The 144,179-nt window shown below is 36.3% G+C and overlaps 7 protein-coding genes, 1 long non-coding RNA gene, 1 other non-coding gene and 2 pseudogenes across 17 annotated transcripts; 4 read left to right on the top strand and 7 right to left on the bottom strand.

Annotated features, from left to right (window-relative positions):
• Positions 1-6,656: 6,656 nt before the first annotated feature.
• On the bottom strand, positions 6,657-7,376 carry LOC145642835 (uncharacterized). The gene has a single exon (XM_081694001.1). The coding sequence runs from the start codon at positions 7,374-7,376 to the stop codon at positions 6,657-6,659; it is 720 nt and encodes a 239-aa protein (XP_081550127.1).
• An 11,695-nt stretch (positions 7,377-19,071) lies between these two features.
• On the bottom strand, positions 19,072-23,128 carry LOC145555925 (uncharacterized; annotated as a pseudogene).
• Positions 23,129-28,471: 5,343 nt separating this feature from the next.
• Positions 28,472-32,338, top strand: LOC145555923 (uncharacterized). 2 transcript variants are annotated; one of them, XM_081617637.1, is made up of 3 exons: positions 28,472-28,704; positions 29,168-29,247; positions 30,299-32,338. In XM_081617637.1, the coding sequence occupies exon 3, from the start codon at positions 30,336-30,338 to the stop codon at positions 32,076-32,078; it is 1,743 nt and encodes a 580-aa protein (XP_081473763.1). In that variant the 5' UTR covers positions 28,472-28,704; positions 29,168-29,247; positions 30,299-30,335; the 3' UTR covers positions 32,079-32,338. The 2 variants fall into 2 exon arrangements, with proteins under 2 accessions (XP_081473763.1, XP_081473764.1); XM_081617638.1 differs by lacking the exon at positions 28,472-28,704 and having other exon boundaries at positions 28,725-29,247.
• A 697-nt stretch (positions 32,339-33,035) lies between these two features.
• LOC145641769 (ribulose-phosphate 3-epimerase, cytoplasmic isoform-like) lies at positions 33,036-39,730 on the top strand. Of its 2 annotated transcripts, XM_081692715.1 has the most exons (8): positions 33,036-33,370; positions 34,628-34,632; positions 35,417-35,479; positions 35,582-35,688; positions 35,778-35,875; positions 35,986-36,078; positions 36,160-36,201; positions 39,253-39,730. In XM_081692715.1, the coding sequence occupies exons 1-8, from the start codon at positions 33,254-33,256 to the stop codon at positions 39,400-39,402; spliced, it is 675 nt and encodes a 224-aa protein (XP_081548841.1). In that variant the 5' UTR covers positions 33,036-33,253; the 3' UTR covers positions 39,403-39,730. The 2 variants fall into 2 exon arrangements, with proteins under 2 accessions (XP_081548841.1, XP_081548840.1); XM_081692714.1 differs by lacking the exons at positions 33,036-33,370; positions 34,628-34,632 and adding an exon at positions 34,792-34,990.
• A 24,791-nt stretch (positions 39,731-64,521) lies between these two features.
• Positions 64,522-68,401, top strand: LOC145555922 (uncharacterized). 5 transcript variants are annotated; one of them, XR_014091625.1, is made up of 4 exons: positions 64,522-64,736; positions 65,908-65,978; positions 66,082-66,144; positions 68,191-68,401. It is a non-coding gene; the product is annotated as an uncharacterized LOC145555922 (long non-coding RNA). The 5 variants fall into 5 exon arrangements; XR_014091623.1 differs by having other exon boundaries at positions 67,838-68,401; XR_014091624.1 differs by having other exon boundaries at positions 66,082-66,331.
• Positions 68,402-75,047: 6,646 nt separating this feature from the next.
• On the bottom strand, positions 75,048-75,154 carry LOC145556931 (small nucleolar RNA R71). Its single transcript, XR_014092024.1, has one exon. It is a non-coding gene; the product is annotated as a small nucleolar RNA R71 (small nucleolar RNA).
• A 24,536-nt stretch (positions 75,155-99,690) lies between these two features.
• Positions 99,691-112,768, top strand: LOC145555921 (EID1-like F-box protein 2 pseudogene; annotated as a pseudogene). The gene is made up of 3 exons (XR_014091620.1): positions 99,691-99,849; positions 100,314-101,093; positions 112,390-112,768. The product of XR_014091620.1 is annotated as an EID1-like F-box protein 2 pseudogene (transcript).
• A 1,870-nt stretch (positions 112,769-114,638) lies between these two features.
• Positions 114,639-115,757, bottom strand: LOC145641768 (ribulose bisphosphate carboxylase small subunit, chloroplastic 3-like). Its single transcript, XM_081692713.1, has 2 exons — positions 115,378-115,757; positions 114,639-115,054 (listed from the first exon to the last, which is right to left on the bottom strand). The coding sequence occupies exons 1-2, from the start codon at positions 115,690-115,692 to the stop codon at positions 114,824-114,826; spliced, it is 546 nt and encodes a 181-aa protein (XP_081548839.1). The 5' UTR covers positions 115,693-115,757; the 3' UTR covers positions 114,639-114,823.
• A 1,265-nt stretch (positions 115,758-117,022) lies between these two features.
• Positions 117,023-129,539, bottom strand: LOC145555920 (uncharacterized). 2 transcript variants are annotated; one of them, XM_081617635.1, is made up of 6 exons: positions 129,415-129,539; positions 129,172-129,306; positions 127,577-127,650; positions 127,401-127,480; positions 126,842-126,993; positions 117,023-117,377 (listed from the first exon to the last, which is right to left on the bottom strand). In XM_081617635.1, the coding sequence occupies exons 1-6, from the start codon at positions 129,416-129,418 to the stop codon at positions 117,295-117,297; spliced, it is 528 nt and encodes a 175-aa protein (XP_081473761.1). In that variant the 5' UTR covers positions 129,419-129,539; the 3' UTR covers positions 117,023-117,294. The 2 variants fall into 2 exon arrangements, with proteins under 2 accessions (XP_081473761.1, XP_081473762.1); XM_081617636.1 differs by having other exon boundaries at positions 126,842-126,997; positions 127,401-127,452.
• A 2,077-nt stretch (positions 129,540-131,616) lies between these two features.
• Positions 131,617-132,342, bottom strand: LOC145642834 (uncharacterized). The gene has a single exon (XM_081694000.1). It carries the CDS (start codon positions 132,340-132,342, stop codon positions 131,617-131,619), a length of 726 nt encoding a protein of 241 aa, XP_081550126.1.
• A 24-nt stretch (positions 132,343-132,366) lies between these two features.
• On the bottom strand, positions 132,367-132,933 carry LOC145642833 (uncharacterized). The gene has a single exon (XM_081693998.1). The coding sequence runs from the start codon at positions 132,931-132,933 to the stop codon at positions 132,367-132,369; it is 567 nt and encodes a 188-aa protein (XP_081550124.1).
• Between the last annotated feature and the right edge of the window lie 11,246 nt (positions 132,934-144,179).

The following is a 144,179-nucleotide window of genomic DNA, read 5'->3' as shown; positions in this document are numbered from 1 at the left end:
ATATAACCTATTCATGAGGTAACTAATCGGTTTTAACTTGTTTAAAGCGGATAACCCTCAAAGTTTGTATTATTAAAAAATAATTAAAACTTTGACTTGTTTTTGGCGGATTGCTCAAGTTTGTATTATTTTTGACAATTTTCAATCAAAATAAATTTAATTGAAATATGGATTTGGGACCAAACCCTCAGAACTATCAACCTTTCACGTCGAGGTCTAAGGTAACTTCAAACTTGACTAGGTGTATTAGTGTCTCGTGAAGGACGAATGATGTATGTGTTTATGAAAAAGATTTAGAAAAGGGTATTGAAAATCAAGAGAGTTAGAGAAAGAATAAGCTTTATCTTAAAGAGAAAGAGATGATTGATGATGATTGTTGGTGATTGTGGGTATATTAAAAACGGGAAAAATCGCCCCTATTTATAGAGAAAACGACTGAAAAAGAAGAAAATACGAGTCAGTTACCAACTCGAAGTAAAAAAGGATTAATCACGGTGTGATAGAGTTATCGCGACGCAATGACTTTATCGGTATCACGATAAACCAATCGATACGTGATGGATCTGTCGTGGTGCGATAAATTCCGTACGATAAGATTTCATATAGAATTTGACTTCCAATCAAATTGAGTTAGTTAGATATCAATATTTATTTTTTATTAAATCAGATTTAAATCCATTAAAACACTTGTTTTATCCAATATAGAATTCATAATCATTTATCTTTTCAAAATAGGATAAATTATAACCTTCTAGAAGATAATAATTAATCCTAATGCCTTTAGAACTTAAAATAACCTTCTACATAATTCTAGAAAATTAAGATAAATCCTAATAATTTTAGAATTTTATTTAAAATTAATGGATCCTCCACTTGATCATTGGGTCCACATATAAATATCGATAAAAGCCAATATTTTATTTTGGTAATAACTTCCTCGTTATACCTTAAAAATGGGCTAATAATATATCGTTGGAAACTCTTTTCGAGTCTTATTCAACTACACGATTATTGGAACCAGACGATGGACCATACTAAACTGGATTGGACATTTTTCATAAATAGGATATAATGAGTGATTTTTGAAATACGAAATGAATTATTTTTATTAAAAACATTTTAGATAAAGGGGTAATTACGAGACTCTTCAACATTTCCCCTTACTCGATAATCATAACGTGAAAAGTACGCATCACTGGGTTTGATTTTTTTGGGAAGACACAATTAGGTGTCTACAATGTCGGATATATAACATTAGCTCAGCTCTTGAGACAACAACTTCAAATGCTTCTAACAAACCTTATAAAAAAAAGGAATACTATGCAGGTTCATTTTTGTGACTTTACAAATTTTGAATAAACATACAATTCAGCTCAGAAACTCCACTTACTTTTTGTCTGTCGGATAGTATTCAATTCAGGAATAGTATTCATGTTATTTGTTAATTTATGAATAGTTTTCATGTTATTTGTTAATTTATGAATAGTTTTCATGTTATTTGTTAAATTTGGTTGATGTTGTTAAATATTTGTGAAATTGATTTTGTTAAGTGTGATGATTGATATTCATTATATATTTAATATATTTTCCCATTGAAGAGTGATGTATAGCAATATTTAGAAAAGGGTACCTAAACGAGTCGTTGATTACTACAATAAGCTTTTCAATTTTGGTTTATGGGTGTATATTTCATGTTTTAATTTGAATATAGTCAAATACTCCGTACCTAGTGTACCTTTTGTGTTCTTTCAGCTCCTGCTTTGTGTTCTTTCAACTCCTGTTGTTGCACATTATTTTAATAATCTTAATGATAGACGACCAAAGTTTTCGTGAGTAAGGAAAATAAACACCTCAATATTCACACCAAGCAATCTACTGTTAGAGCTTCTCATTCCGTTGTCGCACTTAAATCTTACAGTGGTATGTATTTCATGTTTTTAATACTTCATCCGTCCCTTAATCAGATGTCACTTATCTTTATAATATGATAAATAAATACTAGAAATAGACATCTAATAAAGAGACGGAGGGAGTAACTAATTGTTATATTGCGCACTAACATGCGAGGTACCCAACATATTGTAATTAAAAATTGTGAATGTTTGAGTATTTTTTTGTCGTTATTTCATATCACAAGCCTTTTATATTGAATTTTAAAACGAAGGACTTTATTTAAACCTTTTGAATCAATAAGATTAATTGAAAATGACATCACAACATTGGGTGTTAGGCAAGCCTAACTCATCCGAGATGTTTATGTTTGATATTCATTTCATGTGATATGATTTTGTTTTAGGCAAATGAGGTTTGTTTGGTCAACAGTAAGTAAAGAGACATAAAGTAAAGGTGACAAAAAATATTAACCTTAATACTTCATTAGTCATAAGAACTTACAATAAATGAACTAAGGAGGGTTATCAACAATTCAATAATGAATGAATTAGCAGGATTAAAAAAATGATATATAAATAAAGTTCAAAGGACTTACAATAAAATGATCCAATTTTGTTGGCCTCTATGAATCATTGCATAGTTCATACGTATAATTCTATGACATTGCCAATTTGTTGTTTGTATGTTCTTGTTTGGTGATTGTGTTTTAATAACCATGATTGCATTTGTTCCACAACAGAAGAGTAGGGTAATAGAAACATTCACTTAATTTGTTTCTCTAAGATATTAAGCTTGTAAATTAGGAAAATAGTTAGTGGAAGAAGAGTGAAGAATTAGAGAGATAATTGTTTGGCTTCTCATTAACCGCAATTGGGAATATATAATCAATACAACTTCCTAGTCCTCGTATCAAAAGATAACGTAGGATCTTAGGTAATTAACTAAAATAGAATATAGATAAAAATATGGAAATAAATCTAAATATTCTAAATATATGATATTATCTCAATACCCCCCCTCAAGTTGGAACGCTTGGATCGTAAGTGCCCAACTTGGAAAGAAGGTAATCAAACTGTGCTTTCCCAAGTGCCTTTGTAAATATATCCGCAAGCTGTGAAGTAGTCGGAACATGAGATGTAGATAACCACCCCTCGGTAATTGCATCACGAACAAAGTGACAATCAATCTCAATATGCTTTGTTCGTTCATGAAAAACCGGATTCTTTGCAATGTGCAGAGCTGCTTCATTATCACAAAATAACTTAATCGCCTTTGGATGTTGTACTCTAAGACTTAACAACAGAGCCTTCACCCATTTTAGCTCTTTAGAGCACGAAGACATGGACCTATACTCGGCCTCTAAAGAAGAGAAAGAAACAGTAGGTTGCTTCTTAGTTTTCCATGAAATAGGAGATTTTCCAAGGAAAACTAGCTAACTAGATAAAGAACGACGAGTCAATGGGCAAGCAGCCCAATCAGAATCACACCAACCCTGCAGATTTAAATCACAATCAGAGCTCAATAAAATACCTTGTCCGGGAGTCCCTTTCAAGTATCGAACTACCCTCATTGCAGCATCCCAATGGTCACTACGAGGTTGCTGCATAAACTGAGACAAAATATGAACCGAATACGCCAAGTCAGGCTGTGTGACAGTAAGATAAATCAGAGGACCAACAAGCCGTCTATAAGACTCTGGATCAGAAAGAAAATCACCTGTTGCCAACCCCAACTTGTGAATTGCTCCATGGGAAAACCACTAGGCTTCGCGCCTAGTAAACCTGTCTCAGAAATAATATCCAGAGTATATTTTCGTTGACATAAGAATAAACCTGCAGAGCTACGAGCCACTTCAATCCCCAAAAAATATTTCAAAGGACCTAGATCCTTCATCTTAAAACAGTCACTCAAATATGCCTTAAAAACATTCAATGCAGCGGAATCGTTCCCAGAAATAATCAAATCATCAACATACACTAAAACCGTAATCTGAGTATCACGAGTAGTATGAGTGAATAAAGAATAATCGGAGTAAGATTGGTTGAAACCATACTGTTTTAAGGCTGTGGTGAGTTTAGCAAACCAACATCGAGGTGCTTGCTTCAAACCATAGAGTGGCTTCTTCAATCTGCAAACCAAAGAGGGATCCGAACGCTGAAAACCGGGATGTAATTTCATGTAGACTTCTTCATCCAAGTCACCATGAAGAAATGAATTGTGAACGTTCATTTGATGGATTTCCCAATTCTTGGCGGCCGCAATAGCAAGAACAGTGCGAACCGTCGTCATCTTAACGACCGGAGCAAAAGTCTCATCATAATCAACGCCTTCTTTCTAATGGTTCCCATATGCCACCAAACGAGATTTTAGGCGCTCAACCTCACCATTAGCAAGAAACTTGGTCTTATAGACCCATTAACTTCCTAGAGCCTTTTTACCTGGAGGAAGAGGCTCCAAAGTCCAAGTACCATTGTTCTCTAAAGCTCGAATTTCTTCATTCATGGAACTACGCCATCCCTCATGTTGCATAGCTTCTTTGAAAGTTGTCGGATCTTTAATGTGAACAACAGCTGAAATAAACTTCCGATAATTCACAGAAAATTTGTCACAATGTATATAGTGTGCTAAAGGATAAGGAGTACCTGAAGACTGATTGGAAGACGGAGACGGACTATTGGCAAAAACCGAGTGAGTAACATAATCACGAAGCAAAACAGACGGGTACTTTTCTCGAAATCCGCGCCCCATATCAGACTGCTGGGCTACGGGAGATGTGGTGCTAGTGGCGGGCTGCTGTGGTTCACTACGTGGCTGCTCAGTGGCGGGCTGCTGTGGTGACCCAGCTAGCAGCTGCTGCTGTGCCGCAGCATGGGGCTGCTGCTCAGCAGCGTTGGCAGTGGCTGCGTGCTGCTGTCCAGCATCCTCGGCAGCAGCATGCTGCTGTTCAGCGTTGGCAGTGGCTTGCTGCTGGTCCGCAGCCTCCCTGCGGCCAGCATCATTATGCCGCAAGGGGGTTGCGGAGTGGGCTGTCTCGTGGCTGCCACAAGCTTCAACGTGCTTAAAAATTTCCAAAAAATCACTATGAACATCTTCCGACATATTATGCTTACTCACATCAATATTGATATCATCCGGACAACCTAACGGAAAAATTTCTTCCACAAATTTAACATCACGAGACACAAAAAATTCTTTAGTTTCAAGATCATACAACCTCCACCCCTTTTTCCCAAACAGATACCCCAAAAATACACACTTTCGACTCCGACTAGCAAACTTATCCCCCTTAGTCTTTTGATTGTGAGCAAAACACAAACAACCAAAGGTACAAATAGCATCAAAGGAAGGGGGTTTATTGAAGAGTATTTCAAATGGAGTTTTGTTTTGGAGAAGAGGTGTTGGAGTTTGGTTTATTAAGTGTGCAGCGGCCAAAACACATTCACCCCAAAAATAAATAGGCAATTTAGCTTGGAATCTCAAGGCTCTCCCAACATTAAGAATATGTTTGTGTTTTTGTTCTACTCTTCCATTTTGTTGAGGGGTTCCCACACAAGAGGTTTGGAAAATTATGCCAGAAGCAATAAAAAAATCAATCAAGCAATTAAATTCGGTTCCATTATCACTTTGAACAATTTAAATGGTTTGATTGAATTGCCTTTCAACCATAGCAACAAAAGCCATAAACATCTGAAAAACTTCGGTTTTATCAATCAATAAATAAATCCAAACAGCTCTAGAATAATCATCAACAATAGTTAAAAAATAACGAGCCCCACATGACGAAACGTGTCTATATGGACCCCATAAATCACAATGTATTTTCTCAAAAATTCTAGAAGATTTATTTTCACTCAAGGGAAATTTGTCTCTAGGATGTTTAGCACGAAAACATACTTCACAACCTTTATCTAAACTACTTTTATTATTGCTAATATGCGGAAGTAACTTAACCACTTTTTCCGAAGGATGACCCATTATTCTATGCCAAAGCTCCAAATCTGATGTTGCCTCAACCACAGAAACCTGTTGCACCACATCTGGTTTGCCATAGAAATAATATAGTCCGTCTCTCCTAAGTCCCGTTCCAATCAGCTGCTTCAGTCGGTCCTGTATAGCACACATATATGAGTTAAATTGGACAACAACATTTAATTGATCACTGAGTTGAGTTACAGAAAGCAAATTGCAATTAATATTTGGCACATAAAGAACTCCAGTAATAGTAATTTGATCGGATAATTTGACCGATCCTTCCAAAGTAGCAAGTACGCAATCACCATTCGGCAACCCAACGGGACATTCAATATAACGAGTGTCAAATAACCAAGATTGATTTCCGGTAACGTGATGAGTCGCTCGGGTATCAATAATCCAACATGAATCATCAAACTTACCATGTAGGCAATTTTCGGGAATAGTTGTATTACCAATAAACCCCGAAAGTGCCTTCCATTGTTCGACAGTGAACACTTGGTTCGAGGGAGTTGCGGCATTGCTGGAAGAGTCCCCTACTGCGGCTACATTAGCACGAGCCCCCCTTTCCCGGAGCCTTCTCTCGGCCCTGGAGTCCATCCTGCAGGATAGCCAACCACCTCGAAGCATCGAGTCGGATCGTGGCCCTTCTTCTTGCAGTGAGGGCACGGAGCTTTAAACCAGCACGAGTTAAAGTCGTGCCCTTGTTTCTTGCAGTGTGAGCAAACAGAGCCTCGGCCACCACCTGAATTCGCCCGGAGAGCAAAGCCCACAGCCTCTGTCGGCTTGTCTTAAGCCTCCTTCCTTGCGTTGCGGACACGTTCGTCTTGAACCACCAGCTGATACGCCCTGTCGAGGCTTGGTAAGGGATCGTGAGATAAAATATTAGAACGGAGTGAGGCATAATAATCCGAATAAAGGCCCATCAGAAAATCATGAAGCCTTGATTGATCCCGTCGCTGTTCATGAAGCTTTCCTGCCGTACAAGAAGAGCAGCACGTGCAAGAAATTAATGGTTCGTGGTGATCTAATTCGAGCCAAAGGGCGTGTAATTTGCCATAGTAAACCGAGAAAGGCATGGTTTTGCTCTGTTCGCACCGAGCAATTGATGAACGAAGTTGCTGTATACGGGGGCCATTGGTTTGAGCGAAACGCTTTTGGAGATGATCCCAAAACGGCTTCACTTCTCTGAATTTTGAAAGGGAAGATTTAACTTCTGGAGAAATCGTATTGGAGAGCCAAGAAATCAACGTGGCGTTGATGGCAGTCCAATCCGATTTTGTACACGGGGACTCAGGCACTGTAATCGTGCCATCAAGGAATTCAAACTTGCGACGTGCCTCAAGGGAAGTCTGGATATTGGCAGCCCACTCATCGTAATTATCGCCGGTAAGTCGAGTAGGGGCAATGTAGTCTCCAGGTCTGTACTGAGGACCAAGAAAGTATGGTGAATTGGGTTCAATTTTAATTCGTGGTGGTGGCGGCGGCGGTGGAGTATCGTCGCCGGGCATGATTATGTGTTAGAAAAAAAAAATTATCCTGCTCTGGATACCATGAAGAATTAGAGAGATAATTTCTTGGCTTCTCATTAACCGCAATTGGGAATATATAATCAATACAACTTCCTAGTCCTCGTATCAAAAGATAACGTAGGATCTTAGGTAATTAACTAAAATAGAATATAGATAAACATATGGAAATAAATCTAAATATTCTAAATATATGATATTATCTCAATAAAGAGGAAGGGTCGTGAATGGAATTAGGGAAAGAAAAGTGAGAGAGCATACTGCACAATTTTAGAGTAATTTCATTTGCATTTTGGAAAGTTGCTACAGTATTTTAAGTTTTATACACTCAAAACACTATTCATAGGATATTTATGCAATTATAGCCACTTTTACAAGGTAAGAAATACTCCCTCCATTTTTAAATACTTGATCCATTTCTCTTCCCTTGGACACGCATGCCGATGCTAATCTTTGATCACTAATATCTTTAATTATCAATAAGTATAAATTCTAACAATTGAAAATTAATAACCTATTTATTGAGGTGATTCCAACAAGTACCCACAAGACTATATTTTTTTCTTATGTATAAATCTCAAACATTAGTCAAAGCAGAACAAATGAATAGTGCAAAAATTAGATTTGGAACAAGTATTTATAAACGGAGGGAGTATGTTTTTCCAACTAGCCATATATCTTGACGGGAAATAGATAATTTGTGCATTAATTGATACTGATGGTAAATGTAATGGTATTATTATAACTTCGATAATTGATAAAGATGGTAACTATAATGGTATTATTATAACTTTGGCCAATTTGATCCGGCGCTCTACTAGACAAAAATTTGGTTTAAATATCATAGCTGACAAGCTCAAGGTTAGTGTTTATGTTTTTTTTTTTTTTTTTTTTTTTTTTGAAGTTTTGGTTGTGCTAGAAAACTGAATTTTATTATGTAAATTTCGGCAATGTTTTCATTCACATTATACAAAATAAATATTATAGTCCCTCCGTCAATAGTTCTCCCAACTCAATGTTGTGAAACAAAAAAAGTCAAAGTTCAGAATGACTTTAAAACAAAGGAAGTACTATTTTTTAGGATTTTGGTTTCTCAATTTCTTTATTCGTTATAGTGAGAAAGTCTCCAACTAGGTTGCACGGAAACTGAAAACGGAAACGGAGACGGGAAAACGGGGAATCGGGGAAACAGAAATTTTAAAATTATAGGAAACGGGGACACATTAAAAATGAGTTAAGTATAAAACTGAGTACTATATTTTTAGTTTTTTCACCTTTTGGGTACTCTATGTTTTTTTTTCACCTTTTAGGTACTCTAGTTAGAAAACCGGTGACTTAACCCAACATTAACCCACCGGAGCAAAATTCAGTACCTTAGCTATTAAATCCAAAAAAAACTCAGTACCTTCATTTAATTTTCAGTCCAAAAAACTCAGTCCCCTATTTAATACATGCGCAACAGCCAAAATAGGTAAGTACTTAAATATGTTTATGCAAATACAAAGTATATTTCACGAGTTAAGTATAAAACTGAGTACTATGTTTTTAGTTTTTTCACCTTTTGGGTACTCTATGTTTTTTTTTCACCTTTTAGGTACTCTAGTTAGAAAACCGGTGACTTAACCCAACATTAACCCACCGGAGCAAAACTCGGTACCTTAGCTAATTAAATCCAAAAAAAACTCAGTACCTTCATTTAATTTTCAGTCCAAAAAAACTCAGTCCCCTATTTAATACATGCGCAGCAACCAAAATAGGTAAGTCCTTAAATATGTTTATGCAAATACAGAGTATATTTCACTCTCAAAAAAAAGTTTACAGCAAAATACTCAAAGCAGCATCACTAATTCCTTCATCTCTAACAACATCTTCAATGCTTCTTCCCTGAGCAAGCCCTGCAGAAGAAAAGAAGAATGCCAACAGTGAACTTAAGTCTACTTATAATTATATGTGCAATGATTACTTACAATTAAAAGTAGTTACCTAGTTAGTACATCCTCACTGTTGTAGTAGTTGAACCAGTCTTGGATTGTGACTGAGATGCTTGAGTTGTATGAACATGCTGCAAAAATGATCAATAAATAAGAAATTTATTTTTAAATTTGTTGTTTGATAGTAATGGCTAAGTAATGTTAGTTTGTTTACCTGAGATGCTCTCATGTAACCATTGGGGTAAGTGTATACTCCCACACCCCTTTGATGCATAGCAGATTAACTTGACTCTGTTGAGTGGTTGGAGTAGCCTCATTAGGTGGGTGTTGTGCTTGCTTCCTTTTGCCTGACTTAGGTGGGGCAGGGTCCTTCAATGGCATAGGGCATTTAAGCTTGTTGTGCCCTTGCTGTGAACAGTTGTTGCACTTGTGAGTTTGTCCCTTCTTAGACAATTTAGTGCCCTCAACCTCACCTAGTGATGGCTTTCTTTTTGTTACAGGTCTGTTCTGTATTTTCCTCACTGGTGGAGCTTGAATTGGTTCATATGGTGACTCAGACCATTGCTGAGGACCATTTAAGGGCTCTAAAGGGAAGGCATAAGCCTTCAAATATGTGTCTTTGCTGAACCAGTCAGACACATAATGCTCAGGGTGCTCTATTGCCTTACAAATGGCTGCAACAGCATGGTGGCATGACACACCACTAAGTTGCCATGCATTGCATCTACAAGTCTTGTCTAGAAGACTGACAACATACCTAGTCTGTGTTGCTCCCTCCCTAACTCCATAGCAATAGTGCCCATCCCAAAATGCAGACCAACCTCTTGCATCAATTTTTGACTTTTCTAATCTTGTCTTGATCCTAGGGCAGATGGTAATGTCCTTGTTGCCAATGTAGTCTCTTTTCTTGTGAAGCCTCTCCATGAGGCTCTCTCTTATGTCCTCTAACATTGTGATAATAGGCTTATGCCTACTTGACAGAATGTAAGCATTGAAAACTTCATTCATGTTGTTGTCAATCACATCACATGTGGACTGTGAAGTGAAATATGCCCTCACCCATTTCTTGTAGTTCCTCTTGAGCAAATCTTGTCCTGCTTTAGCTGATATTGTGTTGAACAATTCCCAATTCCTCTGAAATCTATTTTCTGTTGTTGATTTTGCAATTCTCCAAAATCCAAGTCTGTACTCTAAACTCCCCCCAAAAACTTGCCTGAAATTGCAATATACATGCCTTGCACAGACCCTAGTTTCAGCACTAGGCCATATGTCTAACACAACCCTCAGCAATCCTTTTTGTTGATCAGACATAATAGTGTACCCATGGCCATCTACAGTCCCCAAGTCATCAGCCAAAAGCTCAAGAAACCAAGTCCAAGTTTCTGTATTTTCTATTTCCACACAAGCCCAAGCAATTGGAAACATTTGATTGTTTCCATCCCTACCAACAGCCACAAGCAATTGGCCACCAAATGGGCCCTTTAAGAAGCATCCATCTAAGCCAAAAAATGGCCTACAACCAGCTAAAAAACCTTTCTTCAAAGCAGAAAAGCACACATAAACCCTTTCAAAGACATTGTTGTTCAGTTTGAACTTGATGCTGTTGTCTGGGTTAGATCTAAGGATTTCTTGAGCATATCTATGTAAGAGAGAGTATTGTTCCCTATACTCACCCAAAATCAGTTTTTGTGCAAATCTTCTAGATTTCAGAGCCATCCACAGACTTATTTTAACCCCCCATTCAGCCCACACAGTATCCACAATTTCTTGGCATTTCAAATAAGGGTTTACATTAAACTTAGAATGGTAATGCTTAGCAATCCAAGAAGCCCTTATCTTTCTCACCTTAGCTACTCTCCCACAGTTATGATCAGGATAATGTGTTTTAACAGTCATTGTCCCTGTACCCCCTTCAAGTGATGCCCACAAATACCATTTGCAGTCTTTTCCTTTGCATTTTGCCCCAATTCTTTTTTTATCATTTCTTGTGTACTGAACATCCCTCCCTACACTAACACAATATGAAGTAATTGCTGACCTAAGTGCAACTGCATTTTCAAACACCTGCCCCAAGTAGAAAGGTGATTGAATTTCATCCCTGCCCCTATGTGGCTTATTCAAGTTAAATTTAGGTTTATCTGGTTTACTTTTCTTAGGCTTAGGTAACAAGTAACCACAGTCATCCTCTGTGTCAGATTGGGGTGGTGAATCTAAGTCTGAATTTGACTCCTCATCCCCATCACTATTAGTCTCAAAAGTGTAATCACCTGACCTTTCAGCTAGCCTATTCAGTGACTGTATTTCTTGAGTAAACTGATACTCAAGATCTGCATCTTCCTTCAGCTTAGCCCTAGAATCCTTCAGTTCAACATCATCATTGTCACTACCCTCCTCATCATAATCTATTTCATCCCCTAAACCCATATTCTCACCATGTAAACTGTAGTCAGTCTGTGTCAAATAGCTTAGAAGTGGGGGTTCACTATGTTCACTTTCCTCTAGTTCAGTGTGTAGTAGTTCTTTTCCCTTTTTGTTAGACACATAACCACTACTTGACCCTATGTTAAACCCTGGCCTGTTCTCATTGTCATGTTCAGTGAAAACATCAATAATTTTTTTTTTTTTTTTTTTTTTTTTTTTTTTTTTTTTTTTGGAAAATAAGATTTTATTACCAAAAAGAGAAAGTTACAACTTACAAAAGCTAAGTTATAACTACCACCAGAACACCAAAAGACCTGAAAAACAACAGGACACCCCACGACCAGTTCTAGACCCAAACCTAGCCACCTTCTAGGAAGGGCCTAGAACAACTGGACTCAGCTTCCCGGCCACCTTCTAGGAAGGGTTCCGGAAACCAGGACCAGACAACAAAAAAACTAGAAAAACAACAAAGCCAAACACCCGAAAGCCACCAAAAACTACAGCCAGAAGCAGACATGCCTGCAAACCGACTAAAGAAACCAAAAGAACAAAGAAAAACAACAAAACGAGCACCAAAGCAAGCCCCAAAAGAAGACAGCATGGCACAAAGCAAAGCACAGCAGCCCCAACATCAGAGCACAACACCAGCAGCAAGGCAAAGCAAGTCAAAGGTGCCCCATCAGCAAAAGAGCATTATAGCAGAGCAGCAACAGCACGAAGCACCAACAGACAAAGACAGCAAACTGCAGCAACAAACCAGCACCAAAACAGCAGTGCAATAACAAAATCAGTAGTGCAGCAACAAGAAAACAGCACCAGAATTCAGAGCAGCACTCAGCAGTGCATAAGCAGCAAATCAGCAGTACAGCATCAGCCTCCCACAGCCTACAGCAGCTCAAAGCAGCACCAACCAGCACCAGAATTCAGAGCAGCACCCAGCAGTGCAGAAGCACACCAGCAGTACACAGCAAAACACAGCAGCCACCCAGCAGCAAATCAAGACAGCAGGCAGCAAAGCACTGAGCAGAACAAGCAGCTGCATAACACAGAACAGCAAGGCAGACATCAGAGCACCAACACCAAGACCAGCCCCTGAACAGCAGCAAGGCAACAGAGCTTAGCAGTGCAAAGCAGTATACCCAGCAGAACACAGCACCAAAAGCAAAGAGACAACAAGCAAACAGCAACACCAGCAAAAAAGAACAGTAAATAGAGCAAAATACAACGAGAACCTCAACTGAAACAGAACACACACACAAGGAACCCGAGACAAGCCCTAAACAATCAAATATTTGCTTCCCGCCGGGATTCTACAAACAGAGTGAAAGACAATATCCCGAACAAGGGCATCAACTGATTTGCAACAACCCGTAAAGAGAACTGCATTCCTTTGAATCCAAATCCCATAAACTGTTTCAGTGAAGGCCACCTGGATCACTTTATTCTTTAATCTGGAACTTCTGCAGATTTTCTTCATCCAATCAATCTCATCACTAATCTGCTGAACAGGCTTGGAAACACGTAAGATCCCCAAAACCTTACTCCAAACCCTCCTAGAGAAATCACAATAAAAAAAAAGATGCTGAACACTTTCATTGCCATTCAAACAAAGGAAACACTTTGGATCACAAGAGATGTGCCATTGAAGCAACCTATCCTTAGTGACAAGCCTATTCCATAAAGCTAGCCACAATATGAAAACACTCTTGGGAGTTGCTAAGTTATGGCAAGTAACTCTCTTCCAAGGAACTTTAGGCACTTGAGGCCTAATAGCAGCATAAAGCTTCTTAATTTTCAACTTGTTGCCCTGAACGAAACCATCCCATCCCCCTTGATCATTCACAATATCTCTACAACTCAAAATCTTCTTCAAGAACCAGGAGCATCTAGTAGGGGTAGGAGTGGTCCAACAATCTTTATGCTTGAAATAGTAGATATGAACCCACTTAACCCAAAGATTATCAGCCTTGTGAGCAATATCCCAAAGTAACTTAGTGACAGCTGCTTTATTCCACTCAGGAAGAGAAAGCAGGTTCCAGCCACCACAAACTTTAGGAAGACAGACATTATTCCAAGCAACCAAAGACTTCTTAGCAGGAGCAGAGGATCCAGTCCAAAGAAAGCATCTGAACCTAGCCTCAATCTCTTTCAGAATTTTGTTCGGAAGAATAAAAATTTGAGCCCAATAAGTCTGGATACCAAACAACACACTCTTCACCAATTGAAGCCTCCCACCATAGGACAAGTGTTTAGCCATCCACCCTTGAATTCTAGCAGTGACTCTCTCCACCAAAGGCCTACATTGAGCAATAGTAAGCTTCTTTGAAGAGAGAGGGACCCCAAGGTACCTAAAAGGAATGGAGCCTTGAGAAACACCAAGAAGCTCCCTCAACTCATTCTGAACATCAACAGAGACTGCTCCAAAGTAGACTTCACTTTTATCAAGATTAGCAGAAAGCCCAGAGGCACCCGAGAATTTCGAGAAGGCTAAGAGAAGCTTAACAGAAACACTATCAGCTCGAGAAAACATCAATAAGTCATCAGCAAACATCATGTGAGTTAGGTTTAACTTTTCACATCTAGGGTGAAAGTTAAAGTCAGGAGACAACCTAAGCTCATCAAGGCATCTGGAGAGGTATTCCATACCAATAGCAAAAAGGAAGGGAGACATAGGATCACCTTGTCTTAACCCTTTCTTAGCTTCAAAGGGGGGGGGGGGGGGGGCAGGAAAACCATTAATAAGAATAGAGTAAGAGACAGAAGTAAGACAATTCCAAATCCAATCAACAAATATCTGAGGGAAACCAAGTTCTTGCATGACAGTGATCAAGAAACCCCACTCAACCGAATCATAGGCTTTCTTCAAATCCACCTTAACCATACACCTGGGAGAGATAAATTTGTGATCATAGCCTTTGATCAATTCAGTTGCAAGAAGAATATTGTCACCAATGTGCTTGCCAGGAATGAACCCTGCCTGAGCATCATCAATCACCTCACCAATGACAGCAGCAAGCCTAGCAGTTATGATTTTAGAAATGAGCTTATAGACCACAGTACAACAGGCTATAGGTCTAAAATCCTTAACATGAGAAGCAGAAAGGACTTTAGGGACCAAAGTAATAGTTGTACAATTCCATTGCCTAGGCAAGATCCCATTATTAAAGAAATCAATAACACTTGCATAAATATCATCTTTCACAATATGCCAAACTCTCTTAAAGAAAAAGGAGTTAAAGAACATCAATAATTTTGTATTGAAGCAAAAGACTCTTGAACTTAGTGAATGTGATATCATCATATGCTAGAAACCTTACACCATTTGACAAATTATTCAAAGGATCACAATAGTGCAATTTGATAACATTGGAATAACCTAATGAGTTGATTAAGGTTTTGAGATATGTACCATCAAAATCAACATCCAAGTCATTGAAAACTTTCAATTCACCACCCACATATGATGAATTAGTCTGCCAATGCCCACCATGATGAACAATAATGCAGGGTGCAATGTCATCAGCCATATCTACAAATCATTTAGAAGTTGGATTCATGTTATGAGAGGTACATTACCAAAGATCAAATACAATGCTTAACAAAAGTCACAGTGCATTGTCATTAACACTTTAACAAAAAAAAAAAAAAAAGGGACATTCTCACAAACTAATCCATTTTCCATTTCATAAACAAAATATTTCATTACAAAGATCATCATTTGAATCAATTACTTGTCAATGCTTTGACAATGTGTTACAAAAAGGGACATTCTCACAATGTCATCTAGCATTGACAACAACATCTAAAGGGCTACAAGCAAAAAACAGTTCTGCCCCCATCTAATTAAGTTATCTATACAAACCCAAAATGCTAACTACAACCCCATCCACCAACAACTACAACTACAGCTACACCTCCACAAATAAACAAGGGAAGTCATCACAATATGCTGTCCAATCACCAGTCATGTGAGCCCAAAAGTCATGACCTCCATTGTTAACTATGTCATCAGCTTCCCACCCTAGGTGGGCATTGTAGTTGTTGAAGTGACGGTAGGCAACAATCCTACGCTTATGGACGATCCTCCACCAGTCCATACAAACCCTCTTAGCCTCAAGTTGATCTGCCCAGCTAAGTTTGGGGAACACATGGAGCACCATAATTTGCTCCATACCTAAAACAGGGTGTGCCTCCTCAAGGCCAAATCTTATCATCTCCCTCCACCTCCTACAAGTATTAGAGGCCGCAGCCGTAGAAGAAGCGTCCAATCTTGGGAAAACATGATAACGAAGGACTTCAAGGTGTAGCAATGGGTGAGCATGCTCAAGACCATCCATTTTCCTCCTACAATCACCAAAGACAACAACTTCTTTAATCTCTCACACTAAGACTCTGTTTTTATCAAAACCCTAACCAACACACATCTGACTAACTAACGCAACCAAAATCAAACACTCACCAAACACATAACCCATTTTAGCACATACACCATCTAATTTACACACATAATCGCATAATTTAAGCACAAAATTGAAAAAAATACACATAACCCTAAAACCTAAATATACCCATTCGAAACTTTGAACAATTTCGCAAAAAAAACCACAAAAATAAAAGTTCAGGATGCTTACCTCAACAATCTTCAACAATGGAATGTGAATTACCACTTTTGGAAGCTCCCAAATCAGAAGAATGTTCAAGTTTGCAGAGAGAATTTGAGAAGACGAACAGAGGAATAAATGAGAAATGGCGCCTAAATAAATCCCCTTGGTTACCTAAACGCTGCGTTTCATTTTAAGCCACAGAAATGAGTTGCTTGTACAGCAAGCTCCCACTCCCCTAGGCACACGTGTTCTCATCCAATGCGCCGCCATCAAATCATTCTCAGACGCATTTAATAAGGGACTCAGTTTTTTACGCTTTCCATTTCATTTTTTAAAGCGGGTCCCACGTTAAACCAAGGTACTAAGTTTTTTACTCACCTTTGGTTAAATATTGGACGGAATATTCCTTTCAGTACCCAAAAGGTGAAAAAAAACATACAGTACCCAAAAGGTGAAAAAACTAAAAAGATAGTACCTACTTTATACTTAACTCCATTAAAAATACATAAATAAATACATTTAATCAGAATAAAATACCAAATAAACTTGTAAAAAAATAAAAACAAACAGATACTTCGTTCGGTAAATTGCAAGAACTCCCTTTTTTCCAAATTAAATACAAGAAAAACATCAAATTAGTGAGATCGTTCGGTGGTAGTTAGATCGACTTTGTTCTAGCTAGGCGGTGATGGCAACAACATGGATCTCCAAAGCATGGAAACGACAATTATAAAAACAACTCAAATAACTATGCTGCTTGACTGCTCTTAATTTGTGAATATAAGGGTTTAATTGCTTTCTTTTAAAGGGGAAACGCTTATTTATATCCTTAATTAAGTTTCCCACGGGTTTTCGAACGGTTAAATTATGCGAGACGCTTCACAAAACAAGGAAACTCCATGAGCCGTTTCGAAACGGGTTTCGAAACGTAAGAGGTTTCGAAAACGTTTCGGAAACGATACGTGGCTAAAATTAAGAGTTTCCGTGCTTCATTGTATAAAACTGAGCCCATAGAGGGGGCCCAAATAGAGGGGGAGAGAATAAATGCATCTAGTGATATAGAGTAGTATTGAAGAACATAGAAAAGAGAATACATGAATTCATTATTAATGGAGTAAAATTCCATCCATAACGCTGTTTTTTTTCTATCAAACCCTTTAGTTAACTCCTCTTCTATCGAAGTACAAATATACCCTCAAACTATTTTGTGAAAATCCAATACTTCCCATAAACTTAGTTTTTTTTTTTATTTTTTTATTTTTTATTATTTGTTTAAATAAGTTTAACTGAACATATTTAACATCACATTAACATTTTGTCATAGCTAATTCAAAACGGATGAAGTATGTTGCAACCTAGGATACATGGACACTTCATCCAACTGTGACACCAACACTCGTTGGACACACGATAATACATTTCGGATCGTGTCCTACTATAATATGATTTACTAGATTAGTACCCGTGCGATGCACGGTTAAACATTTTATATCTAACATATAATTAAATTAATTTGTGAGAGTGAGGCATGATTAAAACTTCATTTTCGATTTAAGGGATCATAACATTGTTTTTTTTTTATCACCGGTTCTTATATATCTCTAAACATCAATAAAAAATAAAAAAAAAAATTGTTGGTTAATATAAAATATTACTAAAAGAATTAAGATGCAACCTCTAAGTAAAATAAAGGAAAAAAAATTAAGATGTAACTCTAAGTAGTAAAATAAAGGAAAAAGAATTAAGATGCAACTCCCACCAAGTAAATTAGGAAAAGCAAACCCATTTACCATTATTCTGAGTTCTGACATATCTTCTACCAAATAAAATAAAAAATAAACACTTAAAAAAAAAAAAAAGACCCCAAACAAAATAAAACCAACTTCCTAAAAGTTTATCCTTCTTGAGTCAAATGATATGATCATGGTAGAACAATAAACAATCTTAATTCAAAATTAGATATAGAGATAGATCCAGTCCATTGTACGAACAATGAAATTTCAGATATTTTATCTTTTCCTCTTCAAGAAATTGTAGAACATGAGCATATCATACTCGCAGGAGATTCAGATCCGAGATCTTAAGCCTTATTAATGTCGAAGCTCGATTCGATTCCTGCATGCAGAAAGTTTAATTGAAAGGTAAGAATCATGTTTTTTACATTCATATAATTTTTTAGTCCACTTAAATTATTTAACATAGTATTTTGCTCTGGAAAATAAGGTACTGTGTACTTTATTTTCACTCCTAAAAATTTGGTAATTGCAATTTTGGATCATGTGTTAGAGTTTGATAAGAGTAATCTTGATATTAGCTAATTAATAAGTATCATGAGACATCTGCTTTGTTTTATATATGTATCTTCCTCAAAGTATAGTCTTGGTTTGATTAGGATTACTTTTTAATGATATTAGTATCAACTTTTTTTGACATTGTTTATTCTAAACGATTATAGCAATTGAGCATAGTTGTATTATTAATTCTAATTCAATAATTAGTTCTATAATAAGCTTATAGCTCTTGATTTACCTTCTTTTGGAAAGGTCGACAACCCCTTCTTGCTTAACGGAATGTGTGATGGAATGTGTGCAATGTCCGTAGCAAAAAATCAGAAATAATATCGAACACGTTACTGTAGAAATCATCAAAATATGTAGTTAAAAATGACAAATCTTTTAATTTCTTCTACAAAAATATTAGATAGTTTACGGCAATACCTTGTCACAAATTTTGGAAAACCTCCTTGTATACTACATTAGTAGTAGTACAAACAGTCTGACCTTTCTCGTCACAAATAAGAATTTTCAATCCTTTTTTTGATTTCACCCTTGAAATTGCGACGTATAATTGACCGTGACTAAACATAGGTCTTGGTAAATATAGTCCAACATGTGAAAGGGATTGACCTTGACTCTTATTTATCGTCATTGCAAAACAAAGAACCAATGGAAATTGCCTTCTTTGCATTTTGAAAGGAAATCGGTTATCTGATGGGCTTAAAACCATGCGAGGTATGAATACTTTGTGCCCAATATTGCTTCCAGTGATGATTTTTGCCTCAATTACATGGTTGCCCAGCCGAATTACCTGTAATCTAGTACCATTGCATAAGCCCTCAGGTTGGTTAATGTTTCTTATTAACATTACTGGGACACCTACCTTTAGCTTTAACTTGTGATTTGGTAATCCAGAGCATCTTATGCTATTTAAAAAATCCGGAGAATACAAATCATCATGACTCCCTGGATTGGAGATGTTGTCTGAACTATAGTATACTTTTTCTTCTCCTTCTACCTTTGTTAGTAAGTATTCATTCACCATCTCTACCACTTCATGGGTCGGAGCAAGAATTGCCCTTTCTTGAAAATAGACAGGATTACTAAGGTTTTGTAGTATAGAAGGATACGTACATTTTATTAGCGAAGCCATAGGATCACTTGTATCTTTAATAAGGATGTCATCTGGTATTTTAATAATTGCTTCTCCGTCACTTGGATCTTCAATGCTCCCATCACCAATTTTTAATATCCACTCTGAAAACTCCTTTAACCCCCTCAAATCTGAATCAAGATTAGCTTGAAGTTGCATGTTTCTGGTCAATCTTAACACTTTACAGAAATTCCACAAATAAGAAGAGTTTATTTTGGATGAAACAATATCTTGTCTAGTTCCCTTTGGAATGACGGGTAATATTTGTCGAAAGTCACCTCCAAAAACAATAACCTTTCCACCAAATGGCCGCTCTAAGTTTACTGGATTAGAAGTTCTTAGGATATCCCTTAAACTTCTATCTAAAGCCTCAAAACAGAACCTGTGAATCATGGGTGCTTCATCCCAAATAATGAGCTTAGCCCTACTTATAAGTTGAGCTAAATCTGTACCTGTAAGTCATAAAATCAGAATTAATATTGTAATTTCACTAAGAGTATATAATACAAATATACAATAGGTGTATAGCTCAAATTGTGTTTCATTCTGTTAAAACGTCAAAAGAAAAATCCTTTAATGTTAAAAAATTTGTATTTTTCTAAACCATCAGATTAAATTGCTTACAGACAACAACTATGATACATAAATCAACAAATAATAAACACAAATCAATGATGATCAATGAAATCCAAATAGGGATTCTTATTAGTTGAGCTAAGTTTGTACCTGGTCGTATGTTGCAAGTTGATTCTTCGTTCACATTAATAGGGATTGAATGAATGTGCAGTTCTCCCTCCAATAAGAAGCAGAGATGCTATGCCACTGGAGGCAACTGTTAACACAATATCACCTTTAGAACGGATAGCAGCTGATAAAGTTCTCCAAATAAATGTCTTTCCTGTTCCTCCATGGCCATATATGAAAAAAACACCTCCTTCACCAATTGATACAGCACTCATTATTTTTCCATACACCTCTTTTTGCTCATTAGTTAAGCTAGACAACATAACATTGTGTTCATTTTGTAAAGTGGCCCTATCATAGCAAAGTTCATCTTGTATCAATTTGTTGGAGGCTTCTGAGATGATCATTTCATTTGGATAAGGCATGTCAGAGTATCTTTTAAGGCTACTTCCACTCCTATTTAAGATCTTCTCAATCTCTGCCAAAGTGTAATTTTTCACTTGCGCATCACTAAGACGCAAATCTGCATGTATCATATGAACAATTCATCAAAAACCCAAGCGATTATTAAAGGATCTTTGTAAAGGTTCGCTAAATAATGTGATAATACATATGTGATTTCTCATTGTAGAAAAATGTAGATGACATAAACTTATTAAGTACCACACATAAATGAATTTTTCTTTTCATAGAAAGTCATTAGGTAACTTAAATTGATAAATCATGCAATATAATTAAATATAAGCATCAATTTTGCTAGGTTGCATATACTAAAACAAACAATCAAGATAAAGAGGAAGTACTTAATACCGTTAACTCCTAAAATCCTTCGTTGCTTATGAAGAATATCATCTGAAAGGTATATCAATGTCTTTTCCCACACTAATTCAGGTTTAGATAGGCTCTCAGAAAGTAAAAGCATTGCAAAAAGAGCTCGTAAATAATGAGCAGTTTCCCAAAAACTTGCTTCTTTTATGCCTTCAATGTACTCATTATCGTCATCCAGTAATCCTAATGCATAGCAAGCTTCTTTAAAAGAAGGGTATACTACTCCATTTACCGTACGTATGTCCTCATAGCAAGTAGGCCCTTTCACTTTGCTCAATAAGATCATCAGATAGTATAACTCACCAGAACCAATGTGAACATGATGAATTCTGCCAATGGAGAACCCATTTTGCCTTTGTTCCCATTTCTTTAATTTGGACTTCCAAACAAATTTTGTAGGAAAATCCACATAAGTTAGATTTTTAGCATTTTCATCCACCTTATTACATTCCATCCATGCCAAAACATTGATTGATTAATCCCTGGACGATTGACAACAGAATCAATTGAATCTTCATCCTCGAAAATAACACTTTGCTCACCAGGAAGGTGAAAATACAATCTTTGTACTGGAGGATATCTATAGTGAATGTCGAAACCAAATATTCTCCATACAGCTTCACATGGAGAAATATACCTGCATTCATAATACATCTTTATTTCATCCACAACACCATTATTTTCATCTTCTCCACCTTGACCTTGAGAAATGGATGCTGTGACCCGATCATGCCCCTTATTTACATACTTAAATAAATACTTAATAGATCGAGATTGATTGCACCATTCAACATTGATGTGAGCTTGGTACTTCAATAGAAGCTTTGAATTATAAGGAACCACAAACCCATTATCTAAAAAAATTCCTTTTTTTTCCACTGTATTTCCGTTATCTCTTCTTCTGTAAATAGGATAACCTTCTTCATCAACACTTGTTCTCTCTTGGAATTTTTTGGGAAATTTTTTTGAACATATTTTGTCCTTCATACATGGTGAGTTCATATTTAGGGCTCCACAAGGACCATGTATCATCAAAGACTTAACAACTTCATACAATTTTGGATGCTCTTCTTTGTTAGGAATCTCTGCTGATATGATCTTATCAATATCCACTGGATTTGGGAATTTGTCATCACGATGCATGAATAACAATATGTGAGCATGAGGAAGCCCGCGCTTTTGAAATTCCACTGTATAAACAACTGCAAACAAAAGTTATAATGCATATTGCATTATTACTTTAATAATAATTGAACGTATTTTATGGTATAATTCCTAAAAGAATTAAAGTAAAAAAAATGTCAAAATAAAACAATATAAGTGTAGAGTCAAACCTGCTTGGACACGACCAAAGATTTGTTTATCTCGCAAGTCTTTAATTAGTTGATCTAATTTGATTTTGAATATCCTACAAAGGATGTCAGGCCTATCTTCAGGTTGTAAACCCCTTTTCTGTCACAAATCTAGTGATCTCTGGCCATTTAGGATTGCAAGTGAATGTTATGAATAAATCCGGGTAGCCATAAGACTTGCAAAGAGCCATTGCATCTCGATAGTTTTGATCCAAGTATCTAGCCCCACTTGTGAATGAAGATGGTAAAAATACTCTCTTTCCCATGGAGGAAGGGTTGGTATTCCCTTCATGAACAGCATGAGCTAAATTTTTGTATGTTTCAGATCTTAAGTTTTTTTTATTAGCTCGAATGTAAGATAATCTTTGTGCTTCTATCATAGTGTAAGAATCCACCACAAATTGCTGGAACAACTTTCTTGCAAGTAGTATTGTTGCAGCTTCATTTTGTCTCTCTTGAATTCGAAAAGCAAAGAACTCTCTCATACTCAATCTTGTTCTTTTTCTTGATGAAGTTCCGTCAGTAGTATCTCCCAATGAAATATCAACTCTATATCCATCTTCTCCATATGGAAATAATAATGGGTATTGAAGTGCAAGATAAGCAGGATGTAGCTCATTAATGCGGCGTAGTGATCCACTTTGTGTTTCAAGAACAATGTCTCTCTCATCATGGAAGCTGTATATATCACCAATAATGAGTGCAGCTACCTCTGAAGTAGTTGGAAGATTGTATGTCCTTCCATCTGTACCCCTTCTTCCAATCAGCTTTAGCTTGATATTTTCACACTCATTTGAATCAAATCGATCTCTTGCCATCCGAAATGACTGAGTTAGTGGGTTATGCTCATCTAGCATTTTCTTTAAATCCTCAACAATATCAGCATCATATGCATCTGAGTTATCTCGCCTTTAATTATATCAATTACACAAAACATAAAAGAAAAAATTAGGGGATATATAGTAATTAAAAGGGACCAAAGTTTCATATTAGTAAGATATTCTCATGGTTAAAAATATTTTATCAAACTAACCTCACTGAAGAGATTCTGTTCGAAACTTCATTATCAGTATCATGTATGTAAAGTTGTGAAAACTTTGGAGATGACCCTGGGTTCGGAAGTAAACTTCCAATCCTATGGTAGTTTTGTCCATGTAACCTAAACACATATGGCCCATGACCTTTATTGATAGAATAATCCACCTTTCCACCCATTGATGTGAAAGAGAACATCATGTTGAAGAGACGGATATTTTTAATAAAGCGTCTACTTTTAGCATCCTTATTTTCAAGAAACCTTTTTAGAATTAGAGGAGGATCTTTCAATAAAGGTAATTTTACTTTCCCACGCATACAACACAATGAAAATTTAGGTTGAGATGATCTTCTATCTTTTCGAACTCTCTCTTCATACCACATCCTTGCACCACAAAATGTGCATGCCCATATTGGATCTCCAATATCCCAATATTCTCCTAACATGAATATAAATAATTAATTTGCAACTATGATGACAAAAAAATTATAATGTTGTGTATGAATAGATGCTTGTAAATGTGCTTCATTTTAAATTAAGAATAAACCTGTTGTATGCATTGAAACATCATCAATATCCTCCTCCACATCATTATCACTCTTCACATCATTATCACTCTCCGCATTTTCTGAAAAAAGACCTTATGTAGTTTAAGTTATGACCGCTCACTTAAATTAAAACCAAATTAAAAGAAAAAAAATTACAAAAGTACTTAGTGATTTTTAAGGCAAAACCTGTAATCATGGACTCATGCACTTCGTCCACTGCAATGATTTGATTGTCCGGAGTTGCATCTCTACAAACATTTATGTTGTAGCTTGTTGACGGCAATGTAGTTTTATCATGGTTGATCACAGGGGCACGATGTTGACAGGAATACCTTGATAAAGGTGTGACTGGTACCATTTAGGGTGCCATTAATAAAGTGGGTATAGTGTTATTATATAAACAATATATAAAAATTTAGATTAGAAAAATAGTGAGTAGAAAGTTGACTTACTGGGAGATGTTCGGCTGAATGTATCTTTTCTAATGATATGCTTTCCAGAGCTTAAGGCATTAGATCCAATGCTCAGTTGACCACTTTTAGAACGACATTCACGACGGTCCAATATTTTCAATTGAGGTTTATTGGAAACTATAATATTTATCAAAATATGTAAGTTAATATTTTTTACATAAAATTGAATGTTATAAAATTTAAATTTACAATTATCACTTACATGATTTTTTGCATAGAGTAGCATCAAGATTATAATGTCTTGAATCTTCAGTTACGTTTGATATGTTCTTTACAACATGGCTGATAGTAGAAGCACTTTGAATAAAATGTTTTCTGGTATTGACGATACCACTACTTGGTACAGATTGCTCGGATGAAGAACATCCACGCAAGTGTGTCAAAGCTATTGATGGAGGTGTCATGAAAGCTAATTAATTTTCTAAGGTTAGTCTCATAACATAAAATAAATATAGGTGTTATATGATAAATTGAAATTAAATTAACATACTATTTGATATGTCTTTCAGTGGAAAGCTGGACATGCTTTTATTTTCAAAAGAGTGCGAAGATAACATAGATGAATTTCCCATGGATTGTTGATTTGAATTCGGATAATAATTTTCTGCAATGCATCCGGTTGAGTTTCATGTAAGCAAATTAAATGCAAAAAAAAAACATGTTTATGATAAAATAATTGAGTTATACATGGTAATAATACCTTGCATTAATGTATTGTTGGTCTTACGCCTCTTATTGGTCAATATCAATTTTCTTTTCATCCTTGCCATTTTTTGGTTGTCTTTCTCCATTGATAAACGATTGATTTTTCTTACTATTCAAAAAATGAATGTTTTTTTTTAGTTAGGGTGAAATAAGGAGGGATGAGGAGAAAAAGAAAATATATTAGCACTAACCAACTGAAATTTTGAACAATTGACTAAAAAATGGGAGGGAAAAAGCTGCACTTGAACAGATAGACTAAATAAGATAAAACCAATTCATCAAACTTAGATATTTAATGAACGCTTGGTTTTTGGTGAATTGTTGATAAAGATTACAACAAAGTGCAAAAAATCATGTAAGTGATAATTACAACAAAGGAGATTAGTATTAACGATTGATTACAACAAAGTCCACTTGAACAGATGGACTAAATAAGATAAAACCTCTTATTGGTCAATATTTTAGTAAAAACAATAACAATAAGAGGGAAAAATATATGAAGAGTTGTTGCCATCTATAACTATAACTAAAATAAAAACCGCTTACATCACCATTGTACACATGTCAATTTTTCATAAAAAATTTTCACAACAAAATTGTTTATGACATCATTTTTATCAAATTTTTTCCTTCCAAATTCAATATTAGGAAAATTATTTTTAATAAATAAATAACATCAATTAACCAAAAGCATATTAGTGATATTTCTTTTTCCAAAAACCCACATTTTGTGAATTAATTATTTTATATTGTATTGAATTTTTTATTATAATTCGTGCATCGCACGAGTGCTAATCTAGTTATTTATTTATATTTGTACCCATGTAAAAGGAGATTAGTATTAATGCATTCTAATTATGCCGTAATTCATTCCCTTTTTTTTTTTTTTTTTCTTTTTTTTCTTTTTTTTTGGCATCCTATGTAAATAATATTAGTATTCGTTTCTGAAATAGTTTGAGACATTTAATTTTTTCCTTTACCTAATTATTGATCCACAATTCTAGCAAAGTATCTTAGTAATTTATTTATTTATAACAAATAATGTACTCATGTAAAAGTAAATGTGATTTATATGATGAAGTTTCCTTTAAGAACATGGAATCTAGTATTTTTCTGTAGAGATAATTTCACCTTTGCTTATTATTATAGATTAAGTTTTTTTTTTTTTACGTATAAAAATAATAATGATAATTAATGTGTATCAAGATAGAGAACATCACGTACCCCTCAATTTTAGGAAAAGTAGTTTATTATTAATAATCTGTATCAAGAGTTATCAAGTGATAAAATTTCTTTTTTTTTTTAATTTTTTTATTATATATTATATAATATTTTCATAGCATGCAAGACAGTTTTGGGCGGGAAAACTTTTTATAATAAGTTGCCATGTGTCCAGGTTTGGGGAAAAATGACGTCAGCGATTTCTACTTTAGTTATAGTTATAGATAGATTGTGCTAATTGACACATCACCTTATCTTTTCAACCATTTTTTTAATGAGAAAATTTAGCAAAGTAAGATAGATAAAAGTAATAGTTTAATAATAGAGGTGCCTTCATATTAATTCATTGTTATACTACGTATGTCAAATTTTGAACTAAAAGAGTATTATGATATTGTTAATGTGATATATTGTGATCTAATGAGAGGACCGAATGACAATATACTGATATAGAATTAGAGAAGGAAAAATAAGAAATCAATTAGACAAGTGTTTTATACTTTTATGCCCATTGGTTATGTAATATATATATATATATATATATATATATATATATATATATATATATATATATATATATATATATATATATATATATATATATATAGCCCTTTCCCTAGATAATGTTGGGAAATTATCTAATTCCCAAATTACAGCTATTCTTTTTTTAATTCCCATTATACTGTCCACGTCAGCTAAGGAAAACAAACCGATTTTTTTTTTCTCGGTCCAACAACAAACCGCTACTTCAAGTAGCGGTTTATGAAATTAAAACCGCTACTTGAAGTAGCGGTTTATGAAATTAAAACCGCTACTTCAAGTAGCGGTTTATGGGTTTGTTTTGTAAGGTTTTCTTTAAAAACAAAATATCTATAAATCAGTAATTAGTAAATACAAACCGCTACTTCAAGTAGCGGTTTTCTAATATGTAGACCGCTACTTGAAGTAGCGGTTTTCAGTAGCACACCGCTACTTGAAGTAGCGGTTTTCTAATAAACCCGTTTTTTTAAAAAATTCCCACTGAACCGGTGACGTGGACGGTATGGTGGGAATTAAAAAAAGAGTAGCTGTAATTTGGGAATTAAATAATTTCCCAACATTATTTAGGGAAAGGGCTCATATATATATATATATATATATATTACGCAGTACATATATTTTCTCAATACGGAGTAGAAGCTAACCTACAAGCTTCAACAATGAAATGCCCATACTAAATCAACTAATGAAACTTTTGCTATTTCCTTGAATTATTTATGACTAGACTATTAATCAATTAATACTATACTATAATTAACTATGGATACTTCAATAAAACTTTCCAAGACCGCACATGTTGATTATTATTAGTGTGATTTTTGTTTTTCCATTCAATTGATATGAATTTAACATACAAAAGTAATTTTTTTTTTTTAATATAGTGTTAATTTTAAAAATAGTTATTTAAAATTACAATATAGTATTAATTTTAAAAATATTAATTGAAAATTACGGAAACTAATCTAGTTGATCATATTAATATTAGTAACTTAGTAAGCATGACATTTTGCTATTGGCCTATTGTCATATGTCACAAACTTTTATAGAAGCTAGTCATAATCAGCTGGACCCACAGAATCATTGTTAAGCCCCCCTAACCCCTCAAAAGTATCACACTAGATTGCACCCCCAAAAAGTATCACAACAGATTTTAGATTGCACCAAAAAAAAAAAAGAAAAAAAAAACCCTCAAATCTTTCACACTCAAAAGTCACAAACACTGTCATTCCCACCTTCTCCCTATCAATACGGAGCAGTATATGCAACAAACAAACAACCAGATTCAAATCTTAAAAAGAGTTCAGAGTTCAAAAAACACGATAACCCATCAAATCACAATCTCAATTAGTCGTAATCTAATAGGCTTTGGGTTATTGACGATAACCCATCCAATCACAATCTCCATTAGTCGTAATCTAGCAGGCTTTGGATTATCGGGTATATACGTATATCATCGGGCGTCCTGTCGTGTCGTGTCGGTCCCTCAAATTCAGTATTCATCCTCCATAGTTGGAATTGACCCAGCAACTGTACAAAAGGTTGCTTCCACGATCTCTTTCCTCTGCTTAGAATCCATCAAAACTTTCACTTTTTACTCCAAATATACTACTTCTATATTTTTCATACTCAAAAAAGTTTAAGCCTTTAAGCATTTTGAACGCATTCTTCCTTTCTTTCTAGTTTCTACCAATTTTTACACCCACCGGTTCCTTGCCGACCCTCAAAAAAAATTTTAAATTAGAAAATAGAAAAAGGGTTTTCTAATAGATTCTGAAGAAAATCGGTAGGTAGCTTTCTTTGTTTTTAATTTGTGCAAAAATATTTTTGTGGGGTTATAAAAAAAAAAAATCTGGTTTATTAATATAAAGTTGGGTTTTCTATAAGTTTCAATTGATGGGTTGTTGTTTTTTTTATTTGCGTATGTATTTTCTGGGTTTATAGTAAATTTGTTTTTTTTTGTTTTTTGGTTTACTGATATTTCTAATTTTGCTGATTTTTTAGTTTGTGGAGTTGAAGAAGGCTGATTGTTTTTTCATCAACAAAAGTGAACTGGTGAAGTGTTTTTTTATTATAATATAAAGGTGAGATCTCTCTTTTTTTTTTTTAATGATGATTTTTGGTTGAATATACTTGTAATTATTACTATGTGTTGAGCAATGATTTTGAAAATGAGAATGAAATTTAATAGAGAAATGTGATTGATGAACAATAATTGGGAATGTTTGTTTGCTTCTTTAAGCTCATTATGATTATTGATTAAATTAGTTTTGTTTCTATTTTTTGTATCAGCAATGTGTTTTGATGTTTATTAATTTATCCAGTAATTTGGTTACATGAAGTGAGGATTCATCATTAACTACAAATCAACAGTGAAATTTTAAGCTTGAATGCACATTGAATCATGATGAGATTTCTGATTCAATTCCCATTGCTGTATGACTTAGCTGACTCAGAATGTGGAAGGAGTCTAATTTTATGATTATTATTTTTTCTTGGACGGTGTTGAGCGCTAAGCAAAGATTTTGAGTACAGGTTGTCTAGTTTGAGGTGGTAAACACATTGATTGATTTCGGGATTGGTATATTGAATACAGGTTGTCTAAGTTGAGATGGTAAACTAATTGCTTGATTCGGTATTGAATACTTGTGTACAGGTTGTCTAGTTGAGGCGGTAAACCCATTGTTAGATTTGGGATCAGATACTTGAATACAGGTTGTGTAGTTGAGGTGGTAAACCCACTGTTTGATTTGTGATTGGATAATTGAATGTATGTTGTCTAGAGGGGTAAAGAATGCCGTAAGCATCAACCTTGAAAACACATTTTCAGTTCTGTTAGATATGTTTTATTTCCATTCTGAAGTTAAATCGGAGGCAGGGGCGATTATAATGCTCCGGTTTAACTGAATAATTAATGATCTTCACATACTTGGATGTCAATAGTTTTCTATGTGTTACATTCTTTCTCCATTTTTTAGTGATATTTTTGCCTTTTCCTCTTCACTTCCTGACTCTTGCTTTCTGAAAAATTTCTGATTCCTCTGTCTATGTAGTCAATGGATCTTTATTGTGATATTTGCTTGCACTTAAGAGTATGACTTGTGAATTTTCATTTTGTTTACACTTGTTTTTCAGATCATAGACTGTGAAGTTGTCTTGCCCTTCCTCTATAATGGCAGTGGAAAACGATGATGTTCCAGCTAGCAATGAAGCAAACAATAGCAATGAAGACAAATCACTAGATCACTCTACTGGAAAGCCTCGCACCACTAAGAAAGTTCCTCATTATCTTAGAGTGTCTACTGGTTCCTGCCATGATGCCTGCAAGCATGGGATTACCCACAATAAGCCAATTCGCCCTGAAAGGAGGAGAATGTCAGCACCACTTCCGCATGGAAAAAAGACAATAAAGATTGAAATATATGTTGATAAAAAGGTTCAAAAAGCAGTTCAGTCTAACGACCTTGCACTTCCATCAGCCAAAGAGTCTGCTCCTGCTAACAGTAAATTGATGAGAAATTTACAGTCATCTAGGAAATCCCCTGTCCATGATTCGTCAAAAGTAGCTAAGCTAGAAGCGAGATCATCTATCAAATCTTCTTCACCTGATGCTCCAAAAGTGGTCAAGAAGGTAGTTCCATCCTCTGGAAAGTCATCTTTGCCCAATACCTTGAAAATCTCAAAGCATGAAGTTGCTTCAACTGCTAAAAAACCAGTTTCATCAAATCGGATACCTTTAAATCCTAGGGAAAGGAATGTTTCTGAGGGTCCTTTGAAACTGAACAGTTGGGCTAAGAAGCCATCACCTTCAACCAATACCATGAAGATCTCAAAGCCAGAAGTTGCCTCAGCTGCAAAAAAGAGTGTTTCATCAAAGCGGACTTCTATAAATTTTGAGGAAAGGAATGGTTCTGTAGGTTTTCCGAAGCCAAACGGTAAGGGTGAGAAGCCATCATCTTCCCTAAGCTCCTTAAGATTAAGGAGCAAGCAGACTAGTGAGACTAAAAGTGGTGATAATCTAAGAACCTCTAGAGTTGCTGTCGTGAAGACTCAGGCTCCTTCAGCTGCCTCATTGTCTCTAAGGACTTCGAAAGTGGAGGTGAAAAAACTCTTGCATCCAACAACAGCTGGCGGAGGCCCTAAAGAACAGAACCGGAGAGGTCTAGCTTTTGTCAAGAATCAGATGTTAGCTAAGGTAGCTGAACCCAAGGAGCTTGCTGATGAGAAGGTTGAGGAGAAAACAGTGCATATGATTGAGACTGAGGATAATCCTTCAACTGCTCCCGATACAGGCCTCTTGATTCAATCTCCTTCTCCTTTGTCACCAGAGTCGCTTAATTCATCCTCCCAAGGAAATTCTCTCTCTTTCACTTCTCGTGAGGTTGATGACCGGTGTGAGTTGGATTCAGAGTATACTGATAGTGATGCTGAGGGCTCAGTCTCTAACTACAATAGCTCTGGTGATTCAAAAACAGCTGATAGCTTAAAAGACGGAAAGGAACTGACACATGATTCTGAGAGTCGGGACCCTGCATCTTTAAAGCTGAAGTTTCGGAAGGGAAAGGTGGTTGAACAACAATCTGAAACCAACATTCCGAGAAGGCTACGATTTAGGAAAGGCAGGACCTTGGGTGATAAGCAAGATACTAATGGTGGGGCCCACCGGAACAGCTACAAGGAAAGGGCTGCTGAATGTAACAAAAAGGAGGCAGAAACTGGTGTGGCAAAGGTTGTTTTGAAGCACCAAGAAATGGAGACTAAGAAAGATGAGCAAGTTTCATATAATAATGTGATCGAAGAAACTGCTAGTAAGCTTGTTGAGAAGAGGAAGAGTAAAGTAAAGGCTTTGGTGGGTGCTTTTGAAACGGTCATATCTCTCCAGGAACGCAAACCATCTGCTGCTGCTGATAGATGACACTTGACAACTTGACCATTTCTAATTAAATTTGTGTTACTGAGAGACTCATTGATGCGAGTAACTAACAACGGTTTGAATGGGAAAGCTTGCAGGTTGCAGCCTCTATAAACTTTGATAGGTTAAAAATGTAATTCTGACTTTATTTTTAAGTCCCTTATGGACTTAGTTTGGAAGAGCCGATGACTTTTAGGCTTTTAGGAATGAAAATTGTAAATGAACTGATTTCTTAAATAAATAAATAATATGGTATGGTTGGTGATGGCTATGTAATTGCTGCTGTTCTGATATTCTTTCTGTTGCTAGGCATTTGTGTGGGATGTGTGATTCGAGATGAATAGATGATGATGCATTGCTAATGAGGTGGTTCAATGTTGTTGTTGTAGGGGGGGATTTGTGGGGCTCGTTCATAAGGGAGAAGGAAGAGCCGGTGGTGGGTTGTGATGCTTGGGATGATGTGGGCTAGAAGCAAGTTGTATTGGAGCGATGCCGTGTTAATGCCTAGAGACCTAGAGTGCATCTAGGAGATATAGTACTGCAGTCTGCAGTAGCTTAGTGTTGCTGGTGTGTGGTTGATGCTTGTTGTGAAAGAGATGGCAGAAAGGCAAGGGTTTGAAACCCACAAGCAACAAATCTAAGCTTTTTTCGTAGCCTATGTCTATTGACTTCCTTGACCGAACTAGACTTTGAGTCACTCTGCTTGGACTTTGAGTCATTCGTGCTTGGACCTTGATATCATATGTGTTTATATTCATTTACAACCAAATTTGTGTCTTTATAAATATGCCGATCAATCCGTTGCGCTAAAAACCAATAACACCCGTAATTATTTCACCTTTTTATTATACCTAAACTAGTGTGTAGCCCGGACGTTGTACAGGTTGAGTAGGTAATGTGGTGTAATAAAAATAAAACGTTCTTAGAAACGTCTTTTAAATACTCCAGATTAGTATTGATATGCCATTTTTGACCCTGGTGAACACGTTTTATTTCTCACACCAACCCCAACCTTCTCCAATCTCCCTTTTCTCCATTTCAAGCGTGAAAGGAATTCCAGAATCCCAGCAATTGTCTGAGTTTGGTGAACCAATTCTAAAAACCCTCAATTTTTAGAGTCCCCTTTATTAATCTTTGATCTTCCCAGAAACCAAGTGTAACAAAGTAATCCAAAAATCATGGGTGTCCTCCCTAAAATTGCGCCATCGATGCTATCCTCAGACTTCGCCAATTTGGCTTCTGAAGCTCAACGTATGCTTGATTTTGGCGCTGATTGGCTTCATATGGATATCATGGTATTTCATTTCTTAATTTTTATTTTTCTGTGTTTTTTCTAATAGAAATTTTATACTCCCGTCGTTTCAGAATAATTTATATATCGATCCGATTCTAACAAAACCCGTTTCTTTGATGTTTTATTATTATAAGTACAAAATTATTGGTAATTTTGGTTATTATGATTTATAAAATGGATGAAGTATTCTATATTAGTTTTTGTTTGATGCCCTCTTAGTTAATCAGAATAGACTACCAAGTTTGCTGAATTCCGCTTTAATTATAAGTCTTGTGCTAATTTGTACAATGCTTGAGTTTTGTAATTTTGTAATTTTTTATTTTTTTTGGTGGTCCTTTTAGCATGTTTAATGGAGCATTAATTAAAGTTGTTAAAAGATTTAAACTTATGAAGGTGCCAGCATGTTTTTTTTTCTTCCTTCAGAGGCTTTTGCTCAGATGATTAGAGATGGAATTATGAATTTGATTCAGTTGTTTGTGTGTAGTTGTGTGTGTGCGCTTGTGTTTGTTTGTGTGTAGTTGTGTATGCGCGCGCGTGTGCTTGTGTTTGTTTGCGTGTACAGGCGTAGAGCAGCTTAATTAGTGGTATTAAATTGAGGATTTGGAGTATTATCAACTTTCAAAAAGTAGTTGTGGTAGTGGTAGTGTTAGGTACTCTTTCATGTTTTCGGGGTCTTTGTTCATAAAAAGTACTATATTATGAGATTGGGTGGAAGGATCAGACCAAGAACTTGCCTTTTGAAGGAAAATGAAACTTTAACAATGAGAATATGTCAGAAAATAGATTTTGTTTCTTTAATTACTTCAAATTATGAAATTCATCTAGAGGGGAAGGGGAGTAAGTGTAAGTCAAGTGGAGAGTGAGGGGTAGGCATTACTACGTTAGATCTTAGAGAGGGGTGGGTTATAGCTTTTAAATTTTATATTCTCTTATAACAAAATCTATGTGTGGTGTGACAGTGTGAGTGATTCTATTGACATGAATGATGGGTCATCTTGGATCAGATGAAGCATCATCCAAGTCTGATTTGATCTCTCACCCGCTTTTCAATCATTATGTGGTTTTTCATGTCTCATGGATAAAGTTTCTCTTATCTAAGAAAAAAAAACTGTGGATGGATTAGTAATTAGTGCACTGCAATTGTTTCATTGAAGCAGATGTCAGCGTCCCATTGTTGCTATAGGATTTTGGTCATGAACTGCTTCCCTTGAAAACCTTTTAAAATTTAGCTGACGAATTTACTTATTTTTCTTTACAGGATGGGTATGTGAACATCTCAAACTACTGACTAAACCTCTATTGGATTGCTGTACTGTCCCATTACGGCATTATCTATTGCCTTTTTTGAGGCTTCTGTGGTCTTGTCAGGTGGCAGGGTATTTAGGGTATTATTATTTTAAACTTTGACGGTATAATCTATTTTATATTATCCGGAGGGAAAAAAATACCTGTGCAGTTTGGAAAAGCAAGCAATTTTTCATCCGACTACTCCGTATACTTTTGTGGTGATGTGGTTATTTTGTTGGTCTTTTAATTAGATTATAATAAGCATTGAATTCTCCATGTATGATAAGATGTCCATTAAGCTTAGCTGTGCCATCTTCATATCAAGTTGCCTTATGTAAGCTACTTGTCAAATATTGAGCAGGAAAATCAGGGATTTGTAATGGTTTCAGAGTGTTAAGAAAAAATCAATAATTATTTTGCTATTTGTTGACTTTGTGCGATGTAAGATGATATGCACCTCACCTGCTTAATTTATCCATTAAGCATAGGAGTTATGAAATGCTCTATAGGTTGTTCTAGAAGATTCTGTGGTTTAGGGTTAAATTGTTTTGATTCTTTGGATTTTTGTCTATTTTAGCTGCTGTTTCTTCTTCAGTAATTGCTGTTGAACTACTGATATTATTTATTTATTATTTTTCAATTTTTTTAGTTTAAGTTCTCTGTGCATTGTTAGTTCATCAAAGTTTTTCTTTTGTTTATATACTAGTATACCCTTTGATGTCCATTCATCTCTACATTTATATTTCTTTGTCTTTTGAAGGCACTTTGTCCCAAATCTCACAATTGGTGCTCCAGTTATCGAGAGTCTAAGAAAACACACTCAGTAATGCTCTAAATTCTCTGTTTCATTTACATTATAAAACCTGGATTAGAGCTACTGATGTTTACGAGAAAGTTTATATATTTTTTTATGACTTGTCTATAGGGCATATCTAGACTGTCATCTTATGGTCACAAATCCACTGGATTATGTGGAGCCATTAGGAAAAGCTGGTGCTTCTGGCTTTACGTTTCATGTTGAGGTCTCTAAAGGTGCTTACTGAACGCCTGAACTGCACTTGCTTTCCTTAATTATTATCATGTGTTGACGTTTGCAGTGATTCCTGTTATTGATTTTGTAGACAACTGGCAAGAACTTGTTGAAAAGATAAAGTCAAAAGGGATGAAACCTGGTGTTGCGCTGAAGCCTGGGACACCCATTGAAGAAGTTTACCCTCTGGTATATCTTTTGTGGTGAAGTTACTTTTATAAAAATGTTCTAGTTTACAGTTTTGTTGGGTGGAAGATTGGAAGGATATAATTTTCATCGTTTTGTACTTTGTACTGTAGTTGGAAGGACATAATCCAGTTGAAATGGTCCTTGTTATGACTGTGGAGCCTGGATTTGGTGGGCAGAAATTCATGTTAGAAACAATGGATAAGGTAATAACCAAATTTTTTATTTTAATTTTTTCGTGAAAACTTTTGATAGCCCATATTTACATTTGTTGTTTGGCTATCTAGGTTCGTGCATTGAGGAAGAAGTATCCGTCCCTTGATATTGAGGTACCATCTCATACTAGTTTTATCTGATGACAGTTTGTACGATTGGATGAGTGACCTAGTGATCAAGTATTATAATTGTTACATGTCATGTTCCTGATGAAATGACTGATGATACTGGATCTGGGCTGTCTTGAAAAAAAAAAAAAAGATTTATCCGTAAAAAAATTGGAACAGAACAAAGAGATTAAGAAAACGATGTTGATGTGACCTTTGGGGTAATGCCGATGATAATGATAAGATTGCTGGTGCAGTTTGGAAATAAATGCTATTATTTCATTTCAGTTTGGGGTTCAATGCTTTGAGGAAGTGAATATAAAGAGGGGAGCAGGGGAAAGCTCTAGGATATGTAGTAATTTCCTAAATCTAGTCCTATCTTAAAGGGTAAGTTGCTCTTTCTGAGGAATGATTTGAAAACAGAATCAGCCTTTGCCTGAACTGGCCAGCCCAGCTCCTTATACAAGCCATCTTCCCCTGTTTTCTAGCCTAGCACAAAGTAGTCAAGTCTATTCCAATGTCAGTCAAATATGTCCGGGACATAGCCTTTCAAAATGAAATGAGGATCTCTTAATGTCAACACACATTTTGAGGGATGAAAAGGTATTTCATTGCTCTTATTCCTAAAGGGGAAAGCCCTAAGACTTTAATCCATATTTACTTGTTAATCTATGCTTTGCCACTTACACATGCGTAGCTAAGTGATTGTCAAAAAACCTCAAGCTTGTCACAACTATGACCAAGCTTTTTGGATGTTCTCAAAGAACTATTTTTGTTGGGAATACTGACGGGAAAGATTTATGGTGCTTACTGATCTCTTTTGTATCATAAAAACCAAGGGTAATCATGCATTGAAAATTGATGGACTGTTAAGTTCCAGGTAGTGTCAATGTATTCTCTAATAGTAAAGTTAACCTGGTAAATACAATTGTTTTGGATCTTCAGATTGATTTGGATTGAATTTAGGACCCTTTTGTCACTTAATCTGTTATCCTTCTTATGAATGGTGCTTTGGAGTTTTAGATAGATGTAAATTGTGCGAGTAATAGGTAGATGAAATTTTGCTGTTATCCGTTTTTGTTCATTATTGTGTGTGTACCAAAAGCCTGTCCTGGCATGATCAACAGACCTCGGGCTATAGGGTGTACTAAAATTGCAGTAAGAACATAATACTAACTTGATAATAGCCCTACAGTGTGTACACATCTTGACAATTATTTCAAAGGCTGTCGGGTTTACTGAACTTGCATGACTTTGAAAACAAAAAATTGTATGTTGCAAAAAGCAAGAGTGGAAACTAAAAGGATAATTGAAGGTCAGGTAAGGTAGCCATGAACATACCTCAGAGTCTGTCAATCAATTTGGTTTGATCAACGAGAGAATGGAATAGTTTTAAGGGGTGGTGGATTCATTTTTTCCCAGTTACAGCTACTCAATTTGATGGTATTATTACTTTATTAGCTTGGGTGGTAATTCCAATTTGAATTCAACAACTATTAAAGTTAAGAGATGGGGGTCTCACCGTACATGCAATGCAAGTAGGGTTGAACCTATGTTACTCCGATTCCCTGCTGCATGTCGTGTGTCGGATCCTCCAACACTTCGACATGATATGACACTCAAGTATATAGTGGATTTTATAAATTATGGATTGTTGGACACGACACCCAAATCTGAGTCTGGGAAACATAGGCTTGAACATTGTAGTTCAGTGAGCAATTAATAACGAGCGAAGGGAAATTTTTTGGGGGAAAAGAACCAGTTCATTGAACTGACTTTTATGTTGGCAATAGGTGTGTGGAGCAGGTTCAATGCCCTCGATAGCCCTGGTGATATTGTGCCAGCTGTAGAAATTAAGCTCTGAAGGGGAAGTAATTTTCATGAACCCAACTTCTTTTAATGCCCCCTGTCCAAATATAAATCTATCATTTAAAGGAAAGCTAGCAGAAAAAACATGGGATGAAAAGAGTTATCATTATTCATTTGTATGCAAAATACTATTACGGTGTATGACTAGTACTAGTCCCAAAATTCTTTGCCTTGTTTTAAGATTTGTTAAGCAAATGAGGGAGTTAATGTTTTGATGATATGGGTGTAGTATTTTGTAAGAAATATTGAGGATTGGTTGATTAAGTTCCTTTATGTTTTGATAGACAGGTATTCATTTTTGAGCTAAAATTGGTTGGAATGGGTCTGTTGAGATGACAAGTTTAGATCTTAGTGCTGTTAGTAGTGAAAATATCACAGATGGATTGACTTGCAATAGTTATATTGAATGTGGTGGCAAATTTGAGAAGAGGAGATTAAACTAAGGAGAAATTAGAGACTGAAGCTTGTTGAGACTTGAGAATATACCTTCCTAGCATGAACGGCTTGTATGATGAAGGGGGAGTTCAGCGATAGTTATGGTCTTAGGCACGGAATCAAATATGTTTTGTTGAAGTAGATGGGACATGGGAGTGCTAATCTCAAGTGGTTCTATTTTCAATTTGATCTCATTGTTTTTATTATTTATGTCAACTGTACACTGTTTACTCCAATTCCTTCCTAATATTCTCTCCTTTCACTTCTTTCTGTATGAAGATCATGTTTTAGAGAGGACGATGATGAGGGAGAATTTCTATTATCTAGTCCAAGGTTTAGAAATCAGTTTGTAAAATTTAAAACTAACCCAAAGGCTTTTGGAAGGAGTTAGGAAGGATATGAATCACACGGATTTGCATGAGAATGATGTATATGATCATAAGAGATGGAGGATGAAGATTTTTGTTGGATGACTATATGGAATAATCAATTTTGGTTCATGTAGCCGACCCCGCTTATGGGATTAAGACTTTGATTGATTTATATATTATTTTATTTGGCAAATAAATGAAACTTACATCACCTGAAAAATCATGAAATACCTTAAGAATTTTACTATACCTTTTAGATAGTTGTCATGGGACAGAGCGATATGCTAATGATTTGATTTGCTTATGAATAATCTCATAGTGGATTAGTTATCATAGATCCAAACACGAGGCCTTCCTAAAACATTTTTTTTACCTTGTGCAGGTTGATGGTGGTTTGGGGCCATCTACTATCAATGCTGCAGCTTCAGCTGGAGCAAATTGTATTGTTGCTGGGAGTTCAGTGTTTGGAGCCCCAGAACCTGCCCAAGTTATCAAGTTGTTGAGGAAGAGCGTGGAGGAAGCTCAGCAATAGGTGAAATCTGGAAACAATTATGCTAAGGCATTAAGCCCTAGCCGGATAATGAATAATTTTAGTTGAAACTTCTTTTCGGATTGACAAAAGTGAGTCGTGAAAATTATACTTGAGACTACATAAATTTTGTACATTGCCAATACTATGTAGTGGTTCTGTGGTTGTATATCTTACAAAATGTATGTGTATTTTCGAGTGTGATTGGGTTACGAAGTGGGGTACTAGCTTGAGCTTTATTTCTAGGCTTCTCTCTCGTATTTATGGATTACCCTTTTTTTAACTCCAAATTGTTTATTGGGATAAGGATTTGCATCTTTTTTAAACATAAGTTAGATTGCTATTCTATATATATATATATATATATTTGGAAAGAATTTTTTGAAAAAATTCTTAGGGCTTATTCTCATACGTTTATTTTCAGTTCAGCTCAGCTCATTTCCTAATTCCCTTCTCTTATAAAATATTCATTTCAGTTCATCTCAGTTTAGTTCAGTTTAGCTGATTTTAGTCTATTAGAACAGACCCTTAATTTTATAAATGATAGCATGTACTTGATGAATTTGTAATCTTGATGTATGTGTAATGATTTCATAATATATTTACTTCCAGTATTGTTTAATATTTATTTATGATTTGTTTTGCATGGAATAATATAGAAAATTGGTTTAAAATAATACAATATCAATTATCAACCGTGTGTGCAAATTTATACAAATTTATTTATTTTCTATTAGTATGACCACCTTTTATACTATATGTGTAAAATAGTACGCTTTGCTAGGAATATTCCGTCTATGTATTTATTTGTTAATAATTTTCTGTTTTCTTTCAAAATACAAATTATTTAACAATTTTCTTTATGGAACAATCAAAATAATAATGCCTTACCCCTTTGTTAAGTTTTTTTTGTTTGTTTGTTTTTTTTTTTTTTTTTGAATTGTCAATATGACAATATGTATTTAATATTTTTTTTTTCAAATAACTCTAGTAATTTCTGCTACCACACAATATTAAATACGGTATTTAAATGCGTTATTATTTTGATATAATTGATTTCAAAAATTGTTTAGATAATCCAAAAAATTCCCCAGATTTTAATTTGGTTGGTGAATGTGGAGAAATTTTAGGTTTTTAAAATATTTATTAAAACTATTATTTCAATATGCTCAAAATAAAACTAATTATTTCAACATAATAATGCAATACCCTATATTTACTATTGTTTGATTGTAGGAATTACTACATGTTTTTTGAAAAAAATATTTAAATACATATTGACCATTAAAAAAAAATCTAACAAAAGGGGCGAGGCATTAATAATTTTGATTATAGAGGAAATTGTTAATTGAATACGAATTTTGAAAAGAAACGGAAATTTAATAAAAATCAAATAAAATAATAATAAATGTAGACGAAATATTCCTCGAAATACTTTTTTGGTGACCGGCGTACTATTTTGCACATATAGTAAAAATTGTGGTACCACTAATAGCTGGTAGTTGATTTCGTACTATTTTGCACACACCATTGATAGTTAGTCTTATTTTCAGGGTGTTTAAAGGTGGGTCGACGGTGAAAATCCGGTAGAGGTAGTAATTTACAACATTGTACCTTTAATAGGGTAGTTTCTTATAATATTTTATCTTTTATAAGATAGTTTCTTACAATATCTTTTTATTAGTTAGTTTCTCATAAAATCTGACCGAGTTTAATTAGGTAGTTTCTAACAAGAAGTCATAATAATAATAATATGTTATGAAAATATCTAAATATGGATGACCATTATCCCATGTACTATCTAGAATACTCTAGAGTTGGGTATTTGGTCTTATCCGTTGATGGAACCCTAGGTAATGTACATGTATATATATCCCGTACTAGATGGAATATGAAATACAACCTAACAATTTTCCCTCATCTCTCTATATATTCTCTTCCATATTTAACACGTTATCAGCACCAGCTCTAGCTAAGTAAAAAAAAAAAAAAAAATCAAGACGAAGGGTTTGAACCCTATAGGACGATTAGTTGTTAAAAATCTTGAAAGGTACGCCTATTTCTATTATTCCATCAAATCATTGTAGGTTAATAAGTTTACATATAAGAATAAGAATATGTATATGTATTAGTCAAAAAGAGTAATTAATTCAATCGAAATCATATCTGACTGTTATATTCGTAGTATTATGCGCATAATGATCGTTTGATAGAGTAGGATTGCACAGGGTAGATTTAGTCTTTGTTCCCCTTTAATAGTGTGTGCTAGCATAGCTTTCCTCTTCGATTATACAAGATCTCTAAGTGATTTGGTAAAATTTGTTAATTTATGCTTTGTATAAATGATTTAAGTCTATTAATTTTTGGAATATTCTATATTATCTTTCTTTCACATTAATAGCCTAATACTATTGATGTATCCAATATTGCTAAATATTGATTAACTTATATATCTGTTTTAGTCAATATATAATTCACATTATAATTGCAAACCGTCAATTGTTGTTAGACGATTTTGTACTACTAATCGGGAAATTATTCTATACTTCACCAATATGACTAGTTTTTGTGTATAAATTGATTATGTTCATTTGTTGCCTTTTAATTATTTCTTGGTCGGTAGAACTTAGCGTACAGTATATTAATTATACTCCGTAAACCTATATCGTTATGTGATTAATGTGCTAAGCTTGTATTAAAATTGCATGCTATTTCTATATCTGAAACAAATTAAATTTACTTCTGGATTGCATATTGATACAAAGGTTATTTGTATTCTTCATTATATATATATATATATATATATATATATATATATATATATATATATATATATATATATATATATATATATATATATATATATATATATATATATATATATATATATATATATATATATTCTTTCCAATTTAATATTTAATATGTATGCTAGTATGACTAGTGTTCTTCATTGAAGTTATAATTCAAACGTTTCAATAAATCAGTGGGCAAATATGTATAAAGTGAGTACATGCTATCCCGTAGGAGTAATCCCAGAAAAGTATGATAATCAAAGAATTCTAAGATTAAGTTTTTTTTTATCTGACAACATGATTTTTAACAAGATAAAATTTGTTTAAAATATTTGACGTAATAATCAAAAGCTAAGTTTATGGTATAATCTAGTTTTTTAATGAAATATATCATTTGCTGTTTTAATTTTATTTATTACTCTTGAGTGAGATCGCTAATAATATACGCAGTAACCTTCCTCAAGGTTCAATACGCAAATTCTATTATAATTAATTACTTGAACTTGGTCTTAATTGAAACTTAGCGTATATATATTATTATACAATTTTAGTTCCTAATTTATAATATTGTTTTATATATCAGTGAATCATGTCAAAACCTTGCAAAACTCGAATTTGTTGCTCTTGATATTACTGGATACAACTACCTATCTTGGGTGTTAGATGCTGAAATACATTTAAATGCAAAGGGATTTGGTGACACTATCAAAGAAAACAACACTGCAACTAGCCAAGATAAGGCTAAAGCTATGATATTCCTTCGTCATCACCTTCATGAAGGCCTTAAGATTGAGTACTTGACTGTTAAAGACCCACAAGTCCTTTGGAGTAATCTAAAGGAAAGATATGACCACCAGAAAACTGTGATATTACCAAAAGCTCGTTATGATTGATTACATTTAAGATTACAAGACTTTAAGTCTGTGAGTGAATACAACTCTGCCATGTTTAGAATTACATCACAATAGAAATTATGTGGAGAGAAAATAACGGATGCAGAAATGTTAGAAAAAACATACTCTACTTTTCAAGCAAACAATGTTGTCCTGCAGACACAATACCGTGAAAAGGGCTTTACAAAATATTCTGAATTGATATCTTGTCTCCTTGTGGCTGAGCAAAATAATGAACTATTAATGAAAAATCATGAATCACGCCCAACTGGCTCTACTCCATTCCCTGAAGCGAATGCGACATCCCATAGTGGGAAAGAGCAAAAGGCTAGAGATCACGCCAGCAGTCGTGGTCGAGGCCGTGGTCGAGGTCGTGGTCGCGGCCGCGGACGTGGATATGGTCGTGGTCGAGGTGGTCATTTTACGAACTCATACTCCCACCAGAAGTGGGACAACAAAGATGGAAATAAGAATGAGAAGGATAAAAATGAAAATATATGCTATCGTTGTGGAGGAAAAGGCCATTGGTCTCGTGTCTGTCGTACACCAAAACATCTAGTAGACCTTTATCAACTATCAATCAAACAGAAAGGAAAGAAAGTGGAAACAAATTTGGTGTACGAGGATGGCGAAGGTGATTTTGATAACGGTGATTCAACTCACCTGGAAGCGACTGATTTCTTTCCTAATCCTGAAGAAAACAATTGAATAAATTATGATCCATTGGCGAATAAACTCTATTAATTAGCTTGAATTTATTTTGTTTTTAGAATTTTATCGTAGTACTATGACTTTATTCTTTATGGGACATTTGTTTTTGGACAATTTTATGTTTTTGGGCATTTTATGTTTTCGTACATTTCATTATTATCATTTATTAATTTAATTTATTTGATATTGTGAATCTTATATTGGTTCCTTTAATTCTATTAGAAAATGAATTCCTTTGGAGCTCAATCATCAACCAATGGTGAAGATTTATGTCTAGTTGATAGTGCTACCACTCACCCCATACTTAAGAATAAGAAATATTTTTCGCAATTGATGATGAAAGAAATTAATGTGAGTACTATATCAGGTAGTACAAAAATTATAGAAGGCTCCGGAAGAGCAAATGTTTTATTGCTAAGGGGAACAAAATTGGAAATTATTGATGCATTATACTCCCCTAAGTCTCAAAGAAATTTACTAAGTTTTAAAGATATTCGAAAAAATGGATACCATATTGAGACAATTAGTGAAGGAAATAATGAGTTCCTTCAAATCACGAGTGTAACTCAAGGCAATAAACTTATTATGGATAAATTACCTACATTCTCCACTGGTTTGTACTATACAAAAATCAATACAATTGAATCACTTGCTATAGTAAACCAGAAGTTTACTGATGACTTTAAAGTTTGGCATGACCGGTTAGGCCATCCCGGTTCAATAATGATGCGAAAGATAATTGAAAATTCATGTGGACACTCATTAAAGAGCCAACAGATTCTTCATAATAGTTTTTCATGTGCTGCTTGCTCAATAGGCAAGTTAATACTTCGGCCATCACTAGCTAAGATAAATTCCGAATCTATTACTTTCCTAGAACGTATACAAGGGGATTTATGTGGACCAATTCATCCCCCGTGTGGGCCATTTAGATATTTCATGGTTTTAATAGATGCATCAACTAGATGGTCACACGTATCATTGTTATCAACTCGCAACCTGGCGTTTGCGAGACTACTTGCTCAGTTGATCAGATTACGAGCACATTTTCCAGATTTTCCTATTAAGGCTATTCGTCTTGATCACGCTGGTGAATTCACATCCTAGGAATTTGATGAATATTGCATGTCAATTGGGATCAGTGTTGAACATCCTGTAGCACATGTTCACACACAAAATGGTCTTGCGGAATCATTAATCAAAAGTTTGCAATTGACTGCTAGACCATTACTTATGAAATCTAAGCTCCCAATTTCTGCTTGGGGACATGCTATATTACATGCAGCAACACTAATTCGCATCAGGCCGACATGTCATCATAAGTTCTCCCCATCACAATTGGTTTTTGGTCAGGAACCAAATGTATCCCATTTGAGAATATTTGGATGTGCAGTATATGTTCCAATGGCTCCACCACAACACACTAAAATGGGCCCTCAAAGAAGACTAGGGATATATGTTGGATATGAATCTCCATCGATAATTAAGTACTTAGAGCAAACTACAGAAGATTTATTTACGGCTCGTTATGCAGATTGCCATTTTGATGAATCAGTTTTTCCAACATTAGGGGGGAGAAAACAAACAGCTGGAAAAGGAAATTAGTTGGAATGAATTATCATTATCTCATCTAGATCCTCGTACTAAACAATGTGAGTTGGAAGTCCAAAAGATAATTCATTTACATAACTTATCAAATCAATTGCCAGACTCATTTACTGACCCAAAGAAAGTGACAAAGTCACATATACCAGCTGAAAATGCTCCTATTAAAATTGATGTCCCAGAAGGAAAAGCCCAAGTTGCAAATGATTCTAAAGCACGCCTGAAGCATGGTAGACCCATCGGTTCCAAAGATAAAAATCCTCGGAAGAGAAAAGGAGCAACAATTGACAATGGCCAGACCGAGGAAGCTATTAATTTTAAAGGATCTCCAAAAGAGACCTTAGACATGATGGAAAAGGATATTCAGGTACCTGACAATGAAGAAATTTCAACAAATTTTATCATGTCTGGAATTACATGGAACCGAAACCAAATCGATGTCGATGATGTTTTTGCATGCAATGTGGCACTAGATGTTATGAATGATGATGAGGATCATGAGCCAAAATCCATTGATGAATGTGCACAAAAAGCAATTGTCCAAAATGGAAAGAAGCAATTGAAACTGAATTGAAATCTCTCGAAAAAAGAGGAGTAATCGGACCTGTAGTTCGTACACCTGAAGGTGTAATATCGGTGGGATATAAATGGGTCTTTGTACGAAAAAGAAATGAAAATGGTGATATTGTAAGGTATAAGGCCCGATTAGTTGCACAAGGATTCTCACAAAGACCCGGTATTGATTATGAGGAGATATATTCTCCTGTGTTGGATGCAACTACTTTTAGATTTCTAATCAGTCTGGCAATAAGAGAAGGACTTGATTTACGCTTGATGGATGTAGTCACAACTTACTTACATGCCCACTGGATAATGACATTTACATGAAACTCCCAGAATGTTTTAAACTGCCAGAAGCAGCAAATTTAGGTTCTCGAGAACAATACTCAATAAAATTGAATAGATCTCTTTATGGATTAAAACAATCAGGGCGCATGTGGTATAATCGACTAAGTGATTACTTGTTGAAAGAAGGGTATAAGAATGACCCTATATGCCCATGTATTTTTATAAAGAGATTTGTATCAGGATATGTCATAATTGCAGTATATGTTGATGATTTGAATATTATTGGAACTCCTGAAGAGATTTTAATAACAGTAGAGTGCTTAAAGAAATAATTTGAAATGAAAGATCTTGGAAAAACTAAGTTTTGCCTAGGGTTACAAATTGAACACCTTAAGAATGGAATCCTTGTGCACCAGTCAACATACATAGAAAAGGTTCTTAAAAGATTTTCTATGGATACATCATATCCATTGAGTAGCCCTATGGTTGTTAGAGCACTTGATGTAGAAAAAGATCCCTTCCGACCTCGGAAGAATGAAGAAGAAATTCTTGATCCTGAAGTACCATATTTAAGTGCTATAGGGGCATTAATGTATCTTGCTAGTCATACACGACCTGACATATCATTTTCAGTAAATTTGTTGGCAAGATTTAGCTCATGCCCTACCTGAAGGCATTGGAATGAGGTTAAGCATGTACTTCGTTACCTTCAAGGTACGAAAGATATGAGTTTGTTTTTCTCTAATCTATCCAAAGAAGGTTTGATTGGTTTTGCAGATGCAGGGTACATGTCTGATCCTCATAATGCTAGATCACAAACTGGATATGTGTTTATGTGTGGAGGTACTTCTATTTCTTGGCGTTCTATGAAACAAACAATTGCAGCTACCTCTTCTAACCATGCAGAAATTCTGACAATCCATGAGGCTAGTTGTGAATGTGTATGGTTAAGGTCTGTAATTCAACATATTCAGACAAATTGTGGCATAAACTCCGAGAAAGAAGTTCCAACAATTTTATATGAGGATAATGCAGCATGCATCGCTCAGCTTAAGGAAGGGTATATCAAAGGAGATCGAACGAAGCACATTTTACCAAAATTCTTCTACACTCATGATCTCCAGAAAAATGGTGATATAAAAGTCCTTAAGGTCCGCTCAAGTGAAAACTTGGCAGATTTGTTTACTAAGGCGCTCCCAACGGCCACATTCAAAAAGTTAGTTTACGACATTGGATTGCGTCGTCTTAAAGATCTCAAGTGATGTAGTCATGAGGGGGAGTTAATGCGCGCTGCACTCTTTTTTCCTTAACAATTGTTTTTCCCACTGGATTTTCCTGGTAAGGTTTTCAACGAGGCAGCATCTTATGCGCATTATAGTGTATTATTTTGTACGTGTTTTATAGTAAATGTTAGTTATTGTTTTATTCAATATATAGTCATCCAAGAGGAGTGTTATGAAAATATCTAAATATGGATGACCATTATCCCATGTACTATCTAGAATACGCTAGATTTGGGTATTTGGTCTTATCCGTTGATGGAACCCTAGGTAATGTACATGTATATATATATCCCGTACTAGATGTAATATGAAATACAACGTAACAATTTTCCCTCATCTCTCTATATATTCTCTTCCATATTTAACATAATAATAATAATAATAATAATAATAATAATAATAATAATAATAATAATAATAATAATAATAATTGATGGTTTATTATTATTATTGTTGTTGTTGTTGTTGTTATTGTTATTATTGTTATTATTATTATTATTATTATTATTATTATTATTATTATTATTATTATTATTATTATTATATTAATGGATTATGAAAGTTATCAATTTTATAAAGATAATTAAAAAAAATACTCAAACCTTTAAAGGTAATTTTGTATAAAACAACCAACAATCAAATAGCCATATAAAAAATCAATACAAACAACAAGTCAGATTAGCCCAGCCTACAACCAATTGTTAAACAAAACTTTGATTTAAAGGGAAAAAGCTGCACTAGAAATTACACATGTATCAATATAGATTCTTAGTACTTTGGGAACAAGCCAATTCTCAAAGGAGCTTTATTAATAAAGAACTGGAAATAAAATTGCTTCATGGACACATAATGATCTAGAGGGCATAAGTTACTAATTCAGTCATAATATGACGAAGTTTCGTATGCTGAAAGATGTTGAAAAACAACACAATCATGACACCATCAAGTAGTATTACAAGAAGACATAGAAACACCAGAGGTTGGAATCACCATATAATTGATCTCTACATGTAGTATATAATCCATCTTATGCCATTGGTTTCCTCCAACTTGAAATTGATCTTCAACATATGTCTCTTATAATGAGTGATTTGAGTGAGGTTGGTAGCTTTGACAATGACTTAAGAGCTTGGCAACAATCAATCTGTACATCCACTAGAGATCGATGTAAGATTCTGTAGCAATGGGAGATCAACCATGTTCAAACAATTTATAAAATTAAGCTCAAGAAGATGTAGCATTGCATGCTACTTGATTCTCGTCCTCTCTGCAAGTGTATATATCTTTTGAAGCCAAAGGGATTGATCACCTATCCATTGAGGGAATAAATAACAACCATACCTTATTATTTTTAATTTTTTCAAGTAGACGTGGGGTTTTAGGCCTTCATTTGGAAATGGAATTTTTCTTTGATGAATTCTTTTGTTCGAGTGATGATTTTTTGTACAACATAACCTCTTCCCAATCCCTGACATTCTTTAAAGCGAATTGAGCCTTAAAGAGTATTCATATCTTGCAATTCTGTAATAGAACATCCTTCTTAGCTTAGAAAGGTTTCCAATATTCCGTGGTAAAAAAAAAAAAATGGAATTGCATGAGATATATTACAACAAATTGCATGAGGATTGAGGTTTTGGAGAAACCTCATTAACTGACTCTTAAATTACATAAAGTCGAAGTTATTTGGAGGGGTTTTTTTTTTTTTTGTTTTTTTAAAGGGTGGAAGTTATTTGAAGGATATTGCCAAAAAAATAAATAATAATAATAAAAATAATGGAATTGCATGAGATTTTTTTTTACAACAAGTTGCATGAGAAATGAGGATTGAGGTTTTAGAGGAATCTCATTAACTTACTCTTAACTTATATAAAAGATTGGGGTAAATAGATCGTAAACCACAACATCCAAATTTTAGGTTGAATATGAACATTCTCAAATCACCCCAACTTACAACAAGAAGATGACATTTATTTATATTAATAGAAAAGTATTAACAAAGAGACAACCAGGTTTTCAATCTGAACTTTTGGAAAAGTTGTATTAGTTGAATGCTACTCCTTTATCTATTAAATTTAACTATAACAAAAAAAATACCTTTCTACTAAACAATGAGGTATTATCATTTATCATAATTTACAAAAAAAAAGTCGGTTTAGACAGAAATTAGTAATAGTAGAACTGAACGTTTAATTTGATAAGTTGAAATATCTTAGACATGATTTGTACTTTACGGAGTATATATATTTAATTTTTGAAAGAAATTTGTATTCTATATATTGGTGATGAATTGTAAATCAATAAATGAAAAAAGAATATGCCTGAAACTGTAAATTCCCCTTGTCTTTTTTTTTTTTTTTCCTGAACCTAAAGAAGTTGGTCTATCCTTGTAGCTACAAAAAAATCTTGATAGTAATGAATTTTCTTCTAGGACTACTCCTTCAAAATGGGTTTCTACTTTCTACCAAATGTGTGACAAATGGTCAAATAATTGTCAACAAACAAAATAAAAACAAAAAGAGGTTAAATCAGCGTGAAGTGCGGCCTTAGCAAATTTCCAGGGCAATTGGGCAAAATATATGCTTTATGCCGGATTCTTGGTGCAGGTTTGGGGTTTTAGGTTGGGATGTCAATGAGGAGACCTGCCCCTTCCCCAGCGGGGCACGATAGGTTCTAGTTTGGCGGGTGGTGGGGCGAGGATAGGGATAAACCATACCCTCCAGTCCGTCATGGGTGGGTTTTAGGTTGTATTCGTCTCACTTAATATGTGCGTTATACTCGGATCCATATATTTTATTAAATAAAATTATACCCCCTTCGTGTTTTAATAAGCGTTACACTTTGACCAGCACATAGTGTTAGGTGATAAGTGGTTTATTTGACCACTTATTATGGTGATTTTAACCCGATTTTGCTATCCTTTCCCTTCTTTATAACCCGTTATCGTATATAAAAGTTGTGTCTCAGCCTTTCCCCTTCTCTGCATGTGTTTGACCATGTTTTGCAGGTGTTAGACTTAATTTGGCAAGCAATCAAAAGATTGGAATGACATTCATGATTTGAAAACAAAGAAAGGAAATCTCACTCTTGGTGGAGCGGGCGTGCACCACTCCAGGAGCGGCCGCTCTATCGAATTGAAGACATTCTGCCCATGACCCCTCTGTGAGGAGCGGGTGTGCTCCATAGCCGGAGCAGGCGCTCTTAGCTTCTCCAAAACTTTCTGCAACAAGCAGAAGAGCAGGGGAGCGGCGTGCACCCTCCATGGAACGGGCGCTCCTCCCTGAAGTTTTGGATTCAGCCTTCTTCTGAAGCCAGCAGGAGCGATCGCTTCTAGCTGAGGAGCGGGCACTCCTCATTATGAATCCGTTTGATTTTGACGGATTAACCTATATCCGGGGAGTATAAATACTTCCCCTTTAGTTCAATGGTAAGGAAAACAACAGTAGCATAGTATTTAGCATTCCCTCTTAGTTTGAAACAATCCACTTTGGTAACTTAGCTTAGTTTTCATCAAATTAATCATTGTAACAGTGAGTTTCAAGAATTATTCTCAAGGTTTGGCACATTGTATTCAACATTTGAAGCTTTAATTAGTAATTTCTTCCACCTTCATCTACTAAATTTCTGATTTTATTTGGTATTTGCATGTTAATTGAACCTCTTAAGTTCTTGATAATTTGTTGTTGGATGATAGTCTATTCAATAGTTAATCACTTTTCCCCAATTATTGAAGTAATTAGAACCCTAACCTTTGTTTGCATGTCACATAAGATGAGTTGTGAGTAGTCTTTCTTGCTAGGGGTTGGGGAAGCTACCTATTAGTTGGTTATGTAAATAAGGGAGAAGCATTGATGTTTGTATTGCAATTAAATTAATTGTATGAGATTGCTTGTTAGTTCTTCATGATAGAATTAGCTACCCTTGATTTAGGAGCTTGATATCATGGTATGATTAGTTCGTTTGACATGGAAATGTGAATTCAGTATGTCATTACTTATTGAAATTTGATTATGTATCTTCTGTTTAGGATAAAAATACCCCTTACACGTAGTCCGATCCCATAGTGACACGTGGCCCAATAAAAGGGTGACATGTGTCCCAATGGGAAGATGACACGTGTAATAAGCTCACAAAGAGCACCTGAAATGAGATAAAAAGGGTCTTTCTAACATCAGAGCCCAAATACCGAGACTCCTGTAGAAAGCCGCAAAACGGCGTCCCTAGTTAACACGTGTCAATACCTGATTGCGCAGCCAATTAGGACACGGAAATTTAGGGCACAAACCCTAAAGGGGCACAAATTCCCACCCCTATAAATACCCCAATCATTTGTGATGGGAGGGGTGGATTGTGACATAATAATTAATAGAGCACTAAAAGCTCCAGCTTCTCTCTACTTTCTCTCTCTAGCCTTTCCGTTTTCTGGTTATTAACTTAATGACGAGAGGAAAACTAGGTCGTTATCTAATCTTCCCTTGGTCAAACTAAATTTATAAACATTTAACAAACCTAAATACGAGTATAGAGGAAAGTCATGGGTCGAACCTTAAGGAACGGTAATGTTTAAATGCTTTCGATTTGGGTGCCTAAGCTAGGTCGAAGCCAAAGATAAAAAGAGAATACTAACAACTAACAAAACAAGTAACCAAGGAAATAAAACACTAGGAACGGGGATCAACAAGTAATCATGTCAATTGCAACAACTTGGGAAGATCATGCCAATTAAAGGTTGTGGAGACTAATGATAAGAACAATCAATTGGAATCACAGAGCTATCTCCTAATTGTTAAGCTAGGGTTCACTATGAACAACAAACTAAGAGAATCACAATCAAAACCAATCGAAAATTACAATTCCTAAATCAATTGTTCGTGTCATTAGCAATTACAATGCAATCTAGCATAATTCTCAAGGCCTAATCGAATTACACACATACAAACCTTCATTACAATTCCCAAATTAATTAATCACAATTAATCAATCATACAAGTTTCGCCCAATTCCTAGCCAAACAACTATTCAAGAATCATCATCTACCAACAAACAACTATAGAAATCAATAATAAACAATATATCAAGAACAACTACACTAATCAAGCATTAAACATCAAAATCAATTCAAACAAACATGAAATTGAACAAAGCAATAAAGAGGAGAGAGAGTGAGAAATCTTCAATGATTGATAATGGAGATCTTCAATACAATTGTCATCTTGAATCTTCAACCTCTCAAATAACCATTGAAACTCCTCACTTTCTCTCTCTAAAATCTACTCCTAAAACTAACCCTAAAACTAGAGAGAGAAGTTCTCAACTAAGCTAAAAATATGTGGTCTAATTTTTTATCTAAAAATTGTTCTCTCATTTTACCCCAAGGGTATTTATATTAGAGAAGTAAAACTAAGTAAATAAGGTTAAAAAGGAAAAATAAAAATAAAAGAAAAGGAAAATAAATAGAAAATAAAGAAAAGAAAAGAAATAAAAGGAAAAATAAATTAAATAAACAAAAGAAGTCAATCATCTTTTTCGATTCTATAGCTAATCTTGTTTGGGATATTATCCCCTGCTTCGCTCCATCAAAATAATGCACCATCGTCATCGTTCGATCATCAAAATTAATCAAGATCAACGGCTCAAAATCAAACCCAGCTTGCGCATCTCACTTGGAGGTTAAAAGGGTTGCTAGGTGCGGTTATTGCGATGGAGAAAGGTGGCCGAAGCAAGGACTAATTTATGCAGCAGGAGGGTGGTGCGAAGGTGGTAGTTGTTGCAGGTTGAAGTGGCAGTGAATTGGTGATGTATAGGCTGCCAGAGATTGCTGTTGCAAGATGTTTGGTGGTGCGTTAACTAGGTTAGAGTGCAGGGTTGATTTGGTGTTAATTGCGGGAGTAGGGGAGGTGCGTGAACAGGGCCCCCGCGGTGATGGAGCCGCGCCCGCTGGTTTGGGGCCGCGCCCGTGGTGAGCCCGCGGTCAGATCGCGGTGACAAACTAACTGATTTATGGCTTTTTGGTGTACGCGATCCCGCGCCTGCGGCTGCTATGCTGCTGCGGTGGTGGATTTAGAGGCTCGATTGATAGGCTGTTGCGAGGTTGGTGGTGATGCAGTGATGGTGGCTGATTGGTGTTGCTTTGGGATGTTGCGGGGGCTGCTAGGAGTTGTGGTTGTTGTTCGTGAATTGGGGAAATAGGGAAAGAAGCTTGGGTTGACTTGTGTAGTTGTTTGCTTGATTATGACCCAAAGCTTCAAACATTACTTCAAATTAAGGCACATACCTTGATCCAAACCACACCTACATACAAGCAAACCCGAGAGGATAAATCAAGACAAATAAAATGAAATAAATAAAGTAAAATAGAAAATAAAAGAAATAAAACTAAAACTATGAATTAAGGACTAAAATCATGAAAAACTCACAAAAACTAATCAAAACTCAAAATGAGTTATTAAAATGGAAAAACAAGGAAAACTAAGAAAATTATAGGAAAATAAAGAAAGAAAATATAGAAAAATGACCTAAATCTTATTCTATTGAGCGCCATAAATGACGCTCATTAAATTCCCCCAAGCTAAACTTTTGCTCGTCCTCGAGCAAAACAAAATCAAACCTAAGGGAAAATGATGACATTATTCAAGCAAAGAAAGAAACAAGAAAACTAGAGAGGATGGGGAATATACACTAACTCACTTTCGTAGGAATCACGGTCAATTTTACCAACTAAAGACAAGCCATTTAAACCCTAGATTGCCCTAGAGGGCGAGTGATTCTCTCGTAAAGGTTTCCTAAGAGATTAACCTATAACTCTCGTAATAATACAAACAAGGCAAAGCATGAGAAGGAAATCAAAAGAAAAGAAGAGCAAACACATGTTCATGAAAGGACTTTTCCAAATGTACAAGCATAAATGAATGCAAATCTTTCTAAACAAGTAAGGTAGTGCACGTTCCAAGATACCCGAGGTTGATTGAAACATAAATATGCTAAGCATAGGAACTAGTTTTCGCAATCCACTTTCATCCCAAACGGTCTTATAGTGTTCTCCCTACTAGTCTCATATCTTCCCCTAGTGAGCACCTCAAAAGTTCCACGAAGGAACTGGAAAAAGAGATAATTTTAGGCTACTCGACGTCTTGACAATGCATCCTCTCTCCTTAGGATTTAACTCATAATGCCCTCCCCCGATATGTGACTCAACCTCTAGGTCAAAAGGACTTTCCCAAAGGTTGTAATGCAAGGGCAAAAGGTTGAGGGCAGGCTTAAAATTTAGAATTTGGTGGTATTCCTAATTAGTGAAGCAAAGGGTGATCAATCCTCAACACCATAATCAAGTATCACTAAACAAAAAGAGACCAACACCCCCAAGCTTATTCAAAGCTATACTCACAAACGTATACGCAAAAAGCGTGAGAACGCTTCCCCCCAAGCTTAAATGGAGCATTGTCCTCAATGCTCTAAATAGGATGAAGGATACTCACATCAAAATATTTTTGCATTTTTTTTCATTTTTCACTTTTTTTTTTCTTTATTAGTGCTTTGTCCTCGCCTCTTTTAATTTTGGACAGCTTTTTCAACTTTGCCCTTGCTTTTTCCTTGCCTTTTTAAACTTTGGACGGCTTCTTTCATTTATTCATTTTCCATTATTCACACAAACACTAGTAGAAAAAGGCTTATTTGCGTCGCTCATTTATAGTGTATTTGCGTCGCTTCTATGAGCGACGCAACTGCTCGCGACGCAAATGACTTTTAAGTCATTTGCGTCGCTCCTAGGGGCGACGCAAATAAGAGTCATTTGCGTCGCTCCTTTATAAACAAGCGACGCAAATGACTTTTTTTATAAACTTATTTTTTGTCATTTGCGTCGCTCCTTTATAAACAAGCGACGCAAATGACTTTTTTATAAACTTATTTTTTGTCATTTGCGTCGCTCCTTCATAAACAAGCGACGCAAATGACTCTTCCAATATATGCATTTTTTGTTATTTGCGTCACTTGTTTATATAGGAGTGACGCAAATAACTGAGTAGACAATACAAAACTGTTGTATTTGCGTCACTTGTTTATTTAATGAGTGACGCAAATGAGGTGAATTTTTTTTTTTTTAATTATAATAATTGCCTTGTATATGTTTGTAGTACCTGTTTTCCTTGCTAGTGGTATAAAGTTATATGCTAACGCTAATATAATTGAAAGGGAGTCATTGCAACTATATTGCCAAAACTTACGGGAGGTCCTAAGACAAAACATTTGATACCATAAAGATGTTTGTACTACAATTTCCCAATATGATTTTAACAAAAGAAACATAGTATTCAGTAATCATGAAAATGCTTCAAGTATCAAAATTCAAGGGTCTGCAAACAATACTAATTTCCAAGCCCTGTGATAGATCCTAGCTACATCACAATATCTATCCAAAAAACACGTTAAATTCCGGCAAAAGGCTTCTTTCCACCAGCAGCAGCTCCAGCTGGAATCACCTTCAATACATTGAACCTCACTGTCTTTGAGATAGGCCTGGATAATAATCAGGGAAATATGATCAAGTTAAACACTGAGATCTGTTAGAAATATACACAAATAACACAATATCAACCAAAGTGCTCCAAGAGCAACTGACCTGCATTGACCAATGATAACGTGGTCTCCTTCCTTGACACGGAAACAGGGTGACACATGTGCAGGGATGTTTGAATGCCTCTTCTTGTACCTGCAAGCAACATAACAACAAACAAAATAATAAGAATACCGAACAATCACATATAACACAACAGCACTTGGGAAAACAAAATAGCTAGTACAAATCCGGAATGAACTGAGTTGAATCTAAGTTGCTTCTCCATAAATTATTTTACCCTCTCTAAAGTGCATCCATTGGCATCCTTCTTTTCTCCTCAAACTAGAACATTATCCCATGTATAAATCAAACTATAAATTCTTCCCAAAGGTCAAGATACTTAGTTCAGGTAACATAGCATTAACAAAGTACAATCACACTTATTTATCAAAAAAAAAGGTACAATCACACTGAAGAGACCATTTAAGAATCAACGTGATCACGTCACATAGTAGCAAGATATTGATGATCTCAGAGGTGATTGTTACTAACCGTTGGTGATCTCAGAGGTGATTGTGTAAACAAAATAGAATGCCCTTGTGGAAACTTCTTGTCCTTAAAGATGTCAAGGAATTTTTCAACCGCCTTTGCTTCTTCATCGGTGTAGATTCCGATGGCCTTCCAGAATGCAATGCAATTTTCTGTCAGTTTATCTGAATACTGTTGTCTTGTTAATGGGACGATCATGGTAACCTGTGTAAATTTTTCAAATGGACCTACAAATTATTTGCAAGCATCAAGTTAACAACTACATTTGACAGTAAGACGCTATTAAACTGTTGCAGCAACTGCAATGGGGCTCCTAACAAAGTGATTTCCATCTGACCATATCAACTCTCCGAAAACGTACCCTGCTGGCAAGCCACCAGCTTGAGCTTTTAAGGTCACCTTATAACTCTTCTCTTCTCCAGCTTTCGTGAACTGCAAAGACTTCGGTTCCACAGTGACCTCAACGCCGTTTGGTTGGGTGACACGAGCTTCATAAGTCGAGGCCTCTGCCACATTCTTAACTGTTCGAGTGACAGTGACTGAGCCAGATAGTTAAGCACTGTGATTGAAGGGTAGTTGAAGTTCAATAGGCCACTACTTGTAGTGTTTGATGCTTGACATTTGTAGGAAGGATCAAAGGACTGGAGCATGGTTTGGTTATAGCCAAGAGAGCAAAGGAACTCTAAATAATCGCATGTGGTTAAGTCATAGACTAGCCCTGGATCCATGGCACGGTTTGGTCTAACATGTCCTGCTCCATAGGCGAATGGATCGGCTGTTGTGAAAGATGCATCCAGCATTGGCTTCTCTGTGTTATCTTTGACTCTAGCTGCCACAAAATAAAATGTAAAATGTCATATATTATCTAGATTTTGTCCAAAAATGTTTCATATGCTCATGACTTCAATCCGAATAATAAGTAGATCAGAAAAAGAGTTGCAGGGTTACCGGTAGTCATTATAGCAGATCTTATTGCGGCAGGGCTCCATGTAGGGTACAGAGTCTTGAGAAGGCCAGCAACCCCAGATATATGAGGGCAAGACATAGAAGTACCCGAGTCTAACATAAAGGAAACTCTACGCTTATGGGATAAGGTTCTTCTGTTGGACTTACTGCTCCAGAGTATGCAGCTAAGACATTCACTCCTGGTGCCGTGATATCAGGCTGCAGAGCACAAGAACTCGTCATTGTTACTTTGTTAGACATTAATACTCGAGTCCAAGTTAACATTCTCAATACTTTTTGACATTTTCATTGACATTTTCAACACATTTTCAGAGAACAAAACTGCAAACCATTTTCAGAAATTATAAATTGCATTTTAAACTAAATGAATGAGCCATTCCCTCAAACCATATTCTGAGTTCTATAGCAATTATGACTTCAATTTCATGAAATGTTTACGCATTACAGAAACACAAATCAAAAATAAAAAAACCCTAGAACAGAACTAATGAATTGGACGAAAAAAAAAATACAACTTCACTAAATACAAGAAATCTTACCTTAGGTGAAATAAACTCATCAAATTCAACAATGTCGAACTCCTACACTAATCAAACTTCAATTATTGTTGCTGTAATTTGCTAGAACTTCCCCGGTGTTTTTGGGGGCGAAATTAATCGATTTTTCCAGTCGAAACTTTCAGTCATTGCTCGAATATGAGGCCAGGATTTTTACTTGAATTTTTTGGGGTTTCTAGGGTTCGAATTCCTATGGTTTTGAGTAGATTTTTTGCTCAAAATGGGGGAATTTTTGTGGGAAATGCTCAATTTTTCTGGGGTTTATGGGTTCGGATTTCTTAGGGTTTTTGGTCCAAATTTTTGCTCGAAATTGCTCAATTTGCTGCTGATTATAGGTCTTCAACTTGATTGCGATTTTGAATGTTGAATTTGCTGAGGAATCGGTGTTTTTTTGGCCGAATTTGTTGGATTTAAGGGTCGAATTTGTGGGTGTTTTGGCTGTAGAAATTCACTGGAGTTGCAACTTGTTTTTTCTTTTTGTTTAGTGGAAGGTAGGCGTGAAAAACTAAGGTCAAAATTCTGAAATAACCTAAATGCAAAAGATACATTTGCGTCACTTCATTATTAAAATGCGACGCAAATAACAAAAACATAATGCTGTATATTAGTCATTTGCGTCGCTCATTTATTAAAAGAGTGACGCAATTTATTCACTCACTCATTTGCGTCACTTGTCAATAAATGAGTGACGCAAATAATATTATTATATACGTCGCTTCAATAAATAAGAGCGACGCAAATAATAAAAATCTGCAATACAACAGTTATTTGCGTCGCTTCTTGATAAATATGCGACGCAAATAACATTTCAGGATGGTAAAATTTAACATTTGCTTCGTTCTTTCTAATGAGTGACGCAAATATGGCGACACAAATGTACGTTTTTCTACTAGTGAAATATACAAAACACAAGCTTGCTTACAAATATGAACCAATATCCAAACTCATATATCACATACTCCAATAAAATGATCATTTGCTTCACAAAAACCAAAAATGGAACAAAAATGAAACAAAGGCTCAAAATTCTAAAGATGTGGCTTGAAAAGAAAGGAAAAGGCTCAAATGGTTAGCAAGTAGGCAAATGTAAACCCAAAAACCAAAAATAAGAAAACTATCCTAGAAAAGAAAAATTACCACCCCGAAAAGATGCCTTTGTCCTCCCTAGATGGTTCGGTCTCGAGTTTGAGAATTATGAGTCGAGATTCTAGATTAGGTCCGCAATATTTAAGGATCCATGTCACTCATGAAAATATACGTTGAAGGCTTGAAAAATAATGAACCTCACATGGATGTAGCAAAAACTCACTATTGGTGTCAATTCGACTATAGGAAGCAACTACCAACATGCCGCAAACAAGTAAAATCCGGTTTCATGGTCCCACTAGTTCTAACCAACTACCTTAGCATGCTTTATCCTAGAATCAACCAAGCATACTCTCAAACCGTGCACACCGTTACCATTTAAGAAGAAAATCATTCAATTGTACAAGTCCAAAAGTATTATGTCCAAAGCAAGAACAAAACAAAACACATTGCAAATTTGCCTTGATAGAAACAAAAATCTTTTTGGGATTTTTCAAAATAAAGAACATGGAAATGCATATACAAATATGCATAGCATATATGGATCAATATCCCACCAAACATGATAGAATACCCTCCCCCAAGCTTGAATGAGACATTACACTCAAACATAAATCAAATAATCCATGGGAGGGGAAAACAAGGAGATTAATCCAATCAAACCAATATATATGTCCAGCAAGTCATCATCCACTTGAGCAAGAGCAAGGAAGGATATTACTGGATATTAGGTGGGTGTAAATACCCGCAATGACCCAATTAAACCTTTCAAAGCTAATTTCCTTAAGAATTGAACCTTGCCTTCCATATGCTAGCAAAAATAGGAGTCAATCTTCCTTGATTCTTGATTCAAACCAATGCACCAAAGTATATCATCAAGTCATGTACTTAGCAAAAGGCACACAAAAATTTCCATGAGAGAAAATCTATTCTAAAAAGAAAATAAAATGAAAGAAATAAAGCACGGGTTACTTCCCGAGAAAGGCTTGCTTAAGGTCCAAGCTTGACTGCTCTAGAAAATAATAATTCAACGAACGCAAAAGCTTGTCAAATGCACTACTACACATTTCATATGATAACGTAGGAAAATTATATTAGAAGAGCATGCAACAAGATTAGTGCACGCAAAAGAAAATGAAGAGGGAGTTGCCAAGAAGAAGAATCAAAAGAAAATTCAAGAAAATAAAAAGAAGAATAGAAAGGCAAACTCTCTTCACAAAAATATTTTTGGGTGGCAAAATCACCCTTTTCCTCAATAGGGGACGAATGAGGCACATATGAATCATCATAGACAAGGGGGTCCCTAATAGGCTCATTAACAAAGTAAGGGAGGGAAGTAGGAGTGTAAGGGATATGGTCAAACCACCTTGAAAAAGGGACATGAGATGAGGGAATAGGGGCTATGGTCTCACTAATGATCTCTTCCTCACCACCATGCCTCAAATCACCAATAAGAGCATGAAAATCAATCATAGAATCCTCAAAAGAAGAACATTCATGATCTCCATCTCCCTCAAACATCCAACTTCCAAGAGGAACTACATAATCCCCTTCAGATCACTACAATCATGAACAACAACTCCCTCAACTTCCTTAAAGCCTAAAGTCTCAAAGCCATGCATGAATGGATGTAAATTCATTTCAAAATCATCTCTCTCCCATGAAGCATTCTTAATGAACTCACTCAAAAGGCTATGAGTTTTCATTTGACACTCAAAGAACACATTGGTCATAACCTCAATCGAGTCTAAATACTCATGGATAGAAGAATCACAATCATGCATAAGAGACTCATCAAGATGGGAAGTAGGGTTGAGGTTTTCAAAATTAACACTATCTTCATTGTCAACTCCTTCTCCATCACTCAAATGCTCACCAATGGGATCCTCACACTCTCTTGGTTGCTCAAAACCATCATCATCATCCTTAACACACACATTAAATTGGGATTTTTCACAAACAAGCATCAAGGATGACAATTGGCTTTCTAACTCTTCTTTTCTTCTCCTTCCCTCCTCAAGACGCTCCTCATTATTTTTCATTATCTCTAATTGACCTCTTATAGAATTAAGAATCATCTCTTTACTAGGCCCAAGCTCATTATCAAGCTCAATGCGCCTAATTTGAGACTCAAATATATCAGCAAGAGATTCAATAAATGTAGAAGGTTGAGGCTCAACAAGAGAGGAAGAAGAAGTACAACCAAGATTGGAAGAATCAACATTAAGATCATGAGCATATACATCACATTGGGGAGTGAGGGCACAATCAAACACATGAGATTCATCATTAAGGGAAAGAAACACATCACAAGAAGGCATGGTAAATAATGAAGAATATTGAAACACACCATTAGCATCAACTTAAGCATGCACCTCATCATCATGAACAAAAGGGGAAATAGAGTTGAAATCATTTGTTCTAGGTTCACTTAAGGGATCAAGTAACAAATCATGGGAATTCATACTAATATTAGAAGAATCAACACATTGCATATCAATATTAGAATCATGATTACCCCTATCATAAACATCCCTAGCAAACCAAACATAAAAATACCAAGCATTATCAATTGACAATGCTCTAAATTCACCATCATGCATCCATTAAACTTCATTCCTAGTTTGCTCATTCAAACCAAAATAACAAATATCACAAGCTTTCCAAATATTACAACAATTATAGTCCAAAATTCCCTCAAGTCTATTGAAATATTCACAAAAAGGCTCATTGTCATATTGAGGAAATGATAGACATGCCATTTTTTGTTTTTACAAAACAAACAAAAATCAAATAAAAGAAAAGTATAAACAAAGACTTAGACTCAAGCAATCAAAAACACTCAAACATAGACACCGTTCCCCGGCAACGACACCATTTTGACGAGAGGAAAACTAGGTTGTTATCTAATCTTCCCTCGGTCAAACTAAATAAATAAACACTTAACAAACCTAAATACGAGTATAGAGAAAAGTCAAGGGTCAAACCCAAAGGGACGATAATGTTCAAATGCTTTCGATTTGGGTGCCTAAGCTAGGTCGAAGCCAAAGATAAAGAGAGAATACTAACAACTAACAAAACAAGTAACCAAGGAAATAAAACACTAGGAACGGGGATCAACAAGTAATCATGTCAATTGCAACAACTTGGGAAGATCAATCCAATTAAAGGTTGTGAAGACTAATGATAAGAGCAATCAATTGGAATCAAAGATCTATCTCCGAATTGTTAAGCTAGGGTTCACTATGAATAACAAACTAAGAGAATCACAAACAAAACTAATCGATTATTGCAATTCCTAAATCAATTGTTCGTGTCATTAGCAATTACAATGCAATCTAGCATAATTCTCAAGGCCTAATCGAATTACACACATGCAAACCTTCATTAATCACTTTAATCTCAACAATCAATCAACACAATTCCCAAATTATTCACAATTAATCAATCATACAAGTTTCACCCAATTCCTAGCCAAACAACTATTTAAGAATCATCATCTGATCTATCAACAAACAACTAAAGAAATCAAGAATCAACAATATATCAAGAACAACTATACTAATCAAGCATTAAACATCAAAATCAATTCAAACAAACATGAAATTGAACAAAGGAATAAAGAGGAAAGAGAGTGAGAAATCTTCATTGATTGATAATGGAGATCTTCAATACAATTGTAATCTTGAATCTTCAACCTCTCAAATAACCATTAAAATTCCTCACTTTCGATCTCTTTCTAAAATCTACTCCTAAAACTAAACCTAAAACTAGAGAAAGAAGCTCTCAACTAAGCTAAAAATATGTGGTCTAATTTTTGATCTAAAAATTGTTCTCTCATTTTACCCCAAAAATGGGTATTTTTATTAGAGAAGTAAAACTAAGTAAATAAGGCTAAAAAGGGAAAAATAGAAAATAAAAGAAAAGGAAAATAAATAGAAAATAAAGAAAAGAAAAGAAATAAAATGAAATAAAAAATAGAAGAAAAATAAATTAAATGAATAAAAGAAGTCAATCATCTTTTTCGATTCTTTGGCTGCTCTTGTTTGGGATATTATACCCTGCTTCGCTCCATAAAAATCACGCACCATCGTCATCGTTTGATCATCAAAATTAATCAAGATCAACGACTCAAAATCAAACCCAGCTTGCGCATCTCACTTGGAGGTGAAAAGGGGCTGCTAGGTGCGGTTATTGCGGTGGAGAAAGGTGGCCGGAGCAGGGACTGATTTATGCGGCTGGAGGGTGGTGCGAAGGTGGTAGTTGTTGTGGGCTGAAGTGGCAGTGAATTGGTGATGTATAGGCTGCTGGAGATTGTTGTTGCGAGATGTTTGGTGGTGCGTTAACTAGGTTAGAGTGCAGGGTTGATTTGGTGTTAATTGCGGGTGTAGGGGAGGTGCGTTAACAGGGGAGCTGCGCTGGCTAGAGCAGGGCACAACGGCCGCGCCCACGGTGATGGACCGCGCCCGCGGATTTGGGGCCCTACCCGCGGTGAGCCCTCGGCCAGGCCATGGTGACAAACTGACTAATTTATGGTTTTTTGGTGTACGCGATCCCGCGCCCGCGGCTTTTAGACTCGCGCCCGCAGATGCTACGCTGCTGCGGTCGTGGATTTAGAGGCTCAATTGATGGGCTATTGCAAGGCTGGTGGTGATGTAGTGATGGTGGTTGATTGGTGTTGCTTTGGGTGTTGCGCACTAGTAGAAAAAATGCTATTTGTAACGCCGTATTAGTAACTGGCGTATATTATGCTAGTTACGAAAGCATCAATAGTAACCAACTAAGATAATGCCAATTACAAATTTCATGACATTAGTAACCAACGTAGTAAATGTCAGTTACTAATATGTGGTTTATCATTATTTGAAGTTTTATTAGTAACTGACTAAATAAATGTCAGTTACAAATATTAAGTCAAAAAAACTTTGACTAAAAAGCTTGTAACTAGCTTACAAACGCCAGTTACAAATATTAAGTCAAAGAAAATTTTACCAAAGCATTTGTAACTAGCTTATAAACGCCAGCTACAAATATTAAGTCAAAGTAAATTTGACCAAAACACTTGTAACTAGCTTACAAACGCCAGTTACAAATAATAAGTCAACGTAAATTTGACCAAAAAGTTTGTAACTAGCTTACAAACGCTGGTTATAAATAATAAGTCTAACAATATTTTTTTTTTTTTTTTTTTATCAACAAATATTAAGTTTCTAGTTTTCTACTTTCTATTAATTTTATTTTATTTTATTTTCATTAAAATTTTGATTAAAGGTTTTTTTAAAAAAAATTAAGAATCTAATGAATGTTAAATTCGCATAAAGCAAAAAAACGACTCATACTTTCGCTCCAATAACGAATTGCTCCTCCTTCACTGCTCCACTTTCTCCTTCACCACTCCTCCCTCTCCTTCGCTGCATCACACTCCATTCATTGTTGTTTTGGTTTGTTCGAATTTGGGATCAGCTTTAGTGGATTTTTATCAAGGTTTTGAGGTATGTGTTCCTTTTGAATTAGGGTTCTTGTACTTTCGAATTAGTGGGTTTACATGTAAATTCGAATCGATGTTGTTGTTTTCAATTACTTGATTAATTTTTAATGAAGTTGGATTATTAAAAACCAAGAAAATTAGGTTTTGATGAATAATTTCGAACAAATATAATCAAAATTAGGTTTTGGTGAATTTTTGGTGCTGGTACGATGTTGCTGTGTTCTCTGATCCATGCTTTGTATCCCAATTTTCCCAAGCTTTATTTGATTTGATATTAGTTTTAAGGAAGGATTTATGTCTTCTGGTGTGATTTTATTTTGATTGAGGTTTAATAGATAAAGGTTGTAATTGGGGGATACACTGGCCGAGTATGTCAAGCTGCTGTTTTTCTCTTTGATGCGTGTGTAAATTTGTGTGTGCAAGTTAATTGAAATAACCGTCACATTGAGAATGCTGCTGTTTTTGTTGTTGTTATTGCTTCTATGTTGAACGCTGCTGTGGTTGTTGTTGTGTTGAACGCTATTATTGGCAAGTTATTGTTATTGTTATTGCTTCAATGTTGAACTAGCCGAGTACATCAAGCTGATGTTGTTGTTGTGTTGTAATTGTAGCTGCTTGTTACTTTATCTCGGTCTAATAGTCATGCTAATTTGTGTATTAAGTGGCTGAATTACATCCTTTTGCTTTGTTGTTCGTTCTTGACAGAATATAAAGGCCAAGCCTGCAATCAAAGTTTGAAACACTACTTTGTATAGTATAGTGAGATAAAATATCCAATAAGATAATGAGCATATGGTAGAGTATAGTGAGACATAACTCAGACATTTATCAGAACTGATTTTGAGAGCTAGAAATGTTGACATTTATCGACAAAGTAGGATATATTGCTTTCGACGCCACTGTTTTAGACTATCACACTTTAACATCAATACCATAATATTTGATTAAGTAAAGCCCAAAAAGGTTAATAAAGGGGAAAGGGAATGAGAGCTGAAATTCAGAACTGATTTCAGAGCTGAAATTCAGAACTGATTTCAGAGCTGAAACAGAGGCCTCTCCCATAACTATGTGAGGCCTCTGTTTCTAAGAGTGCTGTATTTTTCTTACTGGTCTTTGCTGCTGTTTTTTGGATGTTGTAGTTTATCAAATTTTTATGCTTGAATTCTGAATTTTAGGTACGTTGAGAGCAATCCCCAATATGCAGAGTCTAGTGTGTACTTGGTCAAATTCCGACAGCTCCAGCCAGGTAGTAATGACTCATACTTTTTGTGTACGATACTAAGAATGCAATTCTTTTATCAAGATTAAGCTCAGGTTTCAAATTTTCTTCTCTTTTATGTTGATTACAGTCACGAGCATTAAATGCAATAAGGTCGCATGTCCAGTTAGTCCTAAAAAATGCATCATCTCAGGTGATTATCAGCAATATATTATTGTTATGTTTGCTATTACTGTTAAAGTTAGAAAATTATGTGATTTTTAAGTTGTCTTGATTAAGTTCATGAAGCAATACGAAATATTGGTGGTAGTAAACCAGCATTTTCTGAAGGCGTAGAGGCATTTGTTATATATGTCTGTTTCAAGGCTGCTGCAAGTGAGGTAGTTTTCTTGATAATTGTTGTGACTTGTGAGATTATTTCTAGGGTGTGGCTATGGGGAGAATTCACTAGAAAGTTACTTTATGAAGTTTTGAAGTGTATCACAAATAGAAAATCTGATCTTGAATTATTCAATTTTGCTTTTTTCATCATCTGGAAAGAAACAAACATATAATTACTTCCGTCCCTAAACAAAAAGCCACATTGATTAGAGACTTGAGTTAAATTACCCTGATTATCTGTAATAAATTGTAATCTCTCCATTCTTGAAAACTTGACTGGCCTATGTGTTAATGCATAAGTTTGTCCATAAATATATGTTATTATGCAGAACTGAAAATGAATGGAAGAGGCACCTGTTTCCTAATGTCTTAGGCAGTTACATAAAGTGCAGTGGACAAAGTGCACGGCCTTAAGTGCATGTGCACTATTTAGTAGATTACTTTAATTTACTTGCTAGATTTTTTGCTGTTTCATGGAAATAGTATGAGAAGGGAAAATCTAAAAATAAAAAGGAAGTCAATGCTTCTTAATGTTTACTGTTGGTCAGTCCTCATGTATAGCAAGATTATGTGTTAAACTGCTGACAACTGGAGAGTGCAAGCTCATTTGTTTCTGTCGTCACTTCAATGAGGGATTATTTGTGTGAGATATATGTGCTTCTTAATGTTTGAGGTGATTATGTAAAATTTGGAGGACTAAATTTAGTAAAAGTGAGGTTTTAAGATATGAACCTAATGACTATTCAAAATTATTCTTTGAGTTTGCATTCACCTTTTTTTTTTGGGTGGTAACATTGAAAAGCGAGGAGAAAATTTCTTACAGAAATATAAGAGTTGAAGCATTGAATTGATCTTAAATCTTTTGGAATTTAGATTGTGGTTGAATCTCCAACTTGAATGTAAATATTTTATTTGTGAGTTAATATAAAATAAAATAGCTGTTTGATTTTTCTGTATAGATGAAAGGTATTTTGTTGAATGATTCTACTTGAACTTACTGATCTGATTTCTATGGTTTGTAATCTGTTTTCATCATTAAACAGTAGCCAATCATTAGGTCATTAGGTTTGGATCTGTTTTCAATCCGAAAATGTGTTAATTAAGTTGTTAAAGTCCTTTGTCCTTCAATTTAATTAAACGTCCATAGGTTTGGATTTGGCATTTTATGGAGGTTTTAGATCGAAATCTGTTATTTGTCGTATCGGATGTTAGCTCCTTATGGTTGTACTCCTGCACTTTAGTGTCTAATAATAATTCTGAGAAGAAATATATGCTCTTAACTTGTGTGTGTTTATTACTGTATGCTCTTCCTGTCTAAAACCATAATGAGAGGGACCAAGGTTGGAGATTTCAGGGAATTTTTAAGAGGGCATATTGCTCATACCAGAAATATATGCTTGATAAGATGCTATTGGAATTTTTCATTCCTAGTACTACGTACTCATGCATGTGATTAAAAGTTATTTTTCATTCATCTAATCTAATGCTTTTTATGATTTTTTTAGACCTTACAATGTATATAGGTCACACCTCAAAGGACATGCTTTCAAAATGAGTAAGCCACAATTACTACACATAAGAATGGAGGCAAGCGTATAATTCTTGCTTTTTCGTTCTATTAGTAATGAAAGTATTATTTAATATATTAAATAATTGTACTATATATGTTCATTTGAATTAGTGTGCTCAACAATGTGGTGGTACCGTACCGAATGTGCTTATTATGTGATGAGATATATGTATGAGATACTATCTTTCCATAGCGATTGCAAGGGTAATTTGAAAGAGGTTAGTGATGAGATATATTACGAGTTTTGGTTGAAATTTATTTTTATAAAGTATAATTTTTTTTTTCCAGGAGTATTTGGCAAGACTTGCAGCCTACAACGATGTAGAATTGGATGAGATTCGAGAACAATGGCCTAAGTTTTTTAGGCTTAATTTTTTGTTGAAAGACTAGTTATCTTATTAATCGATGTTATGATTAATCACATTTAGCTTAATTAATAAAAAATTAACACATTTTTATATATCTACTTTAATTTTATTTAGCCTATTGGTTATTGTTATTACATTTCTAAATTATAAATCAATGCTTTTTTAATTCAAGTTTTAATTGTTTTTTGGAAATTAAAGTATAATTAATTTTTTTGTATTGTATGGTTGTGGATGAATAATTCGAGTTGTGTGGAACTATTTAGAGTGTTTGTATTGTATATCGTGGGTGAATTTAAGTTACATGGAAGTATTCGTAGTACGTGTTTTGTTGGTTGAATTGTAACAGGTTATAGCCTATTTGACGATGGGTCGTTTGGTAGGATATACTACCATTTTTGTATTTGAATCAAATATTTTTTTTTAAAAAAAATTATTTATTTGTAACTGTCGTAACTAGTGCTAGTTACTAATAGTATTATTTTTTTTTTCAAAAAAAAATATATTCGTAACCGGCGTTATGATTTGCCAGTTACTAATAATATCCTTATTGTAACCGACGTAACTTGATGCAGTTACAAATAGTGTGATTTCTTACTTGGAAAATAGACTTTTGTAACTGGCGTTGGGTTATGCCAGTTACAAATAATACCCTAATTGTAAATGACGTAACTTAATGCCAGTTACAAATAGTTAGATTTTTTACTTGGAAAATAGACTTTTTGTAACTGGCGTTGGGTTATGCCAGTTACGAATAATACATTATTTGTAACTAACATTAGCCGGTTACGAATAATTTTCACTAGTTGTAACGGTGGCATTCGCAACCACAATGCCAGTTACAAAAAGTCAATTTCGCCAGTTACAAATAACACTTTTTCTACTAGTGGCGGGGGCTGCTAGGAGTTGTTGTTGTTGTTCCTGATTCAGGGAAATAGGGAAAGAAGCTTGGGTTGACTTGTGTAGTTGTTTGCTTGATTGGGACCCAAAGCTTCAAACATTACTTCAAATTAAGGCACATACCTCGATCCAAACCACACCTACATACAAGAAAACCCGAGAGGATAAATCAAGACAAATAAAATAAAATAAATAAAATAGAAATAAATAAAGTATAATAGAAAATAAAAGAAATAAAACTAAAACTATGAATTAAGGACTAAAATCATGAAAAACTCACAAAAGCTAATCGAAACTCAAAATGAGTTATTAAAATGGAAAAACAAGAAAACTAAGAAAATTATAGGAAAATAAAGAAAGAAAATATAGAAAAAGGACCTAAATCTTATTTTATTAAGCGCCATAAATGACGCTATTCACTTAACCGTCGGAGGCGAATATTTCCGTGACGGAATATTTGTTGTTTTGCAGGTGTCAAGTCTCGTTGCCGGAAGTACGTGACCTATGTCCCGAGGGATTCCAAAAAAACCCCAAAACATTTGATGTCGTCCGTGGGGATACTCGTCCGTAATGACAATAGACGATCGGACACCTAATGCAGGCCCTGGCCCTGGCCAGGACGACCATGTAGAGGACACAATTCTAATGATCCTCTGATCGCCACATTTCATGAGGTCGAGGATCTACTAGTTACTGCTGCCTCCCTTAAGGTCGCTCTGAACAAGCTTCTCGAAAGGAGTTGGAAGAGAAGAGGTCGTCCACCTCTACACAACCGACCAGAAGGGTGGAGGATGGCTCTTAGAGAAGAAATCAGAGCAAGGCAACTAATGCTGAAGATGCTGGGAATACTCCCTTTCGTCGGCCGCATGGCAGGTCTCCTAGGGTGCCACGAACGAATCTGTCAAGGCTCCTTGAGAGAATCTAGTCGGCTGGGGGGTAGACCAGACAGCCTCGAAGGGAGGATCCTTAGCCGTCTCGACGCTGGAGGGATGCTAGGGAGTACATCCGGCGCAAGCGACGGGAGCGGGCTGCCCAGTCGGACACGACCTCTACTCCCACAATGCTGGATGAATTCTCTAACCACTCTCTTTCCCAACATACCAGCTCGACTTGGACCAGCAGGAGCCAAACTGCCCGTACTCTAACTCCCATTCATGTTCAACCAATTCAACCAGTTCAATATCAGATTCCTCGGAATTTTAATGCTTTTCCGCCACACAATCTTAATGTCCTCGGATAATATGGACAATTTGCCCAGCCGTTCGACCAGATTCTTTAACTGGGCAGACCGGACAGACAGCCCCAGCCCATTGATTAGCAAATGCGTCTGCTTAATCTCGAAGACAAGCTGCCTCCGTTCTCTCAAGAGATCCTTAGCTCTCCTCAGCCTGCAAAGGTGAAGAGTGTATTCGTGGGTGCCTATGATGGTTCAGGCAACCCAAAAGATAACGTCACATCGTATTAAAATTTGATGTACCTGCAATGTGTTGATGATTCCACTTGGTGTAGGTGCTTCCCGACCACCCTTAAGGGCGTGGCACAAGACTGGTTTAACAGCATGCCGGGCGGGTGCATAAATTGCTTCACTACTGTAAGTATGCTGTTTGTTGGAAACTTTTCATACAACATTCCCCCAAGAAAGACCAGTCTTAACTTGGCTACAATTGTCAAAGGAAAAAATGAGGGGTTGTGTTCGTACGTCCAGAGGTTTAACTAAGAAAAAGCCCAGATTCAGAATCTTCCGGATGAAATGGCGTACTCTAAATTTCTCCGGGGATTAAGGCACAATGGTTTTAAGTTTGATTTGGTTAGAAAAAGGTTTGGACATACGCAGGTGTTCTGCGGGAAGCCAAGGCCTATATAGAGGCAACTGATTTTTGTTCGCTCACCAAAGCAGAGCAGCCGGCCAAAGGAGCTGAAAAGAAGCCATCTTCTCAGCAAGGCTCGGTCGGGAAGAAAAAGGAAGGAAAAAATTGGAAAGAAGTCTGGGTGGCGAATGATCAGTAGCCAAAATCAAAGAAGGTTAAGGCGTATGAGCCACATTATGAGTTCACCAAAGATTGTTACTCAATCTTGATGGAGATTAAGGATAAGTTTGAGTTCGAGATGCCCCAACCGATGAGAGGCTCGGCTCAGTATCGCAATAAGAACAAGTATTGTCATTACCACAAGGACGTGAGACATGACACGAATGATTGCATTAATTTAAAGCGATTACTGGATAAGCTGGCCGAGAAGGGCATGCTGAAATCATATGTTTTGAAGTCAAAATTCCCTTACACTAGGACATACAACAACTCTGAGAAGAAAAAGAAAAAGAAAACTGAAAAAAATGATGGAAGCAGTACTGATTTTGGTTTAGTTGCCGTAATATCAGGCGGGTTTGCTACAGGAAGCCCTACCATGAAGGGTATCAAGCAGGACGCTTAGAAGCTCGGCAAAGTGATGCATACCGAGGGGGTCAAAGTTGAACCCTTCCTAGAGGTAACGGTTAGTTAGGCCGACCGAGGGGAGGTCACAGTCTTGCATAACGATCCCATGGTGTTCATCATGAAGATAAACCAATTTGAAAGTCGGCTGGATCCTAATAGATACGGGCAGCTCTTCCGATATTATCAGGTTGGCCGCACTGAAAAATCTGAAGTTCCCAGAAGATGCTCTTAAAGACATCACTCACCCCTTTGTGGGATTTGGGGAAAGCATCATTCACCTAGTTTTCCCGTCCGATTTTGGCAAAAAAGGAGAAGGAAGGGACATGGTTGTCCGATTCTTGGTGGTAAAAGAGTTGCCTGCCAACAATGTTATACTCGGTTGTCCCTCCCTAAATGCTGCAAAAGCTGTGATCATCCCCCATCTGATGTTGTTAAAGTTTGAAAGGTCGAACGAAAAGATTGGTTCGATTCAAGTAAGTTAGAAAATGGCAAAAGAATGTAATCAGCTTGCTGTGAAGCCAACAACCCGCGGACAGGGAAAGTCGTCCGAGCCAAAAGGGGAAGAACCCCTACTCAAAGCATACCAGGTCGGCCAAAAGCGAAAGTAGGCTATGGTCGACCAGGCATAGCAATTAATGACCATTGGCCGGCCAGAAGAATTGAGATCCCAGCCGGCCGTCAATCATCAAGATGTAGTGCTAGACCCTGATCAACCAGAACGGACAGTCAAGGTCGATACTATAGCCGCGGGTTTGCTTGGATATGACTTAATCAGTTTATTGAGAGAATTCAAGGATGTTTTTGCGTTTGAAGTAAGAGAAATGTCGGGCATCATCCCAAACCTGGTCGTACACAAGCTTGCTGTTAACCCACTTGTTAAGCCCGTCCAACTGAAAAAGCGGAATCACGGGAAGGAAAGGAATCAGGCGCCCGCAGCTGAAGTAAAGAAGCTGCTAAATGCTAGTTTCATTCGGCAGTGCTTCTATCCAGACTGGGTGGCCAATGTTTTGTTGGTTAGAAAGCCGAATAGAACCTAGAGGATGTACGTGGACTATACCGATCTCAACAAGGCATGTCCGAAGGATAGTTTTCCCTTGCCTAAGATTGACCGACTAGTCGACTGATGTGTCTATTTTATATAGTATTTTACCCCCGTCCCTTGGTCATAATTAGTAGTGTTTTTGGCTCTTTAGAGCCACTTTTATTACTAATTGGTGTTTTCTAGTGTTTTCGTAGATTTGGTTGACTTTTGCAGGAAGTTATGCTTTTGGAGTATTTTCCCAAAATATTTTGGAGCAATCAAGAGCATTGGAGAAGCACGACCAGAGTTTATAGCCCAGGGCCGGTTAGAGCCATCGAACCGGTGATTAAGGGCTCAGTATAGGTGATACCAGGGCAATTGGACCGAATATTCAAGACCCAAAGAGGAAACCCAGATTGGCCCGAAGAATTGGAGCCTAATCGAAGTCCAAATAGTGGCCCAAATGAGCCGCCCGGCCAAAGAGGCTGGCGCCCGGAGGCGCGCCCGGCCGGGCGGGAGAAGCTAAGGCTGGCGCCCGATGACGCGCTCGGCCGGGCGCGAGATTAGTATTAGAGGCAAAAAGGCGCGCCCGATCGGGCGGTGCCTCGCCCGATCGGGCGCGTGTATTTCTTAGGAGACGCTTAACGTCGTTTTAATTTGTTTTAGTTTAGGATTTTTGTACGGAGTATAAATACTCCTCCGTAATACGATTTTAGGATCTCTTCTTCTCTCTTTTTCACTTTTCTTTACTCTCTTAATTATTCTCTTAGATTTCTTTTCTCTTAAACCTTTGTTCTTAATTCTTCCTTTAATTCCATATTTATTTTGGTAACGATTCTTCTTCCCTTAATCTTAGTTGTTTATTTTATTCCTTTCATCATGATTTATTTTATTACTTTGATTAGTTTAGTTTTTAATATGTGTGAGTAGTTTAATTTCTAGGGTTTATGGGGATCTAATAAATAATATGAAGGGGTAAATTATTGTTGTTGATTATCAATGCTAGATTAATTTCCTATTGATTGATTTAATGCTCTATGACTAGATTAGGCCTATCTTTTATGCATGAGTTTGACAATATTGATTCAAGATTCGAGAGATGAGAATTTATGTTTAGGTCTAGTTTCAATAGGCAGGTTAATTTATAAATGGTTAAGTCGAGAATCGAGAGATGAGATTTAATACCAGTAAATTAATTGTGTGATTGTAATATGTAGCGAAAGCCCTTTACAATCTGGTTAATTGATGCATTGATGATTGACTATTATTGATTATTGGTATTGCATGATAATTTCTTATTGAATTTTTTTAATGTTTTACAATTGCGGCTTGTAAAAGTATAGCAATATTAAATTGATGAATCGAGCATATGTTAATTTGATATTAAAGGCTATTTTCAATAAGAACTTAGATCTAGTAAATTGCGAGAGCATGTTAATCATGTTATTTATGCAATGTCAATGATTGATTACTATGTTTTACCCTGGAGTATTATTTATTGGTGAACCTATGCCCTAGATCCTTTTATATATAGTTTTCTCCCTATTCCTATTCTTTGTAGTTTAGTTTCATACTCAAATATAAATATTGGTTACTTAGATAATTTAGATTATAATAATTAATTAGGAGTAAAAAGACTTGTTTCCCTGTGGAGATCGACCCTACTTCCCTATCTACTTTAGTTAGAGGACTTAGGAATTATTTTTGATTAGGGGATACGACTTTACCCTGTCAAAATTTGGCGCCATTGCCGGGGAAACGGTTTTATTTTTATTTCTGATTGTTTTTGTAGTCTAGATTATTTCCCTTTTTGTCTTAGAGAGCGATAGTTCTCTGAGACAAATCTCACATTTTCTTCTAGTTTTGTTTATGCCCAGGTGTTCCAGATCAGGTTATATCCCATTCGATCCTGAGATCGAACGTTCCTTCCATAGACAGAAAAATTTCTACAAGCAAATCCTGGCGGATTCTAGTGATAATAACAATAATCACCGCGATCCTCCAACTGATTGCGATTTAGAGATATCATCAGACGCAGAATTAGAGATGACGGCTCCAAAGAAGCTTAGTGATTATTCACAACCAAAGCTTACGGATTTTCCACATCTCACCCCTACTCCGGCTCTTGATGGGGTTCAATTTGAAATTAAACCTCAATTTATAACGATGATAGAGAGGAAGCAATTCAGTGGGGCCAAGGGTGAAGACCCGAATCTTCACATTGCCGACTATTGTCAATATTGCAACACCATCAGGCAAGCCGGGGTCACTCAAGACCAAATCAGGGAGATTCTCTTTCCCTTCTCTTTAACTGGAAAAGCTAAATTGTGGTTTAATGGCTTAAATAGAACTACACTTGGTATAACTGACTGGGAAACTCTTGTTTTGAATTTCTATAACAAGTATTATCCTGCAGAGAGAACAGCAGTACTACGGAGTGCGATTCAGAACTTTGCCCAAGAAGCCGATGAGTCTTTATATGAGGCTTGGGAGAGGTTCAAGGACTTACAAAGAGAATGCCCTCACCATAATTTAGCGCAATAGCAGTTAATCCAAGCCTTTTATAACGGCATTGGAAATTCCTCTAGAATAATTTTAGACTCTGCAGCTAGTGGGAGATTTATGAATCTTAATGTTGATGATGCAGGTCAGGCTATTGAAGATATGGCAATACACAATTCCCAATATGGGAATCCCAGAGGATTTTCTAACAAGGGAAAGCATAGTGTCGACTCTGTATCCTTTTTGCAAGCTCAACTAACCTCTATTTGCCAAAAATTAGATAATCTGAGCACTGCTAATGTAGCCAATGTTTCTGCGATTAATAATAATTCTAATGAGGCATTCTGTGAAAATTGTGGTATTGTAGGTCATTGGGAGCAGGATTGCAGGAGTTCCGTGGAGCAAGTTAATGCCTTCCAAGCTTACAGGCAGAATAACCCATACTCCAACACTTACAATCCTGGGTATCGGAATCATCCATACCTTTCTTACCGGAGCACTAATGTTCAAAATCCACCACCACAAGAACCACAGGCGCCACAACAACAGCAGCAAAAATATTATCATCCCAATGCTAGCCAGAAGAACCAGCCACAACAACCCTCCCCATCTTCTGACCCTTCTCTGGTGGAGATTAGAGCAATGTTGGCTAATATGCAAAAGCACATGGAGAGCAGAGATGCGACAATTGATCAAATTATAGAGCATAATAAAATTATGGATAATCAAATTGCGCAACTCTCCGCTACTCTACAAGCCCGCCAACAGGGAGCCTTGCCGGCACAGCCCACTAGGCCTACGGATCAAGCATTTGCAATTACTCTAAGGAGTGGTTCAAACTATGAAGGGCCCTCTATGCCCAGAGTCAATGAACCTGTTTTATTAAATAATGCTAATGTTGATTCCATTAAACCAAACAATGTAGTTGATAGCCCTGCAGGGCTAAAGGATAATACTAACATATCTAATTCTACATTGCAGGATACAACTCCAGAGAAGGTGGCTACTCCAGACAAGAATAAGAATGCTCCAAAGCCAATCATCAAACTTCCTTTCCCCAATCGTCAATTGAAGACAAATTTGGATAAGCAGTTTGGTAAGTTCCTGGAGGTGGTTAAAGATTTGAAGGTAACAGTTCCCTTTACTGAATTGATCACACAAATCCCCTCATATGCAAAATTTATGAAAGAAATTTTGACGAGAAAAAGGTCTATTAGTGAGGTAGAGACAGTAGCTTTTACTGCAGAGTGTAGTGTCGTACTTCAAAATAAGTCTCCACCTAAATTAAAAGATCCGGGTAGTTTTTCTATCCCTTGTCATATTGGCAATCTCTTGATTGATAATGCATTATGTGATTTGGGTGCTAGTGTTAGCGTCATGCCATTATCTGTGTGTTCTAAGTTAAATATGGGTAAATTAAAAGCTACCAATATAACTCTACAAATGGCCGACCGTTCTTTCAAATACCCCTTAGGTGTTTTAGATGATGTCCCCGTTAGAGTAGGTAAATTTTATATACCTGTAGATTTTGTTGTTCTTGATATGGCTGAGGATATGCAAACCCCAATTATTTTGGGTAGACCATTCCTTAACACTGCAGGAGAAGTCATAGATGTACGAAGTGGTAAGTTAACACTATCAGTAGGGGATGATAAAGTTGTTTTTAATCTGAATAATGCCCCTAAAAGCTCCATGACTGAGGAGAAATGTTTCAGTGTTAATGTGGTTGTAAATTATCCTAACAAGCCCCAAGCTCTTGAAAAAGATCCATTGGAGGCGGTATCTTGTGTTGCATCCTTTTCAGATGAGATAGACAAATGGCAGAAGGAAGTCGATGCAATAGAAAGAGCACTCTACAATGTTGGTCTTGGTTTCGAGGATGAACAAGTGAAACCGATCAAGCAAGTTGTGCGAATCGAGCCTACGGTAAGTGTTCTGCCAGATCGAGTTGCAAGTGTTGAACGCAATGACAATTTGAAGCAACATTCGATCGAAGAAGGGTTTTCAGTGCGTAGCATTGAAGATCCCCCAGTCCAAGTCAAGGAGGATCCACCAGATAAGGCAATTTGGCGTCCCACAGGTTATGTCAGGAAGCCGCATCGCAGCCTAAACATCGCTAGACCGGGTGAGAAACCACCGATCAAGCGTTAGGCCAAGGGTCCTAAAAATTGTACTTGGTAAGAAGGTCGTGCGGGACCTAGATAAACCAGCGCTTTGCGGGAGGCAACCCGTATTTTTAATGCCTTTTAGACTAGTTTTTCTTTTCTTTTTCTTATGAGAGGAGAGATGAGGGAATTTAACGAGTTCTATGAGTGTTTGTACAGGTTTGAAGGAAAAGAGTTAGCCAAATTTTGGAGAAAAGACGAAAATTAATATTTCGCCGATTTAGTCTCGGGCCCGACCGGGCGAAGCTCGCCCGATCGGGCGCGAGAGCAAGGGTCTGAAAATAAGTAATTTTGCCCGACCGGGCGCGAAATTCGTCGTATACAGACTAATTTGTCCACCCGATCGGGTAAGCATCGCCCGACCGGGCGCGAGAAGAGCGAAAATTTTGGCCTAAATTTGGCCCGACCGGGCGCGAGAACAAGAAGGATTGAAGTCATTAGATCGCCCGACAGGGCGAGTGGCGCCCGACCGGGCGCGAGAGGTTACGTAATCAGAGCGAATCAGATCGCCCGACCGGGCGAAGGTCGCCCGACCGGGCACGAGGACCAGCTTCTAATTTTTTGCAGATCGCCCGACCGGGCGACCCACTGCCCGACCGGGCGCGAGTGGTTCCGCGTCATTTTCTTCTCCCTTTTCTTCTTTCTTTCTCCATTTCTTCTTTCCTCCATTACTTCCTCTCTCTAAAACTCAAATTTTCTCTAACTTCTCTCTAAGATTTCTCCTCCATTACCAACCCAAATTCAAAACTCTTTACATATTTGTGATCCTCTTTCCACCCTCTTCACTTTCATATAAAAATTTTTCAGTTTTAATTCAATAAATTTTTAAACCCATTTCTTGAACATGGCATCAAAGAGGGCTAGGTCCATTTTTGGTAGGAGCTCCAGTTCGAGGGAGGAATACGACCCGGACTTGCAACTCCCGTATTGGCCGACGATCCGGATTGTGAGCCGGGAACAAAAGGAACGGCTAGAGCATTTGGTCGGTCGTGAGGTAATTCCTTCTCGGTGGTTACACCGCCCTACCTTAGAATCATTTGGTTTGTATGATTTTGTTAAACGATTTTTGAATGACATTGGCATGAGAAAATTTGTTGACATGCACTATCCTACATACCGAGAACTTACATGTGAATTTCTGTCCACTTTTCATGTTGTTAGTAGTAGGAATGGGCCTAATTTATTTTTCAGGTTAAATAATAGAAATATTAGTTTAACTTTTGTTGAATTTTGTAAAATTTTTTAATTAAATTCTGAATTATCTCACCAGTGGCATGCAGACTATAAAATGGGTGACTTATATTATGCTTTGACTGGTTTACCTGCCCCCGACCCCCAACATGCTAGTACCAAACCTATTCACCACCCTGTCCCAAAAATCTGGCAAAGATTTGCGGGTTTGTGTTTTTTAGGTAGGGTCGAGCCTCATAACGCTCAAACTAACGAACTAGCTGTCATAGGACACTACGTATACGGGTACGGGAAATTGAACATAGGTAGGTTTATAGTTCACCATTTGAGTAGGCATGCCACAGCCAGCACCACTTCCAAGTCCCCTATCCGTTTAGGTGGCCTTATCACTCGAATAGCGGTGAAAAAGGCCAGTTTTGTAGTAGACGGACCCCACCAGCTGACTAACTGTGGACCAGATACCTACATGACTGCTAGGTATTTTGAGGATGTGGGGTGGGTTAGACCGGATAGCGAGCGGACACCATTTTGGTGTATTCGGACTGGGAACGAGCAACCTTTGCCCATTTTCCCCTACCCAGTCCTGACTTGACCGCCTTTCCCCCAGGGCAACTTTCTTACACTTATGATGCTTTAGTTGCCAACGCTAGGGGGCAGGCACCACCAGTTCCACCACCACAGCTTCAGCCTGAGGTGGCTTTCTCTCCACCTCGTATGTCCCATTCCGTCCCTCATGTTGACTCTGACCCAGTTTGGGATCTTCAGAGTATAGGTCAGGCCCTAGGACGTATCGAGCATTCACATACTGACCTTAGGAGGATGGTAAAATCCTTAGACCAGAGGTTAGGGTACCTAGAGAGGAACCAGGGTAGATCTCTCTACCCTATGTACGATGATTATGCTCGTCGAGGCAACATTCCCGACGACGCTATTCACCCTGACTGGTTTCAGCCTCCACCCTAGGGATACGATAGGGATCCCACTGCCCGTGGTATTTACACTGACTATTCTTCTTTCTTCGGGTACGGGCAGGACATCCCTTTCGGGGGACCGGCGGGGGGGAGTTTTCACGCTGATTATTTTGGTGGTAGCTCTTCTGGTGCAGGTGGTGCAGGTGGCAGTGGAGGTGCGGGTTTCGGCTCAATGGACGAGGATGATGAGGACTAGCTATGCTGGGCTAGTTTCCGAGCCAATGAGGACATTGTCTGATTTTGGCTTGGGGGAGATTTTGGTTTGGTATTTTTCTTTCTCTTTTCTTTTATTTTTGGTGTGTTTTCTAGGTTAGTTTTATTGCTTTCTTATATATAAAAATACAAAAAAAATTGAAAAATAAAAAAATCCAAAAATACGTTCCAATGAATTATAAATTATGCTTCCATGTGCCCCTTACTTGAAAGATTGTTTTGATTCTTGGTATTTGATGATAGGCATTATGGATTAGTTGATCATGATTTGATGTTTGATTGCCTTGAAACCTTAACATGCGTCAATTTTGTCCAACTACTTGTGAATATAGTGCTTGACTAGTTGATTTGGTTAGGAAATGTGTGATAGTTCTATAGTTCCTGGTATGTCAATGAATTTGAGTATTGGTTTTCAACTATAAGTAATATTTATATGATTCATTATTATGCACATTGTGGAGGACGAAGGCATTTGTTCTTTTAGGTAGCCTCCAGATGATTGTAGATACATTTGTTCCCTTCTTGCTACCCATGTTGTTGCCTTGACTTTTTTTTTGTTGTTTATTAGCCATTTTACAAGCCTATTTTGCCCCATTGGTTACTAGTCCCAAGCTTGGCTTGGGGGAGCTATTAGTGAGTGAGGCGAGGGAGTTTGTAGTGTGCTTATTATTTGCACAATTTGGGTGGGATTTGAGAAGTTGTTTTGTTGTTATTCATGTTTATTTTTGATGAGTTTGAGAGTTATATTTTCTTGAAAAAAATAAAGCATGATATAATGAAAAAAAAAAGAAGTTCAAAGAAAAAAAAATGTGAAAAATAAGTGAACTTCGAAAAGGAAAAAATGTTCAAATGTTCTAGTTGGAGGTTGATCAAAAGAAAAAAAATTGAGCCTCAATGGAAAAAAAATTCAAGTTTGAAAGTAAGTTTGTTATTTCACTCTACTTCTTCATTATTATATTTTTATGAGTGAAATTGTAAGTGTTGGGATTGTTTATTATGATTGGAGTTTATTTGGTTGATGTTAGAGTTGGTTATGTTGTTGGAGATGTATGATCACTATTTATTTTGATCATGGGTTTTATTAGGATATGACTCCTTTAAGCATAGATTTTCTCTCACTTATTCCCAAATTTATCCTACCCGTTACCCTAACCTTACATTACAAGCTTTAAAGACCTTCTGACCTTTGTGCATAGATTTGTATGAATGTGAAAGTGTTGTTTATCAATGCAAGTTATGATTTGACATATTTCGAGTCGACTAGTAGGTTGAGCGTTCATTGTTTTATACACACGAGAGTGTGAGTTGGGAGGGCATTGTTCACATAAAGGGGTTGGATGGAGAGCGATTGAGTACATCTTTTACTCGCCACAAAAATGAGAGTCGAGTGTGTGAGCACTAGTCTTGAATTCTATATGCTCTTGTGGTTTGCTCTATTTGACAATTGTTAGGGAAGAAAGGTAATTGGATGGATTTGATTGGTTGACTCTAAAGCGTGTTTATTTGATTTACCCTGGATCGTTCGTGCTTGATTTTTACTTTTGGGGTGAAGCAAATTTATTGATTCATTGATGAGATCTTTGCTTAGGGACAAGCAAAGGTTTGGCTTGGGGGAGTTTGATGTGTCTATTTTATATAGTATTTTACCCCCGTCCCTTGGTCATAATTAGTAGTGTTTTTGGCTCTTTAGAGCCACTTTTATTACTAATTGGTGTTTTCTAGTGTTTTCGTAGATTTGGTTGACTTTTGCAGGGATTTATGCTTTTGGAGTATTTTCCCGAAATATTTTGGAGCAATCACGAGCATTGGAGAAGCACGACCAGAGTTTATAGCCCAGGGCCGATTAGAGCCATCGAACCGGTGATTAAGGGCTCAGTATAGGTGATACCGGGGCAATTGGACCGAATATTCAAGACCCAAAGATGAAACCCAGATTGGCCCGAAGAATTGGAGCCAAATCAAAGTCCAAATAGTGGCCCAAATGAGCCGCCCGGCCAAAGAGGCTGGCGCCCGGAGGCGCGCCCGGCCGGGCGGGAGAAGCTAAGGCTGGCGCCCGATGACGCGCCCGGCCGGGCGCGAGATTTGTATTAGAGGCAAAAAGGCGCGCCCGATCGGGCGCGTGTATTTCTTAGGAGACGCTTCACGTCGTTTTAATTTGTTTTAGTTTAGGATTTTTGTACGGAGTATAAATACTCCTCCGTAATACGATTTTAGGATCTCTTCTTCTCTCTTTTTCACTTTTCTTTACTCTCTTAATTATTCTCTTAGATTTCTTTTCTCTTAAACCTTTGTTCTTAATTCTTCCTTTAATTTCAGATTTATTTTGGTAACGATTCTTCTTCCCTTAATCTTAGTTGTTTATTTTATTCCTTTCATCATGATTTATTTTATTACTTTGATTAGTTTAGTTTTTAATATGTGTGAGTAGTTTAATTTCTAGGGTTTATGGGGATCTAATAAATAATATGAAGGGGTAAATTATTGTTGTTGATTATCAATGCTAGATTAATTTCCTATTGATTGATTTAATGCTCTATGACTAGATTAGGCCTATCTTTTATGCATGAGTTTGACAATATTGATTCAAGATTCGAGAGATGAGAATTGATGTTTAGGTCTAGTTTCAATAGGCAGGTTAATTTATAAATGGTTAAGTCGAGAATCGAGAGATGAGATTTAATACCGGTAAATTAATTGTGTGATTGTAATACGTAGCGAAAGCCCTTTACAATCTGGTTAATTGATGCATTGATGATTGACTATTATTGATTATTGGTATTGCATGATAATTTCTTATTGAATTGTTTTAATGTTTTACAATTGCGGCTTGTAAAAGTATAGCAATATTAAATTGATGAATCGAGCAGATGTTAATTTGATATTAAAGGCTATTTTCAATAAGAACTTAGATTTAGTAAATTGCGAGAGCCTGTTAATCATGTTATTTATGCAATGTCAATGATTGATTACTATGTTTTACCCTGGAGTATTATTTATTGGTGAACCTATGCCCTAGATCCTTTTATATATTGTTTTCTCCCTATTCCTATTCTTTGTAGTTTAGTTTCATACTCAAATATAAATATTGGTTACTTAGATAATTTAGATTATAATAATTAATTAGGAGTAAAAAGACTTGTTTCCCTATGGAGATCGCCCCTACTTCCCTATCTACTTTAGTTAGAGGACTTAGGATTTATTTTTGATTAGGGGATACGACTTTACCCTGTCATCGACTCTATGGTTGGATATGCTCTCATGAGTTGTATGGAAGCATACTCCGGATTCCACCAGTTCCCATTATGGGAAGAAGACCAAGTGAAAACAGCATTTGTGACCGAGCAGGGCCTGTACTGTTACAAAGTTATGCCATTCGGCCTTAAGAACGCCCCTGCTACCTTTCATAGACTTGTGAACATTGTTTTCAAAGATTAGATTGGCCAAAATATGGAGGCATACATTGATGACATGATTGTCAAGTTAAAGGAGCCGGCCGACTATCTAAAGGATCTTCGAGAAACCTTTACCGAAGGCGGCATAAGATGATGCTAAATCTAAAGAAGTGTGTCTTTGGTGTTGAGTCCGACAAATTTCTCGAATTTTTTATCGACCAGCGAGGAATTGAGGCCAACCTTGAGAAAATTCAAGTTGTCTTGGACATGAAGTTGCCAAGGAAAATTAAAGAGGTGCAAAGATTGACCGGCTGTTTAGTCGCCCTCGGTCGATTCTTGTCAAGATCAAGGGATAAGTGGCGATACTTTTTTCAGACGATCAAGAAGAAAGCTATGTTCGAGTGGATAGAGGAGGCCGAAGAAGCCTTTGTTCAGCTGAAAAGCCATTTGCATACATTGCCTCGGCTCGTCAGTCCACTCAAGAACGAGAAGTTATATATGTACCTTACTATTTATGAACATTCTTTGAGTGTCGTTCTGCTTGCTAAAAGGGACGGCCTTCAGATTCCAGTATATTTTGTCATCCATGTGTTGCATAATGTCGAGCTTAGGTATCCCCCTATTGAAAAATTTGGCCTTGCATTGTATATGGCGTCAAAGAAGCTTCGGCCGTCTTCTGGTGTATTCAATAGTGGTCTATAGAGACCAGCAACTCAAGAAGTCGTTTGCAACTTTGGAGGCAAGTGGCCGCATGCTTAAATGGGCCTTAGAGCCGAGAGGTTTCGACATCACGTTCGAATCCAGAAGGGCAATCAAGGGACAAGCCTATGTTGATTTTGTAGCTGAGATGACTCGGCCGGATTTGCAGCCGGCTGGAGACCAAATTTGGAAAGTGTAGGGAATAAATTTCAAGCGTTAACCCCTAGCTTGAACCCCACTGTGATCATACACTAAAGTACGGTGGCGTCCAAAAGGGAAGAAGATAAAGTAAAAGAGTCGCTAACAAGTTTTAGGAACTTGTAAACCGTTCACGAGGTGAAGGTTACACCTCTTAACGGTCAAAGAGATCGCCAACTCCATAAGGTCTAGAACCAAATAAGGGTTCGGGGATGAAGGTACAAATCCAACCTAAAAGAGATTGAACCTGCCCTAATAATAGGCCTTTACTTTATTCTGATCGTATTCATGTGCGCTTTTTGATTAATATGCAATCATTAGGTTTAACCTAAACTTGTTTATCTATGTTGGTTGAACATTAATGCACAAATAAACTATTATTGGCGATCACTTGAAATATAATCACATTAACCCTAAACAAGATTATTAATTATCTTATTAAGCGTGATTACAAGTATTAATTCCCTTTAAACATACATAAAAGGTGTGATCAAGCAATAACAATAAATAATCATCAAGCAACATAATAAATAATCATCATAATAATAATTATAATAACAATAATAATCTTCATTATAAAATTATAATCATAATCAAAACAATAATAATCATAAATAAAATAATCATCATCAAAATAATAATAATAATAATAATAATAATAATAATAATAATAATAATAAAAATAATAATAATAATAATAATAATAATAATAATAATAATAATAATAATAATAATAATAATAATAATAATAATAATAATAATAATAATCATAAATTATAACAATTATAATCATAATCATGTTCATGTTAATATTAAAGCATAATAATAATAGCAAGATCCTAGGCATGATACTAACAAGATTAATAACAAACCCTAGCATGTCACTAAGCAATAAAAATCAAATCATTAACCCTAACATGATACTAACAATCATAAATATTAGGAAGAACATAGAAGGCATCGTAACAATCATATTTAATATTAAAATTAACCTAGACATGATACTAGGAATATCATAATAACAATTTAAACATGATTTCTACATCATAACATCAATTAAAACCATTAAAGCACTTACTTTGATGTTTCGTACCTCTTTCTAATAACAAAATACACACGTTAGTAACTTCAAGGAAAATAATAATCAAACAATCAAATTAAATAATTGAAATAGATATTTGGGACCAAACCCTCAGAAATTAAACCTTTCACTTCTAGGGCGAAGGCAACTTATAATATGGCTAGGTGTTTCTAGATCTAATGAATGCGGAATTTTGTATTTAAAAAGCAAGAACTTTAGGTTGCGAACTTCATTGCATCATTCGTGACAATGTGCTTATATGTGCATTTTTTTACTTTTTATTTATTTATTTTTTTTCTTATCAAACCCTTTTTATTTTTTTAGAGTCGAGTCATAGATTTTTTTTAAAATTTGAGTCAACCCGGATTTTTATTCTCCTATACTGCACAAGAGTCAACTTGTTTTGGTCATAGTCGGAGTTCCAGAAAGAGTTACGTTTTGTATAACCTATGGATCTGTATCCCCGAGTTTTATATTTCATTTGGAATTAGTTTCGTTCCAATCAGAGTCACAGATAAAAAGTTATAACCGATATACTACAGCCTGTCCAGTTTAGGTGTCTTTTTAGCGTCAACTTTTTTTTGTTTTTTTTAATTTTTTTTTTTATTATTTTCGTGTCAAGATAGTCTTAGCCAAGTCCTTTAATCCGTGTCAACTCAAATAACATAGGACTATAGATTTTTTTTTTTTTTTTATATACCCATGAGTCATAACTCTTCTAGAATTCTAGTCATCTTCCTAGTTTCTCGTGATCAATTTTTGTGCTAACCTTAACATGTGTTCTTTGTCTTTGATTGTGGTTGATCTTATTTATGACTAACGATTTCCAATGGACCGTTTTCACCTAGTAAATAGCATAAACATTAAAATTTGACAAAATTAATCAAGTTAGTTTGTCTTTTAGTCTTCCGTGCTATTTGGCATTGGGTCCTATGTTTTTCACAACGTCCTCATGTCTAGCCATGCGATCATACCACTTGTCTTAATAAACTCACCTAATCACACATGTTGATTCGTTGCACACACTTTGTCTTCGAGTAATGCACTATATTGTTTATGATTGTATACTAGGACCATGCATGCGTCGTTTTCCGTCGTAATAGGAATGGGTGGAGTATTCCCCATTGGTTTTCAAAATTCTTTCATACACTATTCCTTTCCAATCCGAGTATTGAGTCAATGCATTAAGTGAGCTCATTTTGCTCCTTAGTACTCAAGTTCAAGAATCACTAGTTAAGAGTTGGAAGAATAAGGAGAACGTCATTCCTTCCTTCTTTTCTTCCAATCAAAGCATCAGCAATAACAAACTTCTTGTCCCTCTTGGCGGTAACAAGTAATTCATAAGCAACCATGAAGACGAAACACAAGACAAGTTTCCATAAAAGATTTCATGCTCTTTTTTTTTCGTTTCAACCCTTTTCCCCTAATAAGTCTAGCATAGGTTCCCCTTATCCTTATGTATGTCTATATGCCATGTTCCATCAATGAGCATTTCTTTCCTTTGCATTCGATCATGTCATTCGCCAAAAAAAAAAAAAAAAAAAAAAAATCAATCGTCGTACCGAACACAAGGTATGCCAATGATTTGAGGCACCTTTGCAACCCATTATTTCCCATTAACCATTCAATCACATATCTATTCTTCATTAACCACTTTGAGCCTCGTCTAACGATTGACCTTATTTATTAAACCCACATTCACTTAAACCTGGGATATGAAGGTGTGTAATTTGTGTAACATTCAGAAAGCAAGTTCAAATAATAATAATAAAAACGAATAATAATAAAAAAAAAAAGTAAATAAAAAAAACAATGTATAAGAGCAAGTGTTCCAATGTCTTTGATATGAACACGTCTCAAATTGCGTCTCTCATCGAGTGCTTGGTACCGTGCTTGAGAAACATGAATGCTAAGTGAGTGATGGACCGCATGATCTGAGATTGCCCACATTGATTCAAAACAATGAAAAAAAATCTAAGCAAAACTTGCAAAATTCAAAATTTTCAAATTCACAATTACACATCTTGGGGATTCTCTCGAGTCTTGAGCCTTGTACCCTTTTCTTCTTTAAACCATCAACTTAACCATATTACAACCCTTGAAATAACTCTTTGAGGTGTACATACACTTGTGCAAAGTTCGGTTAGAGCTACGCTCGGCCTGATTCCTAACGGATACATAGGCAACCTCATATCGAGGTGCGGCCACATTCATATTCATATCCATACATGATCGAGTCAAAGAATATCCAATGCTTACCCTTACCCATCTAGAGCTAGACTTGGGGCTTGAACCCACATCATTTAGCCTACCCAACCTAAAGATTCATCATCTTTGACTCTTCTCATATATAATTCCATCACCATAACCCTTACAGCCAGCCTTAGTATCACATTCACACACTTCACTCACACATCCATATCCATATCATCCTTCCCTTTAGGAACCCTTTATCATGAAATCTTATTTCCCTACCGCGCATGCTTCATCATCTTTCAAGATAGCATTCATTAGAAGAAACTTTATATACTTGCTTAGCTTCCTGACGTGAGCAATATTCATTTATATATCAATGATTCACTACTAAAATTCGACCAAATTGCGACCGCCTCAAACGGTCGCAGAAAATAGCAAAAACGGTCGCAAATCATAATTGCGACCGTCAACAGTCGTAACATGGCAGTCGTTATTCTCTTGGTCGCAAAAAAACAAAATTACGACCGTTTGACGGTCGCAGATTTTTTGCGACCGTTTTTACTATTTTCAACGACCGTTAAGAAAATGGTCGCAAATATTAATAATTGTGACTTCTTTATGAAACGGTTGCAAATCTTGAAATCAGCGACCGTCATAAGCGATCGCTAAAAGTTATATATATATATATATATATATATATATATATATATATATATATATATATATATATATATATATATATATATATATATATATATATATATAAAACAGACCCATCACCCACCCACCCTTGACCCAGATCCACCAAAACTAGATCCCACCCAAACCACCACAACTGTCCACCCTAAACAACCACTATCCACCGCCCTCTACCCACCATCACCTTCAACCACCAATACCCACCATCACCTTCAACCACCAATACCCACCACCACCCGTCCACCCTTAACCCAGAAAAACATAAATTTATCAACAAAAATTAACCCAGAAATTTAACCAACAAAAACATTCGATTTAACAAAAAAAAAACAACCCATATAATTTCGAACAAAATTACAAAAATCAAACAAAAAATCGAAAAAAAAGCAACATAAATTAATCAAAACAATTTAACCCACAAATAAAATGCACAAAAATTAAATAAAAAATCAACAAAAAATACGAACACAAATCAAACCCACAAACACTAAGCAAATTTTGAACAAAAATTCAACTAAAAAAAACCCACAAAAATTCGAACAACAATCACACAATTTCGAAAAAAATCGAACCACTATTCGAACAAAATATACAAAAATTCGAACTAAAACGCAAACAAAAACACACAAAAATCAAACCAAAACTCAAACAAAAACACAAATAAAAATCAGAAAAAAAAAATTGAACAATCATGGAAATTAGAGAACAAAATAAAACAACAAAAATTGAAAATAAACAAAAATATAATAAAAATTCAGAGAAGAAACACATACCTTTCACAAAACTTCTTCCTCTTTAGGTTTATATGGTCAAATTCGACCATAAAAACTCCAGATCTGGAACTTTTATAGTCGAATTTGACCATTAATACCAAACTTTGACGAAAATACAACACCACAATTCATTAGTTGACAGAAATCCTAAGAAAAAAAATAAAATGAAGAAGAAACAAAGAAACAGAGATGGAGCGTGATGTTTCCGATTTACATAGTATTTTACCCCTGTCCCTTTGTCATAATTAGTAGTGTTTTTGGCTCTTTAGAGCCACTTTTATTACTAATTGGTGTTTTCTAGAGTTTTTGTAGTTTTGCTTGAGTTTTGTAGGAAATTGCACATTTGGAGCGTTTTTCATGGAGCAACTACGGACATTAGGAGGACATGACCATCTTTGAAGCCCAGGACCAGTTAGAGCTGGTGATTAAGGGCTCGGTGTGTGATATCGGGGCATTTGGACCGAGTATTCAAGACCCGAAGAGGAAATCCAGATTGGGTCGAAGAATTAAGCCCAATCGAAGTCCAAGCCTCGAGGAAGAGACCGGGCCCAATTGGGCAAGCTTGCGCCCGATCGGGCGGGCGCGTAGTAGGAGTCATTGTGTAAGGCGCGCCCGATCGGGTGAGCATTAGCTCGATCGGGCGCGGCTGCCCAGGAGAAGCATGGTGAAAAAGGCGGGCCCAATCGGGCGGCCCTTCGCCCGATCGGGCGCGTGTTTTTGGAGGCACCTAATTGCCGAATTCTTAGTTTTTGATTAGGATTGTTTTTAGAGTTGTTTAAGTACGATTTTAGTACGGAATTTTGGTTTACCTTCTCTTTTAGACTTTCTCTCTCTACTTAGAATATTTTCTCTCTCTAAATTTCTCTCAACTTTGTTCTTAATTCAACTCCTTAATTCAGATTACTTTTGGTAACGATTTCTTCTCTATTAATTTCAGTTATTTTCTTTAATTCTTTCATCATGTCTTATTTTATTGCTTTGATTAGTTTAGATTTAATTATGTGTGAGTAGTTTTATTTCTAGGGTTTATGGGGATCCAATAAATAATATGAAGGGGCAATTTATGATTGTTGATTGTCAATGCTTAATTATTTTCCTATTGATTGATTTAATGTTATGCAATTAGGTTTGGCCAGAGTTAATTGTATGAGTTTAGCAATATTGATTCGAGATTCGAGAGATGAGAATTGATGTTTAGGCTTAGTTCAATAGGCGGACTAATTTATAAATGGTTAAGTCGAGATTCGATAGATGAGATTTAATACCGGTAAATTAACTCTGTGATTGTAATACGTAGCGAAAGCCCTTTATGATCTGATTAATTGATGCATTGATGATTGATTGTTATGTTTTACCCTAGAATATTGTTTATTGGTGAACCTATGTCCTAGGCTTTTCTTTCATTGATTTACCTCTTACTTTTATTCCTTCCTACTCTTACTTTTAGTAGTTTAATTACCCTTCTAATAATAATTTGGTTACTTGATAATTTAGATTGCTTTTAATTAATTAGCTTAGGAATAAATTGACTTGTTTCCCTGTGGTTCGACCCTTCTTCCCTATCTACATAGTTAGTGGATTTAGGTTTTATTTTTGATTGGGTGAATACGACTTGAGCCTGTAAGAGCGAAAATCCTAAGGAAAGAGAACGAGAAGGAGAAGAGGAAAGAGTATGGGAGGGAGAATAGGAGGAAATTTAGAGAAAGAGAATTCAGAAAATAGGAGATGAGAGTGAAAGAGGAGAATGAATTAGAGAGATGAGCAACGTGAGAAGGAAGAGGGAAGGAAAGAGAGGAGATAAGGAAAATGAAGGAAGAGTAGCGGCTGTGTAAAAAAATTAGTGTTAGTGTAAGTTGGATTCCGTTTTATACCCTATTTTATAAATTAAAAAAAAATTGCGACTGCTAAAACGGTCGCAAAATTAGAAATCTGCGACCGTTTTAGAGGCGGTCGCAGATTATGACATTTACGACTGTATCTTTGACGGTCACAGATTATGATATTTATGACCGTCTCTTTGACGGTCGCGGATTATGACATTTACGACCGTCTTTGATGGTCGCAGATTATGACATTTACGACCGGCTTTGACGGTCGCAAACGATTTAATTTAATTTAGAACTATTTTTAATTGTTCAAACATCCGAGCGACCGTCTAAAAGGCTTAAAACGGTCGCAAAACTGTCGCAAATTTGCGACCGTTGTCAAAGCAGTCGTAATATTGCGACCGCATAAAAAACGGTCGCAAATTTCATAATTTGCGACTGTTTTCCAGACGGTCGTAGAAAAACGATCGCAATTTAGCCGGATTTTAGTAGTGATTTGTAATCATACAAAGCATATCGTTCTTAGCTCCTTGACCTAAGCAACGTTCATTATGCAATAATCACTTCATCTATATACGTGCTTAGCTTCCAGACCTAAGTGACGTTCAAGATCGTTTCTTTACACCATATATGATGCTTAGCTCCATGAAATAAGTTCATTCATCTATCGTGTCACATGATGTAATTGTCCTTAGCATCCTGACCTAAGAACATGCATCATGCATAAATTATTTTCAAGACAAGCAATTCAATCGATACGATTCATTTCGTCTTGCTCAAGGAGGAAGTTCAAAACTTCTTCCCCTTTTTCATTATTTTCTTTTGGGGAAGTTCAAAAACGTTTTCAAAATTTTTATCGAGGGAAGTTCGAAAACAAAACTTCATTTTTCACGTCTTTCTTTTTCGGGAGAAAGTCAATACCTTCCACTCGTTTCATGACAAAAATGACGGAAAATTTTTTGCTTTTGCATTTTTTGTTGCTTATGTTTGCACACACACACACCATATACGCACACAACCACAAGCTATACACATGTCATGTCAGGTCAAGTCAAGCTTGGTCAAGTCAGTTGGTCAAGTCAATCATAGTCCATACGAGTCCCTTAGTAAATTTTATTTTGCAGGTCTCAATTACAACCCACGTCCGGGGACAAGCGGACCATATACAGCCCACGTCCGGGGACAAGCTAACCATCTACATCCCACGTCCGAGGACAAGCGGACCATTTACAACCCACGTTCGGGGACAAGCGGACCATCTACATCCCACGTCCGGGGACAAGCGGACCATTTACAGCCCATGTCCAAGGACAAGCGGACCATTTACAGCCCACGTTCGGGGACAAGCAAACCAACTACATCCCACGTTCAGGGACAAGTGAACCAACTACAGCCCACGTTCGGGGACAAGTGAACCAACTACAGCCCACGTTCGGGGACAATTTAACCACCATCACTTCACGACACAAGGTTCTTGATACACAGAGACTTGCAATCTCATCATCTGTCAACTTTCCTCAAGCATAGAAAGTATTATCGGTGGGTTTCTTTAAGCATAGAAAACCGCCAAATTCCTTTGTCGGCTTTCCTCAAGCATGGAAAGTATTATCGATGGGTTTCTTCAAGCATAGAAAAACACCAAATTCATATGTCGACTTTCCTCAAGCATGGAAAGTATCATCCAGTAGATTTTTTCAGGCTTAGAAAGCTACCAAACTCGTCAGTCGGCTTTCCTCAGGCATGGAAAGCATTTTAACAAACGTCATCCAGTGGATTCCTTCAAGCATAGGAAGCTACCAAACTCATTTGTCACCGATACACTGGTGTCAAATAAGTATTCTATCCCTTTACTCTTTTATATGCGGAATTAACACTTTTCTACAGGTATTGGCGTATACAGAGTGATTTAGGATCGCAGAATATCTTAAATCATTCCCCTTCCCTATCGACTACTTTGACTATCGTTTTCGAAACTGACGTTTCTACAAACTCAGTCAAATGGGGGCTTCTGTAGATACCTAAAAATGTCTCCCCAAAACCAAACCCGATGACGAACAACCTTTCACCGCCATTATTGGTCGGGTTGAGTATTTAATCTTGGAGTGCTTAAATCCATATTTTAATTTCATAAACCAACCTGATGACGAACAAACTTTTATCCCATTTCCCCAAACCATAACTTATTTTCCTCTTTTCGTGCCTTTAAAAGCAAAATAATTCATTTCGTGTCCTTTTTATAAAAATGTTTAATCCAGTTTATTTTGGTCCATAATCTGGGACCAATGATTTAATAATTGGATGGGGCTTGAAAAGAGATTTCCAACGATATATTATAAGCCCAAATCCGAGTTATAACGAATAAGTTATGGCTAAAATATTAAGCCGAGCCCAAACCGAACCTAAGCCCACCTTACCTACAACCCAATGACCATGTGGAGGGTCCAAATTATTTAATCCCATTCCTAAACCAATTAGGATTAATTAGAAGCTTCTATAAGTTTCTAAAAGATCTTAATTATCCTTTTTAAAAAGATAAGATTAAAGAGTTTGAAATTGAATAAAACTTTTCTTTTTTTGAAAGTCCTAATTCTATTCGAATTGAACGACGTTCAAAGATAGACATATATTATTTTCGTGCCTGTAGACACCTAAAAATGTCTCCCCAAAACCAAACCCGATGATGAACAACCTTTTAGTGCCATTATTGGTCGGGTTGAGTATTTAATCTTGGAGTGCTTAAATCCGTATTTCCATTTCATAAACCAACCCAACTTCTAGACCATTTCCTCAAAAAATAACTTATTTTCCTCTTTTCGTGCCTTTAAACCCAAAATAATTCATTTCGTGTCCTTTAAAATAATTAATTTCGTGTCCTTTTTATAAAAATGTTTAATCCAGTTTATTTTGGTCCATAATCTGGGTCCAATGATTGAATAGTTGTATGTGGCTTTAAAAGAACTTTTTAACGATATATTATAAGCCCAAATCCGAGTTATAACGAATAAGTTATGACCAAAATATTAAACTGAGCCCAAACCGAACCTAAGCCCACCTTACCTACGACCCAATGATTATGTGGAGGGTCCAAATGATTTAATCCAATTCCTAAACCAATTAGGATTAATTAGTAACTTGTATAAGTTTCTAAAAGATCCTGATTATCCTTTTTGAAAAGATAAGATTAAAGAGTTTGAAATTGAATAAAACTCCTTTTTTTTAAAGTCCTAATTTTATTCGAATTGAAAGACATTCAAAGATAGACATATATTATTTTCGTACCATATAGTTTTTATCCAAAATTTATATGGTTGGATAGCCCTTGAAACTATCTTTCCAATGATATATTATAATATCAATTCCGAGTTATAACGGAAAAGAAATAAATAAAATATCAAACTCTAACCAAAACTGACACCGTCTCAATATTTCGGCCATATCTTTTATTCTATAAAATATTTTAATTTGATTCTAATTTGTTTAGAAAGTAGAATTCAAGAGCTTTCCAACGATATCTTATTCATCTTATTCCGATTTCTGGATCAAAAGATATGATAAAAACGAAAACCGCAAAACTTGCAGTCTATCGAGTTTTATTTCGATTTAATTCGAATCTTATCTTAATTCTTCGACCCTTCTTTTTTTTTCTCTATAAATAAAGGTCATACCACCCCTTTTCCAATCATCAACAAGCTTGATCATCAAATAATTCTCTTCTCCCTCTTTAGCCTAAACACTAGCCTCCCTATTCTTCCATAATACTTCCCCTAAGCACTCCAAGGAGTCCATACAATACCTGAAGTTCTATACTTAAACCAAGGCGTGAAATTTATAATTAACTGAGGGTTTGGACCAAATCAACTCTACTTTTTTATTTAATTTAATTGTTTTAATTTGATTTATATTTTTATTGAAGTTACTAACAGTTTATTCATGATGTAGCAATTCAAGGAAACGCGAAAAGTGAGTAATTAATCACTTAATTACTCTTATTTTTATTCTTGTCGCTAGTATCATGATTAGGTTTATAATTTATATTTGATTTGACTAACGTTATTATTGTTAAATTGCTTCCAATATTAATGTTAATTCTATTATATTTTTTATTGATCATCATATTGCATGTTTAAAGGGAATATGTAATTGAAAATCACGCCTAATAAGATAATTTGGACAACTGGTTTAGGTTCCTTTTTAATCTTGTTATTTAATTCAAGTGATCACAAATATTTTAGAATTATGTGTAGCATTAATATTTAACCAATTTAGCCTAATAATAGTTTGGAGCAAATTGAATATTTTGTTTGTATGCCTTTGAGATCTCAGGAATCACTTTTCACTATAAGAATCGAGTAGAGGCCAATACGGGCGAATGTGACTCCATGACTCACTTCGTACCATCATCCCCGATCCTCCTTTCGTGGTTCCGAACCATATGGAGTTAGTAATCTCATGGATTATGAATGGGGTGTAACCTTCACGGGTCAATCATTGTTGCCTTCGTTGTCCCTTTATCGTGGTTTCCTTTTATGATCCGTGAACGGTTTACAAGTTCCTTAAAAACTTGTTTGGGGCTCCCTACTTTCCTTGTCCCTAATTGTATTATGTCAATTCCCACTTCCTATGAGTGCCAAGCATATTCACACATGTTTTAACGTAGGCGCACATCGAACGACGCCTACAGTGCCTAATAGTTTTTATCCAAATTTTATATGTTGAAATAATCTTTCCAATGATATATTATAATATCAATTCCGAGCTATAACGGAAAATATATGAATAAAATATCAAACTCTATCCAAAACTGACACCGTCTCACTATTTTGGCTATATCTTTTATTCAACAAAATATTTTAATCTGATTCTAATTCGGTTAGAAAGTATACTTCAAGAGCTTTCCAACGATATATTATTTATCTTATTACAATTTCTGGATCAAAAGATATGATAAAAACAAAAACCACAAAAACTACAGTCTATTGAGTTTTATTCCGATTTAATTTGGATCTTATCTTGTTTTTTCGACCCTTCTTTTTTCTCTATAAATAGAGGTCATATCTCCCCTTTTATCAATCATGAACAAGCTTGATAAAATCGTTCTCTCTTTTCTCTCATTTACACCAAAAATCATTCTCTTCTCTCTCCCTCATATTCTAAGCCTTAAACCTATATTTCTAATTACACCATTCTTTCCTTAAGCACTCCAAGGAGTCCATACTTAACCCGAGGTTCCTTCCTTAAACCAAGGTGTGAAAGATACAAATAACTGAGGGTTTGGACCAAATCAAATCTACATTTATTTAATTTAGTTTTCATTTGATTTATTTTTATTGAAGTTACTAACAATTTATTCATGATGTAGCAATTTAAAGGAACGCGTGGAATGTGAATAATTAATTAATTTAATTACTCTTATTTTATTTTAATATTGCTAGTATCATGATTAGGTTATTTTATATTTGATTTGACTAACGATATTTATTGTTGAATTGCTTCCAATATTAATGTTTATTCTATTATTGTTATTATAATCACCATATTGCATGTTTAAAGGGAATATGTAATTGAAAATCACGCCTAATAAGATAATTTGGACAACCGGTTTAGGATCCTTTTAATCTTGTTATTTAATCAAGTTATCACAAATATTTTATAATTATATGTTGCATTAATATTCAACCAATTTAGCATGATAATAGTTTGGAGCAAATTGAATATTTTATTTGTATGCCTTTGAGATCGTAGGAATCACTTTTCACTACAAGAATCGAGTAGAGGCCAATACGGGCGAATGTGACTCCATGACTCACATCGTACCATCATCCCCGATCCTCCTTTCGTGGTTCCGAACCATATGGAGTTAGTAATCTCATGGATTATGAATGGGGTGTAACCTTCACGGGTCAATCGTTGTTGCCTATCGTTGTCCCTTTATTCGTGGTTGTCTTTTATGATCCGTGAACGGTTTACAAGTTCCTTAAAAATTTGTTGGCGGCTCCCTACTTTCCTTATCCATAATCGTAATGTCAATTCCCACTTCCTATGAGTGCCAAGCATATTTACACATGCTTAATGTAGTCGCACTTCAAATGACGCCTACAGTGGGGCTAGCCACCGTCCAGCCACCTTCAAGCAACCCCTCCCTCCTTCCAGCACCCTTGCTCCCTATTCAACCCACCAATCAATCAACCACCAACAACTACGCCCTATCAACAACAGCCCACAATCAACCACCATCCCTACTGGTGCCTCACTATCAGCCACCCCTCCCCATGCCAACTACCAGCAGCCAAATGATCCCCCGGCGCCGACGACCCCACCCCCTCCCTTTCCCCTACCCACGCTGCCCACCTCCTTCCTTATACAACATCTTAATTAACCACACGCAACAACTCCCGTAACTTCACACATCCAACAACAGCTGCCCCAACCAACGCCGTTCACATCACCTCAAACCACCACTGACCAACACCACCTTTCATAGCAGTCCGCTCAATCAATTCTCCCCTGCCACCTCACGCAAAAATCAAGTAATTACAAAGAAAGATAGAAGGAATACCGACGACTTCTGGAGATGCACCGAAACCACCACCGCGGACACCAAAGCCGCTACGACCATCGCGGTCGCCTCAAACACCGCCATCGCGAGCGCTCCTGAAGCTATCGCTGTTGTTGTTGTATGATCTGAGGAGAGAGAAAAAAAATTGGACCCTAAAACTATTTAGGGCCGTTTTGAGGGAAGGGGAGAAAGGGTGGTGTCGGGAAGGGAGTGGGGGCAGCCAAGAGTAGGAAAGGGGAGGGAGATGGGCAGCGTGGGTGGGAGAAAGGGAGGGGGGTGGGGTCTTCGACGCCGGGGGATCATTTGGCCGCTGGCAGTCGGCAGGGGGAGGGGTGGCTGACAACAAGACAATAACTTTTTTTTTATATATATAAATTTTTCTTTTTTTAAAAAAAAAAAATTATTAAATTATTTTTTGATAAATTACACCATTGTTTAATGAGATAATGGACCCCACTTAACGGAACTCAAATGGTTTATGTTAACTGGTAGCAAAAGTTATATGTTGTAAATTTTGTTGGTAGCAAAATAAAATAAAATTTTAGATGAGTAGCAAAAGTGAAGTTTTCCAAAAAAACTACATAAAATACACATCTATCTATAAATAAACTAAAATAACAATCGCTGACATTATCCCTTTTTCAAATTGTACACATGTCAAGTTTGGGTAAAATTTTTCCCACCTAAATTAATTGGTGACATCATATTTTATTTTTATTTTATATTTTTACCTTAAATTATTACAATAGTTTTTTTTTTTAAAAAAAATTATTATTTTATTATATTATATTCCATCTATTATATTATGATGAATTTATGAGTTACTATTTGGCTTCAAAATATATTTACTCCCGGTACTTCGTATTGCATAATTTACTTAAATTTATACACTTTTTCAAAATTAGTTAGATCTAAATAGCATTGCAATTAATGATTATGTTTTTATAATTTATCTCATACGAGAGGCATATGTAAAAGAGCAAACCCCCATTAATCTCCTAGATAAACAAAACAAGTTTATCCCAAGAGAAGAAAAATAAAATACGATAAACTTGCAAAAAGTAATAAATGTGGGTCCTATTATCAATAACGGAGGTCGTTGACGACGTTTGGTGAACTAACCCAAGTTAACATTTTTTCTTGATTTTGCTATCGTGTTCCATAAAGAAACTCATCACATAAAACCACCAAAACCATCACCATTCTTCTTCAAGTCTGAACTAAAAACCACCACAACCATCACCATCTTCTTCGTGCAAATCGACCACCGTACCGACACCGACATTGATGGCGGCTTCACCGCCAAATTGAAACGAAAACCCTAAGAGAAATGGAGTAATTTAGGGCATGGTGAACCCCAAAGGGTAAGTGAGCTTCCCTTCCTCCATAGTTTTCTCCATTGAAAGCTTGAAATTAAGCTTTGATTACCCTTTGAACCTATGAGATTTCCATTTCCCATCATTGAACCTCATAGTAATTTTGCAGAAAGGAGATAAAACTATTTTTGATTTTTGTAATTATGGATTGAAGGATGAGGAAGATGATGTGCAGAGTAGTGCAGGTCGGTTACCATGGTCAATTGCAAATTTTAACGTCTGTCAAATGTCTATCAGCAAATGACAACTGTACCCACACTTTTAATTGGGAAATGACGAATATAGGCCTAGATAAACAACTTTTGTTTATAGTGGGTATAAATTTAAATTTTCTCATATGTAAAATAAATATTATTTCAAAGAAATTTTTTATGTCCTGCATCACACTAGGTTTATCTTTTTGTTTTTTTTTTTTTGAAAAAAGTCCTAAAGGACACTAAATTTCATTAATATAAGCCATACGGCATCTACAATTGGCAATGAACGATAATGAAAACGAATTTAACAAAATCAAACAAGAATTCATCGGGGAAGGGCTAAGAATCCAAATACATAAATATAGCAATTCGACATATTCTCGATTCGTTGTCTCATACAACTTTTTGAGTGGATCCGTCGTCGCTTCGCAATTTTGTGAGAAACTCAATTCTTGAGCTGATTCCGTAACCCGAATCCGAGTCACAATCAATGGTAGCCTCGCACAACCGGAGACCAAATTAAGCACAAATAAAACCTTGTCTTTCGAAGGAGTACGAAAAACCTTATCTTTCGAAGGAGATCGAAAAAACCTTGTCTTTCGAAGGAGATAAACCCTTTCTTTCGAGGGAGACAGTATTGTAACCTAAAACAAAAGGCTTAAAAGAAAATAAAAATTGGGGCTTTCCACCGGTGAAATCCGATGGAAGCCCCTTTAAAATTGACAATGGAGACTAGGTTTAGGAGAGAGGAGAGAGAAAAGGAGGCTATGGGTTTTTTTTTTTCTCACACTAGGTTTATCTAGTTATACTAATCTAACAATGACCTTATTTGATTTTTATTCCTTTAAAACTTTTCGTACAATTCAAATTCGACTATCAAATCTGATCAAATTATACCAGATCTGATCCATTCAAATTAAATTAAATTAAATAAACAAAATTAAGGTGAACTGAAGTACTAAACAAGCTAATGGCGAAATGAGAATGTACTCACTTACTCACCGTTTGATTTTATTAAGATATACGGACATTACGGAGTACTTATGCGTTTATTTTCCTCCGTTGTTTGCATTTTCCCCCTTTTTCACTTTTACGTTGCATCCCACCCCACCAACACCACCATTGAAGCGTACTCTGAATTCTCCATTGAAGCGACTTCTGAGCTTCTTCTCCTCCATTGAAACAATTTTTGAGGTATGAATTTTTTCTTTCTTAAAATCATCGAATTTCAATTTTACAATCTAGGGTTTAATTTTACAAAATCGTCGATTTAAATTGTCAGTGTAGTCAATTTAGGATTCTTCTAAGGCGGAATATTGAATTGTTGGTTATGATTACTCAGTTATGAAAAATCTTAGGAAGTGATTTTGTTAGTAGAATTTTTCTGTGCGGAATTTGCGATGATATTGGGAAGAATTTTATGCGATTATTGGTGCCTAATTTGATAATTGAGTCAAATTCGATTATTTATTTGTTGTAGGTTTTTGATTATATATCTTTAATGTTAGGACGTAACTATGAAAATGGACCTTTATTACCCGAACACAGGGCGGTCGTCCCTCGTGCTCTGACTCAGGGACGGGCCTATTTCTCGCATTCGTTAGATTTATTGGGTGCTGTTTATAGATTCCAAATTCGTGTTTTTTCGTATGTTGCAGGTTGGTTCGGAAGAAATGCCTTTATCGAAGCAGTATCGGTGTATGCATTCAGCAAGCTGTGCTTGTATGAAAGGGCATATAACAGAAGATGTGATCCTCCTTGTTTTCCAGCAGCTAAATTGGAACCCTAAATTGATTGCAGCGTTCTCTTGTGCTTGTAAATGGTTTGATGACTTTGCAAAGAGAGTGTTGTGGAAAGAGTTTTGTAAGACGAGAGCGCCTAAGATGATGATCGATCTGCATTCTAGTGGTAGTCATAGTGTTGATGGGAGCTGGAGGGCGCTTGGGAAATTGCTTATCTATTGTTCAGGTTGTAGCAAAGGTGGCTTGTTTAATAACATTCATATACCTGGTCATTTTGTATACAGAACCCGGTTTTCTCGAACATCAGGAAAGAGTTTTCTTTTGCCACAGTGCAGATCGGATGTGTTATATGTCTCTGATCCCTGTGAACATCTTGACCAAGGGGAAGATGGGGATATTGGATTTTTTCGGGGTATGTTTAAGTCCTTTTCTATGTCCAAAGTTCGCAAGTTGCTTATCAAGAGAAAAGCACAACTACACCCTACAGAAGCATGCCCTTATTGTAAAGCAAAATTGTGGAGTATGCAAGAAGCAAAAATGATACCACAGAGTGCCAGTTGCAGGTTGGGAGCTTATGAAGATGCAATTGAGTATTATGTTTGTCTTAATGGTCACATGCTAGGGGTCTGCACTCTTTTACCTTTGTCTGAATCTGAGGACGCATCTGAATTGGAGTGATTGTCAAATGAAATACAGGTACTTTTTAAATTTTTGATCTATGTTTGCCTATTAGTTATAATAACCCCTGTCTTAAATATAATAATGCCCATAACTTTCTGTTAATATTAAGGAGTGTTATTATTGAATAGGGTTTAACACAACCTATGCTAGTATGGTGGGAAAGGGGAAATTGGTTGAATTAGTATTCAATTATTGACCAAAGCAGGTTATAGAAGTATAGAGTATGGTTGATCATAAGATAAAGGAGGACAATTACTTGGGATAGGCAGAGTGTGTTGAATCCAATAATAGTATATTTCCATGCTAGGACCTTCTGTTGAATTTAAGATTTTTATAAGCTTGTGGATGACTCATCTGTAATTACTAACACATTGTTTTATTCTTTCAATTGAACTTTAATTCAACTTATTATTGTGAAATGAATGTAAATTGTTTGGTCTTATTCACATTAAAAAAAAATTCAAGGTGTAGTGCAAGGCATGAATGGGCTCCTTTTGTCTTTGTTTTGGTGTACCATTTTGGTGTTGTTTCTTGGAAAGTACCTATTGAACTAGTTACTTGTTTGACTTATGCCTATATATGCATCCATTCTTACAACACATGTTGGGAAGTTCTTTTAACTTGATCTCCTTTGTTTGCTTCAATAAATTACACTGTTAGAAAGAATAGAAACTGTGAAATGCACGTCATTAATACAAGCAAGGCTACGTTTAGTTCACCGTATTCAAGCACTTTATTACAATTACTTATTTTAGATTAATAAAAAAGGTTAAGATCTACTTTATCGATAAATGTGCGATTTTTCGTCGCAATATCTTTAATTTTGTAATATAAAAAAAAATGAAAATTGTATACGAAATATTTTAAAAGTAATGCAAATTTAATAAGACCCCTTTTGATATTTTTTTCCTTATGGATTAGCGTACGTATAAGGTCAAAATTTAGTCAAATTGGGCAATTAGATCAATCAATCAATCAATCAATCAAAGCCTTAATCCCAAAAGTGGGGTCGGCTAACATGAACCAAATTTGATTATTCCGTGTAGTCATCAACATAAATCTTTCTCCTCCATCCCTTACGATCCAAAACTTCATCCTCACGTAAATCCATGCACTTCATATCCTTCCTCACTCCTTCCAACCAAGTCATCTTTGGTCTCCCTCTTCCTTGTTTAATCCCTCCATGGTCCCACTCTTCCACTCTTCGCACCGGTGCACCCTCGGGTCTCCGTCTTACATGTCCAAACCAACGCAGACGATTTTCCCTTAATTTATCTACAATGCCCGCCACACCTACTTTCTTGCGAATAACCTCATTTCTGATTCTATCTCTTAAAGTGTTTCCACACATCCACCTTAACATGCGCATTTCCGTAACCTCCATCTTTTTAATATGCTCTTTCTTAGAAGCCCAACATTCTGTACCATAGAGCAACACTGGTCTTATGGCAGTCCTGTAGAATTTTCCCTTCAACTTTAAGGGAATGCTGCGGTCGCATAGCACTCCCGTGGCCGCTCTCCATTTAAGCCACCCTGACTTAATCCTGTGGGTCACGTCTTGATCAATGTCACCATTCTTCTGGATGATCGACCCTAGGTACTTAAAACATTCACTCATGGTCAAATCCTTTCCATCCAAACTCACCACTTCATTGCTTGTCCCCCTCTGAGTGCCAAAACGACATACCAAATATTCAGTCTTACTCCGACTTAGCTTAAACCCTCTAGATTCCAACCTTTGCCTCCATTGCTCCAACTTGACATTAACCCCATCCTTAGTCTCATCCACCAAAACGATATCATCTGCGAACAGCATACACCATGGAACCTCATCTTGAATTGGTCTAGTTAATTCGTCTAGAACCGTTGCAAAAAGAAAAGGGCTTAATGCAGACCCTTGATGCAATCCGATTGTAATAGGGAAATCTTTTGTCAACCCTCCGCATGTCCTCACATTTGTTGACACATCCCGATACATATCCTTAACTAGGTCTACATACCTTCGTGGGATACCTTTCTTCAACATTGCCCACCAAAGTATCTCTCTTGGCACCTTGTCATATGCCTTCTCTAAATCAATAAAGACCATATGAAGATCTTTCTTCTTTACCCTATAAAACTCCATCATTTGTCTTATCAAATGGATTGCCTCCATAGTAGATCTCCCAGGCATAAAACCAAATTGGTTATCTGAAATGCTTGTGCATGCCCTCAACCTTTGTTCAATCACCCTTTCCCACAACTTCATAGTATGGCTCATAAGCTTAATTCCTCGATAGTTAGAACAATCTTGAGCGTCTCCTTTGTTTTTATAAACCGGGACCAAGGTGCTCTTCCTCCAATCTTGTGGGATCCTTGTAGCCGTCCATATCTTGTTGAAAAGGTTTGTTAACCAATCAATACCAATCTTACCCAAACACCTCCACACCTCTATCGGTACCCCATCAGGGCCAACCGCCTTCTTAGGTTTCATCTTCCTCAGTGCAATCTCCACCTCTACTCTCCTAATCCTTCGCACATACTCCATGTTGATTTCTTCATCACTCATAGAGGTATCTCCTATCACAACTCCATTACTTCCATTAAATAATTCATCGAAGTACCCCTTCCACCTGTCCTTGATGCCCTCCTCTTGCACTAGGACCATTTGGTTCTTATCTTTGACACACTTCACCATGCCAATATCCTTCCTTGCCTCTTGTCTTCTCTTTGCCATCTTATAAATGATCCTTTCTCCCTCCTTGGAATCAAGCTTTTCATAAACCTCCTGATATGCCTTTTCTTTTGCTTGGCGAACAGCTGCCTTTGCCTTACTCTTAGCCTCCTTATACGCTGCAAAGGTTTCATCACTCCTACATTTTCCTAAGGCTTGATAGCATTCCCTTTTTTGCTTAATTACTGCTTTCACCTCTTCATTCCACCACGAAGTATCTCTCTGTACCGAAGTTCTTCCCCTTACTTCCCCTAAGACCTCTTTGGCCACTCTTAGGAAACAGTTCTTCATTCGTAACCAGGTCATGTCCGGATCCACCTCTCCATCCCAATCCGCTTCTTCAATTACCTTTTCTGTAAAAACCTTAGCTTTTGCATCCCTTAGGGTCCACCATCTTATCCTTGGTTCTTCTTGTCTAACTTTTTTCTTCGCCTTCTCTTTCAGACGAATAGTCATTACCAATAGCCGGTGTTGGGTGACCACACTCTCCCCTGGGATAACCTTACAGTTTATGCAACTTTGTCTATCTATGCTCCTTGTGAGCAGGAAGTCTATTTGAGTTGCATTTGCTCCATTCCGAAAAGTTATCAAGTGTGAATCCCTCTTCTTAAACCAAGTATTAGCCAAAATTAAATCATATGATTGGGCAAAATCCATAATAGCTTCACCACCGGCGTCCCTCTGCCCATACCCAAAGCCTCCATGGACACTCTCATAGCCATCTCGGCTCGCCCCAACGTGCCCATTTAGATCCCCTCCAATATATAACTTCTCTGAGTGGTGGACACCCTGCACCACCTCGTCTAGGTCCTCCCAAAATTGTCGTTTCTCTTCTGCATCTAAACCCACTTGGGGAGCATAAGCACTGATAACATTCACAATCTCCTTGCCACATAGCAACTTCAGCCTTATCAACCTATCGTTCTTCCGATAGACCTCGATCACCTCTTTTGCCAACCTCTCATCGAGAACCACACCAACTCCGTTCCTAGCTCCACCATTCCTTGTTCTGTGGCTCGTTTCTTGCCCAACATACCATACCTTATACCCCAAAACCAAGCCTCGAGCTCCTTCTCCTGTCCATCTTGTCTCTTGGAGGCACATGATGTTCACGCGTCGTCTTTTCATTACTTCTACCAATTCTGCTGATTTTCCCGTAAGAGACCCCACATTCCAAGAACCAATCCGCAAACTAAATTCTTTTCTCCCACGCTCCCTCCTGATCCCAACTCCAAGTCCTTGATTATTTGACACCACAATTGGGCAATATGGCGCGTCGCTTCTGGGCGACGACCTAGCAACCCTTACATACTTATCACTGCACCCGGGTCTGGGAAGTGCAGCGCGTCGCTCAGTAGGGAACGCCCCAATGGCACGCCCTTGCTCATTTGACACCACACTCGGGCAATGTGGCGCGTCGCTTCTGGGCGACGACCTAGCAACCCTTGCATACTTATCACTACACCCGGGTCTAGGAAGTGCAGCGCGTCGCTGAGTAGGGAACGCCCCCACGAAAATATCTGTTTGGCTCATGTCATGGGATGTGACGAAGTTTTATACTGGCTGTCACTGGCCTACCGTAACCCTCCTCCTTTATCCAGGCTTGGGACTGGCAGCGGGAAACCCACTGGGGGAGTTAAATTGGGCAATTAGATCAGTTTAGAAAAAATAAGTGAAGATCATATCAGAAAAAAAGAAAAAATAAGATGAATTAAACATTGCCTAAATTATTAGGGCGAATATATTATATGGACAACCATTCTAATTCATGTTGTTGTAGTTTTGATTGAAAATTGAATTTTTACAATAATTTAATAATAAAAGAACTAATAATGGTTGTACAAGAATAAGAACAATTACCTAAATATTAAAGTGAAGTATTAAAAAAAAAATGTAAAAATAAAGAGTTGAAATTATGAATGATTAAATAACACAAAATAAAAGAACCCATAGAATCTTGTACGTAAGATTTTAGTAATTTTAGTTAAGTTTTTATGTTAAAAAAAATAGAATGTTAATAGACTTTATTAAAGACTACTCCTTTCGTCCTAGACCTATGTTTACACTTATCATGACACATAGTTTTTCGTGATAATGTGTTTTCTATCGTTATTTTGTTGGATAAGTAGATGTGAAAGAAGACAATTGGGTATTATTTTATTTAACAACTAGATGTGATAGAAAATAGTGAGATTCTTTTGAAGTACACGTGAGAGAGAGTGAGTCTTAACATTTTAGTGGTGAAGAGAGACAAGTTAAAATAATTAAGGAAGTATAAAAACTTAATTGAGAATGATGAAAAGGAAAAATGTAAAATTTAATTTTGGACAGAGTAGTGATTTTTTGTTTTTCGGTTGTAGATTTGGAGGAAATCGGTTCGTTTGGGATAAGAGGGATCCCCCATTAACGTCTACTTGAGTAATATGTAGATTGGGAAGTATTAGTCCATCAAGGAAGGCATCAACTTTCCTTCTAATTATTTTATCATTGTTTTAAAAGATGGGTTCTATGTATTAAAAGCACTAAGGTTAAGGATGTTACTACTTGAGCGTGCTTGTAGAGTTGTAGGAGTCAACTTAATAAGTAATACATGTGATCGCGAGCTTAATCAATCTTTCAATTTGCTTCTTTTAGCTTAGCTCATGCTAGTTTAAATTCGAGCTCAACTTAATCTAGATCAAAATTAAACTAGCTTTTGATAAGCAAGCCTATATGTACAAGCAAGGTGGAATTTTAAGTAGCATAAATCTAAATATACATGCTCTTAATATAAATATTTTTAAATTTTTTGAAATTGTCAATTGTATTAACAAGTTTGCGTAGTAGTACTATATCTCCTAAAGTAAATTAATATGATACAAATCATACAATTTTGGATTTTTAAGAATGTATAAAAAAAAGTAAAAAAAAAAAAAGAAGATTTTTATTGATTTTCTAACCTTAATGTTAGGATGTGCTATGAACAATATGTATTCTAAATATGATAGTGGTATTTGCTACTTCCTTTGTTATTTTATTATTGTAACACTATGTTACTCGGACTCTTCGTTTTACCTCAAGTACCAGTGTCGGACCCTCGACACTCGGACATGGGTATGGCACTTGGACACTTCATTTTAGTTCAAAATCATAGAATTTTTTCACAAAATAGCCGAGTCGGATACTTGGACACATACCCGTGTCGGACATGGGTACCCGAGTCCGAGTAACATAGTTGTAACATGAAGGTAGTGTACAATATTTTAGGAGGCTGCATGATGATGTTAGAGCAAATAAGGAATTTTTAAAGAAGTAAAATTTTTTGTCAGAAACTACCTAAGACCTATGTTTCATATTATTTGTAGCTTTGGAATATTTTTAAATCTCACTAATAATACACCAAAGTCTATGAAACGAGGTAGTATTTATTATTATAATACCATTTTTGGAATTATTATCTTTTAATATATATATATTTTTTATATTTTGAAACAACCACTCTAAGAACCCCAAAATTTTTGTTAGTGCTACCTATTATCGGTTCCGTTTAAAATTTCCATTTGTAGCCCTCCTCCGCCCCCCCCCCCCCCCCCCCCTTCAATTCATGTTTAATTCATTCATGTTATATCCTTGATCACGATAATTCAAAGCAAATTTTAAATGAAAAGACTTGAAATTTCAATGACTTACAATTACAATATTTAGTTCATTAATCCTAGGCTTTCAAATTAATATATTTAGAAAGTTGATTATCAAATTTGGAGGATTAGGGTTTTAATTTTGGGAATTAGGGTTCTTGAACAGATGTATACCTTTAGGGTTCTTGAATCAATTTATAGGATTTTAAAACCTATTTATGGGTTTAGTATTTTTAAACCAACTTAGGATTAAATGTTGCTATTGGGGGTTTATAACTATGGGAATTAGGGATTGAATTATGGTATGAAGCTATAATAGAATTAGGTTTTATTAATTTTGGAATAAAGCTCATTTTTGTTTTAATGGAAAATGACTTATTGGTTAAAATAATTTTCCATGGAAAATAATTCTAAGGGAAAACACAATTGTAAAATTAGTATTCCTTTGTTTGTTTCCTTACGAGAAAAATTATATATAAAGGAAAATAGGAGTGGAAGGGAGAAGATGGACGAGAGGAGAGGTATGAGATGTAAGGAGCAGGTAGGAAAATGTGGCATATCTTCCTTTAGAAGGAAAACATTTTCTACTATGAGGTGAGAACTATTTTCCACCTTTTGGAAAATTATTTTCCATCCCTTTGCTAACCAAACAATGGAAAATGACATAGCCTTAGGGCTCATTAATTTGGGTGATTTGGTTTTGTAAATTTAGAAACTATGGCTTATAAAGTTTGGGATATTATAAATTTGGGAATGAAAGTTTAACTATCAACTTAGGGTATTAAGGGCATAATGTGCTTTTGCTTTTAGTATTTAGACATAAAATCGAAAAGTGGGGCCTATAAATGGATGTTTTGTATACCCAAACTATTTGGGGTTTTAAGTTAGTTTTTTTCGAAAAAAAAAAAAAAGTTTTAACAGCTAGCTATTTCTAAAATTGGTTTTTATTAGGCAAGTCTTATTCCTACCCTAAAATCAAATAAGGTAAGCTTATAAGCGAATTGTTTCGCGAGCCTATATAAATCGAGCGCAATTCATAGCTTAAATTGTTTATTACTACCTTCATTTCATATTATGTTTATAATTGGATTTTTTTTATGCCAATCTTACTTACCCTCCTAACTACATAATTTTGTAATGTAAATATTTTAATAAAAACTTTTAGAGCTTAGGCAAGTCTTATTCCTACCCTAAAAATCAAATATAGGTAAGCTTTTAAGCGAACATAAGCGAATTGTTTCACGAGCCCGTATAAATCAAGCAGAGTTTTCATAGCTTACATTGTTTATTACTACCTCCATTTCATATGATGTTAATAATTGATTTTTTTTATGCCAATCTTACTAACCCTCCTAATTACATAATTTGGTAGTATTAATATTTAAGTAAAAACTTTTAGAGGGTAAAATTTTTGGTTAGGCCGACAAATTTTACTACTCTTTCACTCTAAAGTCTTTTATAGTCTTGACTTACCCTTAGTACCCACCCTCAATTCTTACGCAACTAACCCTTACCTTCTAGTGTGTGTTTTTTTCTTTAGTTTTATAAAATAAAATATGTTTATTTTAATTTTAAGTATAAATATTAATTAGTTTATTAAATACTAAACTGTATAATGTCTTGTATGAATTAATAGAGTAAGTGGGTTAAAGGTTACCAGGTTAGGTTTGGGTCAAGGTTTATTAACCCGTTTAATATTGTCATGAACCCGACACGACACGACATGACTTGTTTAACCGCTCTACCTAATTGTTTTTGGGAACAATTTGAACAAGAAGGGTTACCGAGGAGAGAGGTATGAAGCAAAGTACTGAAGGAAAAATCCAAAGAACATATATTTTTTTTTTCATTTGTCAAATTTTTGTAAGCTAAAATGTTTATTGTTTAGATTAGTCAGAAACTCATAATAAATGAATGGCTTAGATTTGATCTAATAAAATGGCTGCTATAAAACTAGGAAAAATAATAAAAATAAATGATAAAAAGGGAGGGGTCCACCTTTTTGCTTTAAAAATTAGGTTAGGGTTATTTTACTCATTAATGACCTTCTTCTTCCTTCTACTCATTTCTTTCTTCATTTTCCTCCATTAATGGAACTTGAAGCTTTAATTAAATCTAAAAAACTAAAAAAAAAAAGAAGATTCTTTCGCCTATGTCAAACACGAACCAGAGCGAACAAGTTCCGAGTTTCGGGGCACGTTCCGTGTATCAATGTAGCAGCCACTTAAAGTAATAATTTTTTTAAAAAAATCATATTGAGATGTGTCTGACAAGAAACCCCCGAAACCTTTATGTGACATTTTTCGGCACGCAAATAAGAAAAATTTACCGGTGGGAATGGTGGCCGGAAAACTCACTAAAGGTGCGCTTTGCACCCAAGTCATTAGTTTGTGGTGTTTTGGCCACTAAGAAAAGTACAGGGTGCACCCAAGCCATAGTTCTGAAGTCAATTTTTCCTTAAAACCATCATTGGTCAAAGTTTCGCGTTGGCATATGTGCTGATGAAAGTGGGACACTTAAATATAGGAAAAAAGCGTATCCAAAAGGCTAGTTAAAGTAAAATTTGTGAATAGTGACAAAAGTTCAAACTTGTCAACTAAAACTAGACAGAAGAAGTATAGTTTTTTTTTTTCTTTTTTTTTCCTTATGATCAATACTTTAGAGTGTTTGGAATAATATTTCTTTTGTTATATTTATGTTCAAAACACCATTTTAGCACGCACTTTAAGAAAAATATTGGACTAGGTAAACGGACAAACTAATTGAAATAATTTATAATCGATAAGTAAAAAGTGTTATGTTATAGTTTAAGTTTTATAGCTTTATAGATCTGTTTACCTTTTCTAATCACTTTCTCAAATAGTATGTTAATACGTTTAGGAACTATATTCCAATTTTAACTTTGGTAGTATGTCGGGCCATATTCCATATTTGATGATAGATTATGTGATTAATTAATTTTCCAATTTAAAGATAATGAAGCATTTTAGGAGACCTCATTACGTGATTCAAGGTGTGTATCATTTGTTAGCATACAAATTGGGTTGATGTACATGGCTTTTGTATAAAATTAGTGATTAAAGGGGTTTAAAAAGTCACACATGAATTCATGATTTAAAAGTGATTTCATACAGACACCTTGGTAATTCAGTGAAACCACTTTGTGGCTTGGTGCAACATGTATTGAAAATCCCAACTTTGCATAATGAGGATTATTTTTTGCAAATGATGCGAAGTCCCGATATTTTGAGGCCATTTTTACTACAATTTATATGGTTATCTCTTGGTAGATTGATCACTCATTGGTAAGAGAGGAAGAAATTAATGGGAGAATAGTTTGGGGCTGGGCATGTGATTTTAGAGAGTATAAACTGGACAATGAGGTGTCTTATGTCCATTTTTAGTTAGATATAGTATCCGCAAAATATAAATTAAATATAAATGTCAGGTTCATTAATTTGGAAATTAAATTGTCGATTAATCTGGAAGAAAATCTTTTATCATGGTGTTAAGTTTGACAAAGACATCCTCAAGCGTGTTCTCCATTTGTGTTGCAAACATGTGTGTTTTTTTCACCTGAAAATTATGATACCAGATTTGGGAAAGGGTTTGAGATTCTGTCAAGGAATATTCTAAGCTTGACAATGCAGTGACTTGGTTATGAGTGAGCCTAATTTTGATTGGGACATTTAATTTGGACAAGGGTGCTTTCCTTTGATATGCATGTATGTATATGAGTGTTGATAGTCCCTTGTTTTATTGATACTGAAGTATCCATAGCCAAGTGGATTGTCAAGTTATCTCATAAACTTAGTTGACTTATCTACTATTTGCGTGATCTAAACTTATCATTAGTTGTGATTTGTACTTTCTAACCCATGTTTCTACCGTTTTTTTGCTTGTGAGAAAATCTTATTAGATATTATGTAAACTTGGTGTGGTAGTTAGATAGTCATTAGGGTCTTGGTATGGTAAGCTATGGAGTCGCATAAACTATCTTACTATTTTATTATTAATAGCTTTGAATGAATTCTAGCATATCCCATTTGAATTGATGTTAGTAGTCCCTACTATAGTCATTCTTCTTTAAACAGTTTAGTTTTTAGGTGTTAAATAAAGAAGAGCGTGGTGCCCAAAACCCTGTGTTGTGCTGGCCTGTTGGGTGGTATTTGTGCTGTGGGAGAGGGACAATGGTAATAGAGAGAGAGAGAAAGAAATAATGGGGAAAAAGTGCTGTGGGAGAGTGACAATGATAATGGATGTTAATTGCCAAAGAGGTGAAAGGAGACGAAGAAAAATAGTGGGGAAAAAAGGAAAGAAAAGTTATTTTTCTAGGTGATTGAAAGTTTGGGCTTCTTATAGAATGTTGTTAGTAAGGAGAAACATCAATTTATATTTCCCATTTTGAAAACGGTTTCAGAAACTCTTTGGATACATCTTTGTTATATGACTAACTAGTTCTTCCCATCATGGATTCTTTTATTTTTGGGATGGCCATTTTTTTTTTCTTATAATCTCTCTCAATAAACCTATAGCTTGAGACCTTGTTCTATTTGTATTTTGTAGGCAAAAGAAACTGAATTATTGTTTCTATTTTTTCCAGAATATTGAATTCACCTCTATTTAGGGACTATGAAATCTGTAGGAGATGAGCAATGTTATTCGCCCAGCCAAAATAATACATTATTACAAAGTCTCAATCAATCAGTTGCTACAGTTAAACTTTGATCTCCTGTTGATTTGCTGTTCTCCAACCATTTTATATTGTTAGCAAGTGTTTCGGAAGTCCCTGCTGACAGAAAATGTTACATCTCATAGTCTTGTGGTTTGAGTTTTGCCCTCCGTTTTATTTAACTCTAGACTTGCTGTTAAATGCAAAATTGGAATTTGCTTTAATTGTATTGGAAGCCAAGTATTCAGCTCTGTTTTCAGTATTTATGCTGACTGATGGGCCTGTGGCCATGCCTATTTTTCGAACTAGATGAGCTATGGCGGTGAATATTTGCGTTGCTTGACTCTCAAATTTGTTGGGAGACTTGGAAGAAGCTTGGTTCCATTTTAATGCTGGGTCTAAAATCAGCCAACTGAAGAATATTTCTAAACATCTGGGATCTGTGCATCACTCAAAACTCTGGGGGACAAGCTGACAGTCGTGGAAGGAACGCAGTTCCAGGTATCTTCACTGGTTGATTTTACTGACATAAAAAAGTCCTCCGGGAGAATAGTGTATTATATTTGTTTGTACATTGTATAATTCATAATGTATCTCAGATGCATCAGCATCATTTCTTGTTCAGTTATTTTCAAATTCATAGCTGCATGAATATCATTCTAAATAATTAATTTCATGTTTAGTTCCCTGCACTTTTAGCTTATGTTTGTGTTGATCCATTTTTGAAATAAAGCAAACAAAAACAACTAACAATCACAGACTCACAGTGCAAGTAACATTGTAAGTGTTAACTGCGTAGCACAATATAAGGGACTAAAAATGAGATTGGTACACAAGCAAAATGAGATTGATACACAAGACTTGGCCTAAAAATAAGGGAACCACAAGTCAAACTGGTTCAAATTAATGGGTTAAACTCTTGAGGAAGGAAAGAAAAAGGGTAATTTCGCAACTTTATGATTTTGAGATACCCTTTTTTTAGTCATGTCTTGCGTACCAATTAAATAATGAAAAATGTTATACATAATCCTTAGGGCTACATATAAGCATTAAATTTACACTTGAAAATCGTAAAAAGTTCATAAATATAAAAATCTAAGCGCTAATTACACTAATTTATGCGTGTTTTTGTCTTGAATTCCTAATTTTATACAATTTCTAAGAGTGTCTTTAATGCTTAGATATAGCCCTTAAGGCTACATATAGCATTAGTGCATTACCCAACAATTAATGGTCCAATACTAATATTACTACTATTAAATTCCTGTATTTTTTCCCCTTCTCTTCCTTTCTCAACCTCTTGCGAATTGCGATTACTCTCTCACTCAATATAGCATTAGTGCACGACAAATATACCAATTTTTTCCCCTTCTCTTCCTTTCTCAACCTCTTGCGAATTGCGATTACTCTCTCACTCAATATCCACATTTTTTTTGTCTTTCTTATGCACACCTTTATCATGATCTTTTTCCTTTCTTTGTTGAGTAATGCTTTCATTTTATTCATTCTTAGAATTGTTGATGACTAAAGTAATTAGAGGCTAAGCCAAACTAAAACGAACAAAGGAAATATTTAGAGATGATAATAAGGTTGTTTTCAATATATTGCCAATATGCAATTAAAAACATCAATTTTCGGTTATATTGATTCAGATCAGGTTAAAATTAGTTCAAGGAATTTTGGGTAGAGCAGATCCATTTGAAAAAGGTTTAATTCTCTATTTTTGTTTTAAACTTTTTTTGTAATATTTTTGATCCATGCAACATTTATTCAGTTTATACTTGTACTGGTTCACATGCCATAGCCTAAAAATATGGATCCATATGTAGATACAAAATCTAATCCGAAGAGCGTTTTTTTTTTTTTTTTTTTTTTTTTTAAAAAAAAAAAAATTATTTTATGGGCTTGTTTGTTATGACTATATCGGTTTTAGGATTTATATTTATATGATTTAGGCTGGCTTATATTATAAACAAATATTATCCATATTTATATAAACATGTTGATTTTGACAATCTACAACAAAAAATTTGAAAACTACGGGCTTGTTTGGCATCAGTTTTGGTTTTCAGTTTCCTGTATTTTTTAAAACCAAAAACAGGAAACAAGAAAAAGGTGTTTTCACTTTTCTGTTGTCAGTTTTCAAAATTATCATAAGTTTATATAATTTTTGATTCATTATGGGACACATATCATATACTATTAGAAAACAAAAAACCAAAAAACAGAAAACCACAGCAATGCCAAACGAACCCTACATTGTGTGATTTCCATAGTTTTGTTAAACTAATGAAAACATAACAACATACGGTTGTAGTTTCACTTATTAATATCCAAATTTAATTTTAGTATGAATAATTTCAAGTTCATTAAAAAGAAAAAAGACAAAAAAAAGATGTACAATCTTGTAGGTGTTATCCAATTAAGTTGTTTTATAATGTAAGAATGTCTAATTTGAAGGGATCAAATTTGTAAGAACTTAATTTGTTTGACTAATTCATGTAATTTGCATGGATTACAATTGCTAAATAGTGTGAAAACTTGATAAACTAGCACACTTTAAAACAAGAGAAATTTCCATTCAATTACAAGAACAATCACTTCACTCTAAATGAAACATACATAGTTGCATATAAGTCCATTAAAATTAGGAAAAGTTATACAAACACAACTACTAAACTTAAATAAAAACACAAGCCTGCTTCACAAACAAAGTATTTATTGATCATATGATCTTTATTAATTAATAGCCTGGGGGCTTGTAGGCAATGAAACTGATGCATTGAACTTGACGGAAACTGTCAAACCCGATGATCCTAATGAAGGCATTAGGGTAAGCCTTCTTGGCCTCCTCGAGCTCGTTCACCACTTGTGTTGGGTCAGTGCACCCGAACATGGGTAGTTTCCACATGGTCCAGTAGCGTCCATCATAGTACCCTGGTGACCTGTGGTTCTCACGGTACACAAATCCGTGCTACACAAAATAACAAATATATGTTAGCTTAATGTAATATTATTATGATCTAAGACTAAAACTATACAAGGGGAATTCCTAATCAATTGTGTCTTTCATTCACGCGCTTAAAGTTAAATATGCTTGTACAAGATTTAATCCCACGACCTTAAGTTTTAAAAGTAAATTGTTAGTCACTAAACTATTACCATATTATTTGTCATTATATTAAAATTAATAAAAATAATGATTTCAACCATGAAATTAATGCAGTAACTCGAGGCCTTGCCGCCTGAGCCTAAAAACTAGTGTAATTTTAAAAGACGGAGTATAATGGAGCTTACTTCAGTCTCGAACTCTAAGCAAGGAACCCATCCATTGTTAAGAAGGTATTGGATTTCACCAAGCAATGACTCAGGGGAAAGTGGTGGGAGGTAAGACAAAGTCTCGAACTTCTTCTTGCCAATTGGTGGCCATACTTGCATACATTGCACTCTTCCACCGTTGCTAGCAAGGGAGGTAATGTCGACGTTGTTCTTCCTGCTAACAGGGAAAGCTGAAGTAGACTTCAACCCATTGAATGGAGCCACCATGTTGGCCTGAACACTGCCAGCCGAGGCAACAGCCGAGGCAGCATTGGACATCAAGCTAGAAGCCATTTCTCTTCCCCTTCTTTTTTTCTTTTTTCTAACTTTTTTTTTTCTTAGAGTGATGCTTATGTTCAACTATACAAGTACTATTTATACTAGTGAAAATATTTGTGTTAGATTCCTTAAAAAATTTATGTTCACTAGTTGAAAATTTTTAAGATAATATGTGATATGAAATGTTTGAAAATTCTTGGCCATTTGAATCATGAGTGGGTAAGGTTCTGAGGTAATAGGTATCAGCTTAGCCACAAATGAGTTAGCTTAAAGATTATGTTTTTCAACATTTTCCTCCTAGCACATTTAAGAGACCGTCCAATTTCCACCTTAAATTCAATTTATGACTTGTGTTTGTTCTGTTTTGGATTATGTACCTATATTCCTTTGCCAAGTGGAAATTATTGGAATGAAAACGACAAATGTCACCTTATCATTTTCTTTCCCATGAATAATGTATTACTCGTAGCATTATTTTGGACGATGGTCCTTTTATGGTTAAGAAAAAAAATATTCATTTATAATACTCTGCATTTGATAGTTGTCTCTCTCGATTATCTAATTTGTGTACTCCCTCCGTCCCTAAATTACATTTCTCTTTCTATCATTTATTCCTCACATAATAGAGAGAAAGAGGAATGTAATTTAGGGACGGAGAGAGTACAATTTTCATAACTAACTAGTCACATTACTCACATATCTTGAATTAATCATAAACTATCGGTAGACTATGATGATAACATTAACAAATTTTTACAAGTACATAGTCTCTTCGTCTCATTTTTATAGTCTCATTTATAATTTGCACAGTTTTCATTGCAATATAATAATAACAATATCTCTATATACTAATCAAGAATTTGTGACAATTTGTTTCAAAAAAAAAAAGAATTTGTGACAATATAAAATTTGATATATAAAAACTAAAAATCAAGATAAATGTAACAAAATCTCACAAAGTATCAAGTTCTAATTACATGGATTTCCTTTGGTATGGAATCCTTGATGGCAAGGGAAGAGCACATAAGCCTCAATTCTTAAATTCCCCAAGTGAAGACCAAAATGTGAAGAATAAAATCACTAGACCATGTCTTGCTTAATATTTCCTCCGTCTTTTTAAATAAATGATTTTTAAAAATGCAATACATAAACTTTAATCATTGAAATTCTTCCATTTAAAAAAATAAAAAAATTCATTGAAATTCTTTGACTAAATTAAATAAAATTACACAAAAATAAAAAGGTATTTTGAAAATACATTAATACATATCTAACAAGATTCCTTATTTACCATGATTTTACCTTTGGCTATAAATCACAATAGAATCAAAGCAGACAAGGAATATGCAAAAGTCAAAACATGTCAACTCATTCATACACACAAATAGTTATGTATATGTTCATGCAAATAAATATGGAACCTACAAGAACACAGGATGTATAGTTAAATTAGACTACCATTATTCAGTCAGTTGACATTTGTAGCACTAGCAGCTAAAAACTGAAGAAAATAAGGCAAGCAACTATTTACATTGCATTATGATCATGACTCTAAGAGACAGGGCTACGTGCTTGCTGAATTACTCATAAGCAGAATCCATTCGAAGTCTGGTAATATCAAAGATCCAGTTCATCCTCAGTTTCATCATCATCTTCTTCATTGAAGTCCAAACCCGCAATGGTCATCTTTCCAGTGTTAACTGAGACAAAAATAAAATAAATATGTAATCACAAAGACTTCACCATTAATCCATTATATACAATATAGGTCATTTCACATCAAACTGTAACATTTGCTCTGTTGGGTTCACTGCAAAAGTATGGAAGGATTTGGTCTAAATGCTGTGAATGAGACACTTGTTGCCTCTTTTCTAAGAAAAATAAGTCATAGAATAGCATTAGCATCGCCGAATGATAAAATTATAATGCGTTACAAACGGTAAACATGGCAATGAAAAAGGAGTGAAAGCAGAGGGAGGTAGTAGATTCAAGAAGTCAGATTCATTCAGAAGTGTTGTTAGGAGACATCAAACGATAAAGTTTTAAAAAGATGAGATTGAATCCTCTTCAAAGGAGCTCATGCTACAATATCAAGGACCATTTCTTCTAATAGGGGATTTAAACCAAGTTAAATCTTTAGATAAAAAATTAGGAGGCAATAAGATCATCACTAGGCTAAGCAACTTTCTTGATTGGAAGATCCAATTGGCCATATCTCCTATCCCCTTTTCGGGATCAATACATAACTTGGTGCAAAAATAGTCTCAAATCCTAACTATGGGCAGCTGGATAGAGCCTACACAAATGATGAATGGAGACGTGCATATTCTGATGCTATTGTTTGGAACCTACCAATCTTACTTTCGGATCATGGTCCCATCATTCTAGAACCCTCGCCCTCAAAAGACAAAAAATGTACGCCTTATAAGATGGAAGCGTGGTGCATCAATATCCCCAAGATTAAAGAATTGGTCCATGAGGCATGATCTGAACATGTTTCAGGGTGACCTTTGTTCCAAGTGCAGAGAAGGATTAAGGCCTTGTTTGGCTGACATGGGAAATAAATTCCCGTAGGAAGTTGTATTTCATGGAAAGTTATTTCCCAAATGAAATTCCTAGGAATTTTTTTTAAGTTGTTTGGTTGTGCAATGGGAAGTTGGAAATCCCATGAATTTTGAATGACCAAGGGGGGCTAGGTAATTTATTTCTTACATTTTGTAGGAAGTGGAAATTCCCATGAAATCCAACTTCCCCCATTTTTGCTTTCTTTTGAGTCAACCAAACAACTACCCAAATTACAACATTCCATGAATTTTCACTTTCCCTGTTTTATTTTGTCAACCAAACAACCCCTAAGTACACTCTCTCGAATGACGTACTGGTGCCTTGATTATGAAGCTAAGATGGACCTTAACTGGGACAATCAGCTAATTATTTAGAATGGCAATACAAGTCAGCCCAGGGGATCAAGTGTAGACAGGAGTTAGAGGGGGGGATCGAGAATAAATGGTGGTATTGGAGGCAAAGGTCGAAATCAAGTTGGGATGCATTTGGGAACCAAAGCATGTCTTTTTCTTCAAAAGTGTAAAGTCAAGGGCATGCAGAATGGAACTTAGAGCCTTAATGGTAAAGCCTATTGGACGCATGGAAAGGAAGAGATACGTAAGCTTTTCTTTGAATCTTTCTCATCTTTGTTCAAAGGGAATATGGCTGAGCAACCAAACAATTTGGAGGACTGGTTTGATGATCTTCCCTCACTGTCGGATAACCAATGTAATTTCTTGCTACATCCATTTAGAGAGGAAGAGATCAAAGCTGCAGCCTTTGTTCCACATCCCCTTATGTCGCCAAAATTGGGACTCCATTAAGTCAGATGTAATCAGGGCAGTGCAATGCACCCTCCACCACCAGTCACATTAACGTAGTCACATTAACGTACTACAGGCGACCAAGACAAGAGAGACAGGGCAACGGCAACAACAGAGAGCCTTAGGCTACTGCAAAAAGGTGCGGCAGAGAACCGTTGAGATAAGAGCAAGGGAGACAAGAGCAGCTTTAGTATTTGGTTGTATTACACTTAAGTAGTATGAAGACAAGAATAGCAATTGTAGTAATTAAAGGCCAAGTTGCCAATTCTAGTAATATTATTGTAGTATAAGAAGTAGCAACCCAGGAAGAGAGAGGCATTCAGAAATTGTAAGAATTACATGGAGAGTAATGGCCTAAAGCCATCTTTATCCCTTTTGCAAGCTTGAAGCTTTAATCAAACATATAACCTTTCGACCTTATCTTGTTTGTCCACGCTAGTTCGTTGCAGTTGGTATCAGAGCCGACATGCCTCCGACGCCACTGACCGTGCCGCCGGAGCGGGTAGCGGCACTAGAGGAAAGAAAGGAGGAACTTTGCGAGAAACTCGGTGAAGGGGAGAACTCTCTCCAACACACACTGCTTAAGAAGCAAGATGAAAACGTTGATAGAGTGCGGCAGTCAATGGAAGGGAAGATGGACAGATTCCGGCAAGACATAACCCAGCAGGTGGGCATGACGGCAAGCCGACAGGAGAAGGCCATGGACGAAATCCGTAACGCCCTAAAGTCTCTGACCAAGCAACCCACTCATAACCACGCTGGGAATGAGGAGGTGGAGCAACCCATACCTTTGGGGGGCTTCGACGGGTCGCCGCACAGGAATAACGGGTTTAATGAGCCGCCAGGAGGAGCGGGAGGCTTCAACGGGCTCCGCTTTGGTAATCTGGAAGCGGGCTTTGGAGGGGAGTACCGCCACCACCATGACCACCACGAACGGGGTAATTGGAGATACCGGAAGCTCGACTTACCTGTATTTGACGTATCGGATCCTGACGGATGGGTGCTGAGAGGCGAGCAGTACTTCCAATTTTACCGACTCACGGAAGCGGAAAAGTTACAGGCGGCAGTGGTCGCCATGGATGGCGACGCGTTGAGGTGGTATCAATGGGAAAATCGCAGACGACCGGTGACTAATTGGGAAGACATGAGGCTTCGAGTGCTCACACAATTTCGGCCCGTCAACGCTGGGACCCTCCACGAACAATGGCTCGCCGTGGTACATACCACCACTGTGGTGGAATATCGGAGGTCCTTTATTGAGAAGGCGTCACCATTGCTCGACGTACCGGAAAGCATCATGAAAGGGCAGTCTGTGAACGGTCTCAAGGAGGAGATAAGGGCGGAAATACGAATTCTAAACCCGCATACACTGGAGGATGCCATGGATCTAGCTATCCGGGTTGAGGAGAGAAATCGGGTAAATAGCACAAAAAGGGTGGGTGGAGCGTTTACTCGACCCGGACCCTATTCCTACTTCAACAAGAGCCCAGCCTCTACACTCTTAGGGATTGGGCCAGCCAATTAACTCCCACAAATAGCCAGACCCACAACCCAAACACATCCCCTTTAAACACCAACCGTACCCAGCCCAAAACAACCCAGCCCAATCCACCCAAACCTCAGTAGCATCAGTAAGCTACCCAAATCGAAACAGCCCAAACACCTCGAAATTCAATGGGGAAGTAAGAAGGTTGACTGAGAGGGAGATTGCCGAGAAGAAAGCGCGCGAGCTATGCTTCCGGTGCGACGGCCGTTGGACGGGTCCCACCCATGTCTGCGCCGCCAAGGGGTTGAGTGTACTGCCGGTGGAAGAAGAAGAACTGGAGGGGTCAGGCGAATTGGTGGCGTTGGAAGCACCGGAGGAAGAGGAGGTGCCGACCTCCGTCTCCATGAACTCGATTGTGGGCCTTACAAACCCGAAAACAATGAAGATGACGGGAAAAATTCACGGAGCGCCGGTGGTGGTGATGATAGACCCCGGTGCCACACATAACTTCATATCCACGGGCACCGTGGAAAGACTTGGGATACCGATTACAGGGACGAACTCCTTCGGGGTGTCTCTGGGAAACGGAGCCGCAGTAAGGGGACGTGGCACCTGCTGTGGGGTGCGCGTGCAGCTGAAGGAGGATTTCGTGGTGGAGGAGGATTTCCTACCACTCCAACTTGGAAATTCGGACCTGATTTTGGGTGTACAGTGGCTCGAAAAACTCGGGGAGATAATGACTAATTGGAAATTGCAAAGAATGAGCTTTAATGTGGGGTCGGAAGAGGTGACTCTTAACGGTGATCCGAGCTTGGCGCGTACAGGTATTACCTTGAAGGCAATGATCAAAACATTGCGAAAGGAAAGTGGGGGAATCTTGGTCGAATTGAATCAAGTGGAAGACATGAAGGAAGGTGGAGTAACAGAAGAGATTCCCGGGTTTTTGTCAGAAGTATTGCACACATATAAAGGGGTGTTCGATACTCCTAGTGGGCTGCCACCCGTCCGAAATCACGAGCATTCAATTGTGCTAAAAGAGGGCACTAATCCCGTGAGCGTTCGACCATATCGGTACCCCCAATTCCAAAAAGATGAAATCGAGAAGTTAATTGGAGAAATGTTAGAGGCCGGTATAATCAAGCCTTCGGCTAGCCCATTCTCGAGTCCTGTTCTTTTGGTAAAAAAGAAGGATGAGTCATGGCGCTTTTGTGTCGATTATCGGGCCTTGAACAAAGAAACAGTCCCCGATAAGTACCCGATTCCGGTGATTGATGAGCTTCTCGACGAATTACATGGGGCACAAGTGTTCTCCAAGCTTGATCTTAAAGTCGGGTATCACCAAATCTTAGTGCGATCGGAAGATACACACAAAACGGCATTTCGCACCCACGAAGGGCACTATGAATTTCTTGTGATGCCGTTTGGTTTAACCAACGCGCCGGCCACCTTCCAATCGCTTATGAATGAGGTATTTCGGCCTTATTTACGTAAATTTATCCTTGTATTTTTTTATGATATCTTGGTTTATAGTGCTAACAAGGAAGATCACATTACACACTTGAGGATTGCATTAGCCACGCTTGAGAAACATACTTTATTTGCCAACAAGAAAAGTGTGAGTTTGGTAAAGAGGTGGCATATTTGGGCCACATAATATCCAAGAAGGGGGTTTCTGTGGACCAAGACAAGATCCGAGCCATGATTGAATGGCCCAGCCCACGTTCCTTAAAAGAATTAAGAGGCTTTTTGGGTTTGACTGGATATTATCGCAAATTTATTCGTAACTACGCCCAAATCGCACAGCCACTGAGAGAGCAACTTAAGAAGGATAGCTATGGGTGGTCAGACTCGGCGGAAGGTGCCTTCAGGCGGCGGCTAAAAGAGGCGATGACAGTGGCTCCGGTGCTCATTATGTCGGACTTCAAGAGGGTTTTTGTGGTCGAATCTGATGTATCCGGGTACGGACTCGGGGCTGTGCTAATGCAAGAAGGGAGGCCAGTGGCTTTTTTCAGCAAGGTTCTCGGTCCCGTTGGTCGGGGAAAATCAATCTACGAGAAGGAGTTGATGGCGGTGTGTCTAGCGGTGCAAAAGTGGAGGCACTACCTTCTAGGCCGTAGATTCATCATAAGAAGCGACCAAAAAAGCTTAAAATTCATCGCCCAACAACTGGAGATAGTACCCGAATACCAAAAGTGGGTCCGGAAACTCATCGGATTCGATTTCGACCTCTAGTATAAACCGGGTGTGGCGAATCGTGTGGCAGACGCGCTGTCGCGCAAAGGTGAAGGGGCTCTGGGAGACACAGGGGACCAGGAATTGTGTGTAACGCAAGCCGTCAATTGGGAAATTCTGGAAAAAGAAATCGAAGGGGATGCGATTTTGCAAAAATTAAAAGCAGAGGTATTGTACAAAGGGAGGGTGTTAATTCCACGGCACTCAAGTCTAAAGAGAGCCTTGTTTCAAGCTTATCACGATTCTCCGGAGGGAGGTCACACGGGTGAAACGAAGACCTATTTGAGGATAGGGTCGGAATGGTTTTGGGCTGGTATGAGGAGAGACGTGGCGGAGTATGTGAGGGGATGTGACACTTGTCAGCGGAATAAACACTCACAACAAGTGCCCGGGGGATTGCTACAGCCGCTGCCAATTCCGGAGAGAGTTTGGGAGGATATTAGTATGGATTTCATTGAAGGCCTTCCGAAATCAAGAGGGGTTTACACCATTTTAGTGGTGGTTGATCGTCTTACGAAATATGCACACTTTATCGGGTTAAAACACCCTTTCACGGCGTATGGAGTGGCTGAAATTTTCATACGGGAGGTGGTTCGGTTACACGGGATACCGAGTAGTATTGTGACCGATCGGGATCGCATTTTTGTTAGCATCTTTTGGAAGGAGTTATTTAGAGTTCAAGGTACCGAGCTCAAGAAGAGCACCTCCTATCACCCCCAAACGGATGGCCAATCCGAGGTGGTGAATAAGAGGTTGGAGACGTACTGGCGGTGTTTCGCAGGTGGTCAGCCAAAATCATGGGCTAAGTGGTTGCCATGGGTGGAATTTTCATACAACACCACGGCTCACTCGTCTACATTGGTCACTCCTTTCCAAGCATTGTATGGGCGGGAACCACCTAAGATTATTAGGGTGGGTGCAGGACAGACGGCAGTGAGTTCAGTGGAAGAGGTTTTGCAAGAACGTGATCTAATGCTCGATGAGCTTAAGCTGAATTTGGCTCGGGCCCAACAAGTGATGAAGCAGAGTGCTGATGCTAAACGCAGAGAAGTCGAATTTCAGATGGGTGACCGTGTGTTCCTCAAGCTTCAACCTTATCGCCAAAGGTCATTGGCTAGGAGACCCTTTGAGAAGCTGGTTGCACGTTTCTATGGGCCTTTTGAAATTGTGCAAAGGATAGCAAAGGTCGCATACAAGTTGTTGCTGCCTGAGACTTGTCGTATCCACCCTGTATTCCATGTGTCACAGCTCAAAAGGGCAGTGGGGGACGTTCCTAGTTCACCTACCATTCCGGAACAAATCACTCCAGAACTTGAGCTAGTAGTAGAGCCAGAAGATAGGTCAAGCCACGGGGGAGTCGAGGCGAAAGGCAGAGTGTACTGATTAAGTGGCTCGGACTACCTGCATTTGGGAGGATATGGAAGTGATCAAGGAGAAATTTCCACACTTTCACCTTGAGGACAAGGTGGCGCTTTTGGGGGGCGGTATTGGAATGCACCCTCCACCACCAATCACATTAACGTACTATAGGCAACCAAGACAAGAGAGACAGGGCAACGGCAACAACAGAGAGCCTTAGGCTACTGCAAAAAGGTGCGGCAGAGAACCGTTGAGATAAGAGCAAGGGAGACAAGAGCAGCTTTAGTATTTGGTTGTATTACACTTAAGTAGTATGAAGACAAGAATAGCAATTGTAGTAATTAAAGGCCAAGTTGCCAATTCTAGTAATATTATTGTAGTATAAGAAGTAGCAACCCAGGAAGAGAGAGGCATTCAGAAATTGTAAGAATTACATGGAGAGTAATGGCCTAAAGCCATCTTTATCCCTTTTGCAAGCTTGAAGCTTTAATCAAACATATAACCTTTCGACCTTATCTTGTTTGTCCACGCTAGTTCGTTGCAGGCAGTAACACACTTCTTCTCAAAAGGCTTCATGGTTTCTGAGACGCATTGAATATTCATTGCCCTGACTCCTAAGGTAGAACAACCTTAACAGCGGGGGACTTTCAGCCACTTAGTTTGTGTAGCTCAGCGTAAAAGATCATTTGAAAGTGCGTGGTGAATCGGCTAAAAAGTGTTCTCCTTGATTTTTTTGAAAATTTCTATCATGCATATGTGTTCCGGGGCGACTAGTGGCGGATAATTGTTTTATGAAAGTATCCTAAAGATCAATCTTAGCAAGGCGTATGATAGGGTAAAATGGGATTTCTTGATCAAAGTCGCTACTAAAATGAAGTTCCCTGAGATATGGAGAAAGTGGATTACCAATGTATCTCATATGTTTCATATGCGGTTTTAGTGAATGGAGAGCCAAGTGAGTTCTTCAAGCCTCAAACGGGATTACGAAAAGTGGATCCCCTTTCCCCCTACCTCTTTATAATTATAACAGAAAAGCTATCCAAGGAAATTCTGCTCCTCAAAAGGAAAGAGAAGTTGACAAGGTAGAAAGCAAAACAAGCTCCTTCAGTAAGCCATTTATTTTTTGCAGATGATGCCTTATTTTGCTTTAAGGCCACCCCCAATCTTGCAGACTGCTAAAACAAACCCTTGATGAGTTCTACTCTATATCTGGAGAAGTAATAAATCTACAAAAAAATCCTTGATCCTTTTTAGCCCCTAATACTCCATCACGATTTCTGAGGCTGATGAGGCAATCACTCAAAAGTCAAAAGCACAATGGAGTTGGGTTCCTACTTAGGTGGCCCGATGGATGTGGATGGACGATCCTCCACCAAATTCCAGCAGGTGATAGACAAGGTGAATCAAAAAATATCCTCATGGAAGTACTCAATGCTATCCCCAATCAGGAAAGCTAATCCTCATAAACAGAATTCTAGTTGCTGTGGCACAACATATCTTCTCTATTTATTGGGGGGGGCAGAATTTGTTCAGAAGTCATTAACTTCAGCCTTACTCAAATTCTGGTGGGCCTCTTCCACATCACAGAAGCTCATTTATTGGAGGAAGAGAGAGTTCCTATTCTGTCATAAGTTGGTAGGGGGGCTAGTTATAAGGAATCTAGAAGCATAAAATATAAGCCTACTGGCAAAACATAGGTGGAGATTCAACAATAATACTAGCCTTCTAGCTAGTAGAATCTTCAAAGGAAAATACAATGCGGATCAGGACAAGTACCCGCAGGGAGTATATTGATAGCAGTTAATGCACTCAAAATGGGCATAGGATGTAGAATTGGAAATGGTAGAAATATTCATGTTGAACCAGATATGTGGATGGGTAAGTAAAGAGTTACTCGGAAGGAGCAATCCCAACAGCCAAAACCACAGAGAGTCTGCGAGTTATTTACAGATAATAGAAGTTGGAATGCAAATTTAATCTGGAAATACTTCCAGCAAGAAGCCAAGAAGACACAAGGGAGGTCTTGGCAACCTACATTCTGCCTGTTGAGGGTGAGGATAGATACTCTTGGGCCCTAACCAAGAATGGAACCTACACTTTTAAATCTGGATACTGGGATCTCTTAAACCAAGAAAACCAGAGGAGCAGCCACTCTGAGTTTTGGAGGAGGCTCTAGAAGAGTACACTTTTAAGTATTAAAAGGCTCAAGGTGTACCAAGGTGTTTCAGAGTTCGTTGTGCCTAAGGCACGCCTCATTGAAGTAAGTCGCATATAATAAACAATAAAAACAACCGTGTGCACCTCAATGTACCTTGGTGACTATAGTGTGAAAAAAATTACAAGATGAAAAAAATAAAAAGAAAAAAAAGTAGAAACCCAACTTAAAGCCCAATTACATAGTGTGACTATAGTCACGTGAGGGGGTTGATTTAACTTTTAAAAAAATAAATATAAAAAAATAGAACATTATGTGTTTCCGGTGGAATTTTTAATGCCGGAAATAATTCATGTCAATAACCAGACCCACCCCCAAAAGGTTGTGTTGTTAATTGCTCCACCTAAAGGTCGTGTTGTTGACCACACCCAAACTATAGTTTATGTCTAGCCAATTTTACCTTACATCATAATTTATGATATTTATCATTCACTAACCAAACAACCAGACAGACACCAACCTAAAAAGTTTGATACAGCCAAAATTTAAAAATGTACCACTTACCGACAGCATCCATGCCTGCCAATTTCGGCATATATTGCCTTATGTGATCTTCTGCTGCTTTATCAGCTTTAAGTGCCTCACACTCGAAGGAGACTACGATCTTGCTTTTTGTTTGCTTCTGTTCAACTTCATTAGTGATATCTTTCCCCCAGCTGTCTACAAACCAAGTACAAAAAAGAAATACTTGTTAGTAGTTACGTATAAACTAAGAGCATGCAAACTATGCTGTAGAGGAAAACAAAGAATTAGTTCTCCAAATTGATTCAATGAAATTCGTGTCATACATCAGATGGTGCTTTATCACCATCACATGAAAAATCAAGCACAGAGTTGCATTTTGAAGCAATGAGGGCAGAATATAACACGAAGTCAATAAAAATAGTGGACCTTTCTAACTATCATTAAAGAGCACTACACCTTTGATAAATAGAATAAAACAATAGGCAAAAGTTACACATCTTAGAAAGGAGTTTAACCAAAATAAATAAATTTATAAAGTCCACTCATGTTCCTACCAAACGAAAAAATATATCACTAAGCTACTTTTGAAACAGCTTACCCATGTACATGTTCAGCATTCTTAAACCTTGCGGCATCATGTCCTTTGCATTCTACAACCACAATTGCTTCTTTTTTAGTCTGTCATGTAGTATGTCATCAAACGATAATGAGAGTGACATACAACTACAAGGTAAGAAAGTGATATCCAATATAGAGTATTTTAGGGATTATTACAGCGAAATCAACAATATTGAGCTTGATCAAACGATAGTCATCACCTCTACTGCACTCTCTTTCACATGCAAGTTCTGACCAAATCAGAGACACAATCAATGTCAAGTGGTACAAAGACAGCTCAAGTTTAGAGAACTGTACAAGATAACAGCAAATTGGGTAAGGGATAGAATAAAACATGATAAGGGCATAGAGCACCACAAACAACATCCACAATTTATATTAATCTCATTACATATAACCAGTTGATTAAAACTTTCATTATTACATCATACAGCATTAAAATATTCACAAATAAGGGAAAGAAGCAGGATATACAGATCAAATGTTCCTGTTGTTCTCTCACTGAAGAACTCCTCTAGCAGTACTTCATTTGATAGGATTTCCATGTGCAACATGGGTGTTGTGTACTAAACATGCTGGTATGCACAAGCATAAAATTGAAACAAAGCATTACCAATACCACGTCAGCTTCAAATAGCAAGCAGGATTTTGCAATTAGAATGGTACAAGAGTGAAATCAAAAATCACAAGAGAAATATTGTAATTCAAAGGAAGCAAGAGGGAAACTGCTCTTAGCTTCTAACCATGCTTCTTGGGGAAGATGCTTATAGGAATTAGGAAATAGCCATAATTACATTGCTAACCAGGAAATATGTGCAAAGTATGGGCTGAGTCGGGATGAGCAAGTTAACGAGGTGAGCTTTTGTTATGAGTGGGTGGAAAATGCCATACATAGTTAACAGCTACTAGTCATGCAAATAGCACATGACTACTAGTGACATGTATAAGTTGTCATAACGAGAAAAACAAACGCAATTCTCCAATATGACAGAAATCCAAAATCCCATTACACTTTTTCTTGCAAAGTTGCAATGATTTTATTCCCTCCATCCAATATGTACATCACTTTAATAATATAGTTTGAAGTACCAATATGACAACCAAAGCCCAGCAAAGGTAGTAATATCGTAATAATTAAATTTTAGGAAGTAGCATCTAATAATCAAGTTCACCACATAAGGAGTGAATCACCCTCTCTCTAAATATATGAAAAGGGACAAAAAAAAAAGTGAAACCTTATGAACCAGAATGTATGAAACATCATACTTCGTACATAACTTACGCGACAAACTGGATGCATACTATATATAGTTTTCTCAAAAAGTAAGGTGCAATAATCTAGGGGAATGCCATCACTCTACATTTTCCTCTCATCTAGAGACAAGCAAACAAGGAAACTTTAAAAAAAAAAAAAAAAAAAAAAAAAAAAAAAAAAAAAAAAAAAAAACCCTTTTACAGATTTTTCCAATCAAAATCAAAGTCGCAGTTTTAATTTACACTATCTAAACAATGAACACTATTAGAATTAGATTACTGATACAAATTCATGTCCCATGTCCGACTCGGCTATTTTGTAAAAACAATCAGTGTCCATACCATCCCCAAGTGTCAAAAATCCAACACGAGTACTTAAGATTAAATGAAGAGTCGAGCAACAATTCACAACTATTACACTAACCAACACAATTAAAGCAAGTAAATGAATTTGAATAATAAAAGCAGTTAAGAGAAAGAAAGGGAAAGAGATAAACCAATGCCATGGAGACCATAGCAAGTAGAATGAGGAAGACGGATGAAGTGACCAGAGATGGACCCACAAGGCAAAAGTGCTATAGAAGCTATTCCTTCCATTTCCTTCATTCTACTTTTCTTTGAATCTCCTTCTTCTGCAACCAAAGAATTCGAAGTATACCCATTATCAAATTATCTTCCAATGAATTGTAAAATTCAATTGGGTGAAAAGGGGTTGCAAGAAAGTATAATTCGAAGTATACCCATTATCAGATTCTCGGAATCCACGAGTTTGAACGTCTCGGAGTGCCCCCTCTTGAGTGAAGGGGAATCGCTTTTACTGAGAACTCGGAGGAGTGCAGAGAAAATGAAGCTATTCAAATTGAAAAACTAATCTACTTTACTCGCAACTATTTCCTTTTTTTGGTGGTCCAAATTACTTGCAACTTTCCCATTTATTTCTTTTTTTAGTAAAGTTTTTTATGTAATTTTACCATTTTACCCTTATTTTTATAATAATTCAACTTTGTTACATTACTAACCTTATCAGATTAAAAAAGAAAACTGATTAATTAAATTAATCATTCCCACCAAAATTATACCCCAACCCTTCAAATTCAACAACTCCCCAACTACCTTAATTGAATGCTCCTCATTCAATGCTCCTCATTCAATTCATCAGATGAATTGGTTGGAGTTCATTTATTCTGGAGAATTTGGTTGGAGTTCATTTATTCCGGAGAATTCTCCAGAATAAATCCCTCCCACATAAACCCTAGTTGTTATTTTCTCACTCATCACTCGCCGAATCCCATCCTCTCTCTCTCTCTGTTTGTCTTCCTTGGTTTGTTTTCTTTAAATTCCTCTGTTGATCGTATATCTGTATCCAACTTTGAGGTCCGTCAATGGCTTCTCCTACTGACAAAAACCTAGATCTAACTTGCCATGAAACCCTTGAAACAAGTGCTTCCAGCCGTCGATCTGGTAGCGTTACCTACAAACCCATCGTGGAACGGGTGTGATGAAACCCATTCGCCGTGCTTCTGTGATTGCGAAGAGGCGGATCCGTGGGGCGAAACTCACTGATTATGACAGCGATGAGGAGCCGCCGAAGGTGGTGGTCTCTGAGGCTCTAGCCCATGATGAACCACCGTCTGAGGTGGTTCCTGCTGGTGAGGGTTCCGTGGTTGCTGCGGTTGTTTCTGCTGGGGGTTCTGGGTCTCCAGTGACTGAGGTGGAGGTTTCAGCCACCGGATCTGCTACAGGGGAATCTACCCCAGTAAATCTGGAGGTTTCAGAGGTGGTTAATCCACCGGAGTCCCAAGACCGTGACGAGGGGCCTTCTTCCGGCGCAAAACGCATCAAATCTGGTCCTCCAGACGCCATGAGGAGGGAGGAAGTCATTGAGGCTTACCTGCAGATCTACTACCCTCAGTTCAACCCCCCTCGTAATTGAATGCGCAACGTATACTCTATAAACCCTAATTTATTTATGAGCTTCTTTGTTTGTCCTTGTACTGTGCAATTAGTTGTTTAGAAGTTGTGTGCTGGGTTGTTGTTACGGTTTGTGTGAGTAGTTAATTTTGTTGAATGACTGTGATTTTAGTTACATGAGAAGTTCATGCATGACTGTTGGAGTAACTGTGGGTAGTTATTTTTGTTAGCCTCTCTGTTTTGGGATGGTGGTGGCAGCTAGAAGTTGGTTTCTGTTTGTTAAAATACTGGTATTTTTTGGACATGTATGTTGTTTGATAGAATTTGATTTCTGCTTTGGGATGGTGGTGTTTGGTAGAAGTTGATTTGGTAACTGTGATAAAACTGGTATTTTCAGGACATGTAGGTTGTTTGATAGAAGTTGATTTGTGTTTTGGGATGGTAGTGTTTGCATTTGTTGGAGTAGTTCTTTTGCCTATATGTTTGTTGCATTGGTGGAATTCACAGTTGAATGGTCTATTCTGGTTGTTGAGATTGAGTCCCCTGCTGCTTTTGTCAACCTTCACCTACTTGCCATGGAAGTGTTCAATTTTGACCCTTGTCTTCTGCCTGTAATGCATTGAGTCCCTTTTTTGTTCATGCATACCCCTTTTGGTTTTCCATATGATGATGGGACTCATCTAATAGCTACTTAGGTGGTCTGGATGCTCCATAAACCATGTCAAAATGGTTTTTGTTGAGGTACCAACACTCACTAAAGCTTTGACTGAAAACACAACCCTTCTGATGGAAATAATAGGTTCTAAAAATTAAACAAAGACAGAATAAAACTTGTAAATGTTTGTTTAATCAAAATATATGAGCTTGACTGATTACATGATTGCCAAAAAAATAAACCAGTTGTATCTAGCAAAAGTACACATAACCTACACATAATCTAACTCAAAAAGTTGTTTGAATAGGAAAAGGTTATGTGTGGCAGTCAATTATGAGTCCCCTAATACTAGCCTTCCAAAAGTTAGGCAAAGTTATTAGTCTGCATCTACTTCTATGTGCCCTTCATCATCTCCTGTAATTGTGACTGTGTCCAAAAAATGGACAACCTGACCAATGAGATCCCTGTCTACTTCAAGTAGTTGTGGTAGTAGACCTTGGCTGTCCAAGCTTCTCTTCTTCATGTGTGGGGGAGAGAAGTTATTACCACCTTGCTTTTCCAGTATCTTAATCAGGCAGGATTGAAGTGTGATCCATGTGTACTTGTTTAGTATAGGATCAAATTCTTGAAAAGCTTTAGCCACTTCCTTGATTAAGTCATCTAGATTCCTTGGAAAAGATTGATATTGTAATGATTGAATCACACTAAACAACCCTAAATCTAAAACATTTGTTTCTGATGACTGAGCTGGTTGGAATATGAATTGAATGTTGAACCCATGTGCATGACAAGCTGCTTGAAATTCTTCATCCTTTGGTACCTGATGAGGCCTAGCATTATCCCATTGTATGATGATGTCCTTTGGCAACTGCTGTGGCCATTTTTCATAAATTGTTGGGATGACATGTGTTAGCAGCATCTCCCTTATGCACTCTTTTGTGACACTTTGAATTGCCTTTGTCTCTAGAGTCCCTGCATCTCTGTTCTTGCTTTTCTTTTTGGCTCTTTCATACTTTACAAAAGGAAAAAGGCCATATTTTCCATCATGTATCATGTTGTTTTCAGCATCAAACAATGGTTTACCTATCATTCCCATAAACATTGCTTTGATCTTGAACCTCCTTGATTATTGAGCCCTGTATGGATCATCTTCTGTTGGCAGTAGGTAGAAGGTTCTTGTTTCTGGATTAATGTAGAACCATTTCTCATCTAAATGTATCCATTGCTGCATATCACTGAATTTTGGGTCCCCTACTGCTGGTACATGATTTATTAGACTTAAAACCCATTTAAGTCTTGATACTTTGTGCTTCTCTGTCAATGTTGGGTGATTTGTGCTTGTATGTGTTCTCAGCCTGCCTTGCTGCCTTAGCCTATGCAATGCTGTTTTGGGTATTTTCAGTGCACCAGCATATCCCCTTTCAGTTGTTCTTTTGTACAATGGTACATATGTCAGGAACTCATCTGTGTATTCTTTTGCTTTGCGTCCTGTCCTGCATAATTTTTTTGTATTAACATCAACAACAATACCTTGAGCTAGAGAATGTTTTATTACCTGAAACCATCTTGTTGTTGTAGATTTGTGCACTGAATGTTTTCTTGCCAAATTAGCTAAAAAGCCTCTTGGCAATGAGTCCCCCTCCATGTGCAACATAATCTCCTCAACAATTGCTCTTTTCTGTTCTACTGTCATCTCTCTTGTTGCTCTGCAATTGTATTGTAGCTCTTCTTGGTTTGCATCATCATATGCATCATATCCATCTGCATCATTATCTTCATGATGTTGGTCTTGTTCATGGTCTGAATCAGACGACCCTTGATACTCTTCTTAGATGAATTGTTCTTCGTTGAATTCATCTTCCATGAGCTGGTCCTGTTGAATTAACTCATCCATAAGTTCGTGTATGAACTCTGCCATGAGTCCCTTCTCTTTTGAAAATTTTTTAGGATTGCTTTTTGGTGATGAAGTGGCGGCTGGTGGTTTTTGGACGGTCTTCAACGGAGCCTATTCCTGTAATTATTGAAGCTGCATCTACTAACACAGCTTTAGGAATTAGGATTTAACTAATCAACTTTTAGACGGCTGTAATTTGTTAGGGCTGCCTGTATTTTGGATTTACTAAACTAATTTCTGATGTGATGTTACTTGAATTAATTCTCCCCCCTCCCCCCTCCCCAATTCTTCTAAAACTGATCTTTTGAAAATGGGGAATTGGAAGGGAAGCCCTGGTTTTATATAGGGCATTTTGTTTGAATTTAATGCAAAAATTTAAATTTTGGGGGAATTTGGTTAAACATTTGAAATTTGGGGAAATTTTGGGAGGGAAACAAACTGCCCAAAAAATTTTCCCACTTATTGCTTATGTTGCCAGCAAAAAGGGTGGGAATTTCCCACTAATTTCACAAAAGTACAAGTGCTTACAAAAGTCAACAAAAGGGGACCACAACTATTCCCTCCAATATTATCTCCTAATTACATACCCTTACTTCTTCTAATTCACCCCTTAAAAGTTTTGCCTCGGCCTCCGCAAACCCCCTCAAAGTTGCTAGTAAAGTGGACCGGAGGTAGTAATTGATTTTAACAAGCCCAAGTTTTACCCATCTGTCGTAAAGAGTCTCACCTTTTGATTATCTTATACGGAGTAATAAGTCCCATGTAATGCACGGTTAAAAAATTATAAATATAAATTTATTTTATTTCTAACTATATCAATGTATAAGGTTTTATTTTTACACGTGGTGCGTTATTATTGATACGAATTTTAAAAGTAGAAAATAAAGTGTATGGATATCTCTTAACAAAATGAATTTATTTTTAATTGAATTAAACATAATTGCAAAAGTAACTAAATTGGAAGAAAAAAAGAAGTTAACATATAGTATTATCGAAAACTAAAATAATATATGCAGTATTATTTAATAACATTTTCCTCATTTTTTTTTACAAAAATAATACCTAATATAAAAGACTACGTATATGTAAAAATATATTAGTTGGGTTTTTATGGAGAATTATTATTGTTAAGAATTTTAATTGGAAGAAAGATATTTTAAATTATTATAAAATGATTTCCTTAAAGAATATGCGTAAAAACGGAAAGTAAAATGGGCGAAAAAATTGTTAATGACATTGTGACATGTGTTATTTTAGGTTTGCTTTTAGTATAGGTTAATTGATTGATGAGTCTAATTTTTTTGAATTCTTCCCAAAATGGTCCCTTACCAAACCACCCTCAAGTCCAATATCTCCAATTGCCTCCCATACACCCTTTACCTTACTAACCACAATCAAATCACCTCATCCTGACTTTTTCTCCCATTATCATAAACTAACCACCACCCTAGCTTGTAAAGCTACCATGACCACCACCTTTTATCTCTCTATCTTTCTCCACCATGAGCACCACCTTCTCTATCTTTTTCTAAAAAAAATCAACATAATTGTGACACATGACATTGGTAACTGGTTACCCTGGTCATTTGAGGTTTAGGACCATTTTGGGAAGAATTTCCTAAAGTTGGGTACATTATGGAATAATCAAAAGGTAAGACTATCTTTAGCGGATGGCCGAAAGCTTGGACCATTAAAATTAATTTTTCCATACAAATTTGGGTTCGAATACATATTACTTCGTAGTTTTTGGTTTCATTTGGTTCGGATACATTTGGTTTCATTCGAGAATTTCTTAATATTCACAACTTGAAAAAAAAAAACTTTAATTCAAATACTTATTATGTTAATTTAGCAAATTAAATTACTTAATAGCATCCTATTACGATTTTCAGGCCCTTTTTTTTTTCTTTTATAAATATTTTTTTAATTTGTCAAAATAATTCTTTGTGAGATTTAAATTTATTCACGAACACAAAGGTGTAAAGTTCTTTTAATTTCATATACAATTACGCTTTTAGCCCTATTGCAAATAATATTCGATAATTTAAACAATTAGCCATATAAGGATAGAAATGGTCATTGTTAGGCAATATAAAAATATTAGCATAAATTGAATTTTTTTATTATTCATTAGGTAAAGGTTTTCTTCTTTTTGGGAAGAGTACAACAACAAACTGGAGGTGCTCCAGCGATTAGTGGTAGACATACACCAGGCCTATTAATAAATGTCTTACAAGCCTCGATACATTGTGTTAGTATGCATGGTACAGCTTCACCTGTTAAACACTCATATTCAGGATCTTGAGGACGACCACGTGCTTCGGCTTCAAAAACTAATCAAATAACAAAAAAAAAAGATTTTTTTTTGTAATAATAATAATAATAATAATAATAACAACAACAACAACGACGAACAATAATTTTAATAATAAAAAATCGTCTAGTGTAACTTAAAAAAAACTTACTCAAATTAAAGGCGCAAAGGATAATATTGTATGCATCAAAACTAAAATTTTAACAGAATATGTTGAGAATAACAATTAATTAAAGATGTATATATATAAAGAAATTAAAGATAGTAGATTTGCAATTCATAAAATTAAATTGTATGTATCATTACATAAATATTATTAATCAACAAGAAAATAACAAAATTGCAACGCAGTGTTACCTGAGCTCGAAATTACAATAATGAATAAAATAGCAATAGGTACAACTTTTTTTAGGAGGAACATGTTGTTTTTAGTGTTTTAGCACTTTTTTCTTCGTTGTTTAATGTTGCAAAGATTTTTTGATCCTAAAATTTTCTTTACTTACACCCTTTTGGACAAAGGATAAAACATGCTATATATATATATATATAGTGACATAGGTCATACTATGATATCTAGAAACATGAATCATGTAGATACTCAAATCTAAATGATACTCACATCTTCTTACAAAAGAAAACATCAAAGAGGATTATAATATATAAATATATCATTATCTTCCTTTCTCAATAAGTTAACAATAAATATATATATATATATATATATATATATATATATATATATATATATATATATATATATATATATATATATATATATATATATATATATATATATATATATATCCCGAGTTTTTAGAGAGCCACCTAGGATTTAATATTTTCAGTGCGCCACGTAGGATAATAAATTTTAGTGGTAGCCAATTAAATACAAGATTATTAATTTCTTTTAGAATTAAATAATTTAACTGTCACGTAAGCAAAATTGGCAAATGAGATTTTCCATTTTAAATTAATTAAATATAAAATATTATCTTTTGATATTAGAAATTTTATCTAAATATATAACAAATCTTAGCACATAATATATATATATATATATATATATATATATATATATATATATATATATATATATATATATATATATATATATATATATATATATATATATATATATATATATATATATATATATATATATATATATATATATATATATATATATATATAATTATAAAAAATTCAAACAAATCGTGCATCGCACGAGATTCATCTAGTTAAAAATAATAATTAATTAGTATGTACTATGACAATTCTAACAAGATGTCACATGACTATGTTTAAAATTACATATCCTTACCTTATAAAAAGTACAAGATTACTCTTATGAATATTGTGTTGCTGATGCTGCCCATTATACCTTTCAAAATTCTAACAAGGTGCTCTAACTTTACTCCTCTTTTATGTTCCTTTAGAAATAATTAATATCCTCCAAATAGGAGCAAGCATCAAGAGTTTTTTTCCCTTGGAAAATCTATAACCCTTAATAAAAGTGGGAAGTTAGTAACAGTGTTTTTTGGGGTTATTACAGTTACACCCCCGAATTCAATGGATTGCCGAAATTACCCCTCGTGCCTTTGCATTGCTTTTTTTTTTTGCCACCTGTATAGGAGAGTACAGGTGTTGTGTTTTGGCTGCCAGCTAAGGCATTATTTCCGTGTATTTCATTATAGGAGATGTCATTGAGGCTCGATTTTGGTTTGGTTTGGTTTTGTGTTTCCGTTGCTGATGAGGCTTGGAAGGGAATTCAGTTTGATTGCTGCTATGGCTGAGATTGGGTGGTATGGTTTCAATTCCTTTTTTTGCACTGTTGCCTTTGATTTGTAGATATGGCTTTTATTTGCTGGTGTTATTAGCTGGCTTGATTTTGGATTTGTTTGTTTGGGTTGCTTTATTGCCTTGCATGTTTGGTTTGTTGGTTGGGTTTTGATTTGTGTGTTAGGAATGTACCTAGGTCTGTTAATTGCGTGGTTAGGAAATAGATTTGTGTGTTAAGGTAGCATAAAGCCTTGGGGACTACTCAACTGTACTTCTAAGAAGAATGGAAAGGACCTACAGACTACAGTGATTAGTTTAGGTTTACCCTTGTGGGTATAGTCGGTTAAGTAGCCTATAAATAGAGATAGGGGTTGCTGGGGTTTTCATATATTCATTTTGGGATTTCTGGATATGGTGTTCTGAGATTGGTTTGTAAAGGTATTTGCTTAGGTGTTGTTACTTGGTGCCAAGTGGTATTAGATTGTTCATTGAAAGTAAAATTAGAATTTATACTTTATCAATTTGAATAGTGTCGTGATTATTTCAGCCGAATTGGACGTTTCTTGACAAATCAGATTCTAAGATTATACATATATATTTATTTTTGTTTTTTGCCGTTATGTATTGTTTAATTTTGTGTGTGTTGTTGAGTTAGTTTCTGATCTCTTGTGATTGGTTTGTCAAGGTATTCGCTTAAGTGTTCTTACTTGGTTCCGGATGGTATTAGATTGTTCATCGAAAATAAAGTTCTAATTTGATCTCTATCAATTTGAGTAGTGCCGCAATTATTTAAGCTAAATTGAACGTCTTTTGACAAATTGAATTCTCACATTGCCGCGGTGTAATGTTTTATTTGGTATTAGATTGTTCATTGAAATTAATATTTCATTTCCATCAATTTGAATAGTGCCGCAATTATTTTAGCCAAATTGGATGTCTTTTGACAGATCGAATTCTGACATTATATATATATATATATATATATATATTTTAGATTGTTGCCGCGGTGTGATATTTTATTTGGTGTGTGCCGTTGAATTAGTTTCTGATCTTTGGATATAGACTGGTTAATTGGGATTACAGGTTTGATCAATGTGTTTGGTGCTTTGGTGTACTTAAGAGCCACTGTGTATTGTTTAGTGTGTAGGGTATTATGAGGTAATCCCTTGTACTTTGTTTTTTTAATGATGTGCTTTAGAATTCTTTATTTTGTTATTAGTTGTTTTGCTTTATTTCAGCCTTGTTCCATTGTTTGCTTTGTTTTGTCTTGTTGTTTGCAAGGTTTTGGTTTGGGTTGTGTATGAACTTGATTAGAGTAGAGTCATTGGGTTGTGTATGAACTTGATTAGAGTAAAGTCATTAGGCTGTAGAGATATATCTTTTGTCTTACTAGGTTGCCCTGTGCCTAGAGTTTTGTACCGGAATTCGTTGGCTTTGTAGATACGGTATGCCGGTGTTTTTTGGAAGGAACACGATTTCTCTGGTCTGAATTGTGTCATGGATTTTGCCATTACAGGTTATGGCTAGACGATCAAACAAGGTCTGTGTTCCTTTCCAACCTCTGTTGGAAAAGATTGTTGCTTGGCTTCAGTTTCCACCTCCAGCCTATGGATTCATAGATGCTACTAAGAACAATGCCTTTGTTCGGGTTGGCCGTCCAAATACACGTTCAAGGTTTATTTTCTATGGTGGAGATGCCAGTTCGGCAGAAGAGTCTCGTGAGCGAGCAGCTCACAAGGCTGTGAAACGATTGATAGGTCGGTTTAATGTTCGAGTAGATGATTTCACACATGAACGCCTTAAGATGTATCGTCTATGTGTGAAGCTCTATAAAAATAGATGCGCTGAATTAGTCCAGGAGAGAGAGGCCCTTAACCGCATACAATCAGAATGCATTTCAGGGGAGAATGCATCATTTCATGATATCCATGTTTCAGTTGATTTTGTACAATTCCTGGGTGTTTTGGTAAGGAAAACTGGTGTCACTGCAACTGCTATAGAGACTACTATGGTACAGGGACATGGTTATATTTCTTGGCTTATGGTAACCTGTCCTCATACCGTTATTGCCATGGAGTGCATTTTTAGTGACCCTTGTGCTGAAGCAGCTATAGCTGAGCAACGAGTTGCGAAGAAAGCATCATTTTTCATTGCTTCTCAATTTCATTTGGAAATAGTTGATGCTAACTATGGGATTGCATCAAAGCTGAGTGCTGAATGTTCTTTGATGCGGGAAAAGTATCTGATCCTGAAAGGACATCTTGAATGTTTAGAAAGGGGTTCTAAACAATCTGATCCTTCTAATTGTGTAGGGGTTGATTGCTGTGTGACACCAACTGCTGAAGAATCACAGATACCGGTCGTTGCTCTTCCACCGAGTCGTCCGCTTAAACGTAGAATTGTTGTGGAAGGAAGCTCTAAGAATGCTATGGAAGTAGAGACCTCAGAGCGCCTTGTTACCGGTATGCCAGATTTAGAGACTGTATTTAAGCGTTCTAGGGTTGATTAGCTATGTGCCATAGAGCATGCTTGTTTTGGATGTTGGATATAAGGACTTGTATTTAGTTGTTAGGGTCCCTTGCTATAATAGTAGTATTTGTATGCGCCTTTTGCTTATTAGTAGTTGTTGTCTTAGAATCAGATTGTAGCTTGTATTTTTGTTGTTTTGGCATCTCTGTTGATGTAAGGAATTTCGTATTTTAAGCACTTTGAATATGATGTTTTGATATTTATATAATTCTCTTATAAATAAGTGTTTTGTTGTTGTATTGTTTAATGTACTTTAATTTAAGGGTTTAAGATTGCATCATTTATCTTTTATTAAACAAGACAAGAATCAAAATGTTTGGTTTACTTTTGAGATAGTTTTTCCACAGTGTTCCTTTTTTGGGCAGCATTTTCAGCTGCAGCATATCTGATTTACGCTTCAGGAATTTGTTCCAGTCCACCTACAACAAGCATTTCAGGCTATCTGTGATCTGTGACCATAGGTATTATAGAAACTGAAATTGCGTTTACCGTATTGTGGTTTATATATCTATAGAATGCAACTTTTAAGATTAGGAATAACCTTAAGGTGTTCAATGCTAGATTGTCGTAATGGCTTACCAAAATTATCGCGCAATAGTTGTAAACGCTTAAACCAGGCTACACAAAGAACATCTCAATCGGCATTTGCATGGTAAAAATTGCTGCCCTCCTTATCTGCATTGATATAATGAACTACTTGTTTGGAAGTATATAATTGTGTGTGATTTACATTGTAGCCCATCCATGTCAGATAATCAGTATCAGACTGCGAGTTTGTGTGAGATTCGAACAACAAAGAAACGAAAATGTATACAGACACTAGCTACCCCGCGAGGAAATGGGTACTAAGTGAAATTCATTGAGTTTGCTTTTACTTTTTATTTTCTGTTGTGTGATGATGTGATATTGTTACATTCTCCATAATATATAGGTTCATGGCATTCTGATTGTTGTTTTGCTGTTGGTTTAGAATTCCTAGGTGCTTGAAATACACTTGCAAGACTAGAGTACTATCTTTAATATTACCGAATTAGCCTTTTGTGCAGTGCAACGCAGGAGAGCATGGCTACCTGTTCATCACATACTTCTACCAACCGTCTTAAAGAAAGTAATAGATTTACGAAATGCTATACATTTAAGCAGTGGATATTATGATTGGTAATGATTGTGGTTCTTTTGGTGCGTTTTGGCAGATGTTCTTGGTGCTGCTACAGATCGAGAGTTTCCAACAAATCCATTAAAACTTTCTGCACCTGTTTACTGTTCTAAATGTGGGGCAAAGAAATTTATGTTTGAGTCCCTCCACTTTTGCTGTGGTGATGGAGACATTGAGATAGCAGCAAATGAGTACCCTCCTGAGCTCATCTACTTATTTACTTCCAAAGATGAAATTGCTATTCATTTTCGAAAGTATGCTAGATTGTATAACAATTTGTTCGCATACAGCTCTCTTGGAGGCCATTTTGATGCAAAGAGCAAAAGAGGAATTTATGTATTCAAAATGCATGGTCAGATGTATCATTTTGTCCCAGATTTATTACCTGAAGAGAAGTGTCCTAAATATCTGCAGCTATATTTTTATGATGGACAGCATGAGGTTAAAAATAGATTGGGTTCATTTCCAGAAGTAAGAGAAGATGTGATCCAGATTCTAATGCATGTGTCCCAGCATAATCCATATGCTATGTTTTTCCGGTCTCTAAGAGAACGTGTTGTTACTGAGGACACGAAAATTATTCTGAATCAGAATCCTGTGCTTGATCAGCGTGTCTATAATGCTCCTTCTGTTGATGATGTAGCTGTTATCTGGCCAGAGAATGCTTCATCAAGCCAAAGTTCAAGTCCTCATATTATGGTGACTGGAAAATCTGATCAGACTCACCGAATCTATCATAATTATGGCTGTTACGATCCGCTTCAATATCCGTTATTATTTCCTCGAGGAGAATGTGGCTGGACTCAGGGTCTTAAAAAAAAATCTCATCCAAGTAGACGAGCAGCAGATTTAGTTCCAGATCCCATTATGTCTTGTGATGTTCACGATGCTGAGGATTTGCTCGGTCAAGAAGAATCACGTACACAGTTCAAATCTTTCGTTTATGCATTCTATGCCAGACATACACTATAACTTCTTTTTAAACTGACATAGTTCATGGGTTTTTTCTATGCAGGTGCAAGGAGAAAGAACACTAGAGCAGACAAGTTTATTTCTCCTAGGGTATATTATGCCTACAAGTTGCAGATTCGGCCTAATAACATGTTATTGCGAGCAGGGAGATGTTTCCAGCAGTATATAGTTGACATGTATGTAAAGATTGAAAACACAAGGTTAGATTATTTTCGTAACAATCAGGAAACAATTAGAGCTGAACTGTATAAAGGTATTTTGGATTCACTGGATAGTGGAGAAACTATTGCTTCTAATGTTGGCCGAAGGGTGATATTACCCCTAACTTATATTGGGGGTCCTCGGGATATGAAGAAGCGGTATTTAAATGCCATGGCATTAGTGCAGAGATTCGGCAAGCCAGATTTGTTTGTAACAATTACGTGTAATGCTAACTGGCCAGAGATCAAGGACGAGCTAGCTACTGGTGAAAAGGCACAGGACATACCTGATTTGGTTGCTAGAATTTTTAGAGCAAAATTGATTGCACTGAAGAAAGAAATCATGGAAAGGAAGGTTTTTGGAGAAGTTGCTGCAATGGTGTATGTAGTTGAGTTTCAGAAAAGAGGTTTGCCACACGCTCATTTTTTGATTATTCTAAAACTTGAATATAAGATGAAATGTCCTGCTGATTATGATAAGTTTGTTTGTGCTGAAATACCTTCTGTAACTAATAGCCACCTTAGGCGAATTGTCTTGGCACATATGATGCATGGCCCTTGTGGCATACTTAACCCAGAATGTGCATGTATGTGCTCACGTGGTCTAAAATTAAGTTGCAAGAATAAGTATCCGAAAAAGTTTTGCAATGAAACTACTAATAGTAAAGATGGCTATCCTATTTATCGGAGGAGAGAAACTGGAGAAAAAGTAGTTATAAGAAATGCAGAGCTAGATAATCAGTGGGTCATTCCATATAACCCTTATCTGTCTTTATTGTTTGATTGTCATATAAATGTTGAGGTGTGTTTGACAATTAAAGCAGTAAAGTACCTATATAAGTATGTATATAAGGGTCATGATAGAATTTCTTATAATGTAGTGTCCTCTAATAATGAAGTTGTGGATGAGATTACACAGAATCAATCAGGTCGATGGGTATCTCCTTGTGAAGCGGCATGGAGAATCTTTAGTTTTGATTTATTTGAGATGCACCCTCCGGTTTTACCTTTGCAGGTTCATTTACCAAATATGCAGACCGTTTGTGTTCATCCTCATGAAAGGTTACAAGCTGTTGTTTCGAATTCTAAACGATCAAGAACTCAATTGACTGAATTTTTTGCTATGAATTCTGCCTCTGAAGCTGGGCTGGGATACTTATATGGTGAATTTTGTGAGCATTACATATGGGAGCAGAGTACTAAGAAATGGAAACAAAGGGTTCAAAATAGGCTATCAATTGGGAGATTAGCATTTGTATATCCTGCAGAGGGTGAACGGTTTTTCCTAAGACTTTTATTGCTGCATGTAAGAAGCCCTAAGTCATTTGAGGATTTACGAACTGTCAATGACCATCTTTATCCTACTTTTCAAGAAGCTGCTATAAAGCTTGGAATTATAGAAGATGATGATGCAGCTGAGTTAACTCTGTCTGAAGCTTGTGAGACTCATATGCCTGCTGCCTTGCACCGATTATTTGCAACAGTCATTATATTTTGTCAACCAACCGATCCTGCTGCTTTATGGGAAAAGTATTATCCTTTTCTTGGTGAAGACTTCTCTCACAAATTTCCACAACAACTTCAAAAAGTGCAGCAGCTTACTGTAAGGGCTATAGAACAGCACCTTGAAGCCATGGGAAAATCACTTGCTTTTTTTGGTCTAGATTATCTAAACTCCCAAGTTAACGATGAGTTTAGACGGACAAAGGACATTCTAGATGCCCTTGATGCTCCTATCCCAGAAGAATGCTTAAGTTGCCGCTCTAGGTTGAACTCTGCACAGAATGCTGCTTTTCTATGTATTATGGATCATGTTATAAAACAGAAGGGTGGAACCTTTTTTATTGATGGTCCAGGAGGCACAGGAAAGACCTTTCTGTACAATGCTTTGTATGTAGAAATACGATTAATGAACAAGATTGTTTTACCTACAGCAACATCAGGAATTGCTGCAGCAAACATTCCTTCAGGTAGAACTGCTCATTCAAGATTTAAAATACCAATTGATAGTGAAGCTTCTTTAGCATGCGATGTTCCAAAACAAGGCAGTTTAGCAGCACTACTAAAAGAAACTGCACTTATTATATGGGATGAA

Source organism: Chenopodium album, chromosome 8 (assembly GCF_948465745.1).
Source record: "Chenopodium album chromosome 8, dcCheAlbu1.1, whole genome shotgun sequence".
Taxonomy (NCBI): Eukaryota; Viridiplantae; Streptophyta; class Magnoliopsida; order Caryophyllales; family Amaranthaceae; genus Chenopodium; species Chenopodium album.
This window is presented reverse-complemented; position numbering and strand designations above follow the sequence as displayed.

What these genes read in the sequence shown, in the direction of transcription:
- LOC145555920 (XM_081617635.1), bottom strand. An exon ending in TCAATATTGTTGATTTCGCT is followed by an intron (nt 127,481 to 127,576) that starts GTAATAATCCCT and finishes ACTACATGACAG; the next exon opens with ACTAAAAAAGAAGCAATTGT. An exon ending in GGCAGGCATGGATGCTGTCG is followed by an intron (nt 117,378 to 126,841) that starts GTAAGTGGTACA and finishes TTTTTGTCTCAG; the next exon opens with TTAACACTGGAAAGATGACC.
- LOC145641769 (XM_081692715.1), top strand. Translation starts at nt 33,254, where the DNA reads ATGGGTGTCCTCCCTAAAATTGCGCCATCGATGCTATCCTCAGACTTC. An exon ending in TCATGTTGAGGTCTCTAAAG is followed by an intron (nt 35,689 to 35,777) that starts GTGCTTACTGAA and finishes TTGATTTTGTAG; the next exon opens with ACAACTGGCAAGAACTTGTT. An exon ending in TTGAAGAAGTTTACCCTCTG is followed by an intron (nt 35,876 to 35,985) that starts GTATATCTTTTG and finishes TTTGTACTGTAG; the next exon opens with TTGGAAGGACATAATCCAGT.
- LOC145642834 (XM_081694000.1), bottom strand. Translation starts at nt 132,342, where the DNA reads ATGTTTATGGGAATGATAGGTAAACCATTGTTTGATGCTGAAAACAAC.
- LOC145642833 (XM_081693998.1), bottom strand. Translation starts at nt 132,933, where the DNA reads ATGACAGTAGAACAGAAAAGAGCAATTGTTGAGGAGATTATGTTGCAC.
- LOC145555923 (XM_081617637.1), top strand. Translation starts at nt 30,336, where the DNA reads ATGGCAGTGGAAAACGATGATGTTCCAGCTAGCAATGAAGCAAACAAT.
- LOC145641768 (XM_081692713.1), bottom strand. Translation starts at nt 115,692, where the DNA reads ATGGCTTCTAGCTTGATGTCCAATGCTGCCTCGGCTGTTGCCTCGGCT. An exon ending in GCTTAGAGTTCGAGACTGAA is followed by an intron (nt 115,055 to 115,377) that starts GTAAGCTCCATT and finishes TATTTTGTGTAG; the next exon opens with CACGGATTTGTGTACCGTGA.
- LOC145642835 (XM_081694001.1), bottom strand. Translation starts at nt 7,376, where the DNA reads ATGCCCGGCGACGATACTCCACCGCCGCCGCCACCACCACGAATTAAA.